Source organism: Cavia porcellus, unplaced genomic scaffold, assembly GCF_034190915.1.
Source record: "Cavia porcellus strain 051 isolate PalLab524CR breed Dunkin Hartley unplaced genomic scaffold, mCavPor4.1 scaffold_9, whole genome shotgun sequence".
Taxonomy (NCBI): Eukaryota; Metazoa; Chordata; class Mammalia; order Rodentia; family Caviidae; genus Cavia; species Cavia porcellus.
In genome coordinates this window covers 10,739,645-10,881,171 of record NW_026947492.1, presented here as the reverse complement: position 1 = coordinate 10,881,171, position 141,527 = coordinate 10,739,645, and the positions used below count along the sequence as shown (strand labels likewise).

General features: G+C 48.1%; 3 protein-coding genes and 1 long non-coding RNA gene across 42 annotated transcripts; 3 read left to right on the top strand and 1 right to left on the bottom strand.

Moving 5' to 3' along the window:
* Positions 1-14,158: 14,158 nt before the first annotated feature.
* On the top strand, positions 14,159-42,714 carry Ddx6 (DEAD-box helicase 6; the record flags this gene model as incomplete). Its single annotated transcript, NM_001172944.1, is given in 13 exon segments — positions 14,159-14,325; positions 17,600-17,663; positions 18,494-18,598; positions 29,406-29,535; positions 30,429-30,575; positions 32,027-32,121; positions 33,375-33,497; positions 34,108-34,236; positions 35,059-35,175; positions 36,693-36,756; positions 39,820-39,921; positions 40,875-41,057; positions 42,695-42,714. Coding segments are annotated over 12 exon segments (1,419 nt in total).
* A 20,804-nt stretch (positions 42,715-63,518) lies between these two features.
* On the top strand, positions 63,519-92,609 carry Treh (trehalase). Of its 3 annotated transcripts, none has more exons than XM_063255896.1 (15): positions 63,519-63,541; positions 86,827-86,927; positions 87,041-87,185; positions 87,262-87,349; positions 88,812-88,912; positions 89,035-89,127; positions 89,206-89,322; positions 89,428-89,550; positions 89,788-89,837; positions 89,963-90,157; positions 90,724-90,941; positions 91,168-91,279; positions 91,632-91,744; positions 91,983-92,033; positions 92,228-92,609. In XM_063255896.1, exons 1-15 carry the CDS (start codon positions 63,534-63,536, stop codon positions 92,378-92,380), a joined length of 1,668 nt encoding a protein of 555 aa, XP_063111966.1. In that variant the 5' UTR covers positions 63,519-63,533; the 3' UTR covers positions 92,381-92,609. The 3 variants fall into 3 exon arrangements, with proteins under 3 accessions (XP_063111966.1, XP_003472700.2, XP_005005008.3); XM_003472652.5 differs by lacking the exon at positions 63,519-63,541 and adding an exon at positions 80,516-80,655; XM_005004951.4 differs by lacking the exons at positions 63,519-63,541; positions 88,812-88,912 and adding an exon at positions 80,558-80,655 and having other exon boundaries at positions 86,831-86,927.
* Positions 92,610-92,793: 184 nt separating this feature from the next.
* Phldb1 (pleckstrin homology like domain family B member 1) lies at positions 92,794-137,660 on the bottom strand. Of its 37 annotated transcripts, none has more exons than XM_013155468.3 (27): positions 137,530-137,660; positions 132,066-132,146; positions 131,312-131,435; positions 130,253-130,423; positions 122,793-122,918; positions 119,872-121,220; positions 117,018-117,299; positions 116,483-116,623; positions 116,265-116,402; positions 113,774-113,902; positions 113,306-113,461; positions 109,681-109,791; positions 109,471-109,560; positions 108,770-108,913; positions 107,115-107,288; positions 106,547-106,687; positions 105,168-105,308; positions 104,929-105,031; positions 104,443-104,487; positions 103,630-103,903; positions 103,457-103,547; positions 100,212-100,358; positions 98,486-98,602; positions 98,133-98,235; positions 94,934-95,019; positions 94,765-94,797; positions 92,794-94,095 (listed from the first exon to the last, which is right to left on the bottom strand). In XM_013155468.3, the coding sequence occupies exons 2-27, from the start codon at positions 132,123-132,125 to the stop codon at positions 93,955-93,957; spliced, it is 4,617 nt and encodes a 1,538-aa protein (XP_013010922.2). In that variant the 5' UTR covers positions 132,126-132,146; positions 137,530-137,660; the 3' UTR covers positions 92,794-93,954. The 37 variants fall into 37 exon arrangements, with proteins under 37 accessions (XP_013010922.2, XP_013010923.2, XP_023421976.1 ...); XM_013155469.3 differs by having other exon boundaries at positions 137,387-137,575; XM_023566208.2 differs by lacking the exon at positions 137,530-137,660 and adding an exon at positions 135,585-135,919.
* LOC134477622 (uncharacterized) lies at positions 98,602-101,132 on the top strand. Its single transcript, XR_010049663.1, has 2 exons — positions 98,602-99,509; positions 99,597-101,132. It is a non-coding gene; the product is annotated as an uncharacterized LOC134477622 (long non-coding RNA).
* Positions 137,661-141,527: the final 3,867 nt, after the last annotated feature.

The window sequence follows — 141,527 nt, the reverse complement described above, 5'->3', positions numbered from 1 at the left end:
CCTTTGTTTCTTGTGGCACTTTTCAAAACAGCCAAATAATGGAATTAGCTTAGGTGACCCTCAATGGATGAATAGATAAAAACATGTGGGATCAATACATGTGGAGTGTTACCCAACCACAGAGAAAAATGAAATCACATCATCCATAGGAAAATGAATGGAACTTTCAGATCATTGTGTTAAGCAAAATAAGTCAGCATCAGAAAGACAAGTACTGTAATTTTCTCTGATTTGTGACATCTGGGTGGTGATGGGAGGGCATGAAAATAAAAGGGGCCTTTTGGGGAGGGAGAAGGAGAGCTAACAGCAGTAGGAAGGATCAATATGATCAGAGTATGATACATGGGTGTATGGAAATGTCACAGTGAAATGTACCAACTTGTATAATTAACATGCATAATTATAATAAATGTATTACTTAGATTTAATATAGAATGTTTGCCAGGTTTTTTTTTTTTTTTTTTTTTTTTGTCTTTTTTCCTTTTTTTTATCGGTACCGGGGATCAAACTCACGACTGTCTGCTTGCACTGAGCTAAATCCCCAGCCCCCAGTAGTTTTTTAAAGATAAGGTCTGGCTACAAATTCCAGGCTGTCCTTGAACTCACTATGTAGCCCAGGCTGGCCTCAAATTTTTGGCAATCTTCTCCCTCACTCTCCCAAATGCTACAACTACAGACATGTGACAACATCCCTGGAAAAAAAAAAAAAAAAAAAAAAACTATACTTACCTTTTCCTAAAATATGTTTTTAAAAATCACTGCCTTCAAACAAAAAATCACTGCCTTCAATTATTTCTCATAATTTTTGGTTAAATTGGACTGAATTCTTATTGTCTTTTTAATAGTTGAAGTATTTTGCACTATAAATACTTCTTGTGGGTTGTGTGTAATTATTTGTTCTTAATTATTTTATTTTTAATCTTTAAAATTTTTGTTTTTTGAGACAGGGTCTCACTATATAGTTCAGGCTGAACTTGAGCTCATTTTATTGTCCGGGCTGGTCTTGAACTTGCAACAATCCTCCTGCCTCAGCCTCTCCAGTGCTGGGATTACAGACCTGTGCCACCACACCAGGCTGTTTGGTTTTTTTTGTTTTTTTTTTTTTGTCGTTTTCATTTTTATCGGTACCGGGGATCCGAACTCACATGGCCTGCTTGCAAGGCAGGTGCTTATCAGGCTGTTTGTTTTTAAATAGGGTGTTACTATGTTGCTGATTTTCTCTGTGATCCAATTACAAAAGGATTTCCTCTGTGAGGCAACTGGCAAAAGGATTAAAACATAAAAGAAGAAAATACTAGGGCCGGGGATTTAGCTCAGTGGCATAAGTGCCTGCCTGGCGAGCATACAGTTGTGAGCTCCATCCTTGGTACAACAAAAACAAAAAAAGAAGAAGAAAATATTATTTAAAATTATATCTCAAGCTGAGTGTGATGGCACATGCTTGCTACCCCAGCACTTGAGAAGCTGAGTTTGAGTTTGAGGCCAGCCTGACCTACACAGACAGACCCTGTCTCAATAGAAAATAAAACAAAAAAATTATCTCATGCTTTATGTCATTAAACTCTGATAGCATAGAGACCACATCTGTACAGTTAAATATGCTGATTTAGGAATGAGAGTGGAATATCATCAGTTTATAAATAGTATTGTATTCTTTTTAAAAAAGGGATAGAAAGGGGCTGGTGATTTAGCTCAGCGGCGTAAGCGCCTGCCTTGCAAGCAGGCAGTCATGAGTTCGATCCCTGGTACCGATAAAAAAAGGAAAAAGACAAAAACAAATAATAATGCAATTAAAAAAGGGATAGATTTGGGGGGTAGGTTGGCCTTAACTGGAAATGTGATACTCATCTTCCAGAAAGATACAGAAGACTGTGGGAGAGAGTTGGAAAGTTTACATCATTTCTGTGGAATGGCTTTGATTTTAAGGTGGGATTATGGGTAGAAGAAAAACATTGGAATGCTGCTGTGGGAGATAATTATCCCTTAAAAACAGTGGTCATCATCCTTGGATGCATGTGAGAGTCGGGGTGGGAGCTGATACTGATCCGGGATCTCAGAAGCAAGGATTCTGATTTTATCCTTCCGGGAGGTGGTGGGGAGGCAGGCACAGAGTCTCTAACTGTGCTGGTGTGGACTCTTACAAGCATCTGCGATGAGAGGCACCAACATGAGTCTGGTGGAGCTAGAACCGGCTCTGCTGAGAGGCAGAAACAAGAAATGGTTGTTGAGGCTATGGAGCTCCTGCAGCAGCCCTGTGCCTGGAGCAGATGTCAGGTTAGAATGTGCACTTGTCTACAAAGGCAGGTAGGGCACACGGTGAAGAAGTAGCAGTCACAGACGCTGGAGAAACATAATCGAATTGGTTAACCACAGGTTATGGCAAAAATCCATAAAATAGCCAGGCATGGTGCACACCTGTGATCAGGACCCTGGGAGGCTGAGGCAGGAAGATTTTAAGTTTGAGTTCAGTGTGGGTAATTTAGTGACCCTGTTTTGAAATAAGATTTTTTTTTAAAGGGGCAGGGATGTAAATTAGTTTGATGACCTTGGTTTCAATCCCCCGTACAAAAAAAGTCTATAAAATAATAACACTAAAGCCTTTTTCTGAGTGCTATGAGCCAGCCACTAAATGATTTGCACAAATTCTCATTTATCCTCACAACAACTCTGAGTCCTGTTATTTATATAATGAGTCCCCATTATTTATATAATGGGGAAATTGAGGCTTAAAAGTTAAAAAATGTTTAGTTAAGTGGTAGAAGTGGGATTTGAACCCAAATCTGTGATTCTGGGCACTGAGCTTGATTCTGTAAGCACAAAGGAAGGGGAAGGTGGGAAACTAGGGGCCTGTGGTTGATATATCTGCTGGGCTTTCAAATGGATTTAGAGAGACCCAGAGGAAGGCCAGTGAGAAGGTTTCTAACTAAGGGAAACAGTGAAAGGCCAGGGATGTGTCCTATAGGAGACCAGAACATTAATGAGCTGGATAAAGAAGACATGACTGAGTAGGTATGTCAGCAGTCTCAACCTGTTAATAGTACATAGATTGATATGGCAGCAGAAAACTTGGAAACACTAAAGAGGCTATTTCGAGACAGATGACATGGATAAAAAATAGTGCTTAAAATTCATCAAGCAGATGAAGAACCAGAAAGGTCACTGAAGAGATTTCTGCACTGAAATACTTTCTTCTTCTTTTGTTTCTTTTCTTGTCCTGGTGGCCACGGATGATACAGGTTAATCCCACCATAACTCTCAGAATGGGAAAGATCGCCTATTCCCTAGCCATAAACCATCTTCCCAGGACTCATTACTAAGATCAGAGTTTCATTTTCAAGGACTAACAGAAGGCTCTGCAGTTTGGTGGTGAGAAAACAGGACGGGGCACTATTCATGTCTATGCAGACTCCTGCTGCTACCCCTGCCAAGCAGCTTTTTCAGAAACAAAATCTTGTCACAGAGTCTTGGGGACATGACATACATACCAATGGCATAACAATCCAACGAGGTCACAATGTTACTTGTTAGCAACTGCCCCAGAACAAACTCGGAAAGTACCCAACAGGACCAAGTCGTCTTAGAGGAGGATGGTGTAAGTTCTTTCCTGATCTGAGTAGACCAAAGTAAATTTAGGCCTGAAGACCTGGTTTCCAGATTTCAGGGTCTTCCCAGTCAACTATTATTTTCAAGTAAATAAATAGGTTTCAATTACTGGTATACAGTAATTTTAGGAAAACTGAGGAGGCAAAATGAATGGCTAGAATTCACTGAGCGATGATCAGAACATTATACTGCTCCACTGCTGAGACTGACAGACACCTGCAGAGCAGAACTAGCCACTGGGATGGTGAGGGATCTCATCTGCCATTAGGAATGAAGATCTGAAGCTGCATCTGGCAGTTTGGGGAAAATGTGTTTCATTCACCCACTTCACTGCTTGTTTGTATAATGTCTTTCTGCTTTTCAGTGTGAGTTTACTCTGCAAGTGGAACATTTATTCTAGCAAAAGGGCCTGGTTGGGCTCTCCGAGATGAGACACCTACTCAGTATGCATTAACATCAGTGCAGTGTGTATGCACCGCTCTGAAGGTCTTTACTGAGGCCCCCACAGGCGATTATGTTTCATCCTCTTCAGGTGTGTAAACTGAAAAGGTAGTTTTTACCCGCAATGAAACACAAAGAACATAGCATTTAGCCGTCTCACACGCACACTGCTGGGGGATTGAACCCAGGACCTGCCACTTGCTGATAAGCACTGTACCTCTCCAATTCAACCCAACCTTTTAGACTTCGTTAGTGACCATCAGATGTTGGTCAAGCATATTTGGAAAAGAATCTGGCATGTTCAACTTTCCTTTGAAAAAGCAACATATAAGTCACTGAAAGAAAATACTATCCTATAAAGTTTTGTTGAGTATGATACAAGTATTTTACTGAAGATAGGGTATGAGTAAAACTTTTCTTTTAGGTCATGAACACATTTATTATAATTTGAGTGAAGTCGTGATGCTTTCTTTTAAAAAAACATAGAAAGTTAAGTGTGACACTCATTTTAGCATCTTAAGAACATTCGGTATTTAGATATTATCACAAATCTATGTATTCCAGGGCCAAGCTTTTTGGCATTCGAGTCTAAATATTTTAATGAAGTCAAAATAAAAAGAACTGTAAATTAACTTGTGATTTATTTTTCCCTTCTATTTACTTTTAGGTGTGATGGTCGGTTGATTGTGCCAATTTGGGTAACTCCACCCACTCCATGCAGTGTAGCCCTAGGTGTGGAGGACCAGAATGGTATAAAAGGGATTTTGTGTTTTCTGTAGAAGACCTCTAGGCTTTCCTTTCTCCTAGGATGCTGTTTTCTCGCTTCCGTTGCAGACCCTTCAGCCCTCTGGTGCAGACACTTGGGCCTGCTGATACGGACTCACCTGGGCTCCCAGTGGGTCCCCAGTGCACAGGCAGACCTTGTCCATTCTCCCACACCCAACTCTGGGCAGCCACTGTAAGCCAATCTTGTAAACTCTTACATAGTTGTGTATCTTTGGTTTATTTGTTTTTTGAGACAGGGTCTCTATGTAGTTTAGGCTGGCCTTGAGCTCATTTTGCAGCCTAGGCTGGTCTTTAATTTGCAAGGGATTCTCCTGCCTCAGCCTCCCGAGTGCTGAGATTACAGGTGTGAGCCACCACGCCCGGCTCATAGTTGTGTATCTTGTATTAAATGTTTGTCTCATAAGCACCAAATGATACATTAGGTAAATATATCAGGTCAGGATTTGAGACTGCCAAATATTTGCTGAGAAGACCCTTTATTGTGATTGGATTCTAGATAGAATTTTTAGTCCCTTCTCATTTGGGAAGGAGCAGTATTGAAAAATTCTATTGTATTTTAAGCAGAGATATTAAGAACCTCAAAACTATCTGTGAATCTTTTTTCCTCTTTAAAATGTCCTTCTGTTATGGTTTATATCTAGATGCTGTCAAGGCCTGAAGCCCTCATAGGCAGGGCTTTGGAAAGGTGATTGGATTAAGGGAGCAGTGATGGGGAAACTGATTAAGGCAGATTTTGGAACTAGTGAAGTGGGGTCATTACTGTGAGACTACCTGGACATGTGGTTCAGGAGTCTTTGAAACTAGTTTGCAGGAATTTGGAGAGATTTGGAGATGCCAGCTGGAGAATGCGCTGTAAGCTGAGTTTGGATGGGAGATTCCATTCCATCAAAAGACTAGAATGCTGATAGAAAGGCAGATGGTAAGGACTAGGCTCAAGAAGTTTCAGTTGATGCCAGGCATGGAGGCTGAGGCAAGAGGATTTCTGCAAGTTCCAGGCCAGCCTGGGCTACACAGTGAGTTTGAGGCCAGCCTGAATTACAGACTGAGACCATGTCTCAAAAAAAACAAAACTACAACAACAAATCTCAAAAAGGAAAATTTAGTAGAGAACAAGGACTCCAGTGACTGGTACTTGGACTCCAAGCCATGTTTGTTATTTTCTGTCAGAAAATGTGTCTACATTTTGCTCACATCCTGAGATTAAGAATGAAGGACTAATTAATCTGGCAAAAGAAGTTTCAAGGCAGCCCAATATTCAGGCTGTGATTTGGATACTGTGGGGGCTCTTAGCTAGCTCTACATTGATAATCAAGAGCAAATGGCAAGCCAAGTATGGAGATCCTGTAATCCCACTACTCTGGAGGCAGGGATAGGAAGGTCAGTGAGTTCAAGACCAGCCTGGGTTACACAGTGAGTTCACGGCCAGTGTGAACTACATAGTGAGACCTTGGCTTAAACAAAGCAAAACAAACAAAAAACCTCAAAACACACACATACAATAACACAACACAACAGCAACAAAACAGCAAATGGCACAGCTCAGCAATTTTAAATGCATTTAGGAAGCTCCTGTAAAGCTGGGACTTGTAAAGTTTGAGCAGAGGATAGTTTGGTTGCTGAAAAGATTAGCATCAAAAACAGGACAGACACTTTATATAGAAACAATACAAAAGACACCCTGAGGGCATATGAGAAGCCAACAGGGTCCCACTTTTCATAGATACAAAATTGCAAAAGTAAATGACTTTACTTTTAGAAAAGAAGCCCAGGGTTTCTTGCTGAAAAAATAACCTAGGGAATTGATTTTCTGAGATATAGTTCACAGTGCTCAGCTTTACAGGTGCCCAGAAGCTACTGCAGTCACTACCAAGCTAGCTGACAACAGACCTTGGCATCGTCTATGTGGTGCTTTGTTTTACAAGCATGCAATATATAGGAGCTGCAGGGTCCAGGGAGGCTTCTGCTCACATACCAGAAGAAGGCCCAAGAGGCCATGCAGTTGCCGCTTAGAGGTAAGTGCATGAAGCCACAAGATTGAAGCCAAGAGTGAAGTAGAGATCCCAGGAAGTTGAAGAAGCTTAGAACACTGACCGGCTGAGAGAAGCGGCAAGCCGTTAATAAAGCCCCAGCCCAGAGGGGACATGAGAGCTACAACTACTGGCAGTGATGTAGGGAAGGGGCTGCCCAAAAGCCCTTTGGAGTAAGTATCTTGCTACAGCAATCCCTGGGTACTGGTATGAAGATACAGAACTTAATGTTTGCTTCTGCATTTCCACCTGGCTTTGGTCACTGGTTTTTATCCTCCTATTTCTCTCTTTTGGAATGAGAATGTTTACCTTGTGCCATTAATATTCAGAGTATTTAACTTCTTTTTGTTATTTACAGGGGCTGACAGCTAAACATTTGCTGTCTCAGAGGAGACTTTGCATTGGGATTTTTCAGCAATGCTGAAACTGTTAAGACTGGCAATTCTTTTTTTTTTCTTTTGTCTTTTTGAGACAGGGTCTCGCTATACAGTTCAGGCTGGCCTTGAGCTTACTTTGTAGCCCAAGCTGGTCTCAAATTCGCAAGGATCCTCCTGCCTCAGCCTCCCGAGTGCTGGGATTACAGGCATGAGCCACCATACCCAGCAATTTTGGCAACTCTTAAAGATGGATGAAATTCATTTTGCATAGAGAAGCATATGAATCTTTTGGGGGCTGGAATGGATAGTGATGGTTTAAATCCAGATGTCTCCAAATCTCATGCTTTCATAAGTGGAGCTTTTGAAGGGTGACTGGATTATGAGGCTGTATAAGTGTCTTGCTGTTAGGAGATGGAGTCTGGTCAGAGGACATAGGTCACTGTGGACATGGCATAAAAGGATATATCACCTTTCACACCTCCTCGATTTTCTGCTTCCTGGCCTCTATGCTGTGATCACCTTTCCTCTTCCTTTATGCAATGCTGTCCTGCCTTAGAAGCAGCCAATTGTGGATCGAACATGGTCAAAAATAAACTACTTCTCCTTTTAGTTGCAGGTATCAGATATTTTGTTCCAATAAGGATAAAAGTACCTAAAATACCCTGCTGGAGGTAGTTTCTCTGGGAGACCACCAACAAAGCAACATGTTAGCGAATAAGTTCATCATTTAAGTCCAAAAAGTGGATGGAGTGAGATGGGGTTAGGTGGGTGGGACTGACTAAAAACAACATGGATACTGCATCTTGTTTTTTTTAATCTTGGAAACTCTTTACCAAAATTATTTTAGACTCCTGAACCACATGTCCAGGTAGTCTCACAGTAACGACCCCACTTCCCTAGTTCTAAAATCTGCCTTAATCAGTTTCCCCATCACTGCTCCCTTAATCCAATCACCTTTCCAAAGCCCTGCCTATGAGGGCATCAGGGATGCCCTGGGAATAGCATACCCTCCACAAACCATATTTACCCACAATCGAAAGTTAAATTTACTATAGATCACTCTCAGTATACCTTATTTACTATAGATCACCCACAACTGCTAAAGTAGGTATTAATTAAAGGATCAACAGATTGGATTCTATAACTTTTTCCTGAAAAAGTACACATTTCATACATATAAGGACACCAAATGCACAAGTAATTCATCTGTATTTCTAAAGGGTCATATTTTGATTCTTACCCTGTCGGTTTGAACCAGGGAGGAAAAAATGTATTGAATAGACTTATTGACCATAAAATTAAGCCCAAGAAAAAAGATCCAAGAGTTCATAGCTTAATTCTTTTTTTGGTCTTTTTATTGGTACTGGGGATCGAACTCAGGACTGCCTGCTCGCAAGGCAGGTGCTTATGCTGCTGAGCTAAATCCCCAGTCCCTAAGGGTTCATAGCTTAATTCTAAACCAACTGATAATTGTTGAAATAAGTGAATGTTGAGGATATCTGACTTTTTTGTTGTTGCTTCATTTTTGAGACATAGTTTCATTATGCCCTTATGCTAGCCTTGAACTCACTAATGGGACTGGCCTTGGACCCACAACAATCCTACCTATCTTGAAAATGAGTTCTGGGATTACAAGGAGTGTACTACCACACCCAGTTTGACTATTTTAAAAGTACTACACATTATCTGGAATCTTTGCAAGTTTTAGTCATTGGATTTCTAAGAAAGGACAGCTTTATTATATTCTACTTTAGTTGCCTTTTTTGGGGACATAATCTTCGGCTCCTTTTGAAAGTTAGACTTTGGCTGTGATCCCCTCTCCTTTGCTGGGCTCTGTTATCTTGAATGGTCTAGGGAAAGAAACTCCCATGTTTGAACTCTTTAAGTCTGCCTCTCATGCATTCCTGCTTCTGGGGAAGGCAAACAAGGCCTCAGCCATTATGACTTGAAACCCATTTCATCATCTTCCTTCTAGGATGAGTACAAGGTACAGGATTTTTTTCCCCTTGGAACAAGAAGGTCTTTTAAAATCTAGGTGGGAAATGACTCCTTCTCCACCCTCACCCTGCCCCAAACCCAAGGCCTTGCACATGGTAGGCAAATGCTCTACCACCGAGCTACATTCAGTTTTTGTTTTTTTTTAATTACTTTCAAAAGGGTTTCATTAATTTACTTAGGCTGGCCTTGAATTTGCAGTCCTTCTTCCTTGGCCTCCCAAGTTGCTGAGATTTTAAGTGTGTGTTACTGTGTCTAGATGAGATGACATGCTCAGTTTTTAAAAATTAGGAGAACCTTCTTTTTAATCTCACGATTAGCTTTTTTATATTTCCGTACAGAATTTTTTACTACATGTAAATTAGCAAGGCCTATCAAATGAGAATAGGCTATTTGTCATAGTTTGCCATAGCAAGAGAAACCATCATTAGGTTTAGTAGATTTTAAAACGGAAGTAGAATAGTTTTTAAAAAACAGATGGAAAGAAAGAAGGAAAGCTTCAAGCGTGTTCCGATTGGAGGGTGTTGGAAACAGGAAGTTGGAGGAGGCATAACCAGAGGAAAGGCAGCTTCTGTGATTGGTTTGGACAGCATATTTGGCTTTCTCCGATTGGTCCAGAGTTGGAAACGGTGGTAAAACAAAACAAAACAAAACAAAACCAAAAAAAACTGCCGGTCAAGGACCCAGACCTGACATCTCCAGTCAGAGTTCTGTTACCGCACAGGGTTTGGCCATTGATGGTTTGTGCATTCAGCCTCTCGGCTGGTTAAGACTCAAGTTTTTATTCCCCCCCTTAACTTAGCTAGCTTTTAGCTCCAACTTTGTTTTACTTGGAACAAGGCAGCATTTCTGTTCTGTTAAGGATAAGCGAAGATATTAAAATCTGAAAAGTAATTATGAGAACAAATGCATCAGTCTCTTGATACTGAGTCAGGCCGGCCACCCGACGTCCCCTCCCCCGCCCTTCTCTTCCAGCTCCTCGGAAGCGTCCTCCGTGGGGAAGTCCGGTCTCTTTCCTGCGCGGGGCTCACTGGAGGCGGACGCATAGCTCCCCCTTCGGCTCGGCGCGGCCGGCGCCCCCGCGCACCCTCCTCGGGCGCACCCTGCCCCCACCTCGCCCGGCGCGCCCTCGGGGCCAGCCCCTCCCCGGAGCCTCCCCGGGCGCGCCCGCCCTCCGGTCCCGGCCGGGCCCCCTTCCGGCTCCACCGCCGCGCGCACCGGCGCCCCCGGGCCACTCGTTCCACGCGATCCTGGATGGAGGCGGCCCCCGGTCCGCGAGAGACGTCAGGTCAGCTTCCCGAGCCCGGCCCAGCCGTCCTCGGCACGCGTCCTTGCTCAGGCACACGCAGATCCTCCGCGGTCACAAGCCCAGATGTTCACTTTGAAGGGGCGACAGGAGGCGACTCTTCCCGGCCACCATCCCCCAGCCATTTCTGCTCAGTTGTGAGGAAACGAGCCCCTGGCCCTCGAGAGGAGCCCGTGTTTGGGGCATCTCGATGTGAGGGAACGGCCGCCGTTTTCTCAAGGAGCGTCCCCAGCCGGCTTCCTCCCGCCTCCAGGCAGCAGAGGCCGTGACGCCGCGGCAAGCTCAGTGGCGGCGGCAGCCGAGCTCTCGCCATCTTGGGTGGAGGAGGAGCCGCGGCCGCCGCCATGCGGAGAGGCTGGGGAGGAGGACGGGAGGCGGCGGCGAGGGAGGGGGCAGAGGAGCCGAGTTAGCTCAGCCGGGCGGTGACTTCGGCGGCGCTGCGAGAGCGGGCGGCGGCGGCGGAGGTAGAGTGGGCAGCCGGGAGCCCGGGGCGCGGGCGGCGCGGCCTGGGCCCGCGGGGGCGGGGCGGGGGCGGGCGGAGGCCGCGGCGAGGGGCCGGGTGGGGGCGGGCGGAGGTTTCCGAGGAGGAAGGAGCCGCCGCCATTTTGGGAGCTTCGAGTCAACAATAAAGGACTGAGGGTGCCGAGCGGCAGTGGCCTCAGTGGTAGGACCCGGCCCGAGCCGCGGGGCGCGGGGTGAGGCGGTGGGGTCGACGGCCTCGGGGCCTGAGGACTGTGGGGAGCCCCTAGGGCCGGCACGGGGGGCGCTCCGGGGCGGAGGCCCGGCCGGGCCCGGGGAGGAAGGCGGGCGGGCGGCAGCTGTGTGGCTGGAGGTGCCGGAGAAGAGTCGAATGTGGTGCACGGCGGCTTCGGGAGGAGGAGCGGGCTGAGTGCGCGAAGGAGCCCCACCGGAGACGAGGGAGGGGATTGGGGCCGGGGCCGCAGGACCTGGGGGTGGGGACGCTGGAGGTTACGGAGTACGGCAGGCCCTGTAGGGGGCGGCAGGTATGCCGTGGCGGGAGGCTCGGCTGGAGGGGCCGGTGACGGCGGACTGCAATGGGCTCGGAGACCCAGGCTGCGTAGGAGCCCCGGGCTCGGCGAGCGGAGGGCCTGATGTGTGTGGGGGCTCCCGGCGCCTCACGGGGGGAGCCCCTATTGTTTGCGCCTGGCGGAACTGCTGCCCGGTCTTGTTGCGCAGCTAGGATTTCAGGCGCCCAGCCTTTGTGCTTCTGCTCGGAGGGAGCGGACGGGAGTGAGATGCTGAGGGAGGGCACCCGGAATTGTGCGCTCCGGTCACGGGGCTCCAGCCTTTGGCTTGTCTCTGCTTTCTCGCTCACTCCCTTTTCGCTTTCCGAGGGCTGTCCGCCCTTCAGGGTAAACCCTGGTCACTCCAACTTGCTGCTACAGCTTGGAAAAGCTGCGCTGCATTTGCAAACAAAAGCTCTTGTTGGAGACGCAGATAGTCTTTTGGGGTGTGAAACTGTAAATTGCTAACTGGGATCTGGAAAGTGCTGTAATTAACTCCAGCAGGGACTCCTCCCGCGTCGTCTACACTTTTTTTTTTCCTTCTTTCTTGATGTAGAACTGTTAACTGCAAGTCTAAATTGAGAAGGGGTAGGAGGAATATTCCCATCTCTAAGACAAAGCTGCGGTGCAGGTGTCAGTTTGGGAGGAGAGCAGTTATTACACTGTCTCATTTTTCGTTTCAAGAGATGGGTGGTACTATGATAGTAAGGATGATAACGTTTAGCCTTTAGAGATTGCCTTGATTGTTTTAGTTTTCAGTAAAGTCTCCCTGTGTGAACTACATGATGTCGTGATTGTAGTATAAGCCTGTCTGTACAGAAAAGTAGCTGTTAGATATGTCTTCAGACACGGAAACAGGTCAAGATTTCGAAATAAATGGTTTTGTTTGTAAGCAGTGTGATGTTCAAACTCTTTTAAAGGAAGGCTTAATCAACAAGCGTTTGCTAATAAACTGTGATAGCTTTTGTCTTTAAAATTATTGAGTTCAGGATACTTTGAGGTACAGCAAAAATCACAGATTAAACTAGTGCATTTTGAGAAATGTAATGTAAGGATTAGAGACAACAGGATTGGCTTTGTTTTATGGGCTTTTGTACATTAGGTTTTTATTACTAAAATTCAATATATTTCAATTTGAGGGACAATTTGAAAATAAAGGAGGCTGGCCAGTTCATTTTTAAAATAACTGTTTTAGTTTTGGGGGGAGAGTTTGGCAAGTTTACTATTAAAGTCCTAGTGTGTTCTGCTTTTCATGGATTTTTTTGTTTTTACACAAGATCCTTTTAAAAATTAATAATGTTATTTTAAATTGTGTACTGCTTGAAAAAAGATAGTGTATTGAAAGATAGCTACGGATTTTTTTTTTTTTTTTCTAATCTAGGCTGGCCTTGAACTCAAACTAATCCTGAGTGCATGGGTCACTACACCTAGTTTCTTGACCTTTTCAAGTAAAAGATTTTGACACGTACAAATCCCTTGACTACATTGTTTTTGTAAACGACAGAAATTTAAGGGAAAAAAATAACATTTTCCTCATAAAGTTTAACTTTCTATAGGGGAAATTCGTCTTCCCTGAAAGCCCAGTGTCATTTAAGTTTTCAAAAGACTCTTGGTTGCTGTCAGAAATATAAAAAATTGCCGGGTATAGTGGTGCACAACCTAATCCCACTGAGGGGAGACTAAGGCAAGAAGATACTTGAGTTCGAGGCCAGCCTGGGACTACATAGTGAGACCCTGGTTCAAAAAAATTTAAAATGAAAAAAATTAATGAATTGTTTTTCGTTGTTCACCAGATTTACACTAAGTAAACTGAGTGATACTGCTATTAAGTATAATGAATCATTGACTTTTAGAGGCGGCAGACTTACAGAGAATTCATCAAGAAGAAAAATGAAGGAAACATTGTCATTTGACAACCAATGCTAATTTTATCATACTATCTTTCTGTGAGATTTTTCTCTGGGTTGCTTTGACCTCAACAGTTTTAAATGTTTGACAGTCATTGGCTCACTGTAGATTAGTGTTTTTTGGGTAGGTCATTGTAACTTTCCTAGTTTGGCTAGTGATTTGTCCAAAGTTACTCATTAAATGCTGGTTTTGGGCTGGGGATGTAGCTCAGGGATACAGCGCCTGATTGGCAAATGCGACGTCCTGAGTTCAGTTCCTAGTACATACATACATACATACATACGTAGGATTATTTAAAAGCTAGTTTAAGAGAGTTCTTTGAAAGTAAAACAAAGATTTTTTCCTAACTTTCCTTTTTCCTAATTTAATTTTTTTCTTTGTTTCAGATTGAAGTGAGAGTGAATTCGATATAACTCAAGCTTGTTAGAGGGCTTTTTAAAAATAAAAAATTGATTCCGTGCATGAGAGCAAGTTACTGCTGCTTACCGTTCAGAGACTTACAGGTGCTTGCCTGCATTGCAATAAAGGACTCATATATTGAGCAAGACTTATATTTATCTCTTCATTTTGGAGAGCCTAATAAACTGTTATTACAGTTTCTCTACTGACTTTCAAAGTTTTGAAGTTTGAAAGAGACACCTTTGCAATTAACACAGCATGAGCACGGCCAGAACAGAGAACCCTGTTATAATGGGTCTGTCCAGTCAAAATGGTCAGCTGAGGGGCCCTGTGAAGCCCAGTGGTGGCCCCGGAGGAGGGGGCACACAGACACAGCAACAGATGAACCAGTTGAAAAATACCAACACAATCAATAATGGCACTCAGCAGCAAGCACAGAGTATGACCACCACTATAAAGTAAGTGACAGAAAATAACAAACACTGGGGAACCAGGATTTCCTTTTGTTTCAGCTACCTTTTAACTTACTTTGATTACGAATAAAGGATAGTTTTATGGTTAGTAGATATTTGCTATAGAATAACACATTTCTGTTACAATTCAGCGGGTAATGCATATTTGGTAGGCACTAGTAATGCATGTTAATTTTATATAGAAACAAATGTGGTTTTTATTATTGGTTCATTGTAGAATTACTAACTGAATTTATACATAAATGAAATCAGGTTTTTTAATCAGTATTATTTTTCTAATATTAACACAGTACTTTCCCCTAGTTTAAATGGCAGCTTAAAGCACATTGAAAAATTTTTTTAAAAAGCAAATTTTAGATTTAAAATGTGACCAGCCATCTAAATTCTTCAGTGTTTACTCATAACTCTAGCTACGGTAATTCACTTTTCTACTTTTTATATTTTTTCTTTAAATACACAAATCAGAGAAGCTGAGGGTATATAACTCAGTTGTAAAGTGCTTATCCTACTATGGTCAAAGACTTGGATTTGGTCCCCAGTACTGCAAAATCAGTCCCAGAAAATTCAGGACTTTTGAGTTCTTAGAAACTGTTTTGGGACTTGAACCCACGAAAGAAAGTCAATTGCTTGATTTTAAACTCTACCCAGTGCCTAGTATTTTTATATTATATATGTATTTCTAAGAGTTCAGAAATCCTGAGTTTTCATGATTCATTCATTCACTCACCCACTCATTTATTTGTGCTGGGGACCAAACCCAAGCCTCACATAAGGCTCTTATCATTGCATATCCCAGGATTTTGTTTTAAAATTTTGAGATAGGATCTCAGAAGTCTGGGTTGACTTCAATATACATATGCCACCTTCTTTGGCATAAACATACATTTTTTGTTCTAAACACTTTTGTTGCTGAAACAAGAGCTTCATTTACAACAGAACTTTTGTGTGTGGGAGGCTACTAGAGTTTGAACCCAGGACCTGGCATCTGCTGTGGAAGTACTCTTATCACTGAGCTAAAGCCACAGCCCCATTACAAAATATTTTCAAAACTTAATTAGGCTATTTGTCTCATCTTTTGCTGCTTTAAGTTGTTTGGGAGGTGACTGTTACTGTAAAGATTCAGTTACAAAGAATTGACTTTTAAAATTTTGGATCCCAACTGAAGTTTGACTTAAAAACAAGCCATATTTAAAGTGATTTTAACATTGAGACATCTAACTGAGATGTTTGGTTTACTGAGCTAAAGTGTGTATTTTATTGTTGTCTAAACCAGTGATGGTGAACCTTTTACAGCAGTCAGTGAAACAGCCTGCTGCAGCATGCGTGCTAGAGGTTCACCACCAGTGATCTAGACCTTTTCATTTCCTAGTGGAAAATAGTCTCTGTACACTATTAATATAGATGACTGCTGTTGAGAAGCTCACTAGTGAGTCTAGGGATTAATTCTCTAAAGAATTGGGTTGATCACTAGAAGAACTGGTGTTAGGGTTTTGCTTTTATTTTTTTCAAAACAAGTTCTCACTGTGTAGTCCAGGCCAGTCTTAAACTCATTATGTAACTCATGCTGGCCTTGGATTGGTTGTTTCTTCTGCCTCAGACTGCCAAGTGCTGAGATCACAGGCTTTTGCCACCATGTCCAGCTTAGTACATTTTATTTTTAAGGTGAATCCTTCCTAAATTGTAGTTTATCTTGACAAAATATGAGTAGGCTAGAAAAATTTTGGCTGATTTTAGTTCTTAAGGATAAAACTAGTTTTTGGTTCGTGGGTTGGGTTGGTTTGATAACACTTGTTCTTAAATCCAGGGTGTTTGTACTGAGCTACCACCTCAGACCTTTTAAATTTTGATTCTGAGTTGTTAAGTTGTCCAGACTGGACTTGAATTCTTGGCTTCAACGGATCCTACTGAGTTGGTTAGAGTTAGAGTTACGTTTTTTGTTTGCATAGCGTCTTGGTTTTTTGCCGTGTAGTCAGGTTGGCCTTGCTAAGGATCCTCCTGGCTCAGCCTCCCAAGTGCTGGGATTACAGGTGTGAGCCACTGTGGCCACTCTCAGGTATCTTTGGTTTTAATTAGTTAACTAGGCGTTACAAACTAAGATCCCTACAGGTGATTGTATAATAGGGTCAGTTAAAGTGAGCATGAGTGTGCATGCTTTTTAATCCCAGCTGCCCAGAAGGTTGTGGCAGGTGGTTTACAAATTTGAGTATAATCTGGACAATTCAGCATAACTGTCTCAAATCATAAAGGGCTGAGAAGTAGTAGCTCTGCGTGGTAGAGCCCTTGTCAGGCACATGCAGGCCCTGGGTTAAAAGCCCAGCACTGCAGAACAAAGTAGCGCTGCTTGATTCTTCTCCCTTCCCCCTAGTTGCCCTTCCTCTCTACCTTTCTCCTCCTTTTGCTGATAGGAGTCAAACCCAGAGCACCTTTCAGGTTTTTCAAGAAAATCCAAGGGCCGGGGGTTTAGCTCAGTGACGTAAGTGCCTGCCTGCCAAGTGTGAGGTCACGAGTTTGATCCCTGGTACAAAAAAAGAAATCCAGAATCTGAGGTTTTACTTGAAATCTAGTTTTAAAATGTTGGCTGCTAATTTAAATTAAAAGACTATTTAAAACACGATTTTGACAACATAATGCACTGTATATTACACTGTATCTCTTAGAATGGATGCTCTTAATGATTTTTGATCTTCCCTAGATTATTATCCTAACATCAATTTCTCTGAAATTGTTTCACTGTCTGATTAACTGTATTCTTGAGGTTTTATTTATTTATTTAGTCTTTTTTTGAGATGGGGTCTCGCTATGCCGTTCAGGCTGGCCTTGAGCTCACTTTTTAGCCCAGTCTGATCTTGAAATCACAATGATCCTCCCACCTCAGCCTCCCCTCCCGATTTGCTGGGATTACAGGCGTGAACGGCTGAATTGTTTTTTCATTTTATTTATTTTTGTGGTATTAAGGATTGAGCTTTTGCACTGAGTGACATTCTTAGGTGTTTTTGTGTGTGTGTGTGTGTGTGTGTGTGTGTTTGTTTTGTTTTTGTTTTTTGAGACAGGGTCTTGCTAAACTGCCCAGGCTTGAGTTAAAGTTGAGATCTTCCTGGCTCAGCCTCCCAAAGTGCTAGGATTATAGACATCCATCTACTAGCATGCCCAGCTTTACTGTGCCATTTTAGAACTTAATTATACTTTGATGAGTCATCTTTGCATTATTAGGTATGACATTATGAATGTTGATACTTCACATTTACTGTATTCTGTTTAGGCCTGGTGATGACTGGAAAAAGACTTTAAAACTCCCTCCAAAGGATCTGAGAATCAAAACCTCGGTAAGTTGGTTGTAGATTTCAAGTGGGAAAATTGGGAAGAGATTAGAAATACTTACAATGTTAGATAATAGGTGTTTACTCCTAAGTAGATAGAAATGATTAAAATTATATAAGCCAATGATAGATTGCCAACATTTTCCCATATTTTTTGTAAAATGATATAATAAAGTTGTACATGTTAAATAGTATGTTTAAACATACTCACATACCTAGTTTTCTCAAAAATTTCTGTTCTTTAGCAACCCAGTGAGATGCTCAGGTTAGGTATTATGCCCTCTTTGCAGATGAGAAAACAAATTTAGAGAAGTTAACTGAGTATTTTCAGTGGAAGTGATTCTGTCCCCTCGAGGGCATTTTAGCCTCTTGAAGCAAAATTTTCTAGTTCGAGTGTCAGTAGTACTGCACCTGAGAGACTCAGACATGTCCAAGTACTGGTAGCTGATGAGTGGTAGAGCAGGGTCTGGCTTTACTCTGTGTGATTAGTAATGTATCATACAGTTTTACAGAAATTTCTACCAGTTTTTAGAAAGCTGACCACAGAGCTTTTCTCTCTCCTTCAATTTTATTTTATTTATTTGCATTACTAGAGATTAATCCCAGAGGCCCTGTACTACCAAACTGCATTCTCAATTATTTTTTATTTTGAGATAGGACCTCACAAAGTCACTAATTTGCCCAGACTGATTGTGAATGAACTTGATGATCTGTCTGCCTCAGCCTCCCAGAGTGTTAGAATATAGGTGCGGGCTACATGGCTGGTTTAGATAAATTCCTAAGCATGCTAATCATCAGAGAGCATAGTTATACTTTATTTTATTGTTGTTTATTAGGATGTGACCTCCACAAAAGGAAATGAGTTTGAAGATTACTGTTTAAAACGGGAGTTATTGATGGGAATTTTTGAAATGGGCTGGGAAAAACCGTCTCCTATTCAGGTATGTTTACTTTTTCTATCACACATATAAGGTTATGTGTTAGGCATTACAGTTTTGTTTTTTATACATGGGAGTAACGTATTTCTTTCAGGCATATGCGTATATACAAATACACATCCACAAAGTATGTGTCTGAACTTTTTCTTTCTTTGCTCTTGGAATCAAACCCAAGAGGGGTGCTCTCAACCATCTTCTGTACCAGTTTGTTTTGTTTTGTTTTGTTTTTTGAGACAGGGTCTTGCTAAGTTGCCGAGACACAAACTTCATCAGTCTGCTTCAGTGCTAGGATTGCAGTTGTGTTCCACAGTGCCAGTTTTTTCTGAACTTAAGGTTAAATTTGAGACTCCTAGCCCTTTAAAGCTAACACTTTATTCTAATTATTAATTTGATCCAAAAATGTCCTTTATAGCATTTTTTTCCCTTTTGCACAGGATCGAATCTGAGATTGGATATAACTTATAGATACTATATTTGTTTAACCATTTTTTTTTTTTTTTTAATGTATGTATGTATTTTGAGACAGGGTCTCGTTGTGTAGTTCAGGCTGGCCTTAAACTTACTGTTGGCCAGGTTGACTTGAGCAATCTTCCTGCCTCCTCCTCCTGAGGGCTGGGATTACAGGCGTGTACCCCTATGCCTGACTAACCTAGTTTAGTGACCTTTTTTTGTAGTACTAGGAGTCAAACTCAGAGCCTCGAATTTGCCAGGCAGGCACTGAGCTGCTGAACTACATCCCTGGTCCTTACCTAGTTTAATCATGAGAATTTTCCTACACCTTGTTTTTTCCTGTTATGATACTGATATTAAACATACACATCCTTTAGTTTTTCTTGCTAGGACATTTCTCACTGTGAGTCTAATGTTTTTATGAGTAGGTTAAAGTTTTGTTTTCTCAGTAGAATCCTGCAGAAGCCATGTTAGTCTTAAGATGTCATGTTTCAAGGTATACAGTCTCCATCTATTTCAGATTGGAAATAATTCTTATTAACTTGCCAAGTGTTCTTCTGTGTAGTTACTTTTTTTGTCTTTAAAACTAACAAGCAGTCTATTCATGTAGGTATCTGCTCTTATCAAAATTTCCTGTTACGCATACTTTGATTTTTGCTTGTTCTCATTTTTGATGGGTAATGTTTCCAACTATAACGCTTAATCTATGTTAGCCCCTATAGATAATTTTCAGTATAAAGAACCCACTCTTACCTGTTATCAGCATAGACTCATGAATTCTTTTTTTAAATGGTATTTTTATGTTTTAATTTTTCTGTTTTACCGGTGTAAGCTCTTTCAAGCTGGTTCCTGTGTTTTGTGATATACAGTCTTCATTGTTTTGTGCTCAACTATTACATTGTGATGTAATGTGATGTGCCATGCTAATCTTATATTTACTGTGCCTTTGGACCTTGAGAGTTCTGAATCCTTTTTATTATCTTACATTTACTGTGCCTTTGGATCTAGAGAGTTCTGAATCCTTTTTGTTTGTTTGTTTGTTTTTGTTTTTGGTGCCAGAAATGGAATTTACAACCTTATACTTGTCAGGCAGGCACTTTGCCACTGAGCGATATCCCAGCCCTGAGTTCTGATTCCTTTTAATGGGAATTAGTGCTGGGACTCAATTTAGGTACTAGGTGCACCCTTGGCCTTTTCAGTGGATATAGGTGTATATGTATGTAGGTGCATACAAACATACATAAATAAATAAGTTTGGTAATTGAAGACAGAGATACATGCTTAAGTTGAGAAAGCATTAAATCCATGCTCTGCTAAGGATAGGTGCTGTGACCTAAATCCCTTTTTGTTGAAAGACTTGGAAAGTTTTAAATGTGAGGGATTTTGTGATGTACAAGACTGATAATAATGTTCACTTCCTACAATCTAGTGGAAAGGATAGCTAATTGTACAGGCAATTAATCTCAACTTAATATTGGTACCTTTCTATTTGGAATTGCATATTTGTGTCATTAGAGTGTGATAAGACAATTTGTGATTCTGGGCTAGGGATTTGACTCAGTGGCATAAGTGCCTGCCTGGCAAGCATGAGGTCATGAGTTAAATCCCCGGTACCAAATAAATAAATAAAAGCCCCCAAAAAAAAAAGCCGGGCGTGGTGGCTCACACCTGTAATCCCAGCACACAGGAGGCTGGGACAGGAGGATTGTTGTGAGTTGAAGACCAGCCTGGGCTACAGAGTGAGTTCAGGGCCAGTCTGAACTGCATAGAGAGTCCCTCAAAAAAGACCAAAAAAAAAAAAAAAGTATTTCTGTTCCGAGGCACACTGTAGAGTAATGATTGCCTACAGGTGAGAATATGCTTTTGCCTGAAGAAAATGTCCAGACACGACTATGCATCATCACTAAGTCGGCAATTTCAGTGTAAATAATAGAAGAAATATCTAGGAATTTACAGTCGTGTAGTTCATGTGAACCCATTTAATTTACTCAGAATTGTTAGGAAAACTTTTACTGTGGGAACTTTTATCACTAAAATCTCCATACTTACTACAATGCCTATTCTCATTTAGAATGCTTTGATGAAGTTTGCCAGTATCTATAGGCATACTTGGTTTAGGGAACTGCCCAGGTTGAATCACAAGTTGGTTAATGTGGTCTACGTCATTTGGAGTCTCGGCTTCCTGACCTATAAGATTGAGGTAGTATATACCATAGAGTTATTGAAAAGAAATTGAGAATACATGATTTGCTTAGTACAGTACCTAGTACATAATAAGTGATCATTTAAAAAAATCCAGAAGTAGTGGTACACACACCAGTAATCCCAGTACTTGGGAGACTGAGGCAGGAGGATCATTGGCAAGTTCGAGACCAGCTTGGGCAGCACAGTGAGCTTAAGGCCAGGCGGAATTGCCTAGTGAGGCCCTGTCTCAAAAAGACAAAAAAGAAAAAAAAAATTAGATGTTGTGGGTTATGTCATATATACTACTTTGATCAGAGAAGGAAATGAGTTAATTCAGCAAACCTCAATTCTTTTTTCAGGCAGACCAAATTCTTACTGAGCACTGGCTGACTCGTTTTAACTTTGTATTAAAATTTAAAATTAATTTTATTTGTACTCTGTAGCATACAATGAACTGTCCAGCCACTTAATGATTTGACCTCTAGCTTTTTTTTTGTAAACTAAAAATCTTTACAAAGTTTTTATTGTGAAGATCAAATGTAACACATAACCAGAGTATTTTAAACTAATATGCTATTACATGAATATATTTTAGATACCAAACAACTGGTACCTTCTACTTTCTTTTTTTTGTCTTTTTCTTTTTTATTGGTACCAGCAATCGAACTCACGACTGCCTGCTTGCAAGGCAGGTGCTTATGCCACTGAGCTAAATCCCCAGCCCCCAGTGCCTTCTACCTTCATGGTTAGTCCTGAGAATCTGAAAAGCCCAAGATAATTTATATCTTAGACTCATTCAGACACAAATAATAAACATTAAGATTTTAGAACCAAAAAATTTACAATCCTCTAGTAAAAGTGAACCTCATGTTGGGCTGGTTTCTACTATTCTTTCCATTCTTATTTTTTTTTTTTCTTTTTGAGACAGGATCTCATTATGTAGTTCAGGCTGGCCTCAAACTTGCAGCAATCCTCTTGCCTTTGCCTCCCCGGTACTGGGATTAGCAGCATGCATCTCCTTGCCTGGCTCATTTTGTCTGCTTTCTCTCCTGACTTTTCTTGTTTTTCCTTCCTAAAATGTATCTAATTGTTTTCTTTAGGTACTTAGGTATAGTAAAGTTTTTAGTAATTAGTACTTAGTTTCACCTAGGTGTTTTTTTTAGATAATAAAACCTTTTTTTTTTTTTTTAAATTAGATGGGTGGATCATCCGCATTTGCATCTTTATAAGAGAAAAAATTTACTTTTGGTTTGGCTCTGAGATTATTGGGAATGAGGCACTTAAAATGTTCTGAAGAGATTTTCCATAAAACATCTGGAGCTAGATATTCTGCACATTGCACCCATCTCTTTTGTGAGAGTAGCCATCTATGATTCTAAGCTTGAGCACTGTCTGGTAAAATTCTTTGTAATTCTAAGAAAGGTACAGCTTTATATGAACAAAACCCTCGTTGCCTACGAACCTCTTTTTGTTTTCTGTTTTGCATTGTAAAACTTTATACAAACTGGTATTAGGATTGAAAGATGACAGCTACTATTCTTGCCAGACCCAGGCATACAAGACTTTCTAGATAATCTGAGAAGGTAAAGAAATTATAGGTAGTCCATTATGGAGAGGATCATAGATATTCCTTACTCTTAGCAATAACATTTTGTTTCTGTTTTTTCGTTTTTGTGGTACTGAGGATTGAACTCAGGATCTTGTGTATGCTAGGCAAGCACTCTACCACTGAGCTACAGTCTCAGCCCTTCAATAACATTTTGTACCAGATCAAGAATCTGAAATTATTTTGTTAGCTATATCTAACAAGGATTAATAGTTTTCCCTTTGTATTTAGGAATTGGAGCATTCTGAGTCCTTTACTAGGTTATTTCCTCCTGCTAATAATGGGTTAATTATGGTTAAAAGAATCATTTTTCTGAATTTTTCTCAGAAGTGTTCAAAAGCAAGCCAGGCATGGTAGCACACATCTGTAATCGCAGCACTGTGGGAGGCACAGGCAGGAGAAGCATTAGTTGAAGCTCAGCACAGGTAATTTAGCAATTTAGCAAGACCCTATCTCTCAAAATTTAAAGGTCTGGGTATGTATGTAGCTCAGTGCAAAAGTCCATAGTTCAGCCCCCAGTTTTGCTATGAATACCACTGCCCGACAAGTATTCAAAAGCAACATTTCCCTACTTAGTAGCATTGTAAAATTGGAATGTGTTTCTTAAAGACCATATTGAAATTAGTCTTCTATTACCCTTTTTTTGTCTGGATATCATAGGCATCTGTAACAGCCATTGTTTAAAGAAAAATACTAACTTCACCACAGTACCTACAACTTTTTTCTCCTCTTCAAATGAAGGTTCTTTAATCTTACCCAGTTTTGGGAAGAAAGAGAAAATGATTACTCTGCAGCTAGATGGGCGTTTTGAGCTTTTGTAAGTAGCACACTTGTATAAAATGTCTCACACAGTATACCATCCTTTAGTTGTGTTGTGGGCAACAGATCAATTTGATTTAAATTAAGCAGGAAGAAATTTATTAAAAGAATATCAAGAATTCTCAAGAGTAAAATCTGAAGAAACATTTGGGATGACCAAGATCTGAGGTAGCTTAGAAGAGTGTAGGAAGCTGTAGTTGGTGTACTACAATGATGCCGATTCTTGGGAGCATTCACATGGGCTATGTGGTTTAAAAGATTGGCCAGCCTTGATTTTTAGGAGGGAAGAAGGAAGAAGTCCTTGCCAGGAAGTTGGAGTGCTATTATTAGAAAAGGATACTAGGGTAAGTTAAACAAAATACCTACGCAGTTAGTCTCTAAACCTTACTATGGAACATTAACTTGGAGACCTAGTGGCATGCCTAAAGTGATGCGAGTTGTGTTTTTTTAGGCGTGTTGCTTTTTTGAAACTATTGGATTTTAAAGTCATATCACAGTTTACACATTTAAAATGTATGGTTCAGTTGTATGAGCACTACCATAGTCAATTCTACAACATTTTCATCACTTCCCAAAACAGCCCTTGTCATAGTCACCCTTCACGCTCCCACAGCAGTAAACAACCACAAGTCTAAGTTTTGTCTATAAATTGGCCTATTATAGACGTTTCACTTAAATAGAATCTTACAGTATATATCTTCTGTGGTTGGCTTCTCTAATGTAGCGTAATACTTTAAGGATTGTACAGTCTATCAGTATTCCTAATATTACCTAATAATATTCATGATACGTCTGTACCACATTTGATTTACATGTTCATCAGTTGGACAGGAGTTTTTTTCAGCTGTTGCCTATTAATAAATTTGCTTAAGAATATTTTTGTAGGGGCTGGGGATTTAGCTCAGTGGCATAAGCACCTGCCTTGCAAATGTGTGGTCATGAGTTCGATCCCCAGTACCGATAAAAAAGAAAAAGACAAAAAAAAAAAAAAAAGAATATTTTTGTAAATTTTGTGATCCCCCCCCCCCGTATATAGTAGTTGTTTTTTGTTTTGCTGTATTTCTATTGGATATATAGTTAAAATTAGTGCTTTATATGGTAACAGTCTTATCTTCAGTCTTTTGTGGACTAGCCTGTTTATCCAAAGTGATTGTACATTCCCGCTAGAGGGTTCCAATTTCTGTGCCCTAACCCTAACCTTGCTTGCATATTATTTATACAGCCAAGTTTAAACTCCTGTTTTAGCATTTTTTGCTTTATGATTTTTGAATGAAACCAACCTTTTTGTCAGTTATAAAACAATTGAAAAGTGTCTAATACTTATACAAAACAAGACATAGTTAACTTTTTAAGAATTTTTTAGTTTTCCTTCTCTCTCCTCCTAAGCAGCTCCCTGGGATTACAATCTCTTGTGAACTTGGCTTGAATTCTGTTGCTTCGTAATATGCTACTTTCCCTAGGAACCCAATGTTAGACTGAGGCATTCTCTGTTAACCCTTATGTTCATTTAAGACACATTATCAGTGCATTTTAAATTACAGCCTACTCTGCATACTGTTTTTCTTTATTTTTTTATACATTTAAAAAACATTAATGACATAATAAAAAATATCTGAAACTGAAGCTTGTGGAAGAACCACTTGTTCTTAATATCTCTTCTTTGAACTTGACCTTAGCCTCTCATCAGTTCTTGTGTTTGTTCAAAGAAATGTCCACCAAGTACTTCGTGGGCTTGAGGTGATTGTAGCTATAAACTTTCATAAAAGATTTAATCTTTGACTTCTTGTGATTTTTTTTTTTTTTTTTTTTTTTTTTGCCCATGGCTACTGTCACTTTGTGGAAGTTTCAGCCACTAGGATATCACTGTAGGAGCAGTGTGAGGTGCTGTCATCAGCGTTCTTCACAGTAATGGCTGTGTGTATGGAGCAGAGTCTGTCCAGGACTAACATCACTTTCATCAGCTTGCCCATTTCTGTAGAGTAAGGAAAAGGAGCTGCTTCAGAACACTATAAAGCCCTAAGCCAATCCTAGTCCCTGAGCCCAGGACACAGACCAGAGTGTTGCAGGCCAGATCAGCCATAAAGCTGCTAAACAAAGACAGTCATTAGAACATGCTCAAGGACCATCCATCCATCCAGAGTTGAGTGGTGTGTGGGTGGCCTTAAATAAAAGTGTGCAGGTACTACCACAGAAGAGGACAAACCTAACCCTTGTAGTTGATGGAAACCTTTGAAACAGCTGAAGATTGATAGAATTAAAGTAGCAAGGAAGAAAGAAATTAAGAGAAAAGGTCAAAACAAAAGTATTTTTCTTTGATTGCCTCACCATAATTAGCAAACATACTGGTTCAAAGACTTCAAATGTAGTATTACTACTGGACTGTTGGCGCAGTTCTGGCAACTGTGCTGTTCTAACCCGCCTGAATCTTTTCTGACCCTTGTGGTTAGGATTTCAGGCAGAAAAGGGTATCTGTCAGTGGTGGGAAATAGAAGTCAGTACTGCTTACAACTTCATTATTTCTGTAGTAACAGTTTTAAAGTGCTAACTAACATTTCTGGCATGAAAGGAACCAGTTAGGTTAGGTATTGTACGTGTATTTGTTTCCTAATTTTCTAGTTTTAGAAATTAAAAATTCCATATCATTTTCTTCTAACAAATAACTAGTTGAACTTTTTAACTCATTCATTGTACAGTTTAACTTCCAGGGCCGACAAGTTAATGGATTCCTATTACTCTATGTTTTCTTTTTGTTTGGTTTTTGTTACTCTGTTTTTTTAATACCAACAGGACACTTAATTCAGTGAACAGTGTTTTTAGCTTTTAAGAGGTTTGTTTAAAATTATTTTTAAGATTAAGAATTCTGAGGCTTCTGGTGATCTTTTCTTTCTCAGCAAATATTCGTATAGGAGTTACATTTTTCAGTTTACAATTTCCCGAATGATAGAATGTGTGACATTTTAAAGCTAGGTGTGCTAGTACTCACCTGTAACACCAGCACGCAGGAGGATCACCACAATTTCAAGGCCAGCCTGGGCATGAAAGAAACAATCCTAACCACTCAGTCCTTTTTCTCAAATGCAACAATACACATCTACCATCACTGAGGCATATGCTGTAAAAATAACCAGTAATGATTAGTGAAAACTAGGAGTCTTTCCCCCTTAGGGGTTTTTTTTTTTTGTCTTTTTATCGATACCAGGGATCGAACTCATGACTGCCTGCTTGCAAGCAGGCGCTTATGCCGCTGAGCTAAATCCCTAGCCCCTCCTCTTCGTGTTTTAAAAACAGATTTTGTAGAGGATTTTGAAGAAAAACCAACATTTCTGAAAGTATTTTTTTTCTCTGAAAGTATTTGTAAAGTTTAAAAAATAACTTTTACAGATGGATAGACAATTTAGTTAGGAAAATGTAGCTACTGAGTTACAACCTTTGGCATTATTAGAGAAGTGACATGTTGAATTCCATTTGAAATTCAAGGTTCTAGATTCAATTCAATGACTAGATTTCAAATCCCTTGGTTTTTTTGAGTTTGATTTCATTGGTTAAGTAAATTCTTGGTTCCTATATGCTGGGTATGGCTACTAGTGTCACATTCATATTAATTATTCTGTACTTTCAGTCCAAGCCCAAAATTTACTAGACAAATAAGGCATGAACTGAATCTGTTTTTCTCGGTTTTTTTTTTCCTCTTGTTTTTTGAGAAATAGTAATTCTCCGGGAGCAGAAATGTGCTTAGTTCCTTCACTTAATTCTTGTCTTTATTACATAAGAATCAAACATTTTGATAGTATATTTTAGAAATATTTTGATGGAGGTACTGAATGGTATTTGAAGGTCTTTCTAAAACATTTTCATCTAAAAAGGAAAATTCTCTGGCAAGCTCAAAGTCCTGAGTTAAAAGAAGAATATTCTAAATGTTTCTCATGCTTTTTAGTTTTTTGAGATGAGGAGGGCAGGGAATCCCTTAAAATAAATTTCTTTCCCCCAAATCCGTCATGTCTGATTCAGTGGTAAGACTTAGCAGTTGTTGTTTCTTATACGAAACTTTTCCATTCTTACTATTACCAAGGCATGGGCTTTCAAAGTTAGTAATTTGGGTTATAATCCAATAATGTGATGTCAATTTGAATTTTATTGCCACTAGTTTCTATTTGGAGCCACCAGGATCACCTAGAATCAGACGGTGATTGTGTTTGTAAAGTGTAATGACTTGTTGAACAATTATATGAGGTTTTAGGATTAAAAGTGAAAAGGCAGATTTTAACTAGCTCACCTATAAACTAGTCAGCTTTGGGGCGGTGGGGTTTATCTTATTGATTTACCTTACGGTAGAGGATCCCAGAGTTTTAAAAAATTTTTCAGAGGTTTAAAACTTCAGTGCTTTTTAGATAAAATACCCTGATAACCTTGTTCCTTAGAATCCATTACTGACTGACTGGTATGTCTTCAAGAACAGGTGATGGTATTATTACTTATTGAAGAGGGTTTTTTAAAAAAATAACCAAATATTGTCTACGTTCTGTTTTATCCTAGTTTAACTGTACCTGTTCTCTCTTTAAATTTCTCTCCATATACTGTACGCGTGTTTAATTTTTGGAAATGATTCCAAGTTAGTAGAAAGTATTTTCTTCTGCAAAAACACACAGTGACTAAGCTAAGTATGAATTGATGTCATTCTCAGTAATGTAATCATGGAATAAGATAACTGAGATAGAATTGAACCCCCAATTAAGCACATTTCAGAACAGATTTTATTAAAGGACACAGACCTTGGAGGTTTGGGTTTAGTTTGGCTTGGTTTTAAACTCAAAACAATCCTGCCTCCACCTCCCATGTGCTAGGATTACAGGCATGCACCACCACGATTAGTGAGTTTTATATTTATAAGGACCTGAAATTAAATGTTTCTGGCCTATTTCGTTTTTGTATGAGGATAAACTGTCAAGCTGCAGTTTTTCAGTGCTACTGGTTTTAGTGTTAGAGATCGAATGCAGAGTGTTGTGGATGCTAAGTATACACTGTACCACAGTGTTACACCCACAGCCCAACCAATAAATTTTCACTGATGAAGCTAGCTTAGTAGTCTAAAAATATCACACATTGGAATATATCAATCTTGGAATATGCTGGTTTCTCTCCCAAATTTGAGTTGAAATATTGTTTTATTTTTATGGTCCTTTGGTTTTTTTACTTTTTTATTTATTTATTTATTTTTTGTCTTTTTGAGACAGTTTCTCTATGCAGTTCAGGCTGGCCTTGAGGTCACATTGTAGCCCAGGCTGGTCTCGAATTTCAAACGATCCTCCTGCCTCAGCCTCCCGAGTGCTGGAATTACAGGCATGAGCCACCATGCCTGACTTAATTTTCTTTACATATACCTACTCATATACTATTTCTATTACATAAGAATATAACTTAAAAGGTCTCAAAATTTTAGCTTTTTTTTTTTTTTTTTTTTTGAGGACCAGGGGTATAATTCCATGTCACGGCCCTTGGTTAAATTTCCCAGTATAACCAAAAATAAATTTTAAAAGTTCTATGAATTTTTGAATTCTATGAATATTCTGTGAATATCAGAAAATAAATACAGGTTGACAGTAACTGTCACTTTAGGCTTTGCTGTTCATGTAAAACACAGATGTCAGAAACTGCAAAGCAATTCAAAAGAGGTATCTTTCAGTGTATTCTAGATAACAATTTGCTCATTTACTGCTTTTGTTGACCAGTCATTTTGCATTGTTTGTCTCTTAGGAGGAGAGCATTCCCATTGCTTTATCTGGTAGGGATATCTTAGCTAGAGCAAAAAATGGAACAGGCAAGAGCGGTGCCTACCTCATTCCCTTACTTGAACGGCTAGACCTGAAGAAGGACAATATACAAGGTTAGTTGGAACAAAGTTTCTGTTTGTTGTAAAATAAACATGGTAGTTTAAACCTTGAGGCTGGGTAGAAGATAGTTGTGCCTTCTGCTTTTTTTTTTTCTTTCTTTCTTTTTTTTCTATCTTTTTGGTCAGAATTTATATAATCTAGTACTATATTCTTTTTGAGGGGAATACCAGGAATTGAACTCAGGACCTTGTGCTTGCCAAGCAGGCACTTACGCCACTGAGCTGTGTATTTACCCCTCCGCTCCAGTTATTTTCATAACTTTTGGCCTCTTTTGTAAAGATCATTCCCAACAGAGATTTCTATTTTTTAGAATACGTTTAAATAATAAACAGTTTCAACAACTTTCCAGTGAGATAGGCAAGATAAGAATTGTTCCGTAGAGAGGAAAGTTAAATCACGAGGTTAAATTATTTGGTATTGCTTCTTATGAACTGAGGAACGAATTGTTTCTCATTATAGCTGTGTGTCTGCAGAGTTCCTTGTAGAACATGAACCACTTCTGTTTAAAGGCTTGTAGTTTGGAGATTTTAAGAGCTTAGGCAATAAAGAAGAAATAGATTTCTGTATTAGCACCCAGGTTAAGCTAATAGAATTAAGATTCACTCCACAGCTTTTGCTTTCTTGATCTGCAGTTACCATTTTTTCATTTCATATGATGTAAATAAAACCTGGACAATGGGAATTTCTGATGGTGGTGTTTAAATTAGTGACTCTTACTGTCAAATGTTGTTAGGACTTTTAAAAACATTAATACATGTCTGTTAGACCTGTTATGAACAGATTTTCGTCTCAGTATGTAGTTTACAAGGAAGGAGCATTATTTTTAGTGGCGTTTTAAACTTAAAATATGTTGTCCTTCTTTTCTCCATTCCTTGATATTTTCCAGCAATGGTGATTGTTCCCACGAGAGAACTTGCTCTACAGGTCAGTCAAATTTGCATCCAGGTCAGCAAGCACATGGGAGGGGCCAAAGTGATGGCAACCACAGGAGGAACCAATTTACGGGATGACATAATGAGGCTTGATGATACAGGTAAGAACCGCGTAGATCTGATTTTAGCCACAGGTGCTTCCTCTTAGTCAAAAAGTTAAAATTGTTTTTAAGAATTAAGGAACATCCCTATAATGAAGAAGGAACATCCCTATAATGAATGTGAATATAATGAATATGTATATCTAAATTGTACCAGTAAGCTTAATCAAATTTTTAAAGAATTCAATAACAAACACTACAGTAAAATAATGAATACAGAAAACCATTCAAAAGAAGAAATTGATAATTGAAAGGATATTCGATTAACTGTAACCAAATATTGTCCTAATTATTAAAATGTTAATTTATAATATGAATTCGTAGAAAAGTTGTCTTAGAACATGGAAGTGTAAATTGATTTCTTTGGTGAGAAATTTACAGTCTACTTCAGATTATGATTTTTTTTTTTTTTCAGTACCAGGGATCAAACTTACGGCCGTGCACTAGCAGGGCGGGCGCTTATGCCATGAGCTAAATCCCCAGCCCCATAAATGTTTATTTTCAAGAATCTTGAAAAAAATGTGATGAATATAAGATGATACGTACAAGGTTGTTTGCTGTAGAATGGTTTGTAATGAAAAATTGGACCAATCTCAAGGTCTCAGGAGATGGGCTAAATATATTGTGATATATAGATTTCCATATAGCCATTAAGAAATACAGCTGATTTGTATTCACTTTCATGAAGAAATCACATAGTACAGTATCAAGTATAAAAAGGCAAAAGAGGACTGGGGATTTAGCTCAGCGGCATAAGTGCCTGCCTTGTAAGCAAGTGCTCGTGAGTTTGAGCCTGGGTACCGATAAAACGAGCAAACAAAAAACCTCCACAAAAAAGGCAAAAGAAGTGCCGTCCCTTTTAGTCAGATTGTCCTCATTTGGTTACTTTGATACATTCTTTGTACTACGTAATTGTGTTTCTTCTTTATTTTTTTCCTTTTTCTTTTTGAGAGATGGCTTTGCTATGTGGTTCAACTGGCCTTGAACTCACTGTATAGTCCAGAATGGCCTCAAACACATGGTAATCCTGTCTCAGCCTGTCCAGTGAAATTACAGGCATGTGCCATCATGCCCAGCATGTTCTGCAGTTTTTTTAAATGATCATTTTGTTTAAGGCTTATAATAATCTCCTGAACATCATTGCTCTAAATTGAGGCATTTCTACCTTGTCAGAATTCTGATAGACCTTCTATTTATTGTGGGTTGTTTCAAGAAAAGCAAATACATCCCCTTTTTGGAACAGGTAATTTGGGGTGTTGTAGCCTACCACACGAAGAAGTAAACAACAAATATTCTCTAGCTGTCATTAGGTAAAATGGAAATGCTATACAAACCTAAAGCCCATCTTTATATGTATTACTCTTATCTCTACAGTAGTGTCTGATAAAAATTATTGTAAACTTAATTTGTTTTGTCCAGACTAAAATTAATATTGTTTACATTTCATGTAGTGCATGTGGTAATTGCTACCCCTGGCAGAATCCTGGATCTTATCAAGAAAGGAGTAGCAAAGGTTGATCATGTCCAGATGATAGTATTGGATGAGGTAATGTCTCTTCATTTATAAAGATACTGTTCTATCATATTTTATTCTGTCATATTAAAGAGTTTCTGAATGAGTTCAAAGCCAAGTTCATTCTAAGACTTTCTATTTTTTACTTATGTAGTCTTTTTCATTTTTATCGGTACCAGGGATCAAACTCACGACCGCACACTTGCAAGGCTTATGCCGCCGAGCTAAATCCCCAGCCTAAAGACTTTCTATTTACAGATTACTTTTTTTTAAAAGCACATGCCTCTAACCTTGTTTTGTACATATTACTATGTATTATTTGGGTTTGTTCTGTATATTTATCTCACCAGTTTATATTGTAAGTGCTTTTTAAGAACTGACTGAACTCTATATTTCTAGGATCTGGTGGTATTTTAAACATGTAGCTTATCAGTGTTGTAAATGTTTTGGCATACAGCTACTTTCCTGTTTGGTTTGTGTTCTGCATAACTAGTTCATTAATGGAGTCTAATTCTTATCAAGCTTTTGAGTAATAAGAACTAACATTTACTGTTGATCAGTATGTGCCAATACTAAATACATGTTTCTATTTAAGCTTTACAATAACCCAGTAAGGTACAGGTGTCCAGTAAAGTAATGATTATGGTATGCAGACAGCCTAATTTTGTAGTTGTTTAAAAGTGAAGTACAAAGTGCTTAAATAATATCCCCACACAGTTAGTGAATAAAGGAGACATTTAACCAAAGTGATTTGATTACAGAATTTTAGTGTAATGGAAATCATACTAAAATTGCATTAGAGAAATAGGTTTTATCAATCTAAAACAGTGGTGGCACCCGTGGCAAGCATGCTGCAGCAGGCTATTTGTATCATTGAAAGCTTTATAAACCTAAAGCCGTCTTTGTATATTTTTATGTCACTGTTATCTCTATAGTAGTATCTGATAAAAATTACTGTAGGCTTATAATATTCTTTTTTTGTCCAAGTTAAAGTTAATGAGAATAAGATATGTTTTCTAAATCATGTAGTGTGCATGGTTCACCATCACTGGTATGGAATTCTTTTAACATAAAGATGAGTAGCATGTATAGGCTTTTCTCCTTCTGAATTAGTGAGAATTTCTCCTGATGCCATTGGACTGTACATATTGGAGAGAATTTACTGTTTATGAATCAAGAACATTCTGTGGATATTCTTAGTGGATTATGCTTTATTATTTGTTCATACATTGACCAAGACTTTTGACAACACTTCTTTTTAAAATTGTCTTCTTTTGGTCTTGCAGGCAGATAAGTTGCTATCACAGGATTTCGTGCAGATAATGGAGGATATTATTCTCACATTACCTAAAAACAGGCAGATTTTATTATATTCTGCTACTTTCCCTCTTAGTGTGCAAAAGTTTATGGTGAGTATACATCTGTAGTTAAAATCAGTGCCATCCTGTTGCCTATGAATATCCTTTTATCTATAATTTCATAAAAAGTATAAGCTTTATGTTAAATACTGCAGAGTTGTTGGCTTTTTTTTTCAGCTGTCAAAGTTAAGATTTGTGTACATCTACTGTTCTATTTTTGTTGTTTTTGTTTTGGAGGCAGGTCTTGCTTTGTAGTCCGGGCTAGCCTCAAACTTGTGGCAATCCTCCTGCCTCAGCCTCCTACATGCTGGGATTACAGGCTTGCACCACCACACTGGGGACATTCACTTTTGAAAGCTGCAATAGAATTGTATTAAATTTTTGTTTCTCTGCTTAGCTCTTGGTGTCAGAAGGACATAGCCAGTTGATGCTAGCAGGGTAAATTGGTTACAGCACCTGCAAAATATTACCTACAAAACACAAAAGATGCAGCTGCATTTTTTAATCTGAGATCTTGTATCTTATAGTAATTTATTTTTCATGTAACTTGTTTTTTGAAGAGAGATGCATATCTTAGGAGTTTATCAGACAACAGTGTGTATTTTGAGCTTAAAATAGAAAAAATTCTGCTTTAAGCATAAGGCTTTATGCTTTTTTTCAGAATTCCCATTTGCAGAAACCCTATGAGATTAACTTGATGGAGGAACTAACGTTGAAGGGAGTAACCCAGTACTACGCATATGTAACTGAGCGCCAGAAAGTACACTGCCTCAACACACTTTTCTCCAGGGTAAATAGTTTTCTGCTGTTGATCATTCATCATTTAATCCCAGTAAAAAACTTATATTCATTTTCTCATCATCTTTACAGTTGAAGTATTTAGTGGTTCCTAGAAAGTCCCATGTTGGGGCCAGGGGGGCTGGGAATTTAGCTCAGTGGCATAAGTGCCTGCCTTGCAAGCAGGCAGTCGTGAGTTTGATTCCCGGTACCGATAAAAAGGAACAAGACAAAAAAAAAAAAAAAAAAAAAGAAATGACCATTTTTAGGGCTGGGGATTTAGCTCAGCGGCATAAGTGCCTGCCTTGTAAAGCAGGCAGTCGTGAGTTCGATCCCTGGTACCGATAAAAAGGAAAAAGACAAAAAAAAAGGAAACTCAACCATGTTGGGGTCAGGGATTTAGCCCAGCGGCATAAGTGCCTGTCTTGCAAGCATGTGGTCGTGAGTTCAATCTCCAGTACCAGGGAGAAAGAAAAAAAAAAAAGATTATGACCAAAACCTCACAGGTGTCTAATCCTGTGTGTTTCCCTAAAAGCTGTGTTTCTATATTTATTACCTCAGTGTTTGCAGTGACTTTATAGAACATACTATAAAATGTATAATGAGAATCAGCTGTTTTTATCCATTGACAATTATGCGGCCTTTGTGAAATATATCTATAATAATAATACATTATGATCTATAAAAATTATGTCATATATAAAGATTTTACAACTTTCTGCACCTCCTACCACAGAATTCTAGACTGTTTCTTTTTATATTGTTTGTCAGTTAATATTTTCAAGATTTGATAAAATACATAAAGGTTTGTCTTTTTTGTTTTTCCTGTGCTCAGCTTCAGATAAACCAGTCGATCATTTTCTGTAACTCCTCCCAGCGAGTTGAATTGCTAGCCAAGAAGATTTCTCAACTGGGTTATTCTTGCTTCTATATTCACGCTAAAATGAGGCAGGTAAGTATAAAACAAACTGGTTTTTAAAAATCTTTTAGCTCATTCCCTTAGGTTTAATTGTGTAAAAATAAAATAGAGGTAATAAAATAGATATATATGGTACATATTTATACTGTACAAGTTTGTTAGGAAGATTAAAAACAGTACATGAATGAGTACTTGGTGAATGATAAAGAGTGATACAAAAAGTGAAATTTAATTTTCTTCCTTTCTTAGGTAAGCTTTAGGTGTGTACTGTTTAATAACTGTTTGGCAATATATGATGTTTTAAAAGAAAGCTACAAATTTAGTTCCTTCAAAGCAGATAATATTTCAAGTACTCAGTTGTCTGTGGCTAGTGACTTTGTACTTTAAGTACTAATAAAGAACTTATTACAGAAAACATTGCTATAGATTTTTAGCATATCTTTTTTTGTTGTTTTGTTTTGTTTTGTTTTGTTTTGTTTTGTTTTTTGTCTTTTTCCTTTTGATCGGTACCAGGGATCGAACTCACGACTGCCTGCTTGCAAGGCAGTTGCTTATGCCACTGAGCTAAATCCCCAGCCCCTTTTTTAGAATATCTTTAAGTCTCTCCTCACCCAAGGGGAATGTGTTCCAAGATAATCCTGATATTATTTGCAACTGAAAATTATACCAAACATATATGCTGATTTTTTTTTTCCCCCTGTATATACTTGTGGTAAAGTTTAATTTATAAATTAGGTGCAGTAAGAGATTAATAACAGTTAATTTAAAAATAAATGCAATCTGTAAAAGAAAACTTATACAAGACTCACCCTTGCAATGATGTAAGATTCTGTGCTTGCTTGATGAAGAGAAGCGAGTAATGTAGACATTTTCAGTGCAATAGCTTTACATGAGGGTTATTTAACCATGAGCATGGTGATACCATGTCAGTTAAGCTGATAAAAAAGCTGAGAGAGATGTGTAGTGTGCAGTGGACAAAAGGATGGTTAACATTCCAGATAGAAAGACATAGTTTCATTACATTCCTCAGAAAGGTATGCAGGTTAACTTAGAAATTATTTCTGGGCTTTTTATGGAATTTTTTGAGGCTGAGGTTGACTAGGAAAATCATGGAAAATGAAATTAAGGTTAAGATTGAACTACTACTGTACACGGACCATAAGCTACACTATGCTACAACTTTTTAAATTTTTATTTGCTTAAGAAAAGGTTGTCTCAAATGTCATAATCTGTTTTTAACAAAATAATTCAAAGTTATGACAAGACACCTTATGAGAAAACAGTTTCTGTAGACTAACCCTGAGAATTTACGTTTGTTTTAGGGGTTTTTAAAGAGCGTATTTGTCGAGAGAAAGAAAGCTGCTGTCCAAGAGACAGACAGTTGGAGTCCCAAGTGTGGGTTGCCCTACATTTTGTTTTAAAAGCTTAAAGTCATGTATCAGTTGTATAGACAGATTTGGGATAAAAAGAAATGCTTGGGTAGGAAATACAGTGAAAATTTTGTGCTATGTATAGGTTTTAGTCAAATAGCATATATTGGTTTTTCCTAGGAGCATCGAAATCGTGTGTTTCATGATTTCCGAAATGGCTTATGCCGCAATCTTGTTTGCACTGGTAAGTATTTTTGTATTTGTTTTATCCATTGTCTTCCCATTTCTGGATTGCTTTCTTTATATCACACAGTGCAACGTTTGACATAGTCCAGCACATACTCCTGCCACATTTACAGTTTCTAAACTCTGTAACAAATCCTTAAAAATGGGCCCCATGTCCAAATCTGCAGCCTTGTTTTTTGCACTCATTTAATTTTCTGATTTTTAAACTAGTTTTTTAATTTGTAGTTTTAACATACAAGAATTGGGCAACGTATTAGTTCTCAGGCTGAGGCAGGAGGATCACTGCAGGTTTGGGGCCAGCCTGAACTGCATAGTGAAACCCTGTCTCAAAAAGACAAAAAAAAAAAAAAAAAAAAAAAAAAAAAAGAATGAGCCACACAAAATGAATTATACTAAGACACTGCCTATGTTTTAGAAGTTGTCATTTTTTTCTGCCAGGAGCAGACTAGTCTGTGGGCGGAGTGGGGGGGGCATAGCACTTGGATTTGTTACCTTGCGTTTTTGTACTACAAATGTAAGCTTATTAGTATGAGAGTAATAATCTAGGTTTCTGTGAAAAGAGAATTTGGAGTTACTTAATCTCAGGTATATTATTTCATGAATTTTTGCATATGTACCCATAAAACCTACACAGGTGAAGATTTTATCACAGCAGGACAGTTGGACAGCTTGAACCACAAGCGATACATACATGACTATCCCACTGGGCCCCCCCCCCTTTTTCCCGTGTGTGTGTGTGTGTGTGTGTGTGTGTGTGTGTATAAAAAGATGGATAGGGCCAGTATGGTGGCACATACCTGTAATTCTAGCACTTGGGAGACTGAGGCTGGAGGATTGCTGTGAGTTTGAGGACAGCCTGAGTTACATAGCAAGACCCTGTCTCAAAAAAAGTATAAAAGTGTTTAGATACACTAGAACATGTTAAAATATTTCAGAAATCTGAATTTCTATTAAAATGCTGTTCTAGAAATTCTTCCAGACTTAAATTTTTATTCATGAGAATCAAAGGAATGGGCCAGGGACACACCTCAGCAGAACAACAGCCTGCTTGGCAAGCACAAGGTTCTGAGTTCAGTTTGCGGTACAGCAGCAGCAAAAGAAAGAATTGGGGTGCAGTTCAGTGGGAGAGCTTATGGCTAGCTTTTGTGGGACCCTGGGTTTGATTCCCAGCATCACAAAAAAGAAATTTAAGAAAATGACTAAAAAAATGGACTTGAGGGCCAGGGATTTTACTGGCAAGTACAAGATCATGAGTTTAATCCCCAGTACCTGCCCTCCCCCCCAAAAAAAGATTTGAAGCTGGGTGTGGTGGTGCACACCTGTAACTTAACATTTGGAAGGCTGAGGCAGGAGGATCATTGAAAGTTCAAGACCAGCCTGAGCTACAGAAATAAGCTCCAGGCAGCCTAAACTGCATAGTGATACTTTGTCTCAAAAAGGCAAAACAGAAAAAAAAAAAAAAAAACCTCAAATACTTCATCTTGTTTTCTCTGTCCTACATCTGAAAGTTAAGCTGTAACCACATGCATTCCTTTTTACTTTATTATCAGGCCTAGTAACCGATAATATGTTGAGGTATTTAACTGTGTCAGATATAGTCAAAAAGATTTTAGACAAACTAGAGCAAGGTAAGGTTTTCCAGGTTAGGTTCCAAATCATCATCTTTTTTTTTTTTAAACTCAGACTTCAGGCAAGTTGTGTTTTTCTTTTTCTACTGTCCAGTGGAAGTACCTTGTAAATTAAATTTTAAACACATGTACATATAAATTATTAAATACTTGGGTGTAACCATGGTGGTTTGTTTTGTTTTGTTTTGTTTTGTTTTGTTTTTTGGTCACAACCTCACACTTGCCTAGTTTATCAGTGAAATGTTTTGAGTTAATCAAATTCAAAATGTACAAGAAATAAAGAGTTGCTATTTGTCATCAGGCAGTCCTCTGTTAGTAAATTTTTGTCCTTTAATAAAGTTAGTTTGGGGAGTTGGGGAGATAGTTCAGTGTTACAGGGCTTGCATGTACACAAAGTGCTAGGTTTGATAGTTCAGTGTTACAGGGCTTACGTGTACACAGTGATCTCCAGCACACAAAAAAATTTGAGGCCATCATCAGTTCAATGCCCAACATTCAAAAAAGTTGTTAATAATAATACTGCACTTGCTCATTGATAGGAATTGTTACATTGGTTAATAGGTTTATTTTTAATCACTACTTCAGTCTTGCCCTCAGATAAGTTTGAAGTGGTAATACTTTCTCCTGATTTTTCAGAAGTTACATAATGTCATTAAATAAATGCTATATAGGGGTCTTAGCTCCATGGCACAGTGCCTACCTAGCAAGTGTGAAATCCTGAGTTCAATTCCCGGTACCCCCAAAAAAACAATACCATTCCTGAATAAATACTATATAACATAGTGTATCCAAGATGTATAAATGAACTTACATAAAAGATAAAGTGAAAGCTAACACACTTTTCTGTGAAGTGCCAGATAGTAAATATTTTAGTTTATACCCCATTTGGTGTTTGTTTTGTTGTTGTTTTGGGGGGTTTTTTTGTTTGTTTTTGGTCTTCTTAAGACAGTCTCATTGTGCAGTTCAGGCTGGCCTTTAGCTCACTTTGCAACCCAGGCTGGTGTTGAACTTGTCTTCTACCACTGTCTAAAACTTCCTTACAGGAATTAGAGAAGATAACTTGTAAGCAGAAATTTGTACCTGATAAAGTAAATGAAAAGTAAGGCCAGTAATTTGTAAGTTTATTTCAGTAACTGAATTTAAGAAACTTAGGTTACATTAAAAGTAAACATTTTAAAAGTTTGAAAACTGGTCATGTTCTTGCATACCCGAAATCCCAGCATTCTGGAAGGCTAAAGTAGGAGTATCGTAAATCCAAGCCCAACTGGGGAACTTATTAGCAAGACTTGTCTTAATTTTTAAGAGCCTGGAGATAAAGCTCAGCACGATCATACCTAGCTAGAGAAAAAAAGAGTTGGGACATCAGAGAATATGTAAATCTCTAAACTCTAAAATATGAAAAGTTTATTTTTCTTTTTCTCTTTTTTTAAAAGATCTGTTTACGCGAGGTATTGATATACAAGCTGTGAATGTGGTAATAAACTTTGACTTCCCAAAGCTGGCAGAGACCTATCTTCATCGTATTGGAAGATCAGGTAAAGAAAAGGAAGTTTGGGGAAGTTTTGCAAAAGTGTAACAAAATTAAAATTTTGTTCCTTTTGAAGTAAATATACTAGTACAAACAGTGACTTGTTAACACTAATTCAGTTTCATTTTTGTGATTTTTTTGGGGGGGGGGTGGGTCTTTTGAGGCAGGATTTCACTGTGTGTCTGTGTACTGCAGGCTGGCCTGGAACTCCAGCCAGGAAGCCCAGGCTTTCCTCAAACTGTTCACTGTGTGTACTCTAGCTACTTGATAAGTTTACCATTTGAATAAAGTAAAATAGGTCTGAGAATGTAGCTCAGTGATGGAGCACTTGCTTAGCATGCACAGGGACTTGGTTTCCATTCCATTCCAATTTCAAAAGGGCAAAAAAAAGGAAAATAAGCTACAGCTGTTTCTCAGTATCCAAGGGAGAGACATCCAAAACTCTGCAGATACCAAAGTCTACGGATGCTTAAGTCTCACATAAAATGGGTGCCTTTGCATATAACCCATGTATATACCTAACAATAGGAATACTGTGTAACAAGTTATTGTACTAGTTATTGTAGTTATTGTACTGTATTATTAAGGTAATACTGACCAGAAAAGACAAATTTATGGGTTCAGTACAGCAGAAATTTTTACATATATTATTTTCTTTCTGGGGTTGGTTGAATCCACTGATGCAGATCCTGTGAATTAAAGCCAGCTGTACTGTTTTGTGTTGTAAAATCTGAAGCTGTAGGGTAATTATGTGTAAGGAGACCATAAGAAGCATTTGCTTGGGGCTGGGGATTTAGCTCAGTGGCATAAGCACCTGCCTTGCAAGCAGGCGGTCGTGAGTTCGATCCCCGGTACCAATTAAAAAAAAAAAAAGCATTTGCTTGTATTCAAGATGGCATTAAAGAGAAATACTAATCCTGTGTGCTTATTGTTTAAATTATTAAATACATTTTTCTTTAGGTCGCTTTGGTCATCTTGGCTTAGCCATCAACTTGATCACATATGATGATCGCTTCAACCTGAAAAGTATTGAGGAGCAACTGGGAACAGAAATTAAGCCTATCCCAAGCAACATTGACAAGAGCCTATATGTGGCAGAGTACCACAGTGAGCCTGTAGAAGATGAAAAACCATAACAAGCATGTATGTACCTAAAAACAGTGAGGTTAAACAAAACAATTGAGTGAAATTGTTAAAGGAAAGAACTAACCTCTTCCCTGAGGAAAATTCAATTTCCTGCCATATATAATAGCAATATAGGATAAAATACCCATTGGCATAAGTGATGGTATGTAGAGACATCTCGAGTGAGGAATTGGTATCATTAGAGAGAACACGAGTGGTACCTCAGTTCACAGACTTAATTCTTTCAATTGTGGCTATAAACCGAATTTGGCAAGAACTAAGTCAGATTTCCCCATATAGTCAACATTGGCCTAACTGTTGAATTTGATTCAGGTCTTAGCCAGTTTGGTTTATGGTCAGAATTAAGTTTGTAAACCAAGGTAGCACTGTATGTACCGTTCTGGAATGCACCTTTCTGTTTAATGTGATAGGTGAGCAATGCTTCAGACAAATTTGAGCTCCCAAAATGGTGAAAGTAAAAAAGAATCTCTGATGGTAATTTAAGTGTGAAAATACTTTCTGCTTTTCTTGTTTTCTTCCCCCTCTCAGAGTCGTCTCTTTTTAGAACTTTTCTATTGGATGCATTAATATCAGGCAGTATTGCCTATAACACCTAGTCCCAGTTGTATAATAAGGTTCTAAGGACATTGTCTTGTTAAGTACCTCCCCGCTAATTTTCCACACACCTCCCCTCATTCTCTTGGTAGGAGCAGGGGCATGGATAGTACTGGAGATCTAACCCATGGCTGCTCACCACTGAGCAGCATCTCATCGTTTTATATTTTAGACAAGATCTTGCGTGCCAAGTTGCCCATTCTTGCACTTGCCTCCTGCCCGAGTTTCCTCAGTAGCTGGAAGTTCTAGCATCCACCATACCCAGCTTCTTTCACCTTCAGTGACACTTGGGCTTTGGTTAGAAATGCAGGCTGAGCACAGTAACATACTTACAATCCCTGCTACTCAGGATGAGGCATACAGGAGAACTGAAAGTTCAAGGCCAACCTGGCCAGTTTAGCAAGATCCTGTGTCAAAAAATGAAGAGCTGGAGATACAGCTGTGTGGAGTACAATGCATCCATGAGGCCCTAAGTTCAATCCAAAAATTAAAAAAGAAAATGCCCAAAACCGGGTTCAAAAGTGAGGGAATGTAGGCGGTTTCAGTTTTCCTTAAGAGAATTCTGATTTAATTTATAGATGATAGTCTCCAAATTATAGTGTGTCTTGGCCTGTTATATATAGTAAAGAATTTTCGAATTGCTCTTCATTCTTCGTTTTAGCCTTTTTTCCTAAGATTAAATATAAAACACAAAACTCTTGAACAAATAAAAGTAACCATATGTTTGCCAGTACTTTGGCAGATCACTCAGTTCATGTAAGATGAATACTTCCCCCCTTGCTAAAATCATTCTGAATGAGGGCTGTCAGTCCCCAGAATTTGAGACTCTCATTCATTTTTGTAGGGATGCCTGGGAGAGATTCCTTATTGTAACCAGTAATTCTGTAGTGATAAAGGCTCAGTGGAAAGAAAGTACTAGAACATTTGGGATGAGGATTGTAAAAACTTACATATTGTGGGGGGTTTTTTTCATTACTTTTTTTTTTCCCCTCATTACTTTCATAAATGTTAATTTTAGCTTTCTTTAATCTTTCCTGTAGGCTTTGGCAAACTACGGAAGGCTCCTTTGGATCTGTGTCACATCTTTTTTGGGGGGTGCTCTTCTCTTTGTGGGTTTTTCATCTTTTATTTTGAAACTATGAAAATTTAAAAGAGCTCAGATTTTTCTTTTTAACTGGTGAAGAGGAAACTGAAAAGAAGGAATACCTTTTTTGTTCCACTTGTTTGCACTGTGTGCTGACTGAACATTAGTTGCACTAACTGCTGGTTTTAAAAAAAAATGTTTTCTGGGGAAAGGGGACAAGGAAGGAAGAAAAGAAAAGGGGAGAAACCCTAAGAAGAGAAGAATCTTGAACACAAGCTTGTCTACAATTTTGAAATTCAACAGCTGACTTGAGTGCATTTCAACTTCTCCCTGATCACTCATCCGTTTTTTAAGCCTGAAGAGCTTATTACTTATTTGTGCGAAGTGCCTTATGCTACGAGACCATTCAGAATATCATCTTTTAGACAGCCCAAGGAATCAACAAAGTAATTTTCTTCATTTTTTCCCCCTTTTTAAAAAATTTTGTCTGTCCGTTTTTGGTTTCACGTTGAAGTCTCTTCCCTTTCTACCCATTACTCAAGCCCAGGGCTGGAAGATGAAACTTACTAGTAATGTTAAACACCATTTTTATTTTGTTTATGTGGAGGAGTTGATATGCAACAGCAGTTCATCCGCACTGTAAATACATGTATTTAAAAAACCAATTCGAAGTAAAGATTTCTTCTGGGCTGAGTAGATGCATCATCGCTCCCAAAGGAAAGAGCAGTCTATCATTGCAGGAGCCATATGACAAGCCTTTGTGCTCTATATCAGAACACTAAAGACTGGTTTACATACGTCTCCATTAGCAGTATGGCACTTGATGTGTAGACATGTCAGAGCCTTGACCCTCTTTCCTCTGTGGCACAGCGCGTCCCATAGAAAATTGGGTGTGTATACTTGTATAAACTTTGTAAATAAGTTTTTTTTCTGGGTTCACACACACACATATATATATATATATATATATATATATACATATATATATTATTTTTTTTGGATGAAGGTTGCTGGGATTAAGGGATTAGAGTGATTATGGGAGCAGCTATAGATGAGAGGGGCTCAGTTTTCCGCAACACTAAATTCTCAAAAGTCCTTTTACTGTAGTAGAGACATACCTCTATGGGGACCCTGTGTTAGAAAAGGGACCCAGAAGTCTGGGATGCACCTTGCGCTGCCACGCTGTCTCATCTAGAAAATTTGGAGCAGTCCAGAGAGCAAGAAAGCTTCAAAAATCTATAATCAAGATGAATTTTTGAGACACTCTCTGATTTTGCCTCTCCCTTTCTGAAAGTTAGAGGAACTTTTTAAACTGCAAAAGAGAGCAAAGATTAATCTGCTTTGCAGTATGAGAATTCAATCAAGTGGCAGCATCTTTGAGCAGAATATGTATAAAGCGTGGATTTTGCATTTCAGAATATTTAGCCAGTATCAGCCTTGGCAGTGTTAGCAGTTCTGGAACTTAATTTTCTGTGGAACATCTCCTGTAGTGTTGTACACATGTTGCCATCTGCCTACCTTGATGCATAAACTTGCAGAATGGGCAACCCCTGAGAGCTGTTAACTTCAACACTGCAGGAAGCTGCCTACCATCCTCTTGCGCTGTTGACAAGAATCTTTACCTGTCATTTTGCATTGTAAATTGCTGGCAAATGCTTAACAGTCAGTAGTGTTGCTTTAAATTGTGCCCCTCCCAACATGCTTGATGTTTGGCCTGATCTCCAGGCAAAAGGAGTGAGATGAATCAAACCAGTGAACTTTTTTTTTTTTTTTTTTTTTAATATTTTTAATTCCCTTTTAACCCAGTGTACTAGGTCAATCAGGAGTCATCTAGGGAAAAAAAAAGCAAAACACAAAATTGAAAAAAAAATCAATTTCCATATTCTATTCTTCCTCAAAACCCTAAAATATTACAAGATAAATCCAGCATATGCTTTCATGCTTAATTCATCTGGATAAAAAGTCAATTATTTGAAGTTGCTTTTTTGACTCTGCCTAGTTCTAAGCAAAACTATTTGCAAGTCACCCAAAATTCCTTCAGGATCAAAATCCTACAGATGCCTCCTGATCAGACATAGACCTGACTCCTTAACTGTAGCAAGAGCTGCACAGTACAAACCCAAAAATAGCAAGTTTATTTCTTTGGAATCTAAGTCACATATCCAGTGTTGGTTACTGAATATAAATCCTAATTAAGGACATTAAGTATCTTGGTGGGGGGACCTAAAAAATGTCATCTTTTGACCAACAGATCTTGTCCTTGTACTGATGCAGCTCTTTCTCCCCCCACCTCTGGCGAGATAAGAGGGATCTTTCATGTAAAAGAAGAACAGAGTGTAAACGTAATTTTGTGTCTCGCTAAAAAGTGCAGTCCACTTGTCGACCTTAGACTGCTCTGCCTGGTGCCACATGCCTGTGGGTCCCTCTTAAAGCACAGACTTAAAATTGATAGTATTACTGAAATACAGCCTCTGATGAGGAGTGGCACTTAAAATCATCTGGGACACCAGGATGGACACTGTCCTTTAATGAGGCAGCTGTCCAGTTTTGGTGCTAGACTCGAATAGGAATTGTTAAATGGAAAGATGCTCTAAAGACTAGGTCAAGCCTGGTCTTTTTTTTTTTTTTTTTTCCTTTTAACCCTAAAGGAAAATTGTAATTATAAATTGTCTTCAGATTCTAATATTGGGTTTATTTCTAAGTAATAGTTACCTTTTTTTCAGTGGTTCATATAGATGAGAACCAGTCCCCATGTTAGAACTATATCCAATTCATGTTCTGAAGTCATGAGAAACTATTGCCTTTCACGTAGGAGGGAATAAGTTCATCCTAAAAGATTATTCTAGGGAAGAAGTAAGAGGAAAACATAAATAATATTTTGAATTATTTTCAAGTTGGTCCCAGCTTCCATAACATAAGGTTGGCCCAAAAAGGTTGGGGTGGGATAGGTGGTTATCAATATTTCTTTTCAGAATGAGATGGGAGCATCTTTCCTTTGTCCTGTGCTTTGTGTTTGATAACCATCATAGTTGTTTAGAACAAGATAATAGCACAAAGCCTCGAGTGTAGATTGTTGAAATCAAAACATCTCATTCTGATCACTTGATTTAATTTTTTTAATAAGGGGGGAGGGAGGGTATTGTGCCCCCAAAAGGGAGGGTGTCTGCACTAAGGATTTAGAAAACACTGTGGAAGCTCATAACCTCATCAGAAACTGCCTTTAGCCACTCTCCTGACCTGCCAGATGAGTAACAAAAAAGATGAAATAAGTTCTTGGGAATTAAGCCATGTTGTTTTAATTTGCTGTGTCGTTTTCAGCTGTCTCTATGTATCTTGAAAATTGTTATTGTGGAATCGTTTTCTTGCCAAATAGCTTTGTCAGGCTAAGTTATTGACCTCATGGGAGCTGAAGTACGTCAGCTTTTTGGTGAACTTAACATGGATTTTCATAACCTTGTAGTTCAACTTTATGTTCAGAAAGGTTTTTTTTTTTTTAAACTTATAAAGAAAATCTAAAGTCTTAAAACTCATCTTTGGGGTAAAGAGTGAAGTGTCCAAAGGTCGTCACAGTTCATGAGGTGTCAGAGGGAGCTTGCCTGGCACCTGGACTCTGCCCCTCCACAGCTGACAGATTCCAACAGAAGTGTATTTAAATATTTAAATGCTGGGCAGGGGAAGGGAGGGGTAGGGCCGGGTTGTGGAGATACAGGCTACTGTGTTTTAGCCAGTGGTTGTTGGGAAGGGGTGCCTGGAGAAAACAAAAATTACTTCCCTTTTTTGAAACAAATGTCTAAAAATGTGATTTTTGTTCATTAAACATGGGAGAAAATTCCAATGTCCCTAGCCACAAGGGACCAGTTCCACTGAGAAATGGAACAGTGGGAACTCAAAATGTTTGAAAACATTTTAAGAAAGAGAAAATTGGCTTTCTGTTAATTGGCAAGTGTTCCAGTGGGGCTCTGTTTTGGTTGGGATGTGTTACGTTGTTTGTATGTGTACATGGACTAGAGTTTGCTGAGTTTTATAAAGGTTCAGAAAAGATGGTTGGAAAAATCTTGATTTTTTGTTAATTTATCTCAATAAAAGCCCACTGGAACTCCAAATGTGTGTGCTGTATGTTTTTAATAGTAGGCAGTATTTAGGAATCCATTTGAAGGCAGCATTTCGTGGTAGTGAGACAGACGTTGTCAGAAGTATTAGTGCTGTGAGCCCGGTTGAGTGAACTGTAAGTGTTACTTCATTTAGGCTAACGGGCCTACTTCCTTGTGATGTTTTCTTAGCCAAAGAGTGAACCAAGATAATCATTTGGGAAGGAGAGATGATAGGTCTTAAAGCAGTCTGTTGAGATATTCTTAATCATCAACTCCTAGAACTGTTATCAGGCCTAAAGCTGAAGTCATCACAAAAGCTTATTACAGGACTACAGAACGCTGGTGAAAGAAACCTAAAGACCCAAATGCAGAGAGGGGAGTGCTGAAGCCACCACACCTAAAGAGACCAGACACAGCTGCCTATATAGAAAACCGTGAACTAAATACGCTGATGGGAGTTAGACCTTTTTGCAAAATAAATGTTCATGGATTGGAGTACCAAATTTTTGTCAGTTTGATTTATAAAATTAGGACATTTGCAGCCAATCTCAGCAAGCTTTTTTTTTTTTTTAAACTGTAAGTTGATTAACCCTAAACTAAATGAAAGGGCAATCATGCCTTAACTTCTAAGAACAGTACTGGAAGCTACCTGTTTGAAGACTTACCAAGAAGTATGGTATTGTCAGAAGGAGAGACTTGAATAGGTGTACACAAATCATTTTGTTCATGATTGCAAAGAATTCAGTGGATGAAGGATAGATAAATAGTCTAGGAACAACGAATTCCAAAAATGACTTTTCTCTGGCACAGACTGCCTAGCAAGTGCAAGGTCCTGAGTTTGAGACCTGGTACCAAAACCAAGTACACAGAATTGCAAAAGCAATCTTAGAGTTGGACCTTAAAAGCTGTCACAGTGCACATTTGGTCTGAGACAGGAGGATCAGGCAAGCCTGGACAACAGGGGAGGACCACCCCCAATAGGTTCAGAATCTGGCCTTAGTTCCAGCAGACAGCTGAAAGTGCTGACACATGGAAGGTTGGTAAGTAGTTTCGGAGTGGGGAGGGAGACGGTGCCCTCTGTCGCACCCCACCTTTTGCCCAGGCCCCACATCACACTATTTTTCTTTTTTTGTAATTGGGGATGGAACTCAGGCCCTTATGCTTGTTGAGCAGGCAGAGTGCCACTGAGCTATATCCCCAGCCCTTAATTGCTTTTCAAAACCTCACCTATGAGCACATGATACTTCAGAAGGACATCTGTATACAAACTCACAACTACCAGCTTTTAACATACAGTCTGAAATAGCCAATTGCGGACTGCATTTTCTGGCTCAGACCAGATGGTCACAGCTGTGCAGTGCAGGTTCCAAGCTCTTCTCTCAAGAGAGGGACACCCCACTGGGGAGCTTGGCAGCAGTTGCAGTAAACTTGAGACTGCACCAGGTCTGCTTTGCAGTTTCAAGCTAGTGAACCACAGACAAAGCACTCCATTGCAATGATTCTGATTAGTTGTGATAATGAGAATATGGAAAATCTCTGGGGCTACCATATAATAACAATTGATGGAAAAAGCTTTGAGTAGGCTGACCTGCTTGCAGCCCTAACCAGCAATTTGGGGTCATTGCGATAGGCATAGAATCAGGACTAACAATGACAGAAAATGTGGAATGTGTCCTGCAAAATGGACATTGTAAATGCAATTGATGACCGTAGGTTGTAGAGATGATGATTCCTATAGTTCTGAGTATTTGTTACTTTATTAAACCAATTTGCCTCTTTCTCCTTTTATTCTGTCAACAAAGACAGGCTGTATTAATGGAAGTTAACTTCTTAAAGAAGGCTTTGGCAGAGCCAGAAGAGGCTTTAACATCATCTGCAGATGAAGTGACTGCAGGACTTGGTATCCTCTTCTGTGGCGCTTAGCGTGCTTCTCATTGTTTGATGGACCATGGAGTGTGTTCATCAGAAGCATGATTTGGCTGTTGTTATTTGGAAGTTAACTATGGTTGTTTTGTTTTGAGACAAGGTCTTCCTATGCCATTCAGGTTGGCCTTGAGCTCACTTTATAGCCCACGTTAGTCTCAAACTTGGAGGGATCCTCCTGCCTCAGCCTCCAAGTGCTGGGATTTCAGGAGTGAGCCATCATGCCCAGTTTTAAATATGGTTTTAAAACAGATGTGACTCAGCTGGGCATGGTGGTATATGTCTGTAATCCAGACTCAGGAGAGGCTGAGGCAAGAGGATCACTATGAATTTTGACACACTCTCAAAAAATTTTCTTTAAAATTTAAGATGTGATCGAATGCCAGATTAATGAGTAATAAGATGTGATTTGTAATGTATCTTCTTACCAACTCTGAAACTTCATTTCATAAGGTCTCCTGTCTTGTAAAGTTCTCCTGTGGCAGATTTGTAGCATATTAACTTAGCTAAGGCTAAAATTACCTTCCTCAGAATCCCCTGCCTTCGCTGTTTGCTTCTGGATCAGAGTTGGCCAACAGAAACTTTGCACAAGATTTTGGAGGTGGAACTTGTAAGGGAGTCAGTTATGCCATCCCCAAATGTGTCACTTTGGTATGAAGATCATTTTGATCTGAAGGCAAATAAAGAGTTAACAACGCAGAATAAAGTATCCTCATCACTTCTGTATCTGACTAAAAGCAAAACCATCTGAGAAATGAATATCAAGAAGAGACATCAAAATAAAAAAAGACATCAACAGTAGAATTTATTCAAAGGAAGCCATACAGCCCTCACCAGACTCAACCACAATCTCCACCTCCAAGCTGCGGGTGTGACCTAGATTCTAGAATATCAACATCTGGTTTTTGAAGACCTGAAGGCCTGGTGACCTGGACCAGAAGGTTGCAGACTACAGATGGAATGAGCCTGTCTGCAGCCACTGGGGTAGACACTCCCCAGGGTCAAGGCCAGCACACCACCCTGTGACACATACCTCGGTCCCCCTGAATTCGCCTGTCTCCCCAAGGTACTGGCAGTAGTTGGTCCTGTGTCCTCACCTCTCAATGGCTCCGGATACCCGATGGTAGGAGAATAGATAACCAAAACAGGCAGACCCACACAGTGGGCCACTGCTCAGCAATAAAAATTGGTAATCTATAGACACACGAAAAGACATGAATGAATCTCTAATTGTGATGATAGAAGTTAAAAGGATACATACATTCCCCATAAAACAAAATTCTGGGAAATGCAAACTAATATAGTATCAGACAGTGGATCAGTGGTTTGTTGTAGGGGGAGTGATGGGGGGAAGGAGACATCTGAAGGCACATGAGGAAAACTCTGGGTGAAATATATGTTGGATATTTTGATTGTGGTGATGCTTTTGTAGGAAAATATGTATGTTAAAACTTACCAGATGGTAAGCTTTAAATATATACAGTATCTTTTCTGTCAGTTATACCTCAATTAAGCTGTAAAGAAAAGTGTGGAACAGGGTTTTAGTTTCACATGTAAGGAGCTCTCAAGTCACACTCTGTCCTAACAAGTGAAATGCTGGACTGCAACAAACAGCTCTTCTTGGATTAGAGCCATTAGAGAAGGGGACCCAGGATCAACTGCTGTCTCCAAGACTAGGTCGACAGACGTGTAAGGACAGACGCGCTAGTGGCAACTGCATTCTTGTCCGTGTTAAGACTCAGTCTGCCAGGATCAATTCTTCCAGACGTGAACTATAGATGCAATGCAATCCCAAATGAAAATCCCAGTAAAAGTTGTTTGGTGGATAGGGCCAGGGAGATAGCTTAGTAGCATAGCGCTGGCTTGGCAAGCACAAGGTTGGGAGTTTAGTCCCTGGTACAAAAAAAAAAAAAAAAAAAAAAATTCTATAGACAAACTAATTCTGAAGTTTATATGGAGCAACAAAAGACCCAAGCAGTGACATTTTTGACAATTTTTAACAAGTTGGAGGACTGACAATATTTAAGATTTAGCACAAAACTACAGGAATCAAGGCAGTGTGGTTCTGCCAAAGAATAGACAACTCAGTGGGACAAAAGACAGCCAAAAACAGACTTCATGAACAGTCAACTGGTCCTTAACAAAGAAGCAAAGCAAACTGCATACAATATAACTAATTTAGACAAAGACTTAAACTTTTCACAAACATTAAATCAAAATAAACCATAGATCTACATATAAAACACAAAGTTATAAAACTCCTAGAAGAAAACATAGGAAACCTAAATGACATTTGCCAGCTGTTCCTCAGACAAAGGATTATTATTGAAAACATGTAAAGAACTGAAAAATCAGTTCCCCCATGTTTAAAGACCCAATCCAAAAAATGGGCATCTAAGCATAAATATGCACTTCTCAGATGAAAAAATATGAACAGCAAATAAATACGTGAAAAAATGTTCTACATCACTGGTCATTTGAGAGGTACAAATTAAAACAACATTGAGATTTCACATCACCCCAGAAAGAATGGTTATTATCAAGAAATCAATGAATAACAAATGCTGGAGGAGCTGTGGGGAAAAAGAAACCCTTCTCCACTGTTGGTAGGAGTGCAGACTGGTGCAACCACTGTGGAAATCAGTGTGGGGATTCCTCAAAAACTTAGGACTAGAGGTCCCATTCAACCCATTTATTCTCCTTTTGGGTATCTTCCCAAAAGAATTAAAAACATCATACTGGGGCTGGGGATTTAGCTCAGCGGCATAAGCGCCTGCCTTGCAAGCAGGCAGTCTGAGTTCGATCCCCGGTACCGATAAAAAGGAAAAAAGACCAAAAAGAAAAGAAAAAAATTAAACCTTCAGTCACCATATGATCTGGTAATTCCTCTCCTCAATACACATCTAAAAGGACTGAGAGCCAGCACTGGAGCAGATATTGGTACACTTGCTCATTACAGCACTAATCATGATAGCTGAAGGGGGAAGCAGCCCCTGTGTCCATCGACAAAGTGAGAAACCACGTGTGACCTCCATGCCGTGGAGTATCGTTCAGCCTGGATGAGGAGTGTGCTTCTGACCAGGCTACCCCGTGGACAGACTATGAAAACTGCGCGTTAGGTGAAATAAGCTTGACTCAAGAGAATAAATATGCATTCGTGAATAGGGGGTAGCGGGAGTAGCCGTATTGATAAGACAGAAAATGGAACAGTGTATGCCAGGGGCACAGAGGGGACCAGGAGGAGATAGTTTAGAGGATGCATGGGCTGGGGATTGAGCTCAGTGGCATCAGTGCCTGCCTGGCAAGCGCGAGGTTGTGAGTTCGATCCCCGGTACCGCCAAAAAAAATACATAAAAATAAAAGAAAAAGTTTAGAGGATGCAGAGTTTCAGTTTGGGAAGATGAAACATTTCTGGAATTGGATGGTGGTGAGGGTGACACAAGAGTGGAAATGTGCTTGATGTCACTTTTTTATGCACTTAAAAGTGTATGTTTTATATATAAATATATATTACCACCATAAATAAGAATGCAAATCAATACTAATCATAGTCCATAAAAACATAATCAGAAAAAGTACACATGCACTAAAATGCTAATCCAGAGGTGCAAGGGTCTGGGAACCTGTGATGTTTCCGTTCTGAAGGAAATAGAATACAGCTAGCTGGCAAGCACACTCACATTTCTCATTATTACTCAATATGCTTTTAATGAGACCTGCAGGAAGATGGCAGAGTGGGTTCCTGGGACCCAGCAAGGATCTGAAACCAAAACTGAAGCCCACCGGTCATGGTGGCACGTGCCTGTAATCCCAGCACTCAGGAGGCTGAGGCAAGAGAATCCTTGCAAGTTCAAGACCAGCCTGGGCTACAAAATGAGTCCAAGACCAGCCTGAACTGCATAGTGAGACCCTGTCTCAAAAAAATAAAAACAAAAACAAAAAAACTGAAGCACATAGGAAGAGCAAAGAGAGAGAACTCAAGGCAAAGAAGGAGGTAGCAAGCAGTGCTTTCCCCTAGTCCTGACTCACCCTGTGGGGGAGCGACTCAAACCTGCAAATGCAGGGTGACTACTGCAACCCCAGAGGCCTTCAGGGAGAGACGTATACCAGGGCAGTTAGGCGGTGGATGCAGTGAACTGCAGTGGCTGGTGGGTTATCTGGGTTCAGACTTCCCCAGAACAGGGTCGCTAGCTGGCCGCCATCCCGGGGAGAGGCCAGCTAAGCCGAGAAATCAGAGCAGCTGCAGGCCGATTTCACCTCGTGGCTCCCAGTGTCAGCGGGAAACGGAGCTGAGTTCAAGCCAGCAGCAGGCGCACCGAGTGCTGCAAGCTGAGCAAATTGGTTCCAGCCTCACAGCCAGAAACCAGTCTAAACGTCAGTGGTTTGCTGGGATTAATCTGCTGCCAGTGACAGCAAAAACACATCTTGAACTGGACATTTTTTTCTTATTTTCTTCTCTTTTTGTTTTTGTTTTTCCCTGATTCTTTGTTTTTGTTTTTATATGAGTGTGAACATTGTTCTAGTTTTTGTTGTTGCTGTTTTTCTTTTCTGTTCTTGTTTTTATTGCTTCCTTCTCCTCTTCCTGTTGTCTTCACCAGTTTCTCTAAGTTTGCATGATCTTCTTTTGCCCTCTAACTTTGCTTCTATTCTTTTCTTCTTCTATTTCTTTTTCTTTCCCCCTGACCCCTTCTAAATTTTCCCCCCGGGAGTAAAATTGCCAGGCTAAGGATATATTTATTGTTTACAATTTTCTGTTTTGTTTTAGGTTTTGTCATATAACTCCAAATCCAGTTCACATGCTTAAGGGCGGCAAATTAATAGCTATAACAATCTGTCACTTCCTAAGCTGTTTGATTTCATTGTCATTGCTGATTGTATTACTTTAGACAAGGTTGCTCTTCCTCCTATGCCAAGATTAAGACTGCCTAAGCGTTGCAAAAAATACTATAGGCCAATGCCAAAGAACCAGGGGCTAAGTCAAACAGTAACTTCTCATCCCAATAAACTGACGAGGTAGGAAGGATCTTGCAACAAATTCACAATGCAAAGTCCAGCTAAACCTGGAAGACATCTTTGAGAAGTAGTCCTTTCCTAAGGATTCTAAGTCCTAGCAGTAAAGCTACCTGTCTTACCAACGTACAAGTATAACCAGGAATTAAACTGAAAAATAATAGAAAGTAAGACACTTAAACAAATGCAGCCAATATTGCAGATCGCCAGAGGCAAATCCATGGGGAAATGGGGTGTGACAACTCAAAAGCCATCCGCCTGGACTCTCTAGCAGATTAATGAGGCTCTACACAATTAATCGAATCAAATTGGAAATAATCTCTCAGATAACTACGAATGGTGACCATAATGAAAGACACAGTGATTCTAGAGCAGTTACAGATTTTTAAAAAATATAGCAGCTTAGAAAAATACAGCAGCCAACATAGGAAAACAATGCAACCATGAAACAGATTCAGATATCTAGGAGATTAAAGATTCCATTGAAAGTATACATAGTGCCGGGCGTGGTGGCTCACGCCTGTAATCCCAGCACTCGGGAGGCTGAGGTGGGAGGATTGTTTCGAGTTCGAGACCAGCCTGGGCTACAAAGTGAGCTCAAGGCCAGCCTGAACTGCATAGCGAGACCCTGTCTCAAAAAGCCAAAAAAGAAAAGAAAGGAAAGGAAAGTATATGTCCCAGGATGAATGTGAGGACAGAGTATCACACATAGAAGATAAGATTGTGGTGAGCAATCACGAAAAGAAAGGCTTCTTGAAAATAGCAAGGGGCCATGAAAAATTAACCCAAGAAATGCTAGATGATGCACAGGACTAACACAAGATGGAGCAGAGTCGATGAAAAAGCAAGAGATACTGAAAATGATATAGAAAACCTGCTCATGGAAGTCATGGCAAAAAACTTCCCAAGCATGGAAAAAAGAATTTGACAAACATATAAATGAGGCATGTAGGACTCTAATTAGTCATGATCAAACAAAAAAATCTACACCAAGTCATACGGTGGTCAAGAATCCAGAAATTCACGTAAGGACAGAATATTAAAAGCTTTAAGAGAAAAGAAACAAATCTCTTCCAGAGGAAAGCCCAGAAACACAGAAGACTTTCAACACAAACCCTAAGTCAAGGAGAGCTTGGAGTGAAGTATTTCAAGCTCTAAAAGAAGACAGTCTCCAACACAGATTGACATGCCCCGCAAAACTGTCTTTCAAAACTGATGGAGAGCCAGGCGTGGTGGTGCGTGCTTGAAATCCCAGCATTCAGGAGGCTGAGGCAGGAGGATCATTGGAGGCTACGGTGCAAAGTGAGTTCAGGGCCAGCCTGAACTGTATAGCAAGACCACGTCTCAAAAAAAAAGAAGAAGAAAAAAAAAAAAAGAAGAAGAAAGAAAGAAGGAAAGAAAGAAGATACTTGCATGACAAAGAATATCCGAGGAAACCATGAACACTAAACCAACGCTGCAAAATGTTCTGAAGGACATTCATGGCGATAACAAGGTTTACAACTCCATGAAGCCCAACAGCATGTATCTACTAAGTAAGGCAAGCACTTAAATTTTTTTTTATTTTGAAAGTAGTAAAATACAACAGAACAAGACAGAATAAAGCCAATTGAGACCGTGTAGTGAAATTGGTACAGAACTTCACCGCAGGTTACCGGGTAACAGTAATAGGTATCACAGTATATTCGTTATCTTTACAATAGTTGTTCTTTCAATCACATATATCAAAATAAAATGAAATACAGAACATTATAGAACTTATCAAACAGAGTATTGAATAGAGCAGTACCATTAATCAGAATAAAGCAAAACAGTAATAAAAATATTTGCCTTCAAAGAGATGGTTTTTTGTTTTTTTTTATCGGTACCAGGGATCAAACTCACGACCACCTGCTTGCAAGGCAGGTGCTTATACCACTGAGCTAAATTCCTCGCCCCACAAGATGCTATTATTGGCTCTTCCTGGTAGAAACCTTTGATGGCATTCATAATTGTCCTGTTAATCTTATTATTTGACCCTTACATATATATATATATATATATATTTTTTTTTTTTTTTTTTTTTTTTTGAGACAGGATTCCACTATGCAGTTCAGGCTGGTCTTGGATTCATTTTGTAACCCAGGCTGGCCTTGAACTCACAATGATTCTCCTGCCTCAGCCTCCTGAGTGCTGGAATTACAGGCGTGTGCCACCATGCCCAGCCTAAAACCCAAAAGCATTCTTTTATTTTTTGGTACTGGGGATCAAACTCACAACCTCCACTTGCTGTGCAGGCATTTACTGTACTGAACTTAATCTCCAGTCCAACCCAGACAGTCTTTTTTTTTTTTTTTTTTTTTTTGGTACCCGGGATTGAAATCGAGATCTTGCCAAGCACTTAAGCCAGTGAGCTAAATCCCCTGCCCAAATCCATACATTCTTAATTGTTTCTTTGGCCCTGCCTCCTCCAGATTCAAAGCTGCACGTCTAGCCAAGATGAGAACATCTGGTGCTTATCAGGGGACTTTACACAGAACCTCCCTGGTGTATCCGACTGCTGAACACAGCTACAGCCCCTTCAGCCTGAAGAAGTGAGAGTCATCATCACCGCGCCTCCCTCTCGGCAGTCAAGGGTGCTTCTTCAGAGGGGCAATCTTACAGAGAGCCATGTTATTTAGAAATAGTGTAGGCGGCCAGACAGGGCTGAGTCCTCGAAAGGTCAACACATGAGACAGCTGTGCTGGGAGCACGTTCACTGAAGGCCAGGGTTCAAGAGAAGAGGAACCACTCACCCATAGAGCTCCCCCGGGGATGAACAGGTGTTCTAAACAGACATCATTCTCCTTGGGGTGGAGGACCAAACCACCTCCCAGGAAAGTCCTGTCTGCCTCGTGTGTACCTGCTACGTGACTGGCTTTCCCATTTGATCCCCGTCTAGTCAACGTTACCAAAGTGAATATACTGGTAATCTTATTGGCGACCACAGTATTATCCCACTTCACACATGTTCTATGGTTTCCCATTGGATCAATATTACCTAAGGGACTAGATATGTATTTTATTCATTGATTATAGTTCTGTCCCACCTTGAACCCACCTTACCTCATGGCTTTGCTCATTGAAAACCTTTGAGAAGTGGGGTTCGTGGGCCCCCTACTTTCTGGGCCCCCTTCTGTCCCTCTAGACAAAAGCTTTCTTTCTCTTGATAAATGTTGTTTCTAGAATTCATTCCCTGTGTTTTAGAGAGCACGAACTCTGCGTGTCAGACACCTAGCAGGCTTTTCCCGGTCAGCTCCACGTTTCTGACACAGGTTCCTGTCTTCTTGCTGAGCAAAAGGTCCCCGTGGCCTTGAGTGTCCCTGGAGAACACCCTCTTGTCCTTTCACAAAGTGGCTGAGTCAAGGGCACCTGGGCCAAGCCCGGCAGGCACAGATTCATTCTGTTGTTTTGAGGCTGGACTTTATTTATCCAACCATCAGGGTGACCTGTCCTGGTGGAAATGCCGCCCTGTCAGGATCCTGGTGTCCTGCACGGTTGGGCAGAAGGGTCCTGGAGGAGTGGCCCTGTGCCTAGTGGGCAGGAGGCGGCTCTCCCAGCGGGCCCTGGCCAGGCCTTGGCCTGCTTTCCAGCCCTGTGGGTGGCGTCCGCAGACTGCCTTTCCCCAGGCCTTCAGCTGCCCAGATGGAGTCAGCTGGGGCTTCTCAACCCAAGAACCAAACGGGCACTGCCCTTGGCTGTGTGCCTAAAACCCGCCATCGCCAACCCTCAGCTGCCTTCCAAGGGCGCGACTGTCTCCATGGCACAAGTGAGTAAACCCAAGCACCGAGAAGTCACGTGACTTGCCTCCTGTCGTGGGGACCAAGTGTGGCTCCACCGAGGCCTGCATCTGTGCCCCTCAGAGGTGCCTCACTCACTGCAGCCTGAGCTGGGCTGGCCCGTCCTCTGCCACTGCAGGAGGCACCCGCTGGTACAGCTCTGAGGGGCAGACATCAGACTGCAGCAGTGTCACGGCGGCAAGGCCTAAGGATGGGGTGCTCCCTGCCTGCCTTTTTATTTTATTTATTTATTGTAATATTTCTTACCACAACAGAAACCACCACCAGCAGGGGCACAGCTATTCCAGAGCCGGGGAGTGGGCGCCTCCCAGCAGGGATGGCAGACCAGCCAGAGCCCGCCAGCCCGGTGCTCTGCCTCTCCAGAGGCCGGGCACGCAGGCCAGGTGCTGCTGTCCTGGTCCAGGGTGGCCCGCAGCTAGCCGGGCCTTCCCCTCCTGTCCACATGTGACAAAACCACACAGGCGGACGGGCTTTTTTGTTTGCAGGTAACTTTAACATCGGCTTCCTAGGCATGACACAGGAGCAGGCACACGGCACCGGCGGGCTGTGGCTCACAGAGGGCTGCGCACAGACACGTGGGTGGGGGTCTTGAAGTCAGCATCACCAGGGCTGTTTGGAGCCCAGCGCACTGAGTCTGAGTCCTGTGTGGACACCAACACTTCCTCGTCCTCTTTACCCTGCCCTGTGCCCAGCTCCAGGCTGCAAATATGGGGAGCAGGAAAATGTCCCCACCAGCAGCCCTCTCCGGAAGAGGACAAGAGCTGCGCCCAAGGCGTCTGTGAGGGGTGCCCCTCAGCTGTGATGCGAAAACCAGCAGCTTAAAGGATGCGGGAGTTCAGGGCTGTGGTGACTCAGAGGCCCCCAAGGCTACTGATACACAGGGCTGGCAGCCCCCCTGCATTGCTTCCTGGCTGTAAGGTGGCTTCTGCAGCACCAAGGGTTCCCCCTTGCCGGGGGAGTGGGGTGGGGTTCAGTGCATCTCCTCTGAGATTTCCCAGGAACTTCTTCAAGGAACTTCTGCTTACATCCCATTTCCCGGAATGGGGTCCTCGGTCCCCAGCAAGGATCCTGGAAAATCAACTCCTGTTTCATTTTGTTGCATTGCTCCCCTAGAAGGAAACTGCTTTAAAGAAAAATTAAGCAGGGCTGGGGATTTAGCTCAGCGGCATAAGCCCCTGCCTTGCAAGCACGCAGTCGTGAGTTCGATCCGTGGTACCGGTAAAAAAAAAAAAAAAAAGAAAAGAAAAAGAAAAAGAAAAAATTAAGGAATGGGGAGCCATGAGACACTCCCCTCGTCAGGCATGGAGGTGCAGGGCTCACCTATAACCCCTGCACTGGGAGGCTGAGGCAGGAAGATTGCATGTTTGAGCCCAGCTTAGACAACTTCCTGATTTAGTGAAATCCTGTCTCAAAATAAAAAATAAAAAAGGGCTGGGGGTCTGGCTCGAGGTGAAGGCTTTGAGTTCCTTCCCTAGTACTGCAAAAAGAGGAGGTGGAGGAAGAGCCCTGCCAGCAGGCCCAGTAAAGCCAGGAGCCTCTGCCCAGTGGGTGTTATTTGGCAGCAGGGCTGCACTGCTTAAGACTAAGGAAAAGCTGACCCTGCGTATTTACTCAAGGCTGAGTAAATATTTTAGTGTTCTGCATTTCCCATCAGTGATGGATCTGCTTGTAAATGTGTTAAAAAAAAAAAAAAAAAAAAAGACACAAGACAATTTCAGAGCAGCCTTGGGGGGGGCGGGCAGGGCACAGAAGGGTGGGTCCGAGGCAGGGTCGCTGGGGCCCAGGCGCCTCCAAACCCAAAGAAGAATAAGCAGCACATTAGGCTTATTCTCCACCATTCGTATCTATCCAGTAGACTTTATTTCAAGCTTAACAGTGTTATTTCCTCTTCTACATTTGTAAGAGATCACTATCTATTCAAGGCATCAGTATTGTACACAGGATCAGTTTAAGGCGTGAGGTCTGAGCTCGATCCAGGTACCAAAAATAAATAAAACGGGGAGATTACACCTGGACTGTGGATTTCCAGCAGCCCCTGCAAATGAAGGCCCACGGGCCCTGAGGTGACTTCCGCTGCGGCCCAGGCCCTCATGACTCAGGAACGCGTTTCCCAGTCGCCTCCTCTCTATCCCTCCCAGAGACAGAGTTGCCCGTCACTCGTGCCCTTGATTTCCTTATCCTCACCAGTTTTTTTAAGAATGGGAAGGATTTACTGAGAGAAAGGCAGCTTCTGTCTAAGAGGGACAGAGGGGTCCAAAAAGCGGATTGCCTCCTCTAGATACTTTACATGCCTCATTATCAGAATTTGTGTTTGCAACTGCTGATGGAGAGCCAAGCCTTTAATGAGCACAAATGACCTAGAAGGCTGGAGGGACCTGTGACAGCCTAGCTATGTCTTCAGCCAGGGAGCCTGGGACCCAGTTCTGATTGCAAATTCTCATGCAGATTAATGGGTCCTGTGAATCCCAGGGATTGCAGGGCCCGTGGAGGGGGCGAGAAGCAGCTGGAGCCTGACCTTGCTAGCAGGCGTGGGCAGGAGCAGCAATGGAGCACCCGGCCTGGAAGGGAGTGGCCACTGGCTACTGAGCCTGGTGGCTGCTGCCCCAGCAGCTCTACCCTGTCCCCACGGGGAGCGAGGAAGCCACAGTGGTTGCAGTGAGAATGAGAGGTCAGGCAGCTGGAATGGGCAGAGGCGGCTGCAGGCAGCTGCAGGGGTGGTGCCAGGCCAGGTGCACCCTCCACACCCTTTCTGCAGACACTGCTGACATGGGCAGAAATGCAGAAACAGACGCTGAGAGCAGAGCTGGAGCCCTCTCCTGCTGCACGTGGCCACGGCTGACTCAGCCCAAAGCCCAGCCAGGCACATCTTGCAGGCAACTGAGGGTTAAATTAAATAAAGTTTTGTTTTATTCACAGGTGGCTGCAGTTAGGCCTCACCCAGTGGAAGGCCCTGCCCTGGGAGGAGCAGGCAGCCGCTGCCCAGCAAAGGCTGCTGGCCAAGCTGCTGAGACACAAGGCCCCAGTGTCTGCCCTCGCCTGCACCCCGCCACCCCGGCCCCACTGTCCCAGTCCAGGGTCGGCTCTCCACACCCCTCACTGCAGTCACGCATGGCCCCGTGCCCTTTGGCATCTCCTGCCTGGGTACCGCCCCGAGCAGGGCCTAGAGCTCCAGAAGGAGCCACACCAGACACCCTGGTGCTTTGGGCAGGGCTCCCCTGCACCCCAGGCATGGTCCTCCATGAGAGGGAGGCTCAGCACCAAGGAGCACGGCCCTGCGTCTTTGTGTAGTTGGCCCCATGCCACACGCTGCACCTCCACCAGACACAGGACAGACAGACCAAGGCTGGCCCGGGCACTGGCCAGCAGCCTGCTGCCCACCGCTGCCCTCCCTGCTGCTCCTTCACCTGAGCAGGGCTGGGCTCAGGATGTCCCGGCAAACCTTCTGCCCGGCGTCCCTGGCCACAGGGCGAGCAGGAGGATGCCTGGAGCGGCCTGGGAGCGATGGGGCCTCAGAGCCTGGGTGTGGACACCTGGGTGTAAGGCCTGGTCTTGTCCTCTCTGCGGCCCAGGGCAAGTCCCACCTCCCTCCTGAGGCCCAGCTTCCCTCAGCAGATACAGAGATGAGGGAGCCCACCCTGCCCACCCCACTCGGGGTGCCGCCCGCTGCAGACTCCTCCCTGTCCCCCTGCGTTCCCAGCTCTTGCAAGAAGAGTAAAAACAGCATTTGAGAGGTGAGCGGCGCCCCTGCCCCAGGCATGATGGGTGTGGAAGGACAAGGTGAAGGGCGGAAGGGCGGGCCAGGGCAGGAGCAGCGCAGCCTGCAGGCCCATCAGGTCCTCTCTCTGCCCATTCCCATCGCCCCTACATGTGCGCGGCTTCTGCGGGAAGCTCAGCCCGCCCTCTCATTCTGAGGGAGCAGCAGACCAACCAGGACCAGGTGCGTTCCCGAGGGGGCCGAGCTGCCAAAGGGGCCCTGAGCAGCTCCCCGTGCCAGGAGCAGCGGGCCACAGGCCGAGCAGAGGAGGGGGCAGGTGGCCTGGGCAGCTGTGGGCACACCACCGGCTCGCAGAGCCTCAGAGCAAGGAGAAAGTCCCTCAGGACTGTGCTGGGCGTGGGCTCAGCTGTACGCAGCAGTGACATGCAGTGACTGTCCTTGAGCCAGAGCTGGCCCAGGCCCCCAGGAGAGGAGAGAGCCACATGGCATTGGAGGTGGACACAGGGAGCCTCGAGGGGGGCAGGAGAGACTGGGGAGACTTCCCGGAGGGGTGGAGGTGAGGAGCAGGGCTCCCCCTGACCTCAGCAGTGCTTTCTAGGCTGGGCATGGTGATGCTTGCCTGTAGTCCCAGCACTCGGGAGACTGAGCCAGGAAGTCGCTACAGTTTGAGGTCAACATGGGCTACAGGAAGAGGTCAAGGCCAGCCTGGACTACATAGTGAGACCTTTTCTCAAAACAAAAACAACAACAACAAAAAGAGGGGCTCTGGGGGTCTGAAGGGCAGGCCTGCCCGCAGAGGATTTGCCCCTCAAGGGACGATGCCCAGGGCACAGAGCACAGGGCAGCCATGTGCAGACCAGGGCTTGGCCGCCACGCACACTGTCCTGCGGGGTGAGCAGAAGGGGGCCTGGAAGGACTATGACCTTGAATCTCACGTTTATCCATCCAACCTCACCCCGCCCTGGGCAGGCTGCTTTTCAGGCCTGGTGACATAGAGAAAAGAAACTCCCAATCTGTTAGATGTCTGAAATGCCGGGTTCATGTTCTTTCTAATCGAGGAATAAACTCTAGAAACAATGGAAGTTAGGAGTAGAATTTATCGAAAAGAATTTATTGAATGAAGAATAGCTTCTGTCTAACAGAGACCAGAGGGGCCCGGAAGGTGGGTGGCCCAGTAACCCTGCTTCTCCAGGGAGTTTATTGAGCAAAGCCACTAGGTGAGGCAGGTTCAAGGTGGGACAGAACTGCAATCAATCAATAAGATGACAAGTACAGTCACTGGACTGATACTGATCCAATGGGGAGTCACAAGGTAGCAATCGTACGTGGGATGGCTTGGTCCTCCACCCCAAGGAGACCGATGCCGGTGAGAACATCAGGCACTGCTGCTCGTCCCTAGGGAAGTGTATGAGTGGCCCTTCATCTCTTTTTTGAAGCCTGGGCTTCAGTGAAAGCACCTCTAGCCACAGCGTCTTCTGCATTGACCTCCCTGAGGGCCCAGGCCTGTCTGCCTGCGATATTTCTACCTAACTTAGCTGTCTATAAAGCTGGTGTCATGGACAAGGCCCTGAAATGCTTAGTGGTGAAGGGACAGTGTGAGGCTCTGGCCCCTGAAGGAGGACAGCCCCTTCCTGACTCAGTAGGGGACCTGACAGGGCCAACCACTAGGCTATGCCTGTTTTGGCCTGCAGGTCCCTCCGTGGCCACCAGGGGACAGCAGAGAGCCAAGGAGAGAAGGGCCAGGGAGGACACTGCTGTTTCCTGAGAACCCAGGGTCCTGGCCCCCTGTCCAGGCTCCACCCACAGTCACAGCAATGCCTGGAACCTTCTAGGACAGCCAGATCCTGACCCACTAGTATGGGATCCCGAACTGTCTCCACAACACAGGCCAGCAAGGGGGCTTTCCCAACCGCTGGGTCCCCCTGCAGGACCTGGTCATCAGAGGTAGGAAGCAACCAGCCTCCTCTCGCCCTCCAAACCCAGACGCTGGATTGCCAGCAGCTTGGCCTGTGGCTCCAGAGGGGAGGTCTCAGGGCGCGGGCCTCGCTTCCTCCTTGGGGACAGAGAGCCTGGCCTCTGCCCTGCCTGGGTGGGGGGCTCCGGAGATTCAGGTCCTGCTGGGTTGGGGTCTAGGCTTGGCCAAGTCACAGTCACCTCAGACCCAGGAAGTGGCTTTCCAGCTGGCCCAGAATTGGATCCGGACTAACTTTGACGTCTACTCGCAGAAGTCAACCAGGTATGAGAAGGTGAGCTGACACGGGGTCTCCCGCCCCGCCCCCAGGCCCTCCCCAGGGGAGGTGGGGAAGCAGCAGGCTTTGCAGGGCCAGGGCCGTGGCGGCACCCAGTGGCCATGTGGGGCACTGCAGGGGCAGGCGCTGTGGGCAGAGCTGCTGCTCCCCAGAGGCCTCCGTGGTTTGCTGGCCTGGGGCTGGAGTGGTGGCCTGGGGACAGTGTGTGAGCGCCAGTGATGCTCTTCTCCGCAGTATGACGTCAGCAGGGGACAGGCAGGAGGCGGAGGGGAGTATGAAGTCCAGGTGAGCAGGCCAGCACCTTACAGGGGACCCCTGGCTCTGTCACCCCAAACAGCATGAGCCCTCAGGCTTTGATACAGGAACCCCAAATGGTATACAGGAAATCGTAAAAACCCCAGTCTGCTAGACAGCTATGTGTCAGGTTTGTGCTCCCCAAAGTGGCAGAATGAACTTAAAGGAACCATGAAGGTTAAGAAAAGGAAATTTTATTGAGGAAGAGATAATTCCTGCCTGAGAGACACAGGAGGAGACCAGGAAGTGGGGTGCCCACCAGCCTGCTTCTCAAGGAAAGTTCTATAGAGCAAAATCACGAGGCAGGTACAACGCGGGACCAAAATATGACCAACGAATATGACTGCAAGTGTTGTGACCGGGGACATAGCTCAGCGGTGCAGCGCAGGGCGGCAAGTGAGGGATGTTGAGTTCGAGTCCAGGTACTTCCCCATACCACTACCACCCAAAAAAAAAAAAAAAAAAAAAAAAGGTTACAAGTGTAGTCACTTAGGTAATATTGACCCAATGGAGAAGCAAGTCACTTAGCAAGTGTACGTGGGAAAAACAGGGACCTTTCCTGGAAGGCATGGGGGTCAGGAGGACTTGGTCATCCATCCAGGTGACTGATGCCTACTTAGAATATCAGTTACTGTTATTTGTTGCTGGGAGGTGCATGTGGACCTGTTCGTTCCATCTTTATCTCAAGGCCTGGCCTTCGACAGATGCCCCTCCTGCCACAGCCGCAATGTGTTCTCACCTCCTGCACTGACTCCTGCAAGGGCCCTGCGCTGTGTGACTGCCTGGAGTATTTCTACCTGACTTAGCTGTCCGTAACGGCCTCACTGTGGTCACCTGTGTGTGAGCCCGCCTGCACGGGAAAGTCCAACCAGCGCTTCTTGGAACACCCAAGGAAAAGAGATTGTACATCTCTGAAACAGGGCTTGGGGCCCCTCAGACTGCCCCACTGGCCTTGCCTGTCTCTAGGAGCGCTTCTGTACCTGCATGGTGGATGGGACAGATTTTAAACTCTTGAATATGGCACCCAAAAGAATTGTAAAGAGCTAGGCGTGGTGGCCCACATCTGTCATCCCAGCATTTGGGAGGCTGAGGCAGGAGGATCACACAAGTTCAAGGCCAGCCTAGGTTACACAGTCAGTTCAAGGTCAGCCTGGACTACACAGGAAGACTCTTTTTAAATCCCCAAAAAAGAAAAGAAAAGTTATGCCTAATGACAAGCAAAAAGCAGCAACATTTATTGAAGACCATGGGAGCAAGTCTGTCAGGACAAAAATATGGCAGGAGCAGGGAAGTGGGCCAGGATGACAGGAAAGAGAAATGCGCCCACAGAGAAATCAGGCTTTCAGGGTGAGAAGGGCGCCCAGCCTGGGTGCCTCCCACGGGGTCTCTCAGTAGGACCGACAGGGACGAGTGATTGACAGGGTGTGAGTCGTGCCTGTCCCAGGGGCTCCCTGTCCAGCGTCACCACTCTGCTGCCACTCCACCTGCACACCTGGGCATCATACTGTCCTGCGCTGCCCTGGTGTTCACGGCTGTGGTCACGCTGAGGGGAAGAACGGGGCGTGAGGTCGCCCTGAGACAGGGCGGGGACAGCACTAGGATCACTGTTACGAGCAGTGCATGTTTGTGAACCCTGAATAATTCTGAGCAGGGGAAAATGAAGCCATGAGGACTGACCAGAAGGGTGGCCTCGTGGCCGCCTCTATCTGCCTGCAGGTCCTCAACCGGCTCCAATTCCTGCACCACCCTCCCACCATACTCCCAAGCTGGAACCTTTCATATCATGCAAATCCTCCTCTGGCAGATGCGAGGAGACTCAGCTGCTGGCCCTTGTGCCCCAATCCCGGCCCCACACAGCCTGGCCTTTTACATACTTACTTTTGCTATGGCAAACAGAAACACTGAAACAGCACCGACGATTTGGAGGCACTGATGGGGATCATTCCCAGAATATCCGAACTGGATCTCTGGTGGCCTAAGTTTATATGGGATAAGCACACGGGAAGTACAGAGGCAGAACGGTTTATCAGTTGGGGATTGGTTTATTCAAAGTCCATGACAGTGACCAGCCATTTCTAAGACACCAGAAGCAACTGAAAAAGGGCTGTTCCCTGGGCAACTAAGAAACTCAAGCACACTGGCTGGGGGGTGCAGTTTCTGTTACATTTCCCCCTGCTTTTAGTTCCCCTGACAAATCTTTGCTGGGCGTATTATATTTGATCTTTGAGACAAGGCCCAGCTAGAAGCAGTAACCTTAGGGCTGTCAGTAGTGCTGGTCAAGGTCCCAAAGATTGTTTCATAGAGTTTTTCCCCTAAATTATTTTCAGGAAGAGACATAACTTAGTCCCATCTGTTCTATAACATTACTCTGGCAAGGTAGCGAAGGAGTTAATCTGATCTAGCAGAGTGTCCAGGGTGCCGTGGACGCTCATCAAATCTCAATCAAGTTTGATTGATTGATCTATTCTCTTGGGACAACCATCCATAGAGTAAGGCAAAAAAACTCAGTTAGCAAGGATGGGATAAACAGCCTGGAAAGACACAAAAATCAGCAGGAATAAGTGTGGAGCAATCCCGTGAACAGTGTCCTCATGCTGGTCTCTTTAGAATGAGCCTCAGAGGAGTTGGCGAGGTAAATTTCTTAGTGCATGTAAGGCTGGATTTCTGAAACTGGTGAGGTACTTTAATGTGTACCTGGGTTACTTGTGTGTGCAGCAATGTCTACAGATCTAGCTGTTCTTTTAATTGATTTCAAGCTGTTTTTTTTTTTAAACTTTTCTGGAGTTTTGTGGCCTATAAGCTGTATGTAGTTTTTGTTACCTCTGCTACAAGTGCAGGCCCATTATTGCTGCTAGTGATCGAGGGTAAGGGTGATATTTTTTACAGCAGGACATACACCCTTGATTGTTTTCTCAGTATGGGTAGGGATTGGGAGGTCAGGGCCGGTGATACAGACACTGAAGCCTGAGCCGGCTGCAGGGTTACGGGTGCCAGCACTGTGGCTTGAGCGTACATAAAATACAACAGAGGGGCTGGGGATTTAGCTCAGCAGCATAAGTGCCTGCCTTGCAAGCAGGCAGTCGTGAGTTCGATCCCCGGTACCAGTAAAAAGGAAAAAGACAAAAAAAAAAAAACAACAAACCAGAGGCAGGGCTGGTGGCAGGGACTGAGGTTTCAGTCAGTCAGATCCATCCTAGAGGGGTTTTAGTCTTCTAAACTGGATTATTTCGCACCATTGATGGCAGGTTTCCAAACAGCAACAGGAAGCAGTTTGCTGTGCAGATCAAATCCGCAGGAGAGTTTTGGCCAACATAGTTTTGTCCGAGGTGACCAGAGTATATCTATCGTGTTGGACTTTATTCCTAATGAGCTACCTCTAAACAGGGTGTACTCAGCATCTGTCTGGGAGTCCGTTTGTACAATAGTTCGTCCCAGTACAACATGTGGCACCTGGACTGTTAGGTCTTGGCCTAAGATAAATTTGTCAGCTTTCTTGCTCAGAAGCACAGTTAGAGTGTGGAGGCAAAGGGGAATATCTGCCCTTAGCAACCAAATCTAAATATTTGCGTGGGTAGGCTGCAGACTGATGGTCTGAGTAAGCATAACTCAAGGATCCAGATTCTGTAGAAGCCAGCAGCCCCAAGAAATTTGCAGTTTTTTCTTTCTTGTAGCCAGTTTCTGCCAGATATTGGAGCAGGGCTTCTGTGCCTTTCCTGCCGATAGCTTGAGCGTCATCACTCAGAAGTGCAGTGGTCTTCTCCAAAGAGGGCAAACAAGTTTTTGAACCTCTGGAAGGTTGAGTCCAGGTCAGTTTACTTTCGAGTCCAGAACTTGGGTCTTTGTGAAGAAGAGCTGATGGACAGTAGCCAACTAAATGCAGAAAAAGGCTTTGTTTCGATCCAAGCAGGTATATCAGCAGGCTATAGACGGCAGAAGACAGACAACATATACAGAGGGTAACCACGGTGGCACAGGAAGCTCAGAGATCTTGAGCTGGCTTTGCAGGCAGGAGAGGTGTATTTTAGCAGTTTGACAGTCTGTAGACATTTTGTAGTTTCAAAGCCTCATTTTTTGCTTTCTCAGTGGACCATGATAGCTAGGGCCTCCCTGCAAATAGTGAGAGAATTCTTAACCCCTTGTGGCAACTGAGTCCAACTGAGCTGGCCTTGTGTCTCAGGATTTTCCCAGTTGAAGGGGCTTATGGGAGTAAGGCATCTTTTAAATCTAGAATAGTCCAAGAAGGGGTCAGGAACCCCAGAGTGCATGGTGATGGCTGCACTGTTGATGGCAGAGATCTTGCCCAAGACAGTTAAAAGTCTGTCAGGCTGATGTGTGGCTGGATGTCTTTTGTGTTTCCCATGACATCTGACAGTAATGTGGGAGGTCACAGTGAGGCAGCAGGGTTGGTGGCCAGGCCTGGAGGCAAGTCCTAGTTCATACCTCTGGGAGGAGAGTCTTCAGGATTGTGTTTATCCTTCTCAGGCTGAAGCAGGCAGCCTCTTCCTCCCGGGGGACAGTCAGAGTTGAAAGTGCATGGTTAAACAAGAGGGGGGCTGGCTGACTTGGTGCAAAGGAGGTGGCTGCTTCTAACTTGAAGAGGAGGTGCCTTCCCAGAAGTGGATGGGGACCGGCTCATACAGGAATTCAAGCTTGGGGAGATGTCCTCCCAGGACGCAAGTTTGTGCCTGGAAAAAGGGGCAAGGGTCCTGACGGCACTGTGGGCTCCTGGTGCCCAGCTGAAGGGAGCCCAGTCTGGCCTAGTCTGAGCTCATCAAACCAGTGAAAGTGTCAGCACCTGATCCAGGTTGAAGCTTTATGAGATTACTTATCTATTTTTTTTAGTGTCCATAGTGTAACTCACAGCCAGAGGGTATGGCGGTCTGTCATACTGAGTGTTCCTACAGACTTCAGGTGCCTTTTTAAAATCAGGCTTCTGGGTAACAGTAGTTAATGGGCTTCTCCCCTCCCCAGTATCTTTGAGAAATGCTCAACTGGGTTGTTTCTAGACGAGGTGACCTTTTAAAAAGCCATCACAACTCAGTTAACAGGGCTGACAGCCCAATTTTCTTCCGTCAAAATGTAGAACTCAGATGCTGACAGTCATCTGGGATGGGCAGTAGATGACACCTGACCAGCATAAGCATCTAAGCAGAAGGCTCTGCAGCCAAATGCAGGCCATTGCCAGCAGGAACCAGCTCAACTGGCTGGAAGCAGATGAGTCAGGAGCAGGGAGTGAAGCTATATGTGTTGGCAGCATCTTCAGTGGCCAACAAGGGTGCCAGGAGGAATTCTAAGAAAAAATAGGCCTCTGTTTTTCTTTTTTGAGTTGTAGGTAATGGTTTGGCTTCATTTTTAACTCTGTAAAAGTCCTTTGTCTTGCAGAAAGAGACTGGATTTTGACTAATTAATCCCATCTCTGACTTCCTAGTATATTGTGTACCCTTGAACGATGGCACAATAGACCAAGTGTGGGTGCCCCTCAGAGGGAGACCACTCAGATGCCTGCCTGGCTGTATCCTTCATCCGGACTTAGGCATGACTTAGCTAAGGAGGGTGTGAGGCCTCTGTTATGCTGTATGTTGATCACCACCGAAACACAAGTGAGGACTAAGTCAGTCACCATGACCAGTGCTTCCCAGTCTTGGTGCAGAGATGGAGCAGCATATTGCTTATGGTAGCTCTTCCACGCACTCACACATTCATTCAGCAGACACTCAGAGGTTAAACATTCCAACCCCATTCCCTTGAGGGTGGTCCTAACTAAAGGGAGTTGATCAAACTCCCCTTTTCCTCAAGCTGGACAGGACTGACAGACAGACTAACTGGAGTGCCTCCAGGGGTCCTACTGGAATCAGGCAGGCAGGCAGGCAGATGGAAAGACAGACAGATTGCATCATCCTCCCTTTGAGGTTTGATGTGAGGTTCTCAAACAGGGAGCCTGGAATCTTCCTCCTGACCTCTGAGGGGACTTAAGAAATCTCAAGGGCATGAGGTCACATCAGACCAGGAGAGATCCTTGCTTTGTTCAGAGTCAGCACAGTCTTTCTGGCTGATGCACCAGATGCTACAGAAAACAGAAACACTGAAACAGCACCCAGGATTTGGAGGCAGATTTTCTTTACATTGATGGGCACTAATTGAGATCATTCCCAGAATATCAGGCCTTGTTCTCTGGTGGTCAAGGTTTGCATGTGATAAGCAAGTAAGAAGTAGAGTCAGAATGACTTGTCAATTGGAAATTGGTTTATATAATGTCCATCATAATGACCTGCTAGGCATCACAGTGACCAGCTAAGAGACCAAAACAACCAGAACAGGATCCGTTACCTGAGCAATTAAAGAACTGAATAATACTGGCTGGGGTGCCATTTTCTGTTAGGACTTAGTTCAAATACAGTACCTCAGTTCACAAATTTAACTCACTTCACAGTTCTGGGGAAGATGGTTGTGTCTCTGTCTGTGCAGGGAAGATGACCATGGTCACATTAGTTACCTGGGACAGAGCTCACAAATGGAAGCAAAATTTTGCCAAATGCTTCTATTTGTGAATCAAACTGTTCACAAACAGAAGCATTCATGAACTGAAGTTTTACTGTGTTTTGCTGAAATGCTTACAAATACAGAATAACACTCAGCCCATCCCCAGGCAGTCAAGTTCTCGTGGATATGGAGGTGGGTCGGAGAAATTGTTAGGTTAAATTTTTTTTTTTTTTTTTTGGTACCAGGGATTGAACTCATGACCTCGTGCTTGCCAGGCAGGTGCTTACCCCGCTGAGCTAAACGCCCAGCCATAGGTTAAATAATTGACCACCTTGATAACTTCCTTTAAAGGAGCTTTAGAAAAGAAACAAGTGATGATAAAATAAAAGCTTTTTTGTTGTGCTTGGTTCTGGGGATCAAACCCAGGGCCTTGTGCATGACTAACATGCACTTTGCACTGAACTACATCCTCTGTCTTCTTTTCTTATCCTTAATTAATCTAATAATCTAATAAATAACCATTTGCTTAAGATAATAATAGCAACAATATATTCAGTGGTCATAGTTTATAGATAAGTGAAATAAAAAGAAATGACACAAGGACAGGCAGGGAGGAACTCAGGCTACACTGTTATTATAAGGTGCTTGTGCTGACAACAAAGTTGTTGTTATGGTTTATATCTAGATGCGTGAGGCTTTGGGGAGGTGATCAGATTATTTAAGTTTAGACTGCCTTGTTATTAGGAGATGTGGGTGGACTGAAAAAGGTGTAGGGCCTGAGGATATAGCTCAGCAGCACAGCAGCTTCCTGGCAAGCATGAGGTCATGAGTTCAATTCCTGGTACCAAAAAAAAAAAAAAAATTAAAGGTGGATCACTGGTCAATCTTACATATATATGCATGTAATAGAGTAGCAAAGAATGTGAGTCGAGCAGGCTATGATAGTGCACATCTGTAAATCTAGCACCCAGGAGGCTGAAGCAGGAGGATTGCTACTAGTTTGAGGCCAGCTGGGCTATGTGTTGTGTTCAAAGCCAGTCTGAATTATGTGGTGAGTCCCTGTCTCAAAAAAAAAAATAATAATAATAATAATAACAAGGAAAAAAAACAAGAAAGGGAAAGAAAAACAAAGGCAATCAATTAACAAAATGTTATATTTAAAAAATACATATGTGGGGCTGGGGATTTAGCTCAGTGGCTTAAGCACCTGCCTGGTAAGCTTGAGGTCATGAGTTCAATCCCTGGCACCAAAACAAAACAAAAATACATATGTGAGCCAAGGCCTAATAGTATTTCTAGAGGAAACAAATGAATGTATGTAGTCAAGCCACACAGATTTTTACAAGCAAAGAAAGCAATAAGCCAACATTTCTTATCTAGATGCAGAATTCTTCAACAAACTCTTACGAGTGGGTGGAGGGTTATTTTGCTCAATTTTGATGGAAGCCACAAATTGGCAGAGTGCAGCTCCCTTGACATTAGCAGCTCAGAGCTTTTAGTGCCAGTGACTCAGCTCTTGGTGTCTCAGTCCATAGTGTAACCCTGTGCCCGCAGCTCCCAGGGGAGTCAGTTTCCCCGACAGTCACTCAACATCTAGAGTGTGTAACTCCCCCTGGGGGCTTTCCAAACCTCTCCTAGCAGCTTCTGTTGTTCAGCCCTTCAGTACTCTGGTGCTCGCAGCCCTCTGGTGCTCTCTGAAGTTCTTTGGCAACCCGGCTGCTATGCACACTCATAGCTAATAGCGTTAGTGTTATCTGCTCTTTCTTTAGTGCAACCAGGGCCCAGGGGGACAATGGCAGTTGCCTCTGGTCTGACTTTGGTCTCTGCCTGGCCAGACACAGTCTCTGGCCACTCCTCAGGGAGGCAGTTGCAACACCAATCAGCCTAAAGTAAGGAAGGAGCATTACAGCTGCCCACAGCTCCAGCTTCTGTTGAGGCTGCAGGAAGCAGCCCCACCCAGAGGGCAGTGGTTGAGGGCAGGAAGATTCCATAGCCAGTCCTTGTCCTAATGGGTCCTGCTGTGGGCCTCCTAGAAGTTGGGTGAAGGTGAGGGTTATGGTGGCTGTTAGGCCAAGATTGCACAACTTGTCAGAGGGAAAAGGAAAACGGATGGAGGCCCAGCCCTGCAGTCATTTGTCCTTCGGAGGCTGGGGCAGGAGGACTACAAGTGTGAGATCATTTTCTAGGCTGTGTTTGATGCTATTGGTATCACTGGAGCCATAAGTGGCGTAATCGTTCTAAACAGCTTTTCCTCCTGGTATTACGCAGCTGAGATTGACTAAGGGTCACGGCAATATGGTGGCACAGAGCCGAAGAACCAGGGACAGGGCCAAACGAGCAACAACTTCTCCTCTCCAACAAACTGAAGAGGTAGGATTTCCAACAGATTCAAAACCCAAAAACCAGCTATTCCTGGAAGATACCTTGGACAATTAGTCATTACCTAAGGGTGCTAAATACAAGCAATAAAGCAACCCACCAAGGACAGTTTATGAGCATCACCCAGGAATTAAAACCTAAAAAAGAAAAGCAATGAGAAGACACTTAAACAAAATGCAATCCCAGACACCCAGTTCACCAAACACAAACCCAGGAGGCAATGAGGTAGGACAATCCAAAGCCTCTCACCTGACCTCTCTGAAGTAATGAAACGAAGCTCTGGGGGAAAAAAATCATCTGCAATTTTTTTTTTTTTGGTACTGGGAATTGAACTCAGGACCTTGCACTTGCTAGGTACATGCTTTGACACTGAGCTATATCCCCAACCCTTGGACAAAGTCAAGTCGTAAATAATTTCACTAATAACTGCAGAGATGGTATCCATAATGAAGACCATGCTTAGTGACTCTGGAGCAGATACAGAAAAAAGATGAGCTTAAGAAAATTATACATACCATGAGTGCTCAACATAGGAAAGAAATGGAATCCATCAGGCAGATTCAAGCAGATATCCCGGGGTGGGGGGGGAAGCCACTGAAATATTTGCAGCAGATCAAGCCAATGTGATGCCAGGATTTCAGATATAGAACACAGGCTTGCAGTTACTGAACATTGTAGGGAGCGGCTTCGGATAGCTGCTGCTGCCCTGCCCCTCCTGCCTGAGGGCATTTTGTGTGTCAGCCTACATTTCCCATGATTCTCTCCTTGCCTGCAATGCACATGACAAGCAAACTCCCTGTTTCAGCTTGCCTACATTACCCATAATCCTCTCCTGCTTACATCATATAACCGGATGTGACAATGACCTATCAGATTAAGCCTTCTTCCTGCCTTTGGCCCGCCTCCACCCTATATAAGTTGTAGCCATTTTAAAAAAATAAGAGACTTGAATGGAATCCCGCCAAGTCTCAGTCTCTCTTTTCTCTTGCCCTGCCCCCATTCCCATCCCCTCTGCAGGTGAGACCCATTGATTGATTCGCGGGCCGGATCAGATCATGGAAAAGAAAGATTCCTTTAAAATTGCAAAGGAACATGAGAAATCAATCGAGCAACTGCTAGATGAAGCAAAGAAGAATAATTTAAGATTGATTAGAAAAAGCAAGAGATAGCACAGATGATATTTAAAAACTGTTCACAGATGCTATGGCAGAAAACGTTCCTGGTAGAGGAAAATGAACTTTTTTTTTTTTTTTTTTTTTTTTTTTGGTAGCAAGGATCAAATTCATGACCTTGTGCTTGCCAGGCAGGCGTTTATGCCACTGAGCTAAATCCCCGGCCCTTGGAAAAACAATTTGACATGTAGATAAGTGAGGCATAAAAACTCCAATTAGCCACAGTTAAAAAAAAAATCTACAACTAGGCATATCACACTCAAAATTCCAGAAATTTAGGACAAGAATAGAATCTTAAAAGCTGTTAATGAAAAGAAACAAATCACCTATGAAAAAACAATGAATCACAACTGATTTCTTAGCACAAATCCTCAAGTCAAGAAGAGCTTAAGGTATTTTGAGTTCTAAAGGAAAACAACCTTCAACCCAGATTGATGTACCCTGCAAAACTACCTTTCAAAATTGATGGAAAATAAGATACTTCTATGACAAAGAACATCCAAGAAAATTTATGACCACCAAACCAGCACTTCATAATGTTATAAGCTGGGTTTGTGGCTCATGCCTGTAATCTCAGCTCTCGGGAGGCTGAGGCAGGAAGATCATTGTGAGTTCAAGGCCAGCCTGGGCTGCAAAGTGAGTTCATGGCCAGCCTGAACTGCATAGTGAAACCTTGTCTCAAAAACAAATGTTAAGAGGGATATTCTAAAAAAAGATAACAAGGACTACAACTCCCTGAACTCCAACAGTAGAAATCCACACGGCAAGGCAAACAATTAAACAGAGGGATGGGGGTGGGGGGAGAGGGGAAACCAACAACAGGAAAAAACATGACAAAGATATGTCTATATGTATATATCAGCTATAACCGTCAGTTATAACCATCAATGTTAATGGTCTCAATTCATCAATCAGAAGACACAGACTGGCACAAGAAGCAAGATCCAACAATATGCTGCATACAAGAAACACATTTAATTTAAAAAGAAATTCATAGACTGTCAAAGGATGGAAAACAGCACCCCATGTGATAGGAACTCAGAAAAAAATCAAGGGTAGATCTTCTATTTGCAGATAAAGTGAATTTCGAGCCAAGACTGATTAAGGGAGATAAAGAAGGTCACTATATCCAGAGGAAGAGATAACAGCCATAAATATACATGCAACAAATGCCAGTGCACACAACTATATAGAACAAATATTAACAGGCATGAACAAAAATATGCACTAATACAATTGTAATGGTGGATCTCAAACCCCACTGTCACAAAAAGACAGACAACTAGACAAAAAATCAGCAATGAAATATTAGAACTGAACCAAACTTTTGAACAAATGGGCTTAGTAATGTGTACAGAATGTTCCACCCCCACAACACCAGAATACACATTCTTCTCAGTAGCACACAAGAGCCTTTCCAAAATAGACCTCGTAATAGCTCATACAACACACTTAAGTAAATGCAAAGGAATTGAAACTATCCCATGCATATTATCAGACCACAGTGCAATGCAATTGGGAATCAGTGGCAAAAGAAACGACAGGAACTTCATAAACACAAGGAAATTAAATAACACCTCCTGAACAACCAATAGGTCATGCCACATGAAGAAGAAATTAAAAAGAAATTAGTTTTTACAATTGAACGATAGCAGCACAACATACCAGAATTTATGGGACACAATGAAAGCAACATTAAGAGGGAAATTTATGGCAGTGAGTAGCCATATCAGGAAAACAGCAAGTAGACAACTTCGTGGTAGCCTCAAGCTTTTAGAAAAAGAAGAGCAGACCAAGCCAAAAGCTCATATGAGGGAGGAAATTATAAAGCTCCGAGCAGAAAGTAATGCATTGGCGACTAAAACAATAATACAAAGAATCAATGACTTGAGGAGTTGGTTCTTTGAAAAATTAAATAAAATTGACAAACGCTTATCCAACTTTATAAAAAAGGAAATAAAAGGCTGAAATCCACACAATTAGGAATGAAAAGGGTAAAATCACAATTGACCCTACAGAAATCCAGAAAATCATCTATACCTACATTGAAAACTTGTATTCTAATAGGAAGAAAAATGCAGAAGAAATGAACAGATTCCTAGATACATATGAATTACCAAAATGGAGTCAAGAAGATATAAAAATCTTAGATAAACCAATATCAGTCAATGACATTGAAGATGTAATTAAAAGCCTACCAAGAAAGAAAAGCCCAGGCCCTGACAGATTCACTGCTGCATTCTGCAAGAAATTTAGAGAAGACCTGACACCACTACTTCTCAAATTCTTCAAGGAAGTCAAAGGGAAGCAGCACTCCCAAATTCATTCCTGGAAGCAATCACTACCAAGGTACCAAAACTGGAGAAGGACCCAACTAAGAAATCTCCCTACTGAACATAGACACAAAAATCCTCCATAAGATGCTGGCAAATCATCAAGCAATAGATCATCAAGAACATTATACCCCGCACACCATGACCAAGTGCAATTCATTCCAGGGATGCAGGGATGGTTCAACACACACAAATCAACAAATGTAATCCACCATATTAACAAAGCCAAACAGAAATCATATGATCATCTCCATAGATGTAGGAAAAGCTTTTGGCAAAGTCCAGCACCCGTTCATGATAAAAACCTTACAGAAAATTGGAATAGAAGTTCTTTATCTCAATCTGGTAAAAGCCATCTATGACAAATTAACAGCCAACATCTTATGAAATGCACAAAACCTGGAAGCTTCCTCTCTAAAAGCAGCAACAAGACAAGAATGTCCACTGTCTCCACTCTTATTCAACATCGTCCTGGAAACTTTCACCAGAGCATTCACACAAGAGAAATAAATAAAGGGAATAGTGATAGAAAAATAAGAAGTTAAATTACCATTATTTGTAGATGACATGATGCTCTACACGGTAGACTCCAAAACGCTACTAAAAACCAGCTAGATTTAATAAGCAAATTCAGTAGTGTAGCTGGATACAAAGTCAGCACTCAAAAGTCAGTAGCACTGCTGGGGATTTAGCTCAGTGGCATAAGAGCCTGCCTGGCAAGCACAAGGTTGTGAGTTCGATCCTCAGTACAAAAAAAAGTCAATAGCCTTCCTTGCATGAATAACCGACTCACTGAGAGAGAAATTAGGGAAACAGGGAAACAGTAATGCCCCCCAAATGAAATGCCTATGAATCAGTCTAACAAAGGGTGTAAAAAGGCCTCTACATTGAAAACTATAGTACTCTGAAAAAGTACTGTAAAAGTACATTGAAGAGGATATCAGAAATGGAAAGATATCCCGTGGGGCTGGGGATTTAGCTCAGCGGCATAAGCACCTGCCTTGCAAGCAGGCAGTCGTGAGTTCGATCCCCGGTACCGATAAAAAGGAAAAAGACAAAAAAAAAAAGGAAAGATATCCCTTGAGCTTGGGTAGAAAGAACCAATATGGTGAAAATGACTGTACTTCCAAAACTGTTACACAGATTTAATGGAATTCCGATCAAGATTCCAATAGCATGTCTCACACAATTAGAAAAAACAATCCTAAAATTCAGCCTGAGCTGCATACCAGGACCGTGTCTCAAAAGACAAAAAAAGAAAAAGAAATACAAACCCAAAGATCAATGGGATGGATTAGAAGATACAGAAACAACTCCAGACATAATCAGCTACCATATCTTTTTTTTACAATGAAAAAAAACCCATAAAAATCAATAAGCAAACCAACCAAAACAACAACAGCAAAACAAGAAACAATAACAATATAGGTTTTTTAAGCAAAATGATCTGAATTTAACAGTGGTTGTTATACTGCTTATTGTTATCTTCAAAATAGTTGCTCAGGTTACCAGATACAGGATAAAACAAACATTAAAATGAAACAAAATATTGGACTTCAAAAACAAGACGAAGGAAATCCCCCACAGTTGCTATAATGCATATTGTTATCCTCCAGGCCAGCTTTAAGCCTGCAAAGTCAATCAAGCATTAAGTTTTGTTTTTTATTTTTTTACTTTAGTTGCTCTCCATCTCAGCCTGAGCTCCTCCGAATCAGCCAGCCACCTGCCAGGTGGGAGACTGTGTGATGCTCTTTTTGTCTCCAAGCCCACACCCCAGCCATAGCCACTTTATCTTTGACAAAAGTAATAAACTCATTCACTGGAAAAAAGACAGCCACTTTAATAAACGGTGCTGAAACAACTCGCTCTGCACATGCCAAAGGTTAAAATTGGATCCATGTCTTTCACTATGCACTAAACCAAATTTGAAATGGATCAAAGAGCTACATATTAGAACAGAAACATTAAATATGCTGGAGGATAGAGGAGCTGAAACTCCTGCAGACATTGGTGTAGGCCAACACTTTATGAGCAAAACCCCAGCTGCACAGGAACTATCCCAAAGAATCAACAACTGGAACCTCATCTTATTAAAAGGCTTTTGCACAGCAAGAGAAACCACAAACAGAGTGAAGACACCCCATAATGTGGAGAAAATGTTTTTCAGCTGTTCCTCAGACAAAGGATTGCTACCAAAAACATACAAAGAACACAAAAGAATCAGACCTCCCAAATTTAAACAGCCAATCCAAAAATGGGGATCTGAGATGAATACACACTTCTCAGATGAAGAAATTCAAATAGCAAATAAATCTATCAAAAAATATTCAACATCACCGGTCATTCGAGAGATGCAACTTAAAACAACACTGAGATTCCACCTCGCCCCAGAAAGAATGGCTATCATCAAGAAATCAACGAATAACACATGCTGGAGGGGCTGTGGGGAAGAAGGAACCCTTCTCCACTGTTGGTGGGAGTGCAGTGTCTGGTGCAACCACTGTGGAAATCAGTGTGGAGATTCCTCAAGAAACTAGAATTGAAAAAAAAATTTTAAAAATAGGGCTGGGGATTTAGCTCAGTGGCATAATCACCTGCCTTGCAAGCAGGCAGTCATGAGTTCGATCCCTGGTACTGATAATAAATAAACAAATAAAGAAATAAAGAAATAAAAACTAATTGGAGGTCCCATTTGATCCAGGTATTTCCCTTCTGGTTATCTTCCCAGAAGAATTAAAAAACATTGAATAGAGGAAGAGAAAAGGCCAGTGTCTCCCAAGAATCTGCCATGCTGGGTCTTGGTGAACCAACCAAGAAATCAACAATGCAGTCTTCCAGCCTGAGCTGATAGCAACTAAGGTGCATAAAGCGATTAACTGCTGGTATTCTTTGGATGATTTTGCAGGCCTGGGGCCTGGGGATGACAGTAGGCATTATAGCAAATATGGCAGACTTCCTTCTGTCTTGTCTTTGAAGTCCAATATTGTTCTCACTGTTTTGGTTTGTTCTGACTGTTTTGCTCTATTTAATATTCTGTTTTGATTGACTTTATTATATTTTGTTTTGGATTTGATTTTGCTAGACCTGATGGAATGAACAGCTCTTATGATGATAACAAGATATATTATGGTAGCTGTTATTGTTTTCCTGGTAATCTGCCCTGAAGTTCTGTACAAATTTTGCTGCATTGACTTGACTGACTTTGTTTTGTCTTGCTTTGTTGTATGGTTTTTTTTTTTTTTTTTTTTTTTGTCTTTTTCGTTTTCATCGGTACCAGGGATCAAACTCACGACTGCCTGCTTGCAAGGCAGGCGCTTAGGCCACTGAGCTAAATCCCCAGCCCCTGTTGTGTTTTAATATATTTAAAATTTTAAAAAAATTTAAGGGGCTGGGGATTTAGCTCAGTGGCCTAAGCGCCTGCCTTGCAAGCAGGCAGTCGTGAGTTTGATCCCTGGTACCGATGAAAACGAAAAAGACAAAAAAGAAAATGAAAAAAAACCCATCAAATCACAGCAATATATATGCACTCATGTTTATAGCAGCACAATTTGTAATAGCTAAATCTTGAAACAAGCCAAATGCCCACCAACCGAAGAATGGATAAAAAAGATGTGGTCTTGTTTATACAGTGGAGCACTATTTGGCCATAAAGAAGGATAAACTGGAGACATTTATAAATAAATGGATCCAACTCAAGACCATATTCATGAATGCAATAAACCAGACACACACATGTAAACATCACATTGTCTCCCTCGTGTGAGAAGCTAGAGTACACACAGTGTACAATAGATATTGTAAAATGAGAAGAAGCTTCAAAAGGAAAGAGAAATTGGGATGGGGGAATGGAGAAGGAGGAGAAAATATAGATAGATAGATAGATAGATAGATAGATAGATAGATAGATAGATGATAGATAGTTATGCTACCATTTCTTTTAGTTCACTGAAAAGAGGTTTGTGGTAACACTAACTTAAGGATAACAATACACGATGTATTAACCTCTGTTATCCTCTTATTATGTTGTTTTAAATTTTTTCTCTTTAAAATTAAAAAAGAGAAAGAAATGTTAGAAAAACGGTCCCCTGTGAGGCCGTGGCTTAGGGGCCAGCCGAGCAGTGACACCCAGCTGGTCCTGTGCAGCCCTCAGGCGCCCACCCCCAGCCCTACCCTTCAGGCTCTGAAGGCAAAATGTTGGGGTAGGGGGGGGGATGTGGCCACCGCGGCCTGAGAGCAGAGAGAGCAGCCGGCCACGTGGCCCAGCTGCATGTCCTCGGTGGCCACGCCTGGAAGCCTGGACTTTGGCTGACTGGGACGGGAAGGTGAGGAAGGAGCCCAGCCTCGCTCGCTCCGTCCAGCTCGCTGCTGCCATGGCCGTGAGGACCTGGGGGCTGGCGCTGCTCCTTCTGCTGGGGCTGGGGTCCCAGGAAGCTCTGCCCCCACCCTGTGCGAGGTAGGTGCGTAGGGAAGGCGGGGCAGGGGGCGAGGCTGGCTGAGGGCTCACAGGCTGGGGGTCAGTGCCGCAGAGCCAAGGGAGGGAAGAGGGCTTCCTGGGCAGCGCGCTCCACGCTGGGCGCTGCACCTCCGCCCAGCACAGGACGGACAGACCGGGGCTGGCCCGGGCACCGACCCGCAGCCCACTGCCCACTGCTGCCCTCCCTGCTGCTCCTTCACCCGAGCAGGGCTGGGCTCAGGATGTCCCAGCAAACCTTCTGCCCGGCGTCCCTGGCCTGGGAGTGACAGCGTCCAGAGCCTGGGTGTGGACACGTTGGTGTAAGGCCTGGCCCTGTGCTCGCTGTGGCCCAGGACAAGTCCCACCTCCCTCCTGAGCCCCAGCTTCCCTCAGCAGATACAGAGATGAGGGAGCCCACCCTGCCCACCCCACTCGGGGTGCCGCCCGCTGCACTCCACGCAGGCTCCCTCTCACCGTCCCCCTGCGTCCCCAGTTCTTACAAGAAGAGTAAAAACAGCAGCTAAAAAGGGAGAGGAACACAGCTCACAGGAACACTGCTCCCAAGCCAGAGTGAGCAAAAGGCATTTGAGAGGTGAGAGGTGATGTGTGAGCAGAATTCTGGAGGGAACCATCCCTGAGCAGATACAAGAGAGAAGGTGCAGACATGAAACTGCAATGCAAAGGCCCTGGGGCACCTTTCAAGCACTGGGAACAAGGCCTGTGCAACTGGAGCAGAGATGGGAACAGACCAGGGGACAGAAGGGGATCTGAGGAAAAGGAGACCAGGGCCTGTGCTCCAGGGGCAGGACTGGGGATGGTGCCGAGTGCTGCAGAAGGAGATGTACTTTGAAGACCGAGCTATTTAGACTTGGTGATGATTGACTGTGAACTCAGAAGGAAATGGGTGTATCTGGAGTAGTTCCTAGGTTTTGTCCTGAGCAACTGAAATAAGGACTCAGAGGGGCTGTGTGACCACGCGTTTGGCAGGCGTTAGGTTATTTGCCAAACGTGTAGAAAGAGCAGACTCACCAGCTGGTAATTCCCACGATGATGGTTTGTCTCTGTGAAGAAACCTACGAAACCATCAAAGCTGCAGCAGGCAGGAAGGGCAGAGCCCAGGAGAAGTCTCCCAAGGGACTGACCAAGCAGCACTTCCTTTTGCCAGCCACAGTGTGTGACAACACCCAGGACATCACCAACCAGAAAACTCCCTGAGTCCTGGTGTCAGGCGGTTCTTAGGGTCAGTCATAGAGTGTGGAGTACCTGATGGGGTGATCTTTGTTACTTGGTCTCCAGATCTCCAAAGGTCAATCTGATATTGGGTGGCCAAAGGCCCACTCAATAAATCATATTAGCATAAAATATCTGGCCTTGTCCAAGGTCCCAGGCAAACAAAAACAGGCAGGGTGTGAACCCAGCAAGCCTTTGCCATGCCAGCCACTGGCTGCCCGATGAAGAATCCGTGTGGTCTTTGTCCTGGGTTCCTGGGAGGTGACCTCTATGGTGCGAGTGTGTTGATCACAGGATGCCCTGACAGTTGACCCCAGGAAGATGACTTAGGGTGGATTCCTTGGTAGTTTCTGCTTAGGATATCACTCAAAATAGAGATGGGCAATGTCAGAAATACGGACAGTGTTTTTAAAGGTTGAGGCTTTGAACCGTGTTATCAGCCCAACCTCTTGGTCTTCAGGAAGGGGAGGGTGGCTGGGATGGAGTTCAGTCACGCAACCTTATTGAATCAGGAAAACCCACGTAATGGGACCCAATAAAAACTCAGGGCTGTGCCAGGTGTGAAGGCTCATTCCTTTAATGCCAGCTACTCAGGAGAGCTGAGGCAGGAGGATTCCAAGTTCAAGGCTAGCTTGGATAACTTGGCAAGACCCTAGCTCAAAGTTTAAGAAACCAAGTATTGGAGGTGTTGCTCAGATGCAAACACTTGCCTACCATGAGCCAACCCCTAGGCTCGAACCCCGAACAACAGCAACAACAATAACAGAAAACCCTCTGGACTCCAAAGACAGCTGGAACTTTCTGGATGAGGAGAACACAGAGGAGTGAGGAGCCAGGAGAGGCCATGAAGCCGAGGGTCCCCCAGCCTCTCCCATGGATGTCATTTGGCTACTCCTGATTTCCACCCCTCTCAAGCCCACGGCTGTAATAGTGGGGATAGTGCTTCCCTGAGCTGTATGGAGCTGAGGGTTCCTGGGAACCTCTGCATTCACAGCCAGTCGGTCAGGAGTGCAGTAGGCCAGGGACCCCTGAACTTAGAGCTGGCAGTCTCTCTGGGGACCATGCTGTCAACCTGGTGAGTGTGTGCACTAATTCCAGAAGGGAGGTGCAGAATTAAACTGCAGTTGGTGTCAGAAAAATGTACCATTGGTGAGAATGATGCAGACCCTTTGAAATGGGTGGTTTGGGAGGGTGGGGTTGGAAAGTCTTAAGGAAATTTATCTCCTGGGTCTTTTCAGGTTCCTTGTGATACTGAAGAGCAGCTGCTCAATGTTAAATCCTTCTTAATGGGATTTAGAGATGGTGGGTCCACTTCCTGGGACTTAATTATGCATAAGGCAATAGACTAGTAAGAAAAAAGCAAGACACAATGCCTATCCATTACTATATACAGCTAAAATGTAAGGAAGAGAGGGGCCGCGCTTAAACCCAGTGAGACCACAGGCTCCCGCTGCCACACAGGAGCCCAGGCACTGCGGTACCAAAGCGATCGTGGGAGCTGTGGCCCTAGTGAGCGCTCCAGGTAAACTCAGAGGATGTCACAATGCAAGGACTGACTGAGTCAGAACGAAAGTTCAGATGCAAATGAAGCATTTGAACAGGCTTTTTGTGAAGTGACTGTTCCTCCCTCCCCCAAAGGTCTGGTGGAAATGGAAACAAAGTCTACTTGGGGAAGGTCTCCCTACTAAGCATCAGGAAATGAAAACCTACTGGCTTGTCCTAAGAGGGCCACAGGGAGGAATTGAGGTTGATGGGACTTAGCTAAAGTCTGGATGAAGGTGGGTGCATTCGAACAGGTTTTATTTATGCACTGGTGAGGATCAAACCCAGGACCCTGCTCTAAACGAGCCCTGGCCCTGTGCTGCATGCCCAGCCCGTGTTTGAACAGATCTTGTGTGACACGGTTGTGACCCTTGCCTTCACCCTACTGTGGGAATGGCTACTGCCCAGGAACATTTCCACCACACAGTGCTGTGAAGCAGAGATGTGTGACACCTCATGTGGCCATCAGGTAGTGACCACTGGACCTTCCAAGTGGGGGCCAGTGAGATGCCTGGGAGCAGAGAGCATCTCCTCGCATAACTGTCAAGACTCTGGAGTAGGGAAGTTCCAGTAGAAGGTTTCCTGTCAGCTTGCTAACAATTGTTAGACATTGTCCCTAAAACTGAAGAACCTCGAAACCTGAAATTCCTCGGACACTTGGGCAATGATGGAGCAGCGCTCTCAGTTAAGGCACCACCTGTGCTAAAACATGCACAGACAGTATGGGAACACGCAGCTGGGCAGACAGAGTCACCGAGTCCGGGAGTTGATGGACTCTTTTCCCCTAGCACTGGCTTTGGAACTGTGCGAGGAGCTGCTTGCTTCCACTGCCACCTGGTCAGTGGCCTGGGAGCAGCTCTGGGGGGGGGGGGTGCCCAGGGCTGTTGGCTTGTGGCCCCAGCTCTGTGCCAGGCAGCCTGCTGTTTGGAGGCTGTTACTCCCATCAGGAAAAGATGAGACTAAATCATTGTGGGTTAACCTGCCATATATGTTTTCTGCCGTTGTGTACTGAAGAGAGATGTATGTTTTGTGCCTCAAAAGCCTAATAGGGTTACACTGAGTGTAACTTAATCTGCGGTGCCTGAAGTTGTCCCGCAGCCCCCTTCCTTGGGTGAGGACGGAGTCTGGGCAGCCTGGGAGATGCCTGCAGCTCTAGTCCCGTTAGACGCTTCCTTCTCCGCCGTGTGAGTAGCTGTCTGTCTGCATTTGCCCGTGTGACACACAGTGGCACGGGCCATGCTGCTGCTGCTTCATTGAGGCATACCCAGGGCTTTCTGAGCATTTAATTATCAAGGTTTACTCTTCCACGGTGATTAACCTGACACACAGTCCAAGGGGAGGGAGTAGCTCCCGGAAACTTTTCCTAGTACTCTGCCCTCCTTTCTAGTGGATGGAGTCAAAGCCTGGGGCATTCCCACAGCCACACTCAGTCCTCAGCAGTTGGCCCAACTCGTCACCTTATTGTGTGGCCAGGGCATCAGAGCCGGGCTGCTCAGTTTTGTGGGTGTCCACTGCAGCTCATCAGGTCCCTAAAGTAAGGGACTCTTGGCCAGCGCCTGGCTCTTCTTCCTGAGCTGGTATAGCTTACGTCACTCCAGGCAGCAGTGCCATGTTGGATTTTCCTCATCATACAACACGTATGTTTATTTCCTTCCCCTCGGCTCCCATCCTCCTCCTCTCCACTAGCCATTGATTTTTATCAAGCTTTTCCATGTTTGGAGGCATATTGGGTTCACCCACTGTGTGGTGCAGATTACTGGTAGCAATGTGGGTCTAACAGGTTACCCCCTCTGGGCTCCTTCATATAGGATAGGGGTGCAAGGAAGCAGAATTAGGGGGCTGGCTCAGGCTGCAGGCAATGCAGTTGTTTCCCTGATGGGCCCACCAAGCTAGATGGGTGAACCCACCCCATGGACTCTTCAAACTTATAAAAAGGCTTCAGGGTACAGGTGGAATTCCTCGCTTGGGAACCACCCCTGCTTCTGACACCCACAAAAGGTTCTGGTCCTAGGATCACTGTATCAGGTAGGAAAAAAAGTATCTGGATGATGTGGGGGGAAACTGTACAGTTCTATAGGCGACGCCCCCTTTCTCCAGGCCCGCCCAGATATCAGGGAATCTGTGCAGTGGTCACTTTTTCTTTGCCCCTTTATGTTGCATGTGACCACACTCTTGTGAAGATGTGTAAGCCACTCTTCCGTGCCTCCCCTATTTCAAACAACGAGTGTTAAAATTGGTTGAGCCATTACTCTGAAGAGTTCTCACAACACAACACGTCCACTAGCTGTGATGTCCCTTGACCCATTCTTGTACACTTCTATTTATTTATTTAGTTAGTTAGTTTTTGAGACAGGGTCTTACTACATAGTGCAGGCTGGCTTTGAACTCACTATGTAGCCCAGGCTGGCCTCAAATTCGTAGCATCCTCCTGCTTCAGCATCCCAAGTGCCGGGATTACAGGCATGTGCTACCACCACGCCCAGCTCTGCTGTGTTTCTTGATCTGAGAAGAAGTAGCCCTGTAGCCCACATGGGTGCAGTATCATCCAAGTCAAGATAGCATTTTGCAGAATTTTGAGCATTTGCATCTACATCCAGTTAAGTGCAGCTACTCTAATGCCCGCCCCCAGGTACGTGTAGTGCTTTCCACAGACTGTGACTCTTAAATAGTCAAGTTTCTCACGGCTCATCTGCTAGGCTACTGGCCAGCAGCTTTTTGCAGTCACTGAAGAGCCATTTGTGGAGCAGGTGCTCCCAGGTGGCCGCAGGATTTATCATCGCCCTTGTGGCTTCCCAAGCTGGCTCTGAGGGCAAAGGGCTGCGGGCACAGAGGGCACCTCTTGCACCACCTGCAGTGTGCTCCTGAGGGAGCCGTTGCCCTGCCTTCTTTATCAGAGTGGGGACTGAATGTCACCAAGCATCACAGGCATTTCGGGTGTTGCGTCCCACTGTCATGGAGCTGTTTCACTGAGTGCTCGAGAGTGAACTGGTGATTCTTTCTCAGACGGCATCTCTGTTCATCTACATCTACAAATGTTCTGGTTGAAGGTCTCAGCAATCGCTGCCTGGGACAGCCCTGACTTTGGTCATAGTCCCTTCCACACGAGGGTACTGTGCAGAGCTGGTCAGTGCCAGGCCTCTAGCATGTTGCTGATTAGAGAGCTAAGCTCCTTCCTGCTCCGTGCTGTGTCCAAAGATCAGCCAGTGAGGGCCTGGGCAATTATACCACACAAGCACCCTGCTCGCTCTCAGCTCTGTGTGTCCCTACCACCTGCAGACGGCCACCACAGCACACAGGTGCCCCGTGCATGGCACAGCCTCGGAGAACATACCTGGAGCAGCCTTCCCAGGACTCTCTCGCCCTCTCTTCTGACCCACTTTCCCCTTTATGTCTCTGCAGCCAGATTTACTGCTATGGCGAGCTCCTGCATCAGGTTCAGATGGCCAAGCTCTACTCTGATGACAAGAACTTCGTGGATATGTCACTGTCCAAAGATCCAGGTGAGGCCACCTCACTTTCTGAATCTTTACTCAAAGATAGCAGGGCGGAGGGCAGGTGCCTCTGATCACACAGGGCTCGGGGACTCTCCTGACCCCTGCCGGCTGCTCTCCAGACCAAGTCCTGCAGAGTTTCCGCGCGCTGGCCACGGCCCACAATGGCAGTATCCCCAGACAGCAGCTGCAGGAGTTCGTCCATCAACACTTCCGGTCTGTGGGGCAGGAGCTGCTGGCCTGGACCCCCGAGGACTGGAAAGACAGGTACAGCCTGGACAGAGGATAGGAGACGCCCTGCTGACAGGGCTGCCTGCCTGAGCCCTGCGGGGCGCTCTTTCAGCCCCCAGTTCCTACAGAGGATTTCAGATACCAAGCTGCGTGCCTGGGCAGAGGACCTGCACCAGATCTGGAAGAAGCTGGGTAAACAGGTAGCAGTGTACTGGGCCTGACCCAAAGTGCTGGGGTGCGGAGAGCTGTGCCTGTTAGGGACCCACAGCACCCCAGAACACACATGTTTCCTGAAAACACACCCTCTTCCCGCTTGCTTCTGGAATGAAAGCCCTCTAGAAAGCACTGCTGAGATCAGAGGGGAGCGCTGCTCCTCACCTCCACCCCTCTGGGAAGTCTCCCCAGTCTCTCCTGCCCCCCTCCAGGCTCCCCTCTCCCCGGGGGCCTGGGCCAGCTCTGGCTCAGGGACAGTCACTGCATGTCACTGCTGCGTGCAGCTGAGCCCACGCCCAGCACAGTCCTGAGGGACTTTCTCCCTTGCTCTGAGGCTCTGCGAGCCGGTGGCTTGCCCACAGCTGCCCAGGTCACCTGCCCCTCCTCTGCTCGGCCTGTGGCCTGCTGCTCCTGGCACGGGGAACTGCTCAGGGCCCCTTTGGCAGCTCGGCCCCCTCGGGAACGCACCTGGTCCTGTTGGTCTGCTGCTCCCTCAGAATGAGCAGGGCGGGCTGAGGTAGAGGCGATGGGAATGGGCAGAGAGAGGACCTGATGGGCCTGCAGGCTGCGCTGCTCCTGCCCTAGCCCGCCCTTCGCCTTGTCCTCCCGCACCCATCATGCCTGGGGAAGGGGCTGGGGCTTGGTCCCCACCTGGGCCAGAGACTTGGGGGTCTCATTCTCTAGGCCTGGCTTGGTGGTGGGATATAGGGGGACATAGGGGGCTAAGGAGAAGAACCAGCATCCCCGTACCCACTTAGCTATGCCTGGGTCACAATGATGAGCGCTATCTGTCGATTCAGTTATTTTTCTCTTTGCTGAGATAGAACACCTGATACCCAAAGTTAAAGAATAAAAGGTTTATTTGGCAGTTTGTAGAGGTTTCAGTCCAGTGTTGGCTGACTCCCAGGCAGGCTGGCGGGGCAGAGGGGCACTGGAGAAGAGAAACAGTTCATGGCACGCAAAAGGCAGGAAATCAGGAAAAGCAGCAAGCGACAAGCAACCCCAGCAGCCCTCTTTCTGCCACTTATTTTGTGTCCAGGTTACGCCCTTAGCACTCACCTCTGGGGCGGGGCTTCCATTAGCCACGCCCACAGCCGTGCCGAGCCAATCTGTGGACTAGTTTAGTAATCACACCCTTTCAATCCCAGTTTCCCATACTGTAGATCCAGCCACCCCTGAAAAGCCCCACCTGTAGGACCATGAGACTTTGGAGGGGACCTCTAGATACAAGCCATTACACCTGTCCAGTGCCAAGCTGAGCGGTCAGCTTCTATACAGCATCAAGCAGTCAGAGGCTGGCACATGGGGGCGGGTGAGGACACCCAGCCTCCAGCAGCTGGTCCTTGACCACGCGGCCAAGCGGCAGCAGACACAACCTGGTTCCCCAGCTATGGCGTCAGTGTGTCCCACAGCCCCCGCCCCTGTACTGTGCCCCTCTCCTGACTCCAGATAAAGCCGGAAGTTCTCAGCAACCCTGAGCGATTTTCTCTGATCTACTCAAAACATCCTTTCATTGTGCCTGGCGGGCGCTTTGTTGAGTTCTACTACTGGTGAGTACCCAGGGGACCCCACTGGGGCCAGCAGTGTGAGGGAACTCTGAGCTAGTGCTCTGCCAGCCTGGTGTGTGGGGCAGCGAGTAGCAGTGGCCTGATGCCTGTCTGCCCTTCCCCAGGGACTCCTACTGGGTCATGGAGGGTCTGCTCCTCTCTGAGATGGCCGAGACAGTGAAGGGCATGCTGCAGAACTTCCTGGACCTGGTCAAGACGTAAGAGGAGGCTGGAGGAAAGGCAGGTATGCCTCGGGCTCGGGCAGAGGGCATCTCAGCAGGCCCCTATCTCGGCAGCTATGGACACATCCCCAACGGTGGACGCATATATTACCTGCAGAGGAGCCAGCCGCCCCTCCTGACCCTCATGGTGGACCGCTATGTGGCTCACACCAACAACACCGCTTTCCTGCGGTATGTACCTCACCTGTACCGCCCTGCAGGCCTCCCCCTCCCTGAGACCTCTCAAGGCGAGGAGCTGGCCCAGGCTGAGGTGTGGCACGTGGGACTCCATCCCAGGGAGAACATCGAGACCCTAGCCTTGGAGCTGGACTTCTGGACCGTGAACAGAAGCGTCTCTGTGAACTTGGGAGGACAGAACTACACCCTGAATCGCTATTATGTTCCCTATGGGGGACCCAGGTGAGGAACCGCCCAGCCCAAGTGTCAGTCCCATGTCCTTCATTGGAATGTGAGCGTCACCAAGACAGGGCTGCAGGAAGAGGAATTCATCCAGCCTCTCCGATGTGAGACTGAATGTGCTCAGCCACCCAGGGATGTGGGCCCCTGGGCAGCTGAGTCAAGAGGGCTGGACCTTCTGCTCCAGCAGAGGGCTCAGTGCCTGCCAGTGCCAAGCTGCCCATCTCTCCCCTCTGCTAGGCCGGAGTCCTATAGCAAAGATGAGGAGTTGGCAAACACCTTGCCGGAAGGTGAGCAGCACCAAGGAGGAGGGCAGGGGACAGCAGCTGGACCTCTGAGGTGCGTGTCGGGCCTTGGTCCACTGCTACGTTACCCTACAGCCAGGCCTGGCCTGGTGCCCTCTCTGTCTTTACAGGGGATCGAGAGGCTCTGTGGTCCGAGCTCAAGGCTGGGGCTGAGTCAGGTTGGGACTTCTCTTCCCGCTGGCTGGTTGAAAGCCCAAACCTTGACTCGCTCAGTAGCATCCAAACCAGCAAACGGGTGCCAGTTGACCTGAATGCCTTCCTGTGCCAGGCAGAGGAGCTGATGAGCAACTTCTATGCCAGACTGGGTGAGTACCGGGGGAGGGTGCTGGCCGTGGAACTGCTGGTGGCCCCATAGCGTGAAAGGCTCCCCAGCCTGATCAGATGCCCTCAGGAGAGGCCAGTGCTACCAACACGGGGGTACAGATGGAGCTGTCACATGCTCACTCTGCCTTGCTTTCCTACATGAAGGTCTCTAGGGCCTGTGGGAAACACTGCATCCCAAAGCCTCCCACTTCCTCTGCCCAGTGCTGCCCTGGGGCCCCTCAGAGCCAGGAAATCCATAGATCCAGTGTCCTGTGGAGGATAAACTCCCAGCGGACACACCATTGCTCGGGGATTCTGCAAACTACAAGTGTGGACTGCAGGGAGACCCAGCCCCAGGGCCTCAGGACAGCTTAGTCACTGGGGAAGAAGCCAAGTGGAGCCAGGGCTGAGGGCGTAGTTCAGTAGAGCACTCGCCACACGTGCCACACGTGCACGCTGGGTTTCATTCCCAGTGTCACAAAACAAAGAACAGAAAACGAAAGGTAGTGTAGAACCATCCAACACATGGGACCCAAGGCAGGCTCAGTCTAACGGCAGTGTCTTCCAGGGGACGATGTCCAGGCTGCCAGGTACAAAGCCCTGAGGAACCAGCGCCTGACTGCCATGCAGGCTGTCCTGTGGGATGAGCAGAAGGGGGCCTGGTTTGACTATGACCTTGAGAACATGAAGAAGAACCTCGAGTTTTATCCCTCCAACCTCGCCCCACTCTGGGCCGGCTGCTTCTCTGACCCTGGTGTTGTGGACAAAGCTGTGAAGTACTTAGAGGTGAGGGGACAGTGGGCAGCTGTGGCCCCTGGAGTAGGACCCTCCTGGCTGAGCAGGGGACCTGGCAGGACCAGCTGCGCTTGTTACCTTTTGTGGCCACCAGAGGGCAGCAGAGAGCCAAGGAGAGAAGGGCCAGGGAGGGCACTGCTGGTTTCCTGAGGGTCCAGGGTACTGGCCCCGTGTCCAGGCTCCACCCACAGTCAAAGCAATGTCTGGAACCTTCTAGGACAACCAGATCCTGACTCACCAGTATGGGATCCCGACCTCTCTCCACAACACAGGCCAGCAGTGGGACTTTCCCAATGGCTGGGCCCCCCTGCAGGACCTGGTCATCAGAGGTAGGAAGACAGGCATGGGGAACCCGCCAAGGCCCAAACCCGGACTGCAGGACTCCGCTGTCCTGCGACTGGGGAGGCATGAACAGGGATGCAGGGCCCCTCGCCCTTTCCCTGGCTCCTGTCTCTGGCTTCCGCCCCATCAGCAAATTGTTCCATCCCACCTGTCAGTGCGACCAGCCTCCTCTCTCCCTCCAAACCCAGACGCTGGATTGCCAGCAGCTTGGCCTGTGGCTCCAGAAGGGAGGTCTCAGGGCCCGGGCCTCGCTTCCTCCTTGGGGACAGAGAGCCTGGCCTCTGCCCTACCTGGGGTGGGGGGCTCCGGAGATTCAGGTCCTGCTGGGTTGGGGTCTAGGCTTGGCCAAGTCACAGTCACCTCAGACCCAGGAAGTGGCTTTCCAGCTGGCCCAGAATTGGATCCGGACTAACTTTGACGTCTACTCGCAGAAGTCAACCATGTATGAGAAGGTGAGCTGACACGGGGTCTCCCCGCCCCGTCCCCAGGCCCTCCCCAGGGGAGGTGGGGAAGCAGCAGGCTTTGCAGGGCCAGGGCCGTGGCGGCACCCAGTGGCCATGTGGGGTACTGCAGGGGCAGGCGCTGTGGGCAGAGCTGCTGCTCCCCAGAGGCCTCCGTGGTTTGCTGGCCTGGGGCTGGAGTGGTGGCCTGGGGACAGTGTGTGAGCGCCAGTGATGCTCTTCTCCGCAGTATGACGTCAGCAGGGGACAGGCAGGAGGCGGAGGGGAGTATGAAGTCCAGGTGAGCAGGCCAGCACCTTATAGGGGACTCCTGGCTGTCACCCCAAACAGCTTGAACCCTCAGGCCTCACTGTGGCCACCTGCACAGAGACTGACCAGTGCTCCTTGGCACCCCAAGAGGAAATGAGATCATATCCCCAAAACAGGGCTTGGGACTCCCCCCAACTCTGGCCAACTGGCCTTGCCTCTCTCCAGGAGGGATTTGGCTGGACCAATGGAGTAGCCTTGATGCTCATGGACCGCTATGGTGACCGGCTAACCTCAGGGACCCAGCTGGCTCTCCTGATGCCCCATTGCCTAGCAGCCACCTTTCTGTTCCACCTCCTGCTGGGCTTCCTGTCACAGTGACCATGGTGGCCCCAAGGACTGACCAGGAGTGTGGCTTCACCCCACTCATCTGGCATGCCACTGGGCTCCAGGTCCCGCCTCAGGAGCCATCTGCACCTGGCCTAGTGTGGTGGTGTGAGCTGGTAATGCTGGGAAGCTGGGCTGCTGGGTAGCTTAGGAGACACTGCCTCAAATAAAACACAAAAATAGAAGGCCCTGGGCTCAGTCCCAGGCACTAGAAAAAACTGCACCTTCCCTCCTTCTGCTTATCTCCAACCTTGTCCTTGTCTGACGCGTGTCTATGGCAAGGCAGTGGCCTGGAGGCCCAGGGCTGGGACCTGCGTCCCTCCCAGCATCTCACAGGGGGAGATGTCCCTTTTCTGAGGGGAAACCTAGCCCCATCACTCCAGGAACCCAGCCCCCCATCACACAAGTACATAGCCCAAATGCTTTATTGTTCTGCTGAAATGCTTAAAAATACTGAAAAACTCCCAGCCCAGGCCCAGGCGTCAAGGGCCCAGTGCTGGGGACGAGGGCGGGGAGCTGGGCTTAGTGTTAAGGCGCGAAGGGCTGAGGCCGGACAGCGGAGGCCTGGTCCCCCACTCTCCTTTTCCGTCACCCTTTGGAGGCCGAGGGAGGCGGCCGGAACGCAGGGCCCTCCATCTGCAGCTCCCTCTGCTCAGGCTTTGGGCTGAGTGCTGAGCAACCCTCCCTTTCCGCCAGCCCCGGAGGATGGCCCGTGGGCTTCCTCTCCCACACACAGCACTGCTCCTCTGGCCGTGGGTCCCCAGCATCCTCCCTTCTGGCTCTAAGCAAGGCACAGTGGAAGGGAGAGGTGAGACGGGGGCAGCAGGCTGTGCGTCAGGGGGGAGACAGCCAGGGAGCAGGTGTTCGTCCCCCCCCCAGGTGCCCATGGATCTGGGCTGGAGAGATGACGGCAGTACCCTCAGATGGCCCACAGGGCCCACGGCTGGAGAAGCGTGGGTGAGCTGCGAGCAGGCAGTTAGTACTACATTACCATGGCAATGGAGCAGTCGCCATGGAGACTAGGGCTGGGTCGCCAACAAGGGGACGGAGCTGGGGCCTCCAGGCTGACACTTGAGGTCTCTGGCCTCTGGGCCCAGGAACAAAAAGTATAAATGGAGGAGAAGGCGAGGCAGAGCACGCTGCCTCCACTGCTGCCCAGCGCCGGGGGTGGCTGTGCTCAGCCCCCTCGAGGGGGTGAGGCAGGAGGGGATCTTTGGCAGATTCTGGTACCATAATTTGTCCTTTATGAAGAGAAAACAGGCTGGAGAGAGCAGATGCCGGGTCAGGGCCGGGAGGCATTCTCCGACAGCTCTTCAGCCCTGCGGCCGGGCAACACTGACGAGGTCTTCACGTCCCGGGCGCCCAGGTGCCAGCCCCTGCCCTCCCCAGCTTCCCTCTTCCAAGCCCAGAGCCTCACGGGACTGAGCTCATGGCAGAGTATCACCAAGTCTTCTTGCACCGAAGCCCCAGGGGCACTTTGTCCGCCAGGCCTCTCTGAGGCCGGGGGTGAGCACGGCAACAGGTGCAGGGGTCCGAGGGCAGGCTGGGGGTCCCAGAGGCCCACGCGGTCAGTTCATGAACTGAGTGTAGCCCTCGGCCCCTGTGACGATGACATCCATCCAGATGCGCATGGCCTCTGCGGACGGGGCCACCATGTAGTACAGCCGGTCATGGGTCTTCACACAGAAGGTGAGAGCTGGGTTCGGGCTCTGGGGTGGGGGGGAGGACAGGGCTGGGGCTCACGGAGGCCCAGAACACCCCGCCTCCCCTGCTGCCTCTCCCGCCCTGCCCCTGGCAGCCCTGGAGCTTAGGGGTGGAGTCCTCAACGGCCTGAAGCCCCATCCCACTACTCCAGTGGCCCCATACGGAAATGCTCCCCCTCTTATGCCATGGCAGTGCAGGTTCTCTACACCCTTGGGACCCCAGCAAGGGCACATCAGGCTGGGGACACTGTTTCCTGCACCCCTGGGTTCCCAAGTGCATGTGAGACAGTCACAAAGGGCTGACCTAAAGGACACTCCCAGCAGAGAGGAGCCGGGCAGGGAAAGCCATGGGAAGGCTGGGCTAGGGCAGCCTGGAGGCCCGGAGGGAGGGACAGAGGGAGGGACGGAGCGAGGAGGCAGTCCCCAGCCCCGGACACCCAGGCCTCCGGTGCCAAGCCAGTCTCTGAGGCTCCTTTGCCCCTCTGCTCTCCCTGTCCCCAAGGGTGACAACCTGCTGCCTTCTCCAGAAAAGGAGGCCCCAAGTGTCCTCTAGTCCCACCCTCCCTCAGCCCTGAGGCAAGTTAGAGGGAGGGGCAGGCAGGGGTCAGGGGCTGCGGGCCTGGGAAGTGTTAATGTGCCAGCTCTGGTTACAGGCGTGTGGGGCGGGCGGGGTACCTCAGTCACCAGAGTGAAGCGGAAAAACCTCTTCTAAGAGGGAGAGAGGAAGGCACGTTGGCAGAGAGAGCCAAGCACAGCCTGGCCCCCCACTGCAGCCCGCAGGCTGGGCCCAGCCCCCCCTACACAGGGCCGTCCTTCCTGCCCCCCGCTGGCCACTGCCTCTGACCTTGGCGGCACTGCGCAGGTGGTCATAGTACACTTCCTCGATGGCCTGGAAGTAGATGACGCCCTTCAGCTTCGTCTCGTGCTTGTCTGCAGAGGGAAAGGGGCCGCGCTGAGGAGGCCTGCTGGGCTCCCAGGGCAGCAGCACGTGGGCACCGGCTTTCCGGCTGGGACCAGCCGCCCAGAGTGCCCACACAGCCTTCGAGGAGCCTGAAGATGCAGCGAACGCTGAGCCCTGCTCGCCATCAGAGAAACGCACACCAGACGCCGGGGCGGTCTCCCAGGTCAACCGTCAGGATGGCAGAACACACACCCGCTTCGGGCAGGGCCGTGAAGAAACAGGCAGTGTGACAATGCAGGGGAACACAAGGGGTCAGGCCTTGGTCCTGGCTGTCACAATCGGGAAGGTGCTTGCTCTCTGAGCCAGTGACATAGTAAGTGTGGGGCCCAGACACAGACAGCTTTGGTACAGAAGGGCCTTTAAGACACCTTGGGTGGCAAACACGGAGCGTGCTGTCCGCTGCCTCTTGCACAAGGGAAAGCGGGAAGAATGTGCGTTTGCATTTGCTGCATCTGCTCCTGTGGGGACAGTGCTAGGAACAGGCGGAATACTTCTCGCCTTAAGCTGTCTCCCATGCTGATTCCTGCACTACGTGGATGCCTTTGTGGAGCGTGGGCCTGGAGGGCGTGGCTAACACTCCACATCTGGGGTCGGGACAGGTGCGGAGAAGGCCACTGTGCCAGAGCACGGCCAGCACTCAGGCCCAGGGGCAGGAGCACAGGGGAAGGTCAGGGCCTGGGCCGTCCTCTTTGTCAAATCTGCTGGAGCACCAAGACTGACCTCCTCACCCAAGAGCCTGAGTCCCGCGGAAAAGCGGGCTGAGCCCTGAACTCAAGGGCCAGGCCGGGCAGCAGGCAGCTCCTCCTCCACCCCTGCTGTGGGAGGAGCTGTGGCAGGCAAACCCGAATCCGCTGCTCCAGTCCACAAACTTGAACCGGCTGCCTACGTGGCTTGGCAAGGGCCCTCCGCAGACTGCTGCCCACGCACCCCTCCAGCCCGTCTCGCCGCCCCCCTGCACGAACCCCAGCTCCGTGCAGCCGGGCCAAGCTCCTCGGCGGTGCCTTCACGGATCATTCTGCACAGCCTGGAATGCTCTCCTGAACGCTCCCTGGACACACTCAGAAGTGATGGGAGGCAGCTGAGCGTCCCCTACGCCATGTCTGCCACGCTGGCAGGCGCGGTAGGGTGGGAGGAAGGTGTAGACACGCGGGCGGCTCCCCGGCTGGGGCGGCTGGGACCCCGCAGCACACCTCCGTGTCTCGGGTTGTCAGGAGTAGTAAACATGAGGATGTGCGAGGCACCGTGCCCGGCACACAGTGAGGCAACTGGCGCTACATTCTTAGCCCGGGCTGGTGTCACATGGCACAGACCCAGCTCACTGTGAGCCATGCCTGTGAAGGTAAACTGCAGAGGCCTCAGAGCAGGGTCTAATCTGACCTGGTAGCATGGGGTGTCCACCAGCTGCAGGCCTCAGGGAGGTACACCGGGACCTGATCCTGCCTAGCGCCCAACTCCGGGGTGTCCTCCTGGGGACAAGGGCCCGGCTCCAGACCTGGCCACCCCTCGGGCTCCTTCCTTCCTGCGGACTGTGATAGGGTCCTGCCCACACCTCCCTAGCCACCCACCCAGCCTCCACCTTGTGCAAGCTCCTCCTGCCCTGTGCTCCACGAGGTGCTCTCTCCAGCAGCTCCAATCCCTGGATCTAAAGGCCCTGGGCCACGTGGATTCGGGCCCTTTTGCAGGATCCTTCTCTCTCGCTGCTGGTGACACCTCCTGTCTGCAAACGCCCACTTCTCTGGCTGCTTTCCTTCCCGTTTCCACTGCCGCCTGAGCTCCGTCTACTTTGGTTTCACAGACATCAAGTAAGGTCGCCCTTGCCAAGTGCCAGCCCACACGCTGGCTCTCGCCTCCCGCCCCTTCTGCCTGAGCTGGTCTCTCCTCGATTTCCCCTTGAGGGGAGGCTGTGACACAGGCGGTTCCCCCTCCCCTCTGCTCTGCTTCTAGGAGCTGTGAGGCGTTGGCAATGTACTCAGTGCCTCCGAGCCTCACATTTTTACTCCTAAAATGGGTATAAATACAACGGTTTTTCTCATGGGGTTATTACAAAAATTAAGTGAGATAATATGTATGTACAGGGTACTGAGCACAGCACTTAGCTCACACAAAGGCTGTAACTGTGATCTGCTGTTATTGTGACTGCTGTGATTATTACTCCAACAGACTCGGCTGTCACGCTGCCTCTGACTTTTGTCTTAAGCCTAAGTGTCCCAGAGACTCCTGGACCTCTCCCAGACCTGCTTCTCACTCTCCCAACAAACCCCCTGCCTTCCTAGCCCAGGTGAAAAGGTGGGGCCACATGTGCCTCTGTCTCTCCACACCCAGCGCCCCAGGGACTCCACACAGTGGTGGCACTCCAGAAGGGACCAGGTTGGAGACAGAGGCAGGGCACTCCGAGCCGGGGCATCCCCAGCACCTGCAGCCCTTTGCATTCCCAGGCTTCCAGTAAGATTACGCTGCCTGTGTCATGTGTCACCTCTGACACAGGCATTAAATTGCAACACAAGGTTCACCTCAGCCTCTTTTCCCTCTACCGCTGTGGCCCCAATATCCCAACAAGCACACTCGGAAGCAAAAGTAACAGCAACCAGAATGGAACCGCCCACTCAGTGCACACTCAGTAGAGCTGTGGTGGGAAGGACACCGTGAACGGGGCCTTGTCACACATCTGTAACCCCAGCCCTCTGCAGAGCTGTGACAGGAGGATCACAGACCCAAACCCAACCTGGGCAACACAGCAATCAGTAAGAGCCTGTCTCCAAATAAACAAGAAAAAGGGGCCAGTGATGGAGCTCAGTGCAAAGGCCCTGGGTTCAATCCCCAGTAACACAAAACAGCAAAGCACTGGTTTTGAGCCTCTGGGATTTGGGACTGATTGTTACTGTAGCGCATCTGTTAAGATGTCAACTGACCGGGTAAGCAAATGCATGAGTGAATGAATAAATGGAGGTGAACCAAACATACAGCACACTTTCAGGGAGGAGAGGACAAGACCCAGCCTGAGCCTCTGAGCCTCTGAGCCCCTACTCGGAAATCTGGCCTCCTTCCAAAGACCAGCTGCCCCAGGGATGCTGCTGGAACTCACCGACATAATAGGAAAGGGTGCGTTTGAGGCGGTCGAAGACGAACCAGCGCTTCTTCCATGATTTGATCTTGCCGCCCATCTTGACCAAGTAGCCACGGCAGACCTGGTGGGAAGCCGCAGTGAGAAACGACTGGGTGAGCAACCCCTCGGCCCCTCCCAGCGCAGCCTCCTCTGCATGTGTCATCTCCTGTGCCTGGTTTTGTGGGCTCTGCTCCCAACATCTCAGGCCAGCCTTCCAGTGCTAGGACGGAGACCCGGTACCTGAAGGCAGAAACCGGTGCCGCTTTCCCAAGGCTGGTGCCTGGCACCACGAGGGCCCCTCCCTAGCGGCCTGGGCTGTCCGGGCCTGGTACCTTGCTGCTGAGCACCACGTGCAGGCAGGTGTCCACGCCATGGCCCGAGGACTCAATGTGGGTCTTCAAGTCAAAGTCCTCCTTGCGAATCGGCAGGTAGCGGGTCAGGGGCCGTGCCTGGGGCAAAAGGCAGGGTCAGCAGGGTCTCCTTCCTTCCCGTCAAGCTCTGTCATCCCCTCGGCTTCAGTCCAGCACCCCTTCAACCTGACATCACTCCTAAGTGCTGTGCTCAGTACCCTATACACATCACCCCAACTCTGCCACTCTGGTTTCATAGTGCTTATAACAAAAGTGCGGACCCGACATACTGCCTCTTCTTAGGCTCAGCCAAAATGCTGGATGACCCTTGCCTCAGTTTCCACACCTATGGCCACTAGTCAGTCATCCTGATCTTGTTCCTGGCTCTGCCCTCTCCTGTCTGAACAGAATACAGCAAAGGCCAGAATCAAACATGCCACAGGAGAAGAGGTCCAAGGAGAAACGTGCTCTCTAACGAGACAGGTGCTCTCTAGGGCGAGGCGGTCTGCTGAGTGGCAGAGCATGTTCCTCAAAGCCCTGGACTCTGTCCTCAGCACCAAAGGGAAAAGGCAGGGAGGAAGAATGGAGAAGGGAGAAGGAAACAAATGTTTCTGACTACCCAGAGGACCCTGCTTGGATCGTAACTCTCTGGACCTCAGTTTCCTTATACATATGCACAAGAAGGACTTGAAGTTAGATAATCACTAAAGTCTACCACATGTCTGACACTAACTAGAATTCTCAGTGAACCAGACCATCTTGCTCTCCTTCTTTCCCGTAAGTACCTTAAATGACAAGGAGAGAAAACATTACCAGCTATTAAAAAACACAAAACAAGCAGCTGCTACAAGGAATCTCAAAGAGAGCTGATACAACCCCATCCACACCAGACCCCAACAATGCCTAAATCCCAGGACCAGGACAGGGGCTGGAAGAGGAAGCCCCGACAGTCACGACCGAGGCAGGAAAAGAGAACAAGGCATTTGACAAAGATTCCATCACAGAGGTAAAACTCAGAGTTCCTGATTGTGTCTTAATTCCCAAACCCAGACTAGGTGACCCGCCCCTTAGAATCTATAATGTTGCACTGTAGGAAACGAGGGAGCTCCAGTTGTCGGTCCAGTTGTTGAGATCCCAGAGAAAGGCGACCTGGGGAAGCCTGCAGGGACAGCTCATCTGAGTCCTGGAGGTCCTCCCGGGGCCCAGCCCCAATTCTCTTTCCACCTGCTTACATCTCCCGCATGAGGGCTGGTTTTGAGCAAAGAGGGGTCCCTGTCCAAGGAGATTCTATTACAGCCCCCCAGAGACTGTGGATGGAGGGGACCGAAGCGGGAGGGCCCCATGCGATGAAGGCCGGGACACCGTGCGGTGCCATGTAGAGAGGGCAGCAGGGGAGATGGGAGGGCAGGTGGGATGCAGACGCACAAATCGGAGATGAGGCCAACTGATGCTCGGCTCCTAGTCCCCCTCTGAGGGCCTCTCTGGACCCTCTCCTCTCACCCACCCCAATGCCCTTCCACACTGGTTGAACAAGCCCACCAGATCGCTGTTCCCTGGCGCTGGCAGGTCCCAGGTAGAGTATGCCTGTGCGAAGCCAATCTCTGCTGGAGAACAGCTTGACAGCCCAGCCAAGGGGCCCAGGGCGCACCCCACTCCTCCACAGCCCTCACCATCAAGCCTGCCACCTCCTGCCCCACCTCCCACTCACCTGGGAAAACTGCTTCTCCCGCATCTTGACCTCCTTCTCTACCAGCTGCTGCCTCCGGGCACCCTCGCTCTGCAGCCTCCGCTCCACTTGCTCCCGCCGCCGCCGCTCCTCCTCCAGGGCCTGCCGCCGCAGCTCCATCTCGCGCTCCTGTCCCCAAAGCCAGGGGTCACCGTCAGCATCCCCCGCTGACCCTCCTCAGGACGGACACCTACCACAAGACGATGGCCTAGCAGAGGAAGCACTGTCCCCACAGCTACCCTCTCCAAGAGCTCTGCTGGCTTTAGACGTACACTTTACAGTATGACTTGCCTGACTTCAAACCCCGGCTATGTCAGCACTGTGGGCTGCGACCCAGACAAAAGCATTTAAATTCTCTAAGCTTCAATTATCTCATCTGAAAAATGGGATTAAATGTGCCTGTTCCTGAGATTATGGTAAAAATTAAAGGAGATCCTGTTTATAAATGCCCATTACTGATTCCAGCAGGAAAACAGCACTTAAATATACAGGGTTATTATAATTATAGCTGAATTCCTAGACTGCAAATTATTTCACTTTTTTTGACAGCTATCCTTCTCTGTTCACCAATTTAAGGCTCTTTGATACTCCACGTTAGTAATATCTATTGGAGAAAAATGAGATCAGAGACTAAGCTTGCAGTTGAAATTATTACAAAGGGTTTCAAATTGGGCAAGGTGGCACATGCCTGGAATCCCAGCACTCTGGGAGGCTGAGATAAGAGGATCACAAATTTGAACCCAAGCTTGGTTATTTAGAGACTTAGCAAGGTCCTGCAACAAAAATAACAGGGCTGAAGAAACGGCCTGATGTGAAGGCCCTGGATCCAATCCCAGCTCAGCAAAGGAAAAAAAGAAAAAACCAGGGGTGGTTTAACAATCATTAAAATAACTCATAAAGAAACTGGGTGTGGTGGCTCCCACCTGTAACCCCAACACTCGGGAGGCTGAGGCAGGAGGATCGTTGTCAGTTCGAGACCAGCTTGGGCTACAAAGTGAGCTCAAGGCCAGCCTGAACTGCAGAGAGAGACCCTGCCTCAAAAAGACACACACACACACAAAACCTCATAAATATAGAGCAAATCAGTGATACTTTTTATGCCTTACTGACAAAGACTCTATACGAGTGATAGTAATTTCTTTTTGAGGCAGGGTCTCATGGTGTAGCTCAGGCTAGCTTTGAATTGACTATATTGCCCAGGCTGCCTTGAACTTCGGGTGATCCTCCTACCTCAGCATCCTAAGTGCTGGAATTACAGGTGTGTACCACCATGCCCAGCTTTTTTTTTTTTTTTTTGGTACCGGGGATCGAACTCACAACCTTGAGCTTGCTAGACAGGTGCTTATGCCGCTGAGCTAAATCCCCAGCCCCAACCATGCTCAGCTTAATGGTGAATCTTTTATAGCTTTCAATGATGCAAAACAGCCCACCGTGGCATGCGTGCCATAGGTCTGCCACCACTCTGTACCATCTGACGTATCTCCCCAGTTCAAAGTTACAGAATCAGTCTTCTTTTCCTCCATTTGCCAAGAAATGCTTGTAAATCTGCCTTACTTTGACGGGAGTAAGGTTAACAGGCACTGTTTTCTGGCTGATCATTCCTCTAAAGGGTCGGTGTTCCCTTAAAAAAAACTCTAGCTGCTAACTGCCCTTCATGGGCTCCACTTGCATCTCAACATACGTGAAGCAGAAAAAATAACAGCCAGGAAGAGTCGCATGCATACACAGGAGGCTGCGACAAGAGGAGCCCTTGAGCCCTTGCGTTGGAGACCAGCTTGGGCAACACAGTGAGGAAAAGAGTGCCTCGCCAGCTTCTGCAGACCCTTTGCTTAACCTCCCTCCCAGGCAGTTTTCCTCAGCCGACCCACACCCAGCGCCAACCACTGGTCCCCCTTCGCCAAGCCCCAGCAGCTTGCCCAGGCTCAGGGGTCAGGACTTCCTGCAGCCACGTCCCAGCCAGCACCTCTGCTCTGGCTTAGAAATCTCTGCTCCTCTTCCATCCCACACTTCAGCCCCTACTTCCTACCTATCCCCAGGAGGAACCACCTGCTAGGCAGGGGTAGAGGACCAAAGTTCCCATGGTTCCCAAAGTGCCCCAAGAGGGGCCAGGCGTGGTGGCACATGTAATCCTGGCACTTGGACGGCCAAGACAGGAGTATCACACCAAGTTTGAGGCCAGCCTGAACTACAAAGTGAGACCCTGACTCAAAATACCAAAAATAAATATATAAATAACAAAAAACCAAAGTGCCCACAGAGGGATGCAGACAGACCAGAAGCTGCCAGAAAGGAAACTCATGGCTGGACCTCGGTTCCTGAGCTGCTTTCCGTTCCAGAGAGCTGAGAAACTGCAGCCTGGCTCAGCCTCCCATGGCCTATTTAAGGAACACAGACCTTTCTTTTTGCTTTTTGTCCCCTCGGTTGTTGGAGACAGGGTCTCACTGTGTAGTTCAGACCAGTTCTATACCATCTGACATACCTTCCCAGTCCAAAGATAACAGAAGCCAGGCCAGGGATACAGTGGCACATTGCCTGCCTGGCAAGTGCAAGGTCCCGAGTTTGATTCCCAGTACAAAAAAAAAAATGTTAAAAGAATCTTCTTTCCCTCCGTTTGTTAAGAAATGCTTGTAAATGGCCTTGAACTCACTATTGTAGTCCAGGCTTCCCAGCTGCTGGGGTACAGGCCTGGCAACACAGACTTTTAACACACTTTCTTAGCCAGGCACAGCAGTGCACACCTGTATCCCCAGCACTCATGAGGGTGAAGCAGGATCACTTTGAGTTCAACACCAGCCTGGGCTACACAATGAGTTCCAGACCAGCCTAAACTAATAGTGACCCTATCTCAAAAAAACAAAAAAATCAAGACACTTTCTGTTGGGCACAGTGGCACGTGCCTGTAATCCCAGGACTTTGGGAAGCTGAGGAAGAAGGATCACAAACATGAGTCCCACCTAGATGACAATATCTAGATGAAACCACTTAGATGAAACAATATCTCAAACTAAAAAGTAAAACAGGCTGAGGTTGTAGATCAGTGTGAAGAGCTTGGTTTCAATCTCTAGTACTGCAAAATAACAATAAAAATAAAATGCTTTCTACTCCAGTGCACAGTCATGCCAATGCAATGTGGATGGAAGGCGCTGAGGTGGTGCCAGGCCCTAGGTGAGTGAAGGCCACCCTGGCTCCCACACCCTCTGCCTCTGCCTCCGCCAGGTCAGCCTCACCCTGGACTCCATGAGCCGGCTCTTCTCCGCATGAGCTTCCCTCAGCATCTTCTCCATCTCCTCGATCTTGCCCATGTCCAGACCACTGGCGCTGCAGAGGGACGGGAAGAGAGGCTGTGTCAGGAGCTGGGGGTGCCCGCTAGAGGCCACGGACGGGCCGGGTGGGGAGGCACCTGGACATGTTGTCAGGGGAGCAGGCCGAGTTGCCCCCGGTGGAGATGCTGGTCTCCATGCTGTCCGAGCTCTCCAGGCTCAGCGTGTCGTAGGCGTGCTCGCTCTCCTCCCCTCGATCCCGGCCAGCCGGCAGGTGGTGCAGGATGGAATGGTGCACCAGGGCGGGGAAGGGCGCCGCTCCGTGCAGGGCATCCCACTGACACTGTGCTTCAGCCGCCGCTTTCTGCTTCAGCTCAGCCAGCCGCCGCCTCTGCTCCTCAATCACCTGCTGCCCTGCAGGAGGGACAGGTCAGAGTCACAGGGGGCTCCCAGCTGTCCAGGGACAGGGACACTTGCAGCATCACAGAGAGAGGATGCCAGCAGAGACAGGTTAACACGCATGGCTGCAGAGGCTGGCAGCCCCACCAAGGCTCCGGTCGCCTGCCCAGCTGGCCAGGGCGCATGGTCTGCTGCAGTGTTTTTTCTGCATCCGTAGGCCTCCAGGGCACCTGGCTCCAGCTCACAGTGGAAGCCTGGGCAAATGAGCGGGAGACATGCACCCACCCAGCTGCTGGGATGGGGAGACAGCAGGAGCCCCATGAGCCCAGGGTGCCAACGCAGACACCCCCACAATGCAGAAGCGAGAGCAACAGGAGCAGAAAAGAAGGCACAGAGACAGGGAGCACAGCCAGGGCAGCCAGGGAGGTGAGCAGCAGGGGCGGGGCCAGCAGGAACCCCAGCCCAGCTCAGCCCGAGAACCTACAGGGGACCTGGGCAGGACACGCCATGCTGATGCCTGGCCAAAGCAATGCCCTCGGTGACCAACGCTCTACCTGCTGGGTCGTCAGTTGTGAGGGGCTCGGCAGGAAGCAACTCGACTGGCGTGGGGAGCCCCAGGCAGAGGGTAAGGGAGAGAGACACGAGGGGATAAGAGAAAGAGGCGTAGACGTGGGCTTTCAAAACAACTAAACACACCCAAGCAGCAAAGACTGCTGGGTCCCCAGAGCCAGCGTCTCCAAGAACTATTTCTGGAAGTCTTAAACCCATCCCCCTGCCTCCAGGTAGGGAAACATCCAGCCCTGCTCAGGTCAACAAACACTTCCAACACTGGCTGGCCTCTCTAGGAAAGAAGATGTCATAGCCCCCTAGCCCCTGAGGCCCCTGTTCCAAATCTTGTGATAAATATCCAGGAAGCTCTGCTTTCAGTATCCAACCGAATACCTGCTCCTCTCACCCAGATCCCAATTAAAAGAAAAGTGTTCTGTGAAAGCTGTGGAGGTGCCCCAGGGAACGGGGGTGCTGGCACTGCAGCAGCTCACCCTTCTGTTGCAGGGCCAGCTGGCGCTTGGTCTCAATGTCCTGCAGCGTGGCTGCCAGGTTGCGAGGAAGGCTGCCTGTGCCATTCTGGGCAAGCAGGGCACTCTGCAGAAAGAGGACAGAGCCCTTGTACCGCTGCTCAGCCTACCCCAGAGCCCAGGAGCCCAGGAGCCCAGGAGCCCAGGAGCCCAGGAGCCCAGCACAGCAGCCTCCATTCCCCCACCACTCTCTGCCCTCAGACCTTTGGGGAGGGACTGCGGCCCAGGGTAGCCACACTGAGCTGGGAGGAGGAGGAGGAAGAGCCAGACGAGGAGGGAAGGGGGCCACTGCGGGTCCGGGGCAGCGGGCTTGCAGCTTCACCATCCACCTTGGAGTGATAAACCTGCAAGGAACACAGCCTGGTGACCTTCACCCCCCTACTAAAAGCCACCCCTGTGTTCCCTACTCTAGCGCAAGGCCTCTGAGGCCTTCTGGCTCCAGGTGACAAGTGTGTTGCACCTCCTGGCTACCCAATGGGCGCAGGCTACTGCCAGCTGCTGATTTCCCCTTCCAGGCCTTTTCCGCATGGCTCAATCCTGGCCCAACCCTGGATCTGCAAACCAACCCACACCAGTAGTTAAGCATTATGCAGGAGAACAAATAGGGACCAGGTTCCTGTGGGTCCCAGCTCTGCCACCAACAGGCTGTATAACCTTGGACCATGCACCTCCCCACTCTAGGCCTCAGCTTCCTTGTATGCAAACGGAAAGGGCACATCTAGATTAAACCGCTACCAAGGTCCCTTGCCGTGTTCACACACAATAAGTGTGGCCTTTGGAGTCAAGAGCCCTGACTCTCCACAGAAGCTCGGCTACTTCCTTCTCATAGTTATGTGGCCCTGGCCAGACTTCTTATCTGCTCAGCAGAGTCTGATCTGTAAAATGAAAGTTAACATCTACCTCAAAGGCCTGTGGTTGATGACTAAGTGAATCCAAACATGACAACGTCTCCAGACAGCTGGGCACACAGCAGAGGCACCACAAGTTATGTGAATCAAACTCCCCCCAAGGCAACATGGACTTGTAGCTGAGGTCACAGCCTTAGAGCTGCAGCCTCTCCACTCAGAGAATGGCTCAGGCACCACAGCACGTCCCTGGAGCAAAGCGTGAGGCCACTCGAGCACCTTCCCCCACCACGGCCAGTAGCTGGGCCCATGCCCGCCACAACTGCTCTCTGGAGATGGGTACATCCCCAGGGTTGCCGCTTCAGAGTTTTTGTCCTCTTCTTTTGTCTCCACATATTACCCTTGGGAAGACCAAGAGAACAAAATACTGGTGTTTCGCCTAGGACATAATAATTCCAGGGGTGACAGACTCAAGAGTGTGTCCTTTCCTAGGCTAGGTGAGAAGCTCTGGGGAGAACCGCTTCCACCATCACCTTGAGGCACAGGAGACCAGCTTCCAGCTGCCCACAGAGCCAGACGACGGCCCACCGAGAGCTCCTCAGTGCCCTCTCCAGACCCAGGGTTTCCTCCTTGCCGAGCTGAGTAGCTTACAGAGTGTCCAGTAGGACCGAGGGCTCGGCAGGAGGTACTGAGTGGACAGAAGCAAGACCTGGAGAGGACTGGCAGGGCGGGGTTACCTGCAGCTGACGGGAAGCTTTGGCAGGCAGAGGTGGGGGGGAAGAACGAGGGGAGGCTGCAGCAGGGACAGTCCCCAGCCCGGCCATCAGCTCCTGGTACCACTGCTCTAAGTCTACAGCAGGGAGCAGCAGCTTCTCCATCTGGAGGGGCAGGGAGAGGGCAAGGACGGAGCAGAAGGGCCAGGATGGAAGGGAGGAGAGGAGGAAGACGGGGGCGGGGGGTCAAGGCAGGGGGAAGGAAGGCCCGGTCAGGGAATCGGGCAGGAAGGGAAGGGGACGAGGAGACGGAAAGGAGGGAGGGAGGGAGGGAGGGAGGAGAGCAACAGAGAGAAGGAAGAGAAACACAGTGAGATGACAGTCGTCCCAAACGTGACCAAGGCAAAGAGCAACAGTCAGGGTGCAACTCCCAGAGCACAGGCACGCACTATGCCAGCCAGCAGAGCCCACAGCGCCCAGCGTGTCCCTCAGGCTGGCCTGGAGCCCAGGGGCCTGTGAGCCAGGGCCAGACACACACAGACAGCCACACCAGCCATGGGGTGGGGGTGGCAAGGACACACAGACCACCAACCTTGGGCGAAGGCGTGATGGAAGCGAAGGAGGAGGAGGAGGGCGGCACAGGAGGAAGGCAGGTGGTGGGAACCAGGTCCCGGGAGGCAGAGGCCCAGGGAGGCCGGCCTGGCGCGGGGGCTGGGGGCATGGGTGAGGTGCCCCACATCACCTTTAGCTGCTCAAGCGTCACGTACTTGGGGGAAGGCCGGGCGCAGGAGGGAATACAAGAGGTTAATGGGACTGGAACCCAAGACACGGCCCTGCCCACAAGGGAGGGAACGAACAGGAAGCAGAGTGGAGGCCAGCCTGGACAGCAGAGTCCTCTCCAACGACGCCTTTCTCCCAGAGCGGAGGCCCTGCCCTTCCCCCGGAGCCATGGTGAGCTGAGGACAGCTTCCCAGGCCTCAGGACGAAAGGGAAGTACTCTGTGCCCCCTGCCAGCTGCCCTTCTCTCTCACACTGAAGACTGACCCTGCTGTTGCCCCATCCCCACCCGGGCCCCAGGGGCAAGGGAGGCCACCCATGAGCAGGCGCTGGGCACAGGCAGGCACACTCAGTGGCTCACTGTCAGGCAAGGGCTGGGTGAGCATGCTGGGGGAGGTGGCAGAAGCATAGGGGTCCAAGCGAGAGCACGCTGGAGAACCTCTGCCAGGCTCACATACTCCTAGGGACCCCGGCGGGGGGCAAAGAGATTAATGAGGTTCAGCCTGGCACCCGACACCCCACACTCCACGCCAGGCACAAGTGTGCACACAATCCCGAGCAGGGGCAGGTGCTCGGCTGCCCTCTTGGCCACGGTTGGCTGTGGGAACAGAGGGCACTGAAAAGGGTGGCAGAACTGACCGCTCCTTCTGAGACCACTTTGGCATTTTATTTCTGCCCCAAGCAGATTGGAAAGACCCATCCTGCCCTGGCCCTGGGCTGGAGACAGGTAAAGAGGCCTAGGAAGGCCTTCTAAGGGCCCACTGAGGCACAGAACCGAACTGCTAGCGAGTCCATCTCTCTCTAGCGCTGGGTATTCCCAGGCACACTCGTGCAGCATGGATCACCAGCACACCATTTCCCAGGGGGCCTCCCACCCTGCTTACCAGCACTGAAGCTGGACACAGGTGGGGAGAGACAGGGACACCACCAGGGCTGAGTAAGATAAGCACTCTGCTAAGAGGCTTAGCAGAGTTTGCTAAAAACCCTGGCAAGAAAATGGGCCCACTGGCTCAGGTAAGCACTGGGAAAGGGCTGGCACACTGAATTATGGGTGGAAAAACAGGGCCTGTGAACCCATCACACAGCTTTACAACCTGAGCTTACCCAGGTGCTGGCCATGGCAGCTGACGATGGTGCTGAACCACAGCAGTGAACCCCAAGCCTGCCTTATCGGGCCAGCCTGGCCTCTGAGTCACGGGAACTGAAAATGAGCTGGGAGCTCCAGCACGTTGTGAATGACATGCACAAACTGGTGCCTGACATGCAGAATACATGCAAACCAACGCTCGGATTTGGCACGGACGGCTGAGACACCCTACGTAAGGAGAGCAAAATGGCACGCTCACACCAACACCGCCCAACAGTTATCGCCACACACCCTTCAGCTGGGCCTCGGGAGCTGGGTTTGAAGCTCAGCGGGCAGGCAGATAGGTAGCCGGCAAAGCAGGGCACACAGTTAGCGGGGATTACCTCTTGTACTTTGGGGCAGAGCAGAACAGAAGCAGGTGGGGTTAAGGAGCCAGAGAAGCCCCCAGCCTGAGAGAACCCTGAGAATGGGCCCAGAGCCTTGGTTCCCAGCCCCATCTCTGAGGACTCGGAGGTGAGGAGCTGAGCCTACAGAGGGGGTACACAGTGAGGGGACTCACCTCTCACACTCAGCCTGCCACCTGCCCCAGGCCTGATCACTTGCACAGTGACACAAGGAGGCAGGAAAGAGGTCAGAAAAACAAGTACGTCCTAACTGGGCCTGACACACCAGATGCACAGACCTGGGAAAGAATCACTTGGGGCTCAGTGACCACTTCTAAGCCAAGAGCCTGGCTCCAGATGGAAACTCAGAAAGCCGCAGGACAGGGTCCCTAAGATCCCTGAGCTGCCCGCCTCAAGGTCAATCCACCCAGCCCTGACTCTGAGCTCTCTGCCTACCCTTCCCAGGGCCCTTGAGCCCCTTGCATACACCCAGCCACCCTAAACAGTGAGCTCCTAAGAGTCCAAAAAGCAACTGAGGAGCACCTGGTGGCCAGGGACGTTTAAATCTCAGATCGCAGGGCCACTCCTCCTTGCATCTCTCAGGTTCAGGATGGTGCCTCCACCCTCAACCTCGGTCAACTGGGTGAAGGTGGCACTGGTTGCCACCATGGGCCTGAAGCAGAGGGTGACCCAAACGTTACCTCTTTGAGGGTCGAGGTGGTCTTCGGGAACGGCCTGCCCCCTGTGAGAGCGTGGTATCTCCTTTCCAGCATGGCCAGCTTCTCCTTCTCCTGGAAGCCCATCATGGTAGAGTCAGAGAGAAGTGGCACAAGGGTCCCTGTGACGTGTCCTCGCACTGGCAAATCTCCACCCCCAGCCCTTCCCCGTCCCTGCCTGACCCGGGCGGGTACCTTCTGCAGCAGCTGCAGGGAAGCATTCTTCTCCCTAGCCAGACGCTCGGACTCCTGCACGGCCTGGGCCCGGATCTGTCCAGCCTGACTGTCCAGGATGGCCAGGCGCTCCTAAGGAGATGGGGAGGGCAGACTCAGTCAGGCCTGAGCCCCAGTGTCCTTGGGCTCCAGGGAAGGGACTCGACCAGCTCTTCTTGGCTTCAACTCAGAAGGCCCTGGTCAGCTCCTTCCCTCGCCACTCCCTCCCTCCCTGAACCAGTGACCCCTGGGCCACCAGGCAAACTAGCCAGAACCCAAACCCTCAAATCTCACTGTCTGCTCTTCACGGCAAATGGGTTCCAAAGCCTGAAGACACTGAACAAGCTCTCTACCTGCCCTGTCCCCCACTACTGCATCCAGGTCCCCTGCTTTCCAGCTGGGCTTCTCACCACCCTGTTGCTGCTACTCTCCCAGCTTTCCAGTCCATTCCACATTGCCACAACATAGCTCCTTCAAATGGCTGTTGAGCTGTGTTTGCTTATCTGCACTGTTTAACCCTTCTAAACATAACACACACTACTTAAGTAACTGTTTTTGAGATACGGTCTTCCTATGTTGATTATGATGGACTTGAACTCCTAAGTTCAAGCAATCCTTTTGCTCCAGCCTCCAGAGAAGCCAGGGCTGTAGGTGTACCCAAGCACCCAAGCAACTGGCTCTTGCATTGCCTCTTCTTGTCCGTGTGTACCTGGCCTGTGTGTCTGTGCTGAGATTAATCCCAGGCCTTCATAGTGAGTTAAATCCCTAGTCTTTTTATTCATTTCTGGTTTTGTTTTATTTATTTATTTATTTATTTTTTAATAGGTACCGGGGATCGAACTCATGACCGCCTGCTTGCAAGGCAGGTGCTTATGCCGCTGAGCTAAATCTCCAGCCCCGTTTGTTTTATTTTTGAGACAGGATCTCCCTATGTGGCCCAGGTTGGCTTCAAATTCTTGGTGATTCTCTTGCCTCCGCCTCCTGAGTGCTGGGATCACAGGAAAGGATGGCTCCTCCTTACACACAGGATAAAGCACAAACTCCCTACCCAGCACGCTCGGCCCTGTCTGCACCCTGGCTCAGCCTTGCGGTAACTCAGCTGTGCAGCTGGGTACTTTCAATCTCCCTTCTGTCTCTCCCTCAACCCGGGGTGCCATCACAGAGCTCTACACCATCCAAGCCCAGACCGAATGCCACCTCCTTCCCAAAGCCACCTTTGGTCATCGCTCAATTTCTCTGTTCCTTCTCTGTGCTCACGGTATTCTGTATCACCTTGTCCCTTGTCCTGTTGTTATCTGTCAATGTATCTGTCTACCACCACCATCACCTCACCCGGAATATGAAACCTCAGGGCAGGACCAACAGGATTTAGCACATTGCCTGGCTCAACAATCATACGCTAAAAGCAAACAGAAAGATACTAAGTGAAGAAGGATAAGAACTGGGGAAAATGGCAGGGTAAACCCCAGGAAGGCTCCAGAAAGAGGTGGTCTACACCACCCCTCTAAGGAACAACCCCGGGAGAAGAATGCAGGAAGAAAGAAGCCGTGCTAAGCCTAGAGTCAGACCAAGGAAAGTGACCCTCACACAGCAAGACCACCACTTCCACAGAGCCCAGCAGGAGCCAGGAACGCTGCCTGATGTTTTGCAAGTGGCCTAAGTGCCCATTTTACGGGTGAGAATACCGAACTTAGCTCCTGTATTTACACCTACGTTTAGGTCTTGCTTCTCAGCTAGCAAGTGGCAGAGCTAGCACTAGAACCTAGGGCTAGGTTGGATTCCAGGGCTAGTACTCCCACTTCGAGCCACTTTGAACTACAATGGACAGGGGATCACAGGGCTCTAGGGCAGGCAGAGCCTGGGATGCAGGGTGAGCCTGGGCATCGGGAAGAGCATGGGAGAGAATGCGACTTCTCCTTCCCAGGTCTGAGCTGAGCTTGCTCCTAGAGGCGAGAGGAGGCGGGGAGAGAAAAGAAGCGGAATCTACTACTGACCCCGCCCTAACTTTCTGGAGCTTATGGTCTCCAGGGCCGCAGAGATGAGCATAGGTCACCTCACGGCTCCCTAGTGCATGTGCCCCCAGGCCTGGGTTCCAACTCTCACTCTAAGCTCAGCCTGGGAAGCTTCGAGTAAACGTGTTGCCTCTCTGAACCCTAGGTTTTCTCTCTTAAGTTGGGGATAAGAGCGCCTACTTTGTGAAACCCCCCAAAGGACATACGATGACCCAAGGAAGGACCTTCCTGGTAGAGAGCCTAGCACACACTCATGTGCTCAGGAATCTGAAAAATGTGTGCATCTGTAAGGCACAGTAGCTCAGAGAGACAAGCAAGGCTTGGACTTGTGGGTCCAGCAGCTCCTCACCACCAAACCTAGGCTAGCTAGCAAGGCCCTCAGTTCACCCCTTTGGAACAGAGCTCCCCCAATCTCACTGCCCATCCATTGCGCACACATAGATGCAGGAGCTCAAGCCTCAGCCACGGTATGCGAGCCTCCTGGGCATTCTGATATGCACACACCCCTGCCCCGTCACCTGGCCATGCCTGGGCTGGCTGAGATCAGAAACAGTCACAGCATGGCACACCAAACCCTGCCAGGACACCGTACTCAGTTCTCCTGTTTATAGCTCAGCCATGCCAGGGCTGAACCACGGCTAGGAACCCAGGTGGAGAGCCTTCCAAACCCCTAGCCAGCTCCAATGTTCAGACCCCAGGTCCCTGTATGAATCCCAGCACGTCCATCAGACAGCTCTGTGAAGACAGGAGCACCACTGGGGGTGTGGCTCAGTGGTAGAACACGTGCTTAGCAAGTAGGAAGCCCTGGATTCAATCCCCCCAGCACACATGGGCAGAAGCAAGCCAGGTCCTCCTCCATTGTTCATTTCCAGCCCAGCTCTGAAAGCGAGCCAACTCTACTTTCCCCTGGAAAACTGAGAGGACTCAGGTGTACTAATAGTAACTATTCTTTAGGGTTAGCGTTAGGGCTAGGACCAAAGTACCACCCTAAATCAGGAGTCCAAAGAATGGCATCTACCTGGGTTTCAGCACTGGCATGGTTGAGCTGTAAGCAAGAGGACTGGGTATAGTGTCCAGGCAGTACCCTTTGCTGAATGCTTTTGGTCATCCTGCATTCCATCCTGCCTTACATGCTAATTCCCTCACTTTTGATTTTACAGACTAGGAAACAGAGGCACAAAAACATGAAACAGTCTTAGCACTAAGGAGGCTGACACAGGAAGATCTCAGTGAGTTGGAGGCCAGCCTGGGTTACAAAGTAAGTTCAAGGCTTGCCTAAACTGCATGAGACTCAATCTCAAAAAAACAAACAGGGGCTGGGGACACAGCTCAGGAGCACAGCACCTGCCTGGCAAGCACAAGGCCGTGGGTTCCATCTCCAAAAAAAAAAAAAAAAGGTGACGTTAACTTTCACGAAGTTGGAGCTGGGCATTTAGCTCAGTGGCGAAAGCACCTGCTTGGCAAACATAAGGTCGTGAGTTCAATTCCCGGTACCAAAAATTTAAAAAAAAAAAAAAAAAAAAAAAAAAAAAAAAAAAAAAACCAACTTTCACGTCAGCTCTGCTCGGGGCCTAGGGGCAGCAGGGGTTGCCCACCTTCCTCTTGGCCACGCTGCGCAGCAGCTCTGCCTTGCTCCGCAGCAACCCCTGGCCTGCTAACTCGCGCTCCTCCTCTGCGCGGCTCTCCCGCTCCAGCTGCTGGAACTCCAGGTCTTCAAAGAGCTTAGTCTCGGTCTCCAGGGCCTCGGCTTCCTTCAACGACAGTAACATCGGGTGATGTTCACCCTGCCACCCTGGGCCCGGAAGGCCAGGCCATAGACTGGAGTGGCGGGGGCTCCACCCGGGGAATCTGAGCAGGGAACCCGTCCCCTCCCGACTCCCTCTGCTCTGCTCCACACAGCCTGGAGCACTGGATCCCCCCAACCTCGCCTGTCCCCTCCGATCCTCAGCACCGACCCTGTGTCCGGCAGGCACTGCAGGGGCCGGGCAGTCCCGTCCCACCGCTCTCCTCTCCTCGGTCTGGGTGGGTGGCCCACGGGGGCCGGGGCAGGGGCTGGAACTGACCCTTCTCAGCTGCTCCTGTAACTGTTCCCGCACTGACTCGGGGCAGTTATCGAGCTGCGTCTGGAGCTCGGCGTACAGCGCCTGGCGGGCCTCCAGGTGCCTCCGTCCCGCGGCCAGCTCCGCCCTCTCCTGGACGGCGGGAGGGGAGGGAGGCGGGGCACAGGGAGAGAGAACACACACTCCTCAACTCCGGCCCAGCGGCGGCCAGGCGCGGCTGCGCGGGGCGAGGGACTGCCAGGCGCGAGAGGAGAGCAGAGCAGAGCAGAGAGCGGAGGAGGAAAGGGCCGGCAGGGGAGAGGCCAGGCGCAGAGGTGTGAGCAGGCGCAGGGCCTGTGACACAGGCAGGCGTGGGGAGCAGGGGGGAAATTGTGGTCTCTTGTGTCCCTAGAACTAGCAGTGTTTGAGAAGGTCCTAATTTCCTCTTCAACTCACAGAGGCAGGCCAAAGCTGGTGCCTCACAGTCTACCACTGTCCAGAGACCAAAATTTAACCCAGGGGAGACAGGACATAAAGGAAGGTGTTAAGGACCACAGGTGGGGTGTGAATGTTAGAGCTACAGCCGTGCAGCAGCCGAGGGGGACCCCAGCCCGACCCCCAGCCTCCTGCCCTCCTGCCCAGGTTGGGGGTGGGGTGCTGGCACTGCAGGCTGAACTTGAGTAGGGATGAGGGTTGCAATTAGTTGGCCATTGCCATGGTAACAGGAGCCCCAGGAGTGGGTACAGAGAGGAGGTGGGTGGCTCTGTCTGGGGCAAGATGACACCTCTGAGGGTGGGAAAGGGGAGGAGGGGTGGAGCTGATGCGTCACCCCTCCCAAGGACAGGCAGAGGAGAAACCCTGATTACTGATTCCGAAGCCAGAGTGGGGCCTGGGCTGGAGCCTGGGCCAGGGATGATCATCCACTGCCACCTCCACCTCTACAACCTCCAACCGGGCCCAGAGGAAAGATAAGAAAGCCCGAGCCTCCACGCATCCCCAGGTCATTCCCATTCCCAGGTCGGTGCAAAGCCAGGAGGTTCCTCCTGCAATGCTGCACTTTAGCCCCAGGATCAAGGCCCTCTGCTGTCCTGCCCTACTCACCCAGCCTGGCCCTCCACCCACCTACCCATCCCCAGAGGGGAGGCCCTGATCAAGGCAGTGGCTGGGGTCCCAGCACTCCCCGCCCTTGTCAAGGGGCCTCCAGGATGAACTAGAGGGACGGGAAGCCACCATTCTCCCCTCTGCTTGGAGCAGCTGAGTCAAGAAAGCTAGGATGGTAGTCACCGAGTTGGCAGACAAGACCTCCAAGGCTGTGCCAGAAACTGGACCAGAAAGGAGGCAGGGGGAGGGGCCAATGTAACCAGCCTGCCCCTGCCCTGCAGGAAGCTGCCAACTAGGCTGTAGGCAAAGCCCAGGCCTTTCCAGGGGAGGAGCTGTTCAGGCTGAGCAGCTCTTCTGCTAAGCACGTCCCTCATCCTATCCCCCTTCCAGTCAGTGCCTCATTAAACAAAACTTAGCTGTGCCCTCTGGCCAGTTCCTGTCTCATCAAAACCACAGAGTCCCACACCAAGAAAAGAAGGCGGCATCGTTAGAGGGAAAGGCCCAGGGCACAAAGGCACTGCAAAGTTAGTGCAAAAGCAGGCATGGCTCAGCCCTGCCTGGGTGGCCGGCAGTTAGGGCATGCGGAGCGCCCAGGACAGTGATTAGAGAGGGCGTTAGTGCAGGCCTGGCTGACAAGCATGGAGTTAATTTGGCACAGAATTTGGGAGTGTGGTTTTGGGGGCCAGAGCCAAAAAACAACAACAAAAAAAAAAAAACAACTAAAGGGTCAAAGAAATTTTAAGATCATCAAAATCGAGGGCAAGATGAAGATGGTCTCAAAAAATCCAATGGAAAAATTAAATTCTTGGAAAATACTGTCAAATCCAGAATAGACGACCCCTCTCACTTCAGAGCTTTTGGCACGCTGTTGGGCATCTTGGGCATGGCTGACACGGCCCTTTGGGATGGAGCAGCCCCTGCAGGCTGGCGCGAAATCTGAAAGTTGCAGGGGCAGGAGCTGGGACCATTTGGGATGGGAGGCTGGAGATCCTGAAGACCAGGGAAGCAGAGGCCTGCAGGCCATCTCCCCAAGACCACATCCTAAGCATCTAGGCATGCTTGAGGGAGATGTTCTTCAGATGATGGGACCCAAACCTGCGTCACCCCAGACACTGAGCCCTCAGGCAGTGTGCACTGCCCAAGAAGGACCGGGAAGGGCCAGAATGGCAGGCACTCAGGCATCCAGAGGTAGCACAGAGACCCAGAGAAGACCCCAAACACCAGCCCAGCTTCTAGCAGCACCCTAAAGCTCGTACCTTCCACAGAGGATAAGCCCCCTGTCCCTGGAGGGCCACAGAGACTACCTGGTACACAGGACAGATGACGGGGTGAGGGGTCCGGAGCCCCAGGGAAGGCATTTCTCCTCTCCTGGGCCAGTGGTACCCAGCGCTGGGCTGGCCCAGGTGTGGGTTACCTTGTCCCTCTCTTTCTGGATGCCTGTCTCCAAGGCCATGAGCTTCTCCTGCAGCTGTTCCACGGCCTTCTGCTCCTTCTGCAGCAGTGCCCGCTCAGCCTCTCTCTCCCCCTGCAGCAGCGCCCGCTCCATTTCAGCCTGGGTGCAGACACCAAGGTCGGCATCAAGACAGTGAACTCAGGTCCCCATCCGGGGCTCGCGCCTTGAAGCCCACTCACTTCTCTGGCTGCCTCTTGAAGCTGCTGCTCCAGCTCCTTTACATGGACCTTGAGCTGCTCCACGTGGCCCAGCACCTGAGCCCGCTCCTCTTCCAGGGCTAGGATCTCTCCCTGGAGCTTGGTGCTAGGCGCATCTTCATGCTGGAGGGGACAGGTGCCATCAGTGGACGATACCAAGAGGCTCCCAAGATCAGACTATAAGATCAAACTGCCCTTTCCGCAAGGCACTTGGAAGGGGTAGCTGAACTGCGATAGGGGCTGATCCCTTCCTTGCCAGGGAAGCAGGAAGGAATCAGCCACAGAAAATAAACATTCACCACAGTTCGAGGCCCAACGAAAGGCAGGTCATAAAGCCTATTTACAGCCCGGGAAAGTCCTTGCCACCTTCCTTTTCTCCTTTGCCTCCTTTCTACGACCTCGAGTTTCTGGTGCCTTCCCAAGCTTGATCCAGCCATTACTTCCCCCTCACAGTGCCCTGGCATTCATACCAGTCTCAGTGCCCGGCACTACACCCGGCCAGCCCCAGCCCACCCACCTCCTGCTGGGTGCTCTCCGTGCTACTGCATTCCTCCTTGAGATTTTCCTCATCTGAGCGCTCCACGCTCTCCCACAGGCGCTGGGTGGCACCTCCAAGCTCCTCGCCACCTCGCCCAGAGGACACAATGGGCCCTGCAAGGCCTCTCGAGGGCCTCCTGCCCGCCAGTGCCAATGCAGCGGTGGCTTCCCCAATGCTGGGCAGTTCCCCAGCCTCAGGGCCCCCATCAGCCCTGCTGTACTCAGCACACAGGTTCAAGATGGTCTCCAGACGCTGGCGCTCCTGGGAGGGGGGAGAGAGCAAGGCATGAGTGAGAGAAGGCCCAGTCCTGGGGGGCCAGAGCCAGGCCACCTCCACTTGGGAGAGCTAGGTCACTAGGGGCTGGGGCTCTGAATCAAGTCAGGAGGAGCCCCCCACCCTGATCTGTGGGACACAGAGGGAAGAAGGGCACTCCAGAAGTGGGCGAGAAACTGGGCTGGGCCACCTGTCCAGGTGGCCAGTCCCTCCACCTTCCTGTTTCCTTTCCCTCCTCTCTCTGTCCTAGGATGGGGCTTCCTTGTAGTCACACAAAGACACACCCAACACACACGGAACACATGAAGCTAGGCAGAATGAAGACCGTGAAAAGACAAAGATCAGCTCAGGAGCTCATACTGATAGGGACACTTGGATCTACAGGCAGGAGGGCGCGCTGGCACACCAGGCTGACACACAGATACACGTGGACGCAAAGTGTGCAGCAGCCCTGCAATAACGAGCAGGCACACACACAGACACCAGTCCTGACACGCACAAACGCACACTCACACAGATAAATACAGTCCACATATGGCTGGGTGGGCACCTCTAGTATCAGACCGGGCTGGGAGGCAGACCCAGGAACCCGCAGGGCCCAGATGCACAGGGACAAGGAGAGGAATGGGCCACAGTCCTCCCTGTCTCCACTCAGCCCCGAGAGCCTTCCACAGGCAGCCTCTGGCTCCTTCCCAGCAGAGACGGCTGCTGCCAGCCCTCGAAGGCCCAGGCCCAGGTGTGGGTGCTCCAGGGCCCTGGCACTGAATCCACATACCCCACCCAGAAATGGTCACCTCACAGGGGCCCAGCAGTGCAGGACCGAGAGCACAATCCTGTTCCTGGTCTGTGTGCCACTCCTTGGCTCGTAACACCCCAGCCTGAGTCCCAGCCTTAACCCCCATGACCCCCTGGGAGCCCCTCAACCTCCTCAAGTGCTTCTCACCAACTCTAGCTTGGCTATGACTCCCCAGTCCCAACACTTACCCAGTTTCCCTCCTGCTGCTCACCCAGTTCCATAGCGAAAACTCCAGGAACCAAGCCTCAGCACCCAGGAGGCTGGGCCAGGGCCCCGCCCCCGCCCTAGGACCCAGATAAGCAGCCTGGTTCAGGTGGGAGGGGCAGGGCTGGTAGCCTGCAAGACTTAAAGTGGCAGGTGGGGCAGGTCGGGACTGGCGGTAGGTGTGTGCCTCTGCGGGCATGGGGGCAGGGAGCCTGAATGGAGGTGTTAGGGACCGCTGGGCCCTGTAAGCTGGGGGAGACTCCAGGGCAGCCCCGCATTCTGGGAGACCCAAGGCAAAACAGTGATGAAAAGACTCAGGGAAAGAAGGGACTGAGCACATGCTTCCCAGGCAGCACGAGCACAGGGTTCCACACCCTCACCCAAACTGACCAGCCTCCCCTCAGAGGTCTCTAGGCAAGCCTCCTCCTTCACCACCTCGAACCAATCACAGCATGCTGGACCCCAGAACCCCGAGTTTCTGCTCTCACAGGACAGGGTACAATCCTTCCTCTTGTGCATGCCTCAAACATGAATACACCAGCCAGAGCCCCCTGAGGTCCCCTGCTTTCTGGGGAACCCTGGAACCACTACCACAGATGGCATCTCCAAAACAGCTGCCCGAGCCACACCCAGGCCCCACATGCACCCACACATGCAGACACAAACGGCCACAATCACACAGGCCGTCAGGGCAGCCCACTCTGTTCCTTCCTCTTCCCTGACACCCACATCCCCAGATGACCTCGCCTAGACCAAGGTGGACAGTGCCCACCCATTGCAGATGCCAAAGACAAGGAAGAAATGAGGACCAGCACCTCTTCTAAAGAATGAGCCCTGGACAGAAGAGGAAAGACCACGGTCTTCTGCAGTTTCAGCTGGGCCAGAATTTGCTGTGTGACTCAGACAGATCCAAGTCTGTCCTTGGAACTGACTTTCATTCCTGCATCCTGTTCCTCAAGCTACACTCGTAATGTTTTCCTAGAACTCCACCGTGTGTAGGTAAATGCTGTGAAACTTATTTACACATGTAACTAAATGCTACGTTGTAGAATAGATGCAAAGTTAGAAGGTTTTAAAATAAAGTCATAGGGCCAGGGATGTAGCTCAGCAGCACATCCTCACATTTCCTGCCTGGAAAATGTGAGGCCTTGAGTTTGATTCTCCATACCAGAAAAACAAACAGAAAAAAATAAAATAAAGCCATAAGCCAGGCGCCGTGCTGCATGCCTATAATTCCAGCACTTGGGAGGCTGAAGCAGGAGAATCACTGCAAGTTTAAGGTCAGCCTAGGCTACATAACGAGTTCAAAGTCATTTTGAAATGCACACTGAGACCTTGTCTCAAAATACAACAAAATAAAACAAAGCCTGAGGGATGTGAGAGAGTCCTTCAGGAGACCAGGACCATGTAACAGTGGTCACTAAGGTACACGCTGAAAGTGGACACGCCTGAGGGGCCCAGGCCCTGCCCAACAGCCCCTCCAACTCTGCCAGCTGGCCTGCCCGTGTTCTGGCACAGACCCTGCCTTGGACAGCGGCAGCCTCCCTGGCATCTGCTCACCAGCCTCTCCATCTCCTGCTCCCGGAGCCGCTCTTGACGCTGTCGCCGGTGGTACTCCAGGAGGTCATCCTCGTTGTCGCTGATCTCTGTGATGCTATTTTTCCGATCCCGCACGACAGGAACCCGCAAATCCCCACTGGAGAGCTTCCTCTGGGCCCGGGGGCTCTGGCGAGGCGAAGCCCCAGTAAGAGAGCCCAGACTATAGGCTGGACTCAGCCTGCCACTGAAGCTGCCCTTGCGGGGTGCCAAGGACTCTCCCAATGTAGGTGAGGGACTCCTTGTCCTGCGGCCCCGGGCCCCCAGCGTCAGGGAGAAGTCTTCTGGAGAAGTCCCGTGCGCGGCCCAGCGGCGGGGCCTCGGGCTCTCTGCCACTTCCCTGGTTAGCTTGGGATCTGGGGTGGTCCGGGCAGGTAGTGGCGAGAGAGCGCGTCGAGACAGAGATGGGCTCAAGGGGGGTAGTTCTCGCATACTGTCCAGGCCCCGTCGGCCCAGGCGGGGGCTCTCAGGAGGCTGCAGGGTTCGGGTGGAAGACCCATCTGAAAATGTTCGGCCTACCATCTGGCGCATGGGGCTGGTTGTCAACACCCGCTCGGTGCCCGGAGGCTCATGGAAAGGGCTGGGAGGGCGGTCCTGGAGTGTGCCAATTTTGTTGCGGGGAGCAGGGACTGGAGGCTGGAACTTGGGGCTGCCAGGAATGCTGGTGGGTTGGCTACGGACACCGGAAGCTGGGTATTCACTCAGGCTAATAGCCACCACGGGCAGCTGCCCACCCAGCCGGGGGCTCTCAGTGGCCCTACGAGCCTCTGCCAAGACGGTGGCTGCAGGGCTGTCAGTCAGCAGGCCTCGGAGACCAGGGCTGGGCGGCCTCTCATGACCCCCTTTCCTGCCCAGCCGGGGGCTGTCTGAGGAGTGGCCACCACTCGGCCGGGACTGTGGGGGCTGCAGGGCCAGGTGGTAGCTGGAGGAACGAGCAGGCACAAGTGGGGGCACAGAAGGTCCTGGCTCTTGCCCACTGGGTGAATGGCTGGCACAGCTTCCACTGCTGGCTGGTGAGGAGAGTGGAGAGAAGGCTGGAGAGGTGTTCTCATAGCTGGAACCCACAGACATAGCGCCAGGGCTGGTTGGCGGGGAGAGCAGGTATCGCCCACCATTTGTCATTGGTGATAACGGGGAGGTTGCAGCAGGCTTCTTGCCGGCAGCCACAGGCTCCTCCAGCACCAGTGAATCCATGATTTCCTGCAGGTCCTTCTCAATTGAGCTCACCAGGGAGCTGTGGCTGGCACAGGCCGAGGGTCCCCGGGTGGCAGGCTGTGGGGTGTGGTTCCCATTCACCAGGCTTTCTGATTCAGCTGAGAGGAAAGCAAAGAGGTTTCAGACCCTGGTCTCTAACTGTGGGGAGCCATGTGCGTGCAAGGGTGAGGCACCCTACCTCTTCCTAGCACAGTGGGGCTGCAGAGGTGCTGGAGGAGCTAGGGGATCTCTGTCACTGACCTGCTCTGCAACTTTGGTCAAGTCACTTGCCCTCAGTTTACCATCATTTACCCTCTGACTTTCACGGCTTAGGATAGAGTTAGCAACAATGGCAGAACGTCTAAGCCCAGTTGTTGCCGACTCACCTCAAGACTAGACCCCTCCCTGCCTTGCTTTCCCAACCTCCTATATCTCTCTTTCAGGAAGGCCAGGTGGGCATTCTGCAAAGCAGATGGGAATCTACTGTGGGACTGGCCAGAAGTTGCACGGCCTCCTCCTCTAGTAGCACATCAAGGCCTCCAACTCGGCAGCCAGAGGCCAGGGAAAAAACCAAGCCTGCAGGGCTGGGCGAGGGGGTGTGTTCAGCAGAATCAGAAGCAGAGGAGGGACCCAATGCTAAGCGCCAGTTCCTGGAAGCCGAGCTGGCCAGCCCTGAGGTGCAGCTCAGTGCCTCCAATTATCCCTTTAAGCCACACCAGCAAGAGCCTGCCTTTGCTGGGCCCCAGCCCCTGTCAACCAACCAGGAGTTTGGAATCCCTGGAACCAATGCTCCAAACAGCTAAGGGAGGGGCATGACAAGGCCAGGGCGGGGAGAGGGTAAAATTAACTAGGGAGTGGACGGAGCTTCCCAGCCTCCAGGGGACTGCAGGATACGGATGAGGGAAGACAGGAGTGCCTGACTGCAAGACCGATTCAGTCCAAAGTTCCGGGGCCACAGACGGACTGCCATGAGTACTGGTGGTTCCAGTGACCGACCACTCTTCAAGTGCCCGTACTATGTATTTAGGCCACTAAGAACCACCTAGCCACCAAGTGTACTAACATGTGCCCACCTGCTCCCATACAACACTGGCACCTTGTACCCCACAGCCATCTGAATGGTAGGGTCCAGTTCAGGGTGGTAGCCTCCTGGTCTGCACCCCATGCCCCAGGCAGATGGCTGGGGGGGGGGGGTAGGGGCTGTGTTGGTTGCTAGAACAAACACCAATTCTCCTCTAGGGATCAATAATTCACACGCAAGCTGCAGCTGCTTCTCTGAGTCATCAGCAGGCATGGCATGGTCTGAGGGCCAGGCAGGGCCAGAGAACAGGATCACCAGCAGGTGGCACCCATCAGAGTTTACTGAGGGTTCAACCAAAGGTTCAGGCCATCCTCCAGAAAAAGGCTCCCAGGTGGGGACACAAAAGGACCAAACACAGTGGCAGTAGGGTTCAGACTGGAGGAACCTTCCATCCCCGGAGGTGCCTGATTCCCTAATTTCAGGCAAGCAGCACTCCCTTGCATCTCTCAGGGGCCCCACGGCCTTGCATGCACCAGCAGCCTGTGGCAGGTGGCAGTGAGCTCAGACCATGGGTCTTATCCTGCCCTGATACTGCAAGAGTGGCCACCGTGAGCAAGAACTATCCAACAGGTACCGCCAACCCGATCCCCGGCCTCAGCTGGGTACCTACCAGAGCCAGGGCTGTAGGGGGGCCCAGCGGCCCGGCTCCCAGCTGGAATCATGCTTTTCATCCACTTGGCTTCAGCAGGATGGTTAAAGCGGAGAAAGGTGGACTGACCCAGGCACAACATGCAGCCTGCAGAGAAAGCAAACACTTGCAAGGGGCAGCCAAGGGCTGAGCCACCCCAGTCCGCAGCACCGAAGAGCTGTCCCTGCCGCACTCAGTGCCCACCCAGTGCACACCTGTCTCTGCCTGTCCCTGAGATGGCCCCTCCTGGCTCCAAAGCAGGGCACAGAGCCCACTGGTGAGAGAATGCCACAATCTGCATCCTCCCTCTAACTCCAACTCTAACTCTTCTCAGTAGCTGTGTGACCTTCGAGTGAAGTCACCTGGTCTGAGTCCAGTTCTCTCATCAGAAAAATGGGACACCACCACTGACCATGGGGGTTTAATGTGCGTGCGAAAGTACTTCTATCAGTGCAGAAAGATCTCAGAGAACACGGACATTCATGGCCAACCTCAACCTGTATCCATGATCCATCTAACTGTCCTTTGGGTAGAAAGATTAGTTTGAGAGGCAGCAGTTTCTGGGGTCACACACAAAAAAATCTCTGAGAAGCCAGATGTGGTAAGATACACCTGTAATCCCGGAGGAGGCTGAGGCAGGAGGATCACCATAAATTCCAAGCCAACCTGAACAATTTTGTGAGATCCTGCTTAAGAAGCACTGAAAACAGCTTAGTGATACAGCACCCCTGGATTCATCACCAGTACTAAAAATGCAGTACAATAAATACAATACAATACAATATGATAAAATAGTAAAAAAAAAAAAAAAAAACCTATGGGAACAAGGCAAAAACATAGATTCATCAGATGCCCTAGTGGGGCTCAGAATTTTTGTTTGTTTTGTTTTGCCTAGACAGGGTCTCACTACATAGTAGACTGGTCTTGAACTCACTATGTAACCTAGGCTGGCTTCGAACTCGCAGCAGTCCTCCTGCCTCAGCTTCCCAAGTGCTGGGATTACAGGCTTGCACCACCACGGGCAGCCCGGACTCCTTCTTGTTGCATGGCCATAAATACTGCCACCCTCTCTTCGAGTGCAGGGAGCAATCACTGTCCTCTTTCTTTACTTCTGGTAAAGCACTTTCGGGGTGCTCCCTGGTCTCCCCAAAATCTACCCAACCCGAGGCCACTGGGCTCAGCTTCAGCCAAGCACATTTCCAGGCAAGAGTCACAAGCCCAGTCCTGCCCGGGGAGTGAGTGCATGGAAGCGGGAGGGGAACTGGGAGCCAGAAAACGTAACCAGGGGCTCAGGAGTGTGTGCGGGCGCAGGTGTGCCCACAGGCTCCTCACCCTGGCTGGCAGAGTTCCACCTCCTGGCCACACCAGGTGCTGGAGGGAGCCTGCAGAGCTGGGAGAGGCCAACGCCCTAGTGCTCTCTACAGTACCCCTTGCAATCTGTCCACACTGCTGGCTCAGTCTCCTGGCTTCCCAATCTGGTGCCACTTGGCACCCCAAGCTCCATGCCATTCTGAGCTAAGACTGGCAAGGAAGTGGACATTCCTGGACGCTGAGACAGTTTAGCTCAGGCAAGCCACAAGGGCATGGGGCATTGCAGGCCTCAGGGATACTTTGGCAGGCCCCTTGCTGAGATGCTCAGGAGCCTGCTCCTAGGACCCTGGGCATTTGCTGCTGGGTGAGGGTTAGAGGTAGTGGGCTAAGCAAAGGGTAGAAGCCCATCATGGATAACCATAGTGGACAAAACCACCCACTACTACACCCAAGGGTCACCCAGGCAGGAAGCACCAACAATTCTAAAGGCTGATAGATGGTTGCAAAAGAAGGGGATCTTCCCTGCCAACCCACCAATCAGAGGAGCCGATCCCAGAGTAATCATAGCTAGAATAAATAATAGTCAACCACAGGGCTCACCTAATTACAACTACAGCTGTTTAGAAGAGCACTGCCAGGTCCCTCTCCTTCCTTACAGCCATTTAACAAGCTCATTAATGATGACTTTGCAAGCAAGGTCTAGACAGACCCACTCAACCCAGGTTGAGGGGGCACAGGATAGAGCTGTGGGGTGGGCAACCTGACCACTCAGACCAGGCTGGAGAAGAGGTGAGGATCTAGTGGAATCCAGCCCAGCAGTGCCAGACCCACCCACAGAGGCTGTGAGCATCCAGGACCCTCCACCCTGGCCACTATCGCCCTAGGGTCCCTGCCCCCACCCTCTCCCACACGGGGGTGTGGCCACGATGCCTGTCAGCTATAAATAGTGATACAGGCAGCAAAGCAGGCTGTATTAATAGAGTGGGCTGGAGGCAGCAGGACCAGGAGCAGCCGGGCTCCTGCCCAAATTAACTTTCTATTTGAATTCAGGGGCCCAAGGCGTAGCCGGATCGTAGCCTGACCGCCGGCCACCGCCACTCTCAGGCTCCTGGTGAGCGCGTTTCTGGGAGGACGCCCCCTCTCTTCCCCGTCCAGCTCCACACCAAGGGCCAACCCTCTCCGGAACTACAACCCGGGACCCGGCGGGCCAAAATCCTGCTCCCTGCCCCCCATGCCCTGAGGGGCTCAGGGTCTGGCCTCGCGCAGGTGGGCTGGGAGAGCTGCACAACCGGAGAGAAAAAGCTGGGCAGAGAGGGCGGATCCTCCCTCGGAGCGCTGTGGAGGGGAAATGCCACACACAGACTGCCGCACGCACGGACTCAGAGACCGACCTGCTCACACCTTCGCGGAGGGCAGTCCCTGCCTGCTGGCCACGCAAACAGAATGGACTGGCCAGAGGGCGGACGGAGAGCACGAGAGGAAGGGTCTCTGCCCTTCCCATCACAGGCTCCTCTTGGCCATAACACAGGCTCCCTTCATCCCAACCAAGACCCCTCAACCCCTCCGGGGAGCAGGTCTTCGGGAGGCGACTGCCCGGCGCTGGAAACACGCGGTCTGCATCGCGGAGAAGTGTCCCCAAGCCCAGACCCCCACTCGGAGAGGTTCGGGGCGCACCCTCCCTCGAGTCTCCGGCTCCAGGAGGGGACGGAGGACCCCATCCCCCTCCCTCGCGCCCACCTCCCAGGTCGCGCCGGCTACCTGGGGCTGAGGACTCACCGCCGAGCCCGGGGCTCCGGAGCGCGCTGCCCGCCCGCCCGCGCGGGCCTGCAGATCCGCGGCCAGCCCGGGGCCTCCGAGGGGGCGGGCCGACCTCCCGCGCCGCCGGCCCCGGCCGGAGCGAGCAGCCAGGCAGCCAGCAGCCGCCAGTGCCCGGGGAGGGCGGGCCGGCCACCAGCGGCGGGGGAAGGGAGCCAGGAGGGAGGGACAAAGGCGAGGAGGAGGGGAAGAGGAAGTGATGGAGGAGGCGAGCGTGGAACTGGATGCAGAGGGCGGGGCCGGGAGGATGCCGCGCCTGGGGGGAGCAGGAGGGAAAGTGGGGCAGGGAGGACAGAGGTTCGAGGGCGGTGCCAGGGCAAGAGAAGGTAAGAGGCAAACACTGAGCCCAGAGAGCCCAGCGCTCAGGAGGCTGAGGCAGGAGGACTGATTCGAGTTCCAGGCCAGCCGGGGCTACACAGTGAGCTCACAGCCCTGTCTCAAAAAAAAAAAAAAAAAAAAAAGAGACCAAGGGATAAAGAGCCCGGAGGTGCCCCTAGCATGGGTCTCACCCAGAGTCCTCTGGGGAGGGGTGGAGAGACAGGTGCCCTTCCTATGTGGGAAAAGAAGCACCCTCACCATGCATGTCTCTTACACACACGAATTCTTCCAGTCTCATCCCGCGGCCCCAGCCCCCCTGGGTGTCACACTCACTCATGCCCAGCCATCCTCTCACTCAGCCTTAGAGAGAACTAAATAAAAAGTCAGGCTGCACCACGAAACAACCAGGGAGATCCACCTTTGCTGATAGTACACTACCAGCCACTCACACTGCCACAGCCCTGACACACACACACACACACACTCACACAGGTGCATTCACTCACATATGCCCACTCATTCTGTTCCAAAGAAAAAGGAAGACCCATATAAGGTCACATGCAAAAGGAGGGGAGACTTTAAAAAAAACAAAACCTCCTCAGGAAGAGTGATTCATCGGTCTGGAAACTGTGATGGCCAGCTGGACAGTCCCGGGCAGCCTGAGCGATGCCGCAGAAGGCAGACACATGGGAGTGGGAAGCTGAGCTTTAGTACTGGAATTCTGCATCAGTCTTATTACAGTGCAGAGAAAGCTCAGAGGCTTTATTTCTGATTTACAGGAACAACTGAGAACTGCTGGGAGAAGAGAGGCCCCGTGTCCTAGATCCCAAAGAGAGGCACCTGGACATCCTAGAACCCACGGCTCCCCAGCTACCCTCCTGCTCCAGCCCCACACAGTCGTCATGCCACTGAGGGGCTTACTTACAGGCCAAGGCTGGCAGCCCATGGCAGGAGGAGTAGGGACGGCTGTCTAGACATCCTGGGGCCCTGAGCTGTGTGGCTTTCTGGGGCTTCCTCTACTTAGTCCCCTCCCCAGTCTTTAATGTGGTCTGGCCTGCGGTCCCAGGGTGGGGCAGCCTTGTTTCCTAGGTCTCATTCCCAGCCCTGCGCCTTGCTCTGTGGAGAAGAGGGCAGCATGGGCCGTGCCAAGTGCCGGGGTCCAGGGGTAGAACCAAGGTTCCCTGGCTCCCTCATTTCCAGCTCCCATGTTCATAGCTCTAGGCTAAAGGTTGGCATCTGCGTTCTGCCAGCCTCCTCCTCCCTCCCTCAGCCCAACACACTCCTGCTGGAAGAGCCTGTCACCGCCATCCCTGCTTGTCATAACTGTGTCTCTCCGAGTTGCCTATGGTGGGCACAATGCCCAGTATGATGCTTCCACAGCCTGGCCAGCCTTGTGATTCCCAAGATATCCCTCTGTTTTTCAAAGAAGAGGGTCTCATCTACACAGCTAGAGGAGGGGTATAAGACAGAAAAAATAATGTCTTTTTTTTTTCTTTTTTTCCACACTGGGGATTGAACTCAGGGCCTTTGCACTAAATTACATCCCTGACCTTTTGTTTACTTTTTAATTTTGAGACAGTCTTCCTGAGTCACTAGGTTGCTCCAGCTGGGCTCAAATTTGTGATTCTTCTGCCTCAGCCTTCAAGAGTACTGGGATTTTAGGCATGTGCCACCATGCCCAGATAAACGGTCCCCTTCTACACATGCCCACAAGTAGGCATTGGGCCAGTGAGTTCTCGTATGCACACAGGGGTATGCACAGAGACATTTGGGTTCCTTTGGCCCCGGGCTCACCCCTACCAACTACTTGAACATGCTGATATACAAAGACAGGGAAAGACACAAACAGAAAATACACAAGCCCTGCATCCCAAATTTATTTGGAGATATGTAAACACACTCCAGTTATGCAGACACACAGAGATAGCATGTGCACCCCTGAGCCACCCAGTTTCCAAGGAAACACAGTCCCAAGAATGTCCGGAGTGGGGCCAGGCAGGGCTGGGCTTGGTGCCTTGCTCCAGAGATGAGACAAGGAAACCCTCAGCTCCTGGAGCCCAGGAGAGGGGGGCAGCTGGGGAGAAGAACACCCAATCCTTTGTGCTTCCGCCTACCCCTCCACGGGCTGCCAAGCTTCTGAGACAGGCAAGCCCAGACTGGAAGGCCGAGGGTAGGGGGAGGCAAAGGGAGTTTAGGGTCAGAAGAGTGGGAGAGTACATATTTGGCAGGGTGGGCTTCTGGCTGAGGAAGGCGGGGTCATTGGGGCCGCAGGAAATGCTTAAGAATCCCATGGTGGCCTCAGGCCCTCCCTTTTCTCAGAGAGCTAAATGGTGTGCTGGGAAGACCAGACAAGAGAGAGCACCTTCATTTCAACCTGCTCACCACACACAGGTCGAGAATGCTCTTACCCATGGAAGCCATGGTGGGGCGCAGAAGGGGGACAGGGATAAGGCCGGGTGTCTTTGAACCTTGCCCTGCCCCTCCTCTACTGTCTCACCTCCCCTCACCAAACCCTGGAGTGGACGCATGCTCTGAGACCAAACAGGAGCTAGACAGCATTTTGGCCAAAGCCCCAGTTCTTGGGGGCTTCTCCTTTACCCAGAGTCAGAGACACTGAAGCCCTGGGGAAGGATTGCAGAGCTGCTTCCCTGAAACTGCCTGGCTTTGCATATTACCATCCCCAGGACAGGAGGCAGGGTGGGGTTTAGTCCATTCTTAGGTCAGCTGTGAAGGAAACAGTGTCTAAAGGTGCCAAGGGATGTTAACAGAGGATCTGAGGAGTCAGTGGAGTAAGGGGGAGGAGAACTTCCAGCCAATGGAGCCCCCAGAAAACAATGTCCCAGGCAGCCCTCCCCTGAGAGCCAGGCTTAGCCCAGGACTCACATCCTCATGTTCACCTCCCCTCCAACCCCCAACCACATCTGCCTTTTCTCACTGCTCTAATCAGACAACGCATGCTGCTTCCGGGGTGAACCCATCTGGCCTGTCCAAGTGCCACCTGGCCACCCACTGTCTGCCTGGTAACCATAGTAATCAGGGGCCCTTGCATAACAAACTACCTGGTGCTGTGGAAAGCAGTGTGGTGACTGTATTCACGGCCCAAAGCCACTGTCAGTGGTCTTGCAGCAGGAGCAGGCTTGTCTGCAGGTTTTTTGTTTTGTTTTGTTTTGGTACCTGGGATCAAACTCATGACCTCACCCTTGCTTATGCCTCTGAGCTAAATCCCCAGCCTGTCTGCAAGTTTTGCCTTCATGGTCTACTCTTGTCCCATCCCCAAAGCAGTTTGGTCTTCCTTTACAGCTTCTTACTATTTATTTATTTATTTTTGTCTTTTTCTTTTTTATCGGTACCGGGGATTGGACTCACGACTGCCTGCTTGCAAGGCAGGCACTTATGCCGCTGAGCTAAATCCCCAGCCCCTCTTTACAGCCTCTTAAAACAACTCTTTGGGCATCAGGAACAATATCTGATTCTCCCCTTTTTTTTTTTTTTTTTTTTTTTTTTAATTCAGCACTGGGGACTGAACTCAGGGAGCACTGAGCTATGTGCCCACCCCTTTTAATTTTTCATTTTGAATCACCATCTCACCAACCTGCCAAGCCTGGACTCAGACTCATGATCTACAGCCTCAGCCTCCGAGGTAGCTGGGATTACAGGTGTGTGCCACCGTGTCCTGCCACTCCTGCCTTCTGGATGCTGTTCCACCAGCTCCCCCCAACAACCACGAACAACCCTCCGGGCAGACCCCTCTGACAGCAAAAATGCAAACCTTTTCTCTCCCGGTGTGGGGAGGCAAGGTGAGGGCAGTCAGAAGAGAAAGGCAGGTTGGAGACAAATCTGGAGGCTGGAGGGATTTGAGATGTGACATGAAGAGCCAATGGAGTATGGCGATTCAGGCCGTTACCATAGCAACCACTACACCAGGCTTCCCCTGCACCAGGCACATACACACTCTGTAACAGAGGCCGCTTCCTCAGTAAGGAGGTATAAAACCTTACCCTGAGTGAGTCGGGTTGGCTGTCGAACTAGGAGCCCATCGATAGTACAGGCATTGCCACAAGGGTAGAGGGTGAGGGTGCCCCGAAGATTCTCGATGTAACAGTGCTCTGGAGCCAGGCCTGGGCCCTGCAGGGAGATGTCCTTGGCTGCAGAGCCTATCACCGTCCTTCCTGGAGACAGAGGGAGCAGAGTCAGCAGGGATCAGGCTGAGGAGGCAGGGACAGGGCAAAGGGCCACAGCGTGGAAATACGTTTCCACTCACATCTCTACCCACCACTGGGTACTCCCCCATGGGGGACCCCCCCCCAAGCTAGTAAGCCAGTAACTGGCAGCTCTGCTCAAGCAGAAGAAACTGCCTCAGAATGGGACAGCCCAGAGGGCACAGGAACCAGACTCCCCTGAGAGCACAGAGAAGGGGGGCTTCTTTTCAAGACCTCATTAGTCTCCCTCCTGCTCCTCCTTCCTCCTCTTCCCTCTTCTCCTTCCTGCTAGTACTCCCTCTTCTTACACTCTCTCTCTGTCTCTCTGTCTCTCTCCCTTCCTTCTGCCACCCGTAACCCATGTCTGCCCTTCCTCCCTCTCCAGCACTTGGGTGCTGCTTCACCCAGAAAACCCTCCCTGGCAGAGCCCCCGGGACTGGTATTTGGAGAATGTGGGGAATGTAGTTATCACCCGGGCAACAGGTGCAGCCAGGAGAGGAGAAGGGAGGACAGAAGCTGAGGGCTGAAGGGAACTATGCCAGGGCTCCCCTTGGGCTATGGTGCCGCTGCTCCCATCTTTCCATTCTCCCCCAGCCCAGCCTCGCAGGCCAGGAGTCGGGGCCCCCTTTCTTCGCGGCCACACTGGTGGCTCGGAGCAGCATGCCCTCCTGTTTCTGTCAATGCTCTCTTCCTCCCTTCTAAACTGATCCGTATCTGACTATCATGCAGTCAGATTATCTACCAAAGAGGGTGGGAAGTCCCAGCAGAAACACTGCCCTTTTAGAGCTGAAGGACCCCCAACTCAGGCTGAGACCCCGTGGGGAGAGGAGGCAGACAGGTCACCTTGTCCTCACTTACCTTCCTCCAGCGGCAGGAGAGTGATGGCGGTGCTGAGCCGCCCGCTGCCCAGGCTCACCAGGTGAGGTTTGTCCGTTTGCACTTTCAGCCCCTTGCCGGTATCAATCAGGTCCAAGGGTCCTTTCTGCAGGTGGCAGGGGTGGAGAAGGAGCATCATTAGAGACTCAGGCCAGCGCCTTACCTCCCAGGCATCCCAGTCAGACCAGTGCTCTCCAGTCTTTGACTCTCTCCAAAGGGCTCTGAGGGTGCTAATGGGTTTAACATAAAATCTCAACCAGAGCACTATCTCACAAAATTGTAATTAGATCTGAATCTAGGCCACTAACTCGTCCCAGTGGATTTATCTCAAGTCTTGGCTCAACTTCCCATTTTTGTCTAAAACAGAAACAAGGCGAGAGGTGGGGAGGCAGAGGGCACTCAGTGTAAGAGGCCCTGACCAGCTCTGGCAGCCTCGGCTGGTGCTATCTGCAGGGTGGCTGTCTGTCCCTGCTCCACTAAACTGTAAGAGACCGGGAAGCATGGGCCAAGGTGATACAGCCCAGAGACTAACTGTAAACTGTTTTCTGACTTTCAAAGGGGAGTCTCTAGATGAACCAATTAGCCTAGTTCAGATGAAGACTGAAGTGTTAATAACTACAGGACCTGCAGAAGGGCGGAGAGAAACAGAACTACCTTCTCACCCTTGAGCTGGCTCCTGAGAGATGTAGCAGGCCTGAACCCTTCCTTCTTGCCCCGTGGCCCTGGCCCCACTCACCTGCACCACGGCCTGGGTCTTGCATCCAGGGCCGACCCGGCTCCTGTTGAGAGCATCCATAGTCCTAGGGCTCCAGAGCTCCTGGGGACAAAGCATAATGCAGGTGATACAGGGAGACCAGGGAAGAAGAAGGAAAAAGTGCCCGGTGGCAGGGTTCTCAGGTCAGGCTCAGCACCAGCCAGCATCATTCCCAACAGCCTCGAGCTAAAGAACAGCAGAAAGTGGGGACAACAAAGGAGACGGGTAACAGGCCTAGTCTCCAGCCTCCAGCCACCACACGGGCACCACAGCATACCAATCCTGGCCCTGGCCATCGCAAGCACCAAGCCTGGCCTGTACTTCCGTGATTTCTTGCTATTTTGCTACTCAGAATCCAGACCTTGGGCCGGGGACATAGCTCGGTGGCACAGTGTCATCCTGGGAAGCGTGAAGTCCTGAGTTCAATTCTGGGTAATAAAAAAAAAACCGGGCTGGAGATTTAGTTCAGTGGCATAAGCACCTGCCTTGCAAGCACATGGTCAAGAGTTTGATCCCAGGTACCAATAAAAAATTTTTAAAAAAACCATTTCAAATTTTCTTCAAACGATAAAAAAAAAAAAATCAAACCCAGGTCTTAGCAGCTGAAGATTTCCGGCTATCTGGAGCCTTAAGCATGGTGAGGAAAATCTACCTTAACAGGAGGAGCAAACTCCAGTGTCCAAAACCCAAAGACTGCAAGCCAGAGAGCCGCGGGTGGGAAGCAGGGGCTTCCTCTCCCAGCTCTTCCTCCTCTTCTCTTTTTCCCCAGGATCTTAGTAGGATGTTTCTTCTTAAAAGAGATGTGGGGAAAACCCAGCCACTCTTGCCATCTCTGTGTATCTCAGTTTCCTGTACCTTTTCTTTCTCAGAAATCAACCTCATCCCAACACAATCAGCTCAAAATCTACTGGGAGTGCAAGGTTCTTGAATTCCTACCTGGCTTGGTGCTGTTTAGGAACCTAAGGCCCTTAAAACCACAGAGAAGATAGATTACAGAGCCAGAACCTGAATCCCTCAGCCACCTACCTACCTGTCTTTTCCTGGCTCTTGTGGTGCCTGGACTGTGAAGGGGACCCTGTGTGTAGTAACCTGTCTCCGTATGCCAACCGACTGACAGTGGTTCACCTTGCAAAGGTGAGAAACTTGCCATTGTCTTCTGAAATGTTACTGGGGAAAGCTGAGGCCCAGAGAGTTCCCTTCTGCTTTCACTGTTTCAGCCGTCTCCCAGATGGCTTACTTAGGGAGGAAGTAAGGGCAGGAGCCAGCATTCCAAAGAGTGGCTGACCCTGGCAGTGGGTCCCAAGGGCCCTCAGCCACGGAGTTACTAAATTTACCCTCTCAGCTTCCACCCTTCCGGGCCTGGACCACATAATCTCCGCCACCATTTCCACCCAAGCCGGAGGAAGAGAGGCCGGAACAGTGCTTAGGGCCCACCTCAAGACTATTTGGGAGGAGGCAAAGCAAAGGCCATTAACCCCCGCCATGCCCTACGCTGGCCTGCCATCTCCCCAGCAATTCTGGCCACAGGAAAGTTTCCAGAGACAGAATGCTGTACTGCTTCCTTAGACTCGGGGAAATCCCTCTGCACTTCCTGAGGGAAGAATGGGCTAGAAATAGGAAGCTCATATAAAAGAGTGCAGAAGAAAAACAAAATAATAAACAATGGTGAAAGGAAGGTATTATGAAAGAAGTTTCAGAGTGGGATGAAAAGTCTTAAATTCTACCCTGAAGCCCAGCATGGTGGTGCACATCTGTAATCCCAGCATTTGGAAGGCTGAGGCAGAAGGATCACTGGGCGATCAAGGCCAGCCTGGGATACAAAGGGAGTTAAGGCAGCCTAAACTGCCTAGCAAGACCCTGACTCAAGAAACCAAAATAAATAAATAAATAAATAAATTCTACCCAGGGTGTATTATTCATTAGCTGTAAGATCTTGGACAGGTTACTCCAGTTTGCTCATAATCAATCTTCTATAAAACTAGAATAATACTTTTTAAGAGATTGTCTTTAAAAAGAGAGAGAGATTGTGTAGATCAGTGTTTGCCTGAGCTGGACTGGAATTCAAAGAGATTGGCAGAACTTTTTTTTTTTTTTTTTTTTTTTGAGGAGTGCATTAGAAATTTTCTAAAATAATTTTATTTTTGTCTTTTTTGAGATGGGGTCTCACTATGCAGTTCAGGCTGGTCTTGAGCTCACTTTGTAGCCCGGGCTGGTCTCGAACTCAAAACGATTCTCCCACCTCAGCCTCCTCAGTGGTGGGATTACAAGTGTGAGCCACCACACCCAGCAGAAATTTTCTAAAATTAAATCGTGATGATGGTTGTTCAGCTCTAAACATACTAAAATCATGGCGCAATTAAATTGGGTGGATTTTAAGGTATATAAATTACATCTCAATAAAGTTGCTAAGGTTTTCTTGAGGACTGTCTGAAGATTGAGGTAGTATACACTCAATGACACTCCAGAAATGCAAAATTACTATCTAAATGCCAGTTGTTGTTATGAGCGGTACAATGTTCAGTGAGGCACTGAGTCTGTCTGGACCTCAGTTTCTCTGTCTGTCTGTCACACTGGAGTGTTTGTCACCATCACTCTTAAGTATTTGGGAGTGTTCATTTCTTTATACCAAAGAACTTCAAGAGGGAGATAAAGGCTGTAAAGAAACAACTTTGAAGGGAGCATGAGTGATTAGAGGAGAGAAGAGACGGCATAAGGAGGTGAAAGGAGAGAGAGAGATAAGGAGAGAGGCAGGGAGAAGATAAGAAAAGGTGTAGAGATTGGGCGGTGCGAAGCGGTGGCCCCAGCTCGGAAACTTAACCCAGGTGAAGTGGAAAAAGACACCGGACCAGCCTGCCAGGCGCGCAGGTCGCGCCGTGACAGTGGGGTTTCGCGGCAGCCCAGGGAGCCGCCACCTGGGGGCGCCGTCTCCTCGGACCCCTTCAACCCCGGCCCGGGAGGCGACCCCCGCTGGCTCTCCCACCTCCACCCCACCCAGCTGTAATTACCACTTGGCCCGGCGGCCTGGCCTCCGCAGCCCTTCTGGGAAATTCTCGCTCCGCCACCAAAAAAATGTCCCCGGGGTGCAAGGCTGGCTTTCGCTCCCGCTCCCGGACTCGGGTACAGGGGAGCAGGCTGGCAGCGGCCTCGGAGTGCGGGCCCGGCGAGCTGTTGCGAGGGTCCCCGCGTGCAGCGAGGCTGGGGGTCCCGCAGGTGACCCCGCGGGCCGCTCCGGCCTCCTCGCCCAGCGGAAATGCGCAGGCAGCGCCGTCTCCACCGAGCTGGGCGCCGGGTCCCCCCTAGGGGTCTCGTCACCCGAATGGGGGTAAAGGAGGCCCCCGGGGAGGCAAGCAGCCCTGGCGGCAGCAGTTTCTGAAGGAGGTCGCAGCTCCCGCGGGACCTCGAGACCAAAGGTCCGGGGCGAACCGCCGAGCCAAAGGCTGGCCCTCGGCGGAGCCGCCGCTCGGACCTCCCCGAGCCCCTTCGGGTCACCCCAGCCCTCACCTGAGTCCCGGGGGCCCAGCCGAGGCCTCGCCCCGGGCGTCGCATGGCTGTGGCGGGGCCTGCGGGGCCGAGCCGGGATCCTCCGCCAGCGGCGGCCTCCGCCTTCCCCGCGCACATCCGCCCCAGAGGAAGGAGTCGGACGGGAAGGAAACTGAGGCTGGGAGCCCAGCGGGCGGGACGCCCAGGCGGAGCGGGCGGGGCGAGGGTGTCCGAGGCGGAGAGGACCTCAGAAGGAGAAAAGGGAGGCAGGAGAGGGACCTGCGGGGGGACGGGGAGCGGACACGCCTCGATTCGGAGGGAGAAATGAGGAGGGGCGGGGTGGGGTAGGCGGGGGTCGAGGAAAAATGGAAGGTGGGAGGGAGGGACCCAAGACGGGATGGGGAGACGGGGCAGGGGCCTCAAGCGGAAGGGGTGACCGACGGGGAGACCGAGAGCACCGGGAGGCACAGAACGCGCGGCGGGCGAGGCGCTGGAGCCCGGACGCCGGCGCCCAGAAGCGTGGGAGAGAGATGGGCAGCCCGGGCGCAGAGGCCAGGAGCGGGGACACGCGCGGGTCGTTTGTGGGGTCGTTTGTGGGGGCGCTGGAAAGGGGCGCCTCACAGAAGCCGAGGCCGCGCGGAATTTCCGCCGCGAAGAGGCCCCGGTGGCCTCTCTTGGCCCGTCGCGGGCCACGGCGGGGGACAAGGCCGCAGTGTTGGGCCGCCCCGCCCGCCCGCCCGCCCGCGCGCGCCCTGGGACAAGCGGCCTTTCTTCGGCCGGAGGGAGAAGGGGACTCTTGTTTGCGCAGCGGGGACAGGGGGCGGCCCCCGCACGGCGCCGCTCCAGCTGGGCAGCCGCGGGCAGGGGGCTGGGGTGTGTAGGAGTGCGCCTGAGCGCGAGTGTGCGGAGCGTGGGGCGTGGCGCGTCCTGGGCGTGGGCCACATCTGCGCGTGTGACGCAGCGGACGGCAGTGTGTGCGCGTGGGAGCGGAGCGTGGGGTGCCGCGTGGACGTCCGAAGTGGCGGAGCGTGCGCCCGCATGACGACGGCTGCGAGGTGAGCCCGCCGTCGGATGAGTCAGCCGCAGGAGCCCCGGGGACCGCTGAGCTAACGGGCCCAGAATGCAGCCCCGCCCCGGCGCCCGGTCCCCCGCCGGGCTGTGGGTCGCGGTCCAAGTTCCCGCTCGCCGCCTCCGTGGGAGCGTCCGACGCTCCACGGCAACCCCGAGCCGCCGGGGGGCCCCAGCCAGCCGCCAGCCGCGCTTCCCCGTCCCCGGGGAGTCCGATGACTTGGCGCAGCGTCGTCGCGGGGATCTCCGCTAGGCATTCGGGTCCAGACCGCGAAGGCGCGGCAAAGGCTGGGAGTCACTCTTCCAGGCCTCCCTGCACCCGCCCAGCCCTAGAAGGCGTGGAGCCTCGGAGGAGTGTCTGGAGGTAGCGACGAGCTTCCCACATCCCGGTCGCAGCCAAAGACCCCTCCTGGACTGCTTTTCCACCTAGCAGGACTCCACGTCCCTTCCTTGTCTATCAAGGCTGCTGGCCTGGGACACCAGCTGAGACACCCCAAGGGACCCCCCCCTCCCTGAGGTCCTGCTGTAGGCTGAAAGGGGACAGTAGAGGATGCTGGAGATGCACACACTTGACCCCGAGGGTGGCAACCTGGGGGATCCTGAAAGGCTCGGCGTTCCAGGCGGGGAGAGCGCGAGGGCCCCGTAAGCAGTGGCGCTTGGCGCTTGGCGCAGCTCCGGAGGGTAAAAGCAAACAACTCTCCGGAAAGCGGCAGTGCTGACTCCCACAAAATTCCCTTTGCTCTGTAGGCACTCACCTGGGATGTCCCTCTTCCCCCACGAGCTTCTTCAGAGCCCTTCAGTCCGGAGCTGACCTACCAGGCTCCAGGGACTTCCCCCGTGCAGCGCCAGCCCCGCAGAGAATAACACCCGCAAGCGTAGGGAGAGTGGGCGCGCTTACCTCTCGCAGCGAGAGGGGGACACAGGTCGCTGTGCCCGGTTTGGCCGCGGCGGCCCCAGGCTCTGGGGGACACTGTTGCTTTTTCCCCGGGAGCCTGCTGAGTAGGAGGAGAGGAGCCGTCCCGCCTCCCTCCCGCTAGTCCCCGCCCTTACCCCAGTCCCGTCCTGTCCGCCTGGCCAGCCAGAGAAGACGCCCTTGTGGAGCTGGAGCCCAAGGTCCCCCACCCACCCTTTCCCACAGCAACACCTCCCCACCCCCTCGCCTGCACAGCACCAGCTTTGTTCATCTGTACAGCTGGGCTGTCCACCACACACACACCCTCTCCTCCCGCCCTCCCCTGCAGCCTCTCCTAGACCACCCTTCACCCCTAGGCTCTGGTAGATTTCCATGCATTTCTCTCTCTCTCTGTCTCCTTCCCTCCCCCTCCTCTTCCCTCCCTCGGCCCATCTTGGGTACTGACACTTCCACAGGTGGCCAGTAAACCACCTCATTGCTGTCCCTGTACCATGCTGGCAGCGTTTCCTCAAAACATCTCCTGAAATTTCCCTGAACCCTTTTCCAAGCTGAAGAGCTGTCGACGGAGTTGATATCCCGTCAGACTTCACTTTCCTCCTGAAGACAATATGACAGTGTAAAACTAAGACATGTTGGAGTAAGGAGTGTTAAAGTGCTTAAAGTGCCGTGCAAACTAAGCACAGGAAAGTTAGCGGAGTTTCCGTTTCACCTCCATTAGCCGCACACTGAACACCTAAGAGCAGCCTAGAAACCTAGTCTGGTTGAAGTCATTTTCTATCTCAGCCCCCACCCGGAAATCCAAAACTGACAATGGATCCTTACCTTACAAAGCCAGCTCTTGCCCCTGGAGACAAGGTTGGGAGGCCCCAGGGAGCTAAATGCAGGAAGGTCCACCTCACCAGCACTGGAGGGACCCCAGAGAAGACGCCCTTGTGGAGCTGCAGGAGTAGAAAAACTTTAAGTTTGGCCTAAATGCTAGCTGGGGTGGGTAGCAAAAGGTGATTTGCCCTCTTGGGAACATGGACAAGTCCTGTTCTAATTCAGTGGCTTTGGTTGTGCCCTCTTCTACCCAGGAGGCTGAACTCCAGGAATCTCTGGTCACTCATTGACAGGGCTAGCATTTCCACCCCCTGGAGGGGGCATGGCCTGAAGCTTGAGCTGAAAACAGCCAGGCAGTGGACAAGAAGGGGGGTATAGCTCAGTAGTAGGGTGTTTGCTTAGCAAGCATGAGGCCCTGGGTTCAATCCCTGGTACAGAAAGGGGAGAGAGGGATATTGCACCTCAGTCTAGCTAACTGAGGTGGACAATCAGGCTCCAGCATACACTGTGGGTACCGGAAAACTCCAGGAATATGTGTGTGTGTCTCAGAACAAGCCTCTTAACCTTCCTATCTGCATACTGTTTGAAGGCTAGTCTTCATGAGGCAGATAGCAACAGTAATTTTCAGTCTATTCTAGTTTGTAAAAAAAAGCAAAGAACCAAAACTGTTGTATTCTATATGCCAAAACCCAGCATTTGAGGAGAGGCTCGAATTGGGGCTCCTCAGACTTTCCACTATGTTCCACAACCCCCACCTCTTTACCCACTTGGTCAGGAGGAATTTCAAGGAATAATCGAGAGAGCTCCAGAGGCAGCTGATGCTGAGGCAGAAGGTGGAGACAGCACCTAACTGTTGTCACTGTCTCTTCTCTAGGGACCAGCTGACCCCATGATGAAGGCTCTATGCAATGTGTCCTCTCTCCCGCTGTGTCGGGTCTCTGTGTTCCCACAGTTAAAGCACTCAGGGGACTGAAGACCTACCACCCACACCCCTCCGCCCTCATCCCACTCCACATCTGGAGCCCATCAAAAAACTCAGTGCTCTCTCACAGTTACGCAAGAGGTCGAGCAGCTGGAAGCTCAGGAAGGGGGGAGGAAGAGAGAAGAAAGCAGAAAACAGCTTTCCAGGCATGCTTCAGACTTTCCGAATGAAAGCAGGGGGAGAGGGCAGAGGCTGGGTGTGGAAGGAAGGGTGGATTTTTTCAAGGCCCTCGGCACTTGGCTATGAATGTCAGGGGTGGATTTCCATATTCCTCCTGTCTCTGGCTTGGCACATTTCCCATTCTCCCTCCTCTTCAAACTGTAGTCCCTCTAGATCCAGAGATAATTATTGCTCATACCACCAGGAGTCCCTGTAGATAACCCTTCCCAGAAAGTTATCCCTTGCTGACCTCTTTGCATCCAGAACTCAGACATCAATAATGTAGGTGTGGTGGCAGCAACGATGCCAAGTAACTTCTCAGTGCATCCTACTTGGCAAAAGGCTTGAACTTCACTTCAGCAGCTGCAAAGCAGCAAAAGCTGTTTTCTCAGTTTGTCTTAGAAAAACTGCACAACCCACACTTCCACCAAATCTAACACATTGGAGTAGGAAATTTGGGTAGGAAAAACTGGCCGTCTACCTCTGTGGCTCATGATCTTTTTATGAGCTGAAGAGAACAAGCATCCAGGTCCGGGGGTACAGTTCAGTGGTTGTGTGTGCCACTTAGCATGCGCAGCCACCACTACCCATGCTAATCACTTGGCCCCCATCTTGCACAGTGAGGCTTTCCTTTTGGTGGATGGGAGGGGTGGTTTAAGCTTCTAAAAACTGCCTAGCGAAAGAGGGAAAACAGCCTGCCTAGGAAAGGTACTCCTAATTTTGGAAACGGCTTCCCTCATATCAACTCACTACCTCTCCAGGTAAAATGGGAGACACACTAGTAGGCGTGGGTAACAGCGATGCACACCAACGGACCTACTTGTGAATCTCAATAGGAGTTCCAAGCTGCACATGTATTTACCAAAGAGGGCAAAAAGAGGGACTGGAAGGTTGTGTTTAGAAGTGCACTAAAATGGAATTAATTCTGAGTTTTTGCTTTGAGATGCCTCAAGCCCATTCTCTTTTTCATTTTTATCAGTACCAGGGATCAAACTCACGACCGCCTGCTTGTAAGGCAGGTGCTTATGCCGCTGAGCTAAATCCCCAGCCCTGCCCATTCTCTATTCCACTCTACAGACCCATGTTATTACTTGTAGTTAACACTTGTCTAGCTTGCAAAAAAACTTAATAAACAAGTAGACATTCCTTTTAGATTTTTTTTTTTTGTCTTTTTTTAAGACAGGGTCTCTTCTATGCAGTTCAGGCTGGCTTGAGCTCACTTTGTAGCCTAGGTTGGTCTCAAACTTGCAACGATCCTCCTGCCTCAGCCTCCCAAGTGTTGGGATTACAGGAATGTGCCACCATGCCTGGTTTAGAATTTTTTTTTTTTTTTTGGTACTGGGGATTGAACTCATGTCCTCATGCTTGCCAGGCATACGCTTAAGCCACTGAGCTAAATCCCTGGCCCTAGAGTTACTTTGATGAAAACTCTCACCATCTTAAAAATAACCCCTGCCAGACATGAACCTTAGGAAGTGTATTCTGTATCAATCCTGAAAGTCTTTCAGACAGACCCTAACTTAAAAAATATACACAGGTTGGGCTGGGGCTTTAGCTCAGCAGCATAAGCACCTGCCTTGCAAGCATGCAGTCATGAGCTCAATCCTCAGTACCCTCCCCCCAAAATAGACACACACACACACACACACACACACATACACACACACACACACACATATATATATATATGTATATGCATACACAGATTGAGTTTGTAGCTATTGAATAAAAGATTGATCTTTTTAAAAAAACTTCTTAAAAATACCCAACTATCTACAGGTTGCCAACTACCTCCATGTGGGATTTATTCAGAGCAGGAACTACAGCCTTCTATTTAAACAGAATGCTTGGTCAGACCTAAGTATTTGCTAGTGTCCCTCACAAGAGAGGAACAAAAAGTTCACTTGATGCTGAAGAAGGATCACCAGCCAGTTGGGGTGTGGCGTGATTTGGTGTTCATTAGATTAAGGTTACAGCTTTGAGGCAAACCTCATTTAGCACCATTAGATGACATGCTATTTCA

Bases quoted from the DNA above. Each gene is read 5' to 3' on its own strand.
- Phldb1 (XM_023566208.2), bottom strand. From the start codon at position 135,701: ATGTGCGCGGGGAAGGCGGAGGCCGCCGCTGGCGGAGGATCCCGGCTC. The intron at 109,561-109,680 runs GTACCCGCCCGG...ATGGGCTTCCAG, and splicing joins CCCTGCAGCTGCTGCAGAAG to GAGAAGGAGAAGCTGGCCAT. The intron at 108,914-109,470 runs GTAACGTTTGGG...CCCCCTCTGTAG, and splicing joins CCACCTCGACCCTCAAAGAG to GCTCAGCTCCTCACCTCCGA.
- Treh (XM_003472652.5), top strand. From the start codon at position 80,573: ATGGCCGTGAGGACCTGGGGGCTGGCGCTGCTCCTTCTGCTGGGGCTG. The intron at 88,913-89,034 runs GTGAGTACCCAG...GCCCTTCCCCAG, and splicing joins TTTGTTGAGTTCTACTACTG to GGACTCCTACTGGGTCATGG. The intron at 91,745-91,982 runs GTGAGCTGACAC...TCTTCTCCGCAG, and splicing joins AGTCAACCATGTATGAGAAG to TATGACGTCAGCAGGGGACA.